This window comes from Macaca mulatta, chromosome 15, assembly GCF_049350105.2.
Source record: "Macaca mulatta isolate MMU2019108-1 chromosome 15, T2T-MMU8v2.0, whole genome shotgun sequence".
In the NCBI taxonomy this organism is placed as follows: Eukaryota; Metazoa; Chordata; class Mammalia; order Primates; family Cercopithecidae; genus Macaca; species Macaca mulatta.
Genome location: NC_133420.1, coordinates 3,210,621 through 3,353,807, shown reverse-complemented (window position 1 = coordinate 3,353,807; position 143,187 = coordinate 3,210,621). Strand labels below are relative to the sequence as shown.

Below are 143,187 nucleotides of genomic sequence, written 5' to 3'. Positions count from 1 at the left end.
GGGGTGGATGGGTGAGGACTGGGTTATCTGGGGAAGGTGTTCATGGCATTCCTGTTTGCAGTCTGTGTCTCTGTTGGAAGAGATGCTTTTAGCACATCCGTTAATCCAGACGTGATTAGCAAGGAGTGTCTCTCCCAGGTAAGAGTTGGTGCATCTCTGCTGAGCTACTTCTGACTTCATCCTTTTTTAAGTCTGTTACAAAGAGAACTTTGGTTTCTCAAGGTTTAAGAATTAATGTCAAAGAGCAATTTAGTGTTCTTTTTGAGTCACCAGCCTTGCTGTGGATGATCCATGAGTCCTTGGTGGTTAGGGCCACAGCACAATCGGTGGGCCGTCTGTTCCCCACCCTGGTGGATACTTTCTCACCCAAAGAAATGTATTCTGTTAACATGTCTCAATTAGAATATTTTAGTAGGAGACAGAGTTATGGCTCTTGTTTTAATTTGTAATAGATGATTACTGTAGCAGGGTCAAGGTTGAGACTTGCAGTGTAGCTCATGGAAAACATTGATTAGAAACACCCAAAATATATCACCAGCTTTGTTGCTGCAGCTCCAAGGGACTAGGAATGCATATATATTTTTTCTTTTGTTATTATTTATTATTTTTATTTTTGAGACAGAGTCTTGCTCTGTCACCCAGGCTGGATTGCAGTGGCATAATTTCAGTTCACTGTAACCTCTGCTTCCAGGGTTCAAGAGAATCTTGTGTCTCAGCCTCCCAAGTAGCTGGGATTACATGTGCCTGCCACCATGCCCAGCTAATTTTTGTATTTTTAGTAGAGACAGGGGTCTCACCGTGTTGGCCAGGCTGGTCTTGAACTCCTGACCTCAAGTGATCTGCCAACCTTGGCCTCCCAAAGTGCTTACATTACACACATGAGCCACTGTGCCTGGCCACCATGATCATTTTAAATGTGGCACTGAATATCTGCCTTTTTTTTTTTTTTTTTTTTTTTAAGAAGTGCAAATGTTACCTCTCACACCTCTATTCTGTTGCTGGCCTGGGCTGGCCAGCAGGGTTCCCAGGCTCGAGGCCATGTCTGAAGTGTTGTTGGACAGTGTGGATCTGTGACCCCTTGGTCTTTGGGGACGTGGGGCACCCCGAGACACCCACAGTCTTTCGAGGGCTTACGGCTCTGTGTGTGGCTGCTATGAGGCAGCTTTCGGTGGGGAGGAAGGAGAGCAGAGCCCATCTGTCCTGGTGCGGAAAATGCCCAAGAAACTAAAGAAATGGTACAAAAAAACATTATCTGCCCTGGTGCCATTTCTGTTAAAAAAAAGAAAAAATTCACTCTGAATGTGGCTCTGTGCTTGAGGAGGATAGAAAATACCTGGAAAGGCGCAGAAAGTGTTCTTATGGGGTCAGCGCTGGGAAGTGGGATGGGAGGCTTGGGAGTGTGTGCAAAGGAGGACGTGGCGTACTTTATTCTTGTTTATTTGGTAGAGCAAGTGATGAAAGTGAAGCTTGAGTGATCAGAGCAGCTCGGCCTGGCCATGGGTAGATCCCAGCATGTCCCGCCTCCCGCCTCCAGCTGCAGCTGTTTCTCAGTCACAGATGAGACAGGTGGCCTGAGGCTGTGGGCCGAGGAGGGGCAGCTCGGTGTCCTGAGCACCTGACTGTCCAGGCTGCTCTTGGGCCAGCCTGAGGGAAGGGGCGGAGGAGAGCTGGGAGGGTGCACAGTGCGTCCTCCTCCCCCGCCCTGGGACTGAGGTAAGCCCAGGCTGCTGTCAGGATGGAGGAAGATGCCCTCAGGACGGAGGAAGAGGCCGATGGAGTTTGGTCAGCAGCCAGTGTTGTCTTTCCCACAGGGCTTACGCAGTGCGCCAACTCGCAGGAAAACACTCTGCTTTAGTTTTTAAATTTTGCTCATTCTCTTTATCGAGCTGGTCATGATAAGATTTGGATATTGTTGGTAGGAATCAGTGTCAATTGCATACAGTTGACTCTTGTCCAACACAAGCTTGAGCTTTGCGGGTCAACTTATAGGTGGATTTTTTCAACCAAACTCAGGGAGAAAATACAGTGTTCTGCCACGTGAAACGCATGTTGGCGGGCTGATTCTTTGTACACGCAGAAAATACAGCGTTCCTGCCATGTGAAACGCGTGTCGGAGGGCCGACTCTTTGTACACGCAGGTTCGGCAGGTCCACCTGTGGGGCTTGAATGTGCCTGGATTTGGTGTCCATGGGGTCCTGGAACCGACTCCCTGAGTCCAGCGAGGCTGGCCCCGGGATCGACTCCTTGAGGACAGCGAGGCTGGCCCCGGGACCGGCTCCCTGAGGACAGCGAGGCTGTTTCTAGTAGCAGGTGGTTTATTTTGTGTTTTCCCCCTGGCTCCACACCCCGTTCTCAGAGACACGGCTGTCACAGGGGGACCAGCTGGGGCAGGGGAAGAATGGAGGGCACCTGGTAGAAGTGGCCGTGGACTCTCTTAGGAACGATAACCGTGACACCTACCGTAGACGAAGATGTTGTTGGTCTGCACTCTTCTCGTGTTGGTCTGGGGCATACAGTGGCCGTGGGCTGGTGTGGTCCACAGCCCCGGGCTCCGTGGTCCCTGACCCTGAAATCCCATCCGGTCCTGTGTCACCTTGGGCCAGCTGTCTCCTGAGGGGAAGGGAACAGGGAACAGCCCTCCCCGCATGGCCTCCCCAGCACCACCCACCCCCAGGACCTCCAGTGTTGACCCTGCTGGGGGCTCCTCTCTCCTGGGGGGACCTTGTCCCAACAAGAGGACTCCATGGGCTGCAGGAGGTGTCGAGCTATTTTCTCTCCTGGAACTGGGTTGCTGGCAGCTCCCAGATGCAGGAGGAAAGGCTCAGAAGTGCCTTCATAATAAGGAGTTGTTGACGTGAACTTTGGACAGCAAACACTGCTTACATTTCCTTTTCCATTTTGATGCGTTAATGGTGTGCGGCAACACCGTGACACACGGGGATGCAGGTGATGGGTGACCCCCCCGCAAGGGGGCCATGCACCTGTTTGATAAGAAGGCATGCTTCTCTTACTGCAAATAAAAACTTTTAATGGTTTTCTGCCAGAAAGACCCTGTCTTTATGTAGGATACATAGCGGATCATTTGGCAAGGGATTGGGGATTTGGGGTTAAACTAAAAACAAATTAATTTCATTTTGTAGCACTCTGAACGCATTTGAGTTAATTATTCATTGAGAATTTGAATAGCACACACTGTTCTGACTTCCATTTTCCCCCTAATGAACGGCATTTGCTGTAACATGACAAAACCCTTAGTCTTAGAATTACTGGGTAATGTGGAAAAAGTCAAAGTTGGTTCTCTGTTGTTTTGCTTTAAGGAAATTATATTACTTTGCAGCCACTTAGTTTTCTCCTTTCCAGTAAGAAAAATTGCTTTCTTATTACCTGAAAATTCGTGAAGGTCAAGGGGACACAGGCTGCAGTGCATTAAAAGCCACCATCAAATGTGGACGTGGACCGAGTTTTCCCCTGTTCTCTCCCACCATCAAATGTGGACGTGGACTCAGTTTCCCCCTGGTCTCGCCCATCATCAAATGTGGACGTTGACCCAGTTTCCCCGTGTTCTCGCCCATCATCAAACGTGGATGTGGACCCTGTTTCCCCCGTTCTCTCCCACCATCAAATGTGGACGTGGACCCAGCTTCCCCCTGTTCTTGCTAACCATCAAATGTGGACTTGGACACACTTTCCCTCTGTTCTTGCCCACCATCAAATGTGGGCACGGATTCAGTTTCCCTCTGTTCTTGCCCACCATCAAATATAGATGTGGACCTAGTTACCTTCTGTTCTCACCCACCATCAAATGTGGGTGTGGGCCCAATTTCCTTCTGTTCTTGCCCACCATCAAATGTGGACATGGACTCAGTTTCCCTCTGTTCGTGCCTACCTTGCCACCATGGCTCATTTCACAATCACTCAGGAAAGGAAGAAACATTATTTTTAATAGGCATAAAGGCAGTTGTTTTTAACCTAAGGAACAGGACATAATTCCAGCAACGGAAATGACCAGCCGAGTGGGTCTGTGTGAGGTTTGGAAGAAAAAAAGTATTTTAAGTTCCCCTCTCTGTGTGTGCCCACCTCCCCCAGTTGAGAGTCACAGATTTAATTACTTTAATTTTGAGCTTAAAATAATTTGACAACCTAACAAAAACTACTACAGTCCTATAAAATTCTACTGTGTGTTTGGTTTTTCAGTTGCTTTTCTGAATATGGTAAATGAATGCATTATGAGTTGTTATTTTAGTAATTGCTGTAAAAATTAATGTATGTTATAACCAAGTGTTATAAAGTTAATTTAGCACCAAAGGAAAGCTAAAGCTGCATTGATTTCCCAGTGTAGTTGTGCATAACAACGGCTCCATGAGGCAGGCGCTGTGACCCTGCAGTCTGGTGGGAGCAGGTGCCACCTGGCTGGTGCGTTCGCTGCCCGTCCCCTCTTGCTGCCAGGCAGCTTTGCAGTTTCCAGGCTATGCGGGAGTTGAGGCCGGTGGTCAGTAAGAGACGGTGGGGAGTTGGGTGGTGCAGGTTGACGTGGGGTGGAAGGAGGCGTGGAGAGCCTGGGGAAGCCTGGACAGCAGCTCCGGTACCTGCACAGGGGAGCAGGGTGCAGCGGCACGGGACAGTGAGTAGCTCCCGGAAACAGCCCTTGGGGTTTCTATAGACGAGTCTGTCTTCAGCTCTGCACCCCTTTCCTGCTGAGTCCGGGTGGAGAGTGGAGGCGTCGAGCGCTTGTTTCTCCAGGTGAGGGCCCATCGGACACAGCCAGTGTTTCCTGGAGTCCCCTCACCTGGGAACGTGCCCCTGCTCTTTTCAGAACAAAACAAATCTTAGTTAAACTTGACACATCACCTTTCCAGAAGGTGTTTAAGTCTGTATGCCTGTTAAGTCACCTAACTTTAAAGAGTAATGATACAATATGCTTCTTTTTAGGGGAGAAAACCTAGCTGATTTAAAAGATAAAATCAGAGGTTGGGGTCGCAGCATTTTGGAGGAGACTTGGTTTATGTCCTAGTGGGCAGCAGTGTTTCCTCAACTATGGTGTTTGCTCTATTATTACATTACAGAGGTGACACTTCAAACATAAGGAAATGGAAGTCAAAACAGCCCCCCCCCCCATTCAGAGATAAACGTTATCAACATATTCATGCACTTCCTTCTGCTGTTTTTGCTCTTCACTTTTTATTTTAAGGCCACGTTCGTAGGATGGATATATAATTGTTTATGGTGACTTTAAAAGCACCTTTCTTGCTAAAAGGAGTATTTTTTCAGTCTGGAAAATTTAGACAACATGTTTTGTTTAAAACTTAATTATAATACCACCGTGAAGTCATCAATGTTTTTATACATTTTCTTGGTCTCTTTATGGACTTAATAGATACAATTTAACAAATTGGAAATAACGTAATTTTATGCATAAAATGTTTCTTGGCATTAGAGATGGAGCAGAGAGGAGGCACAGGGCTTCCCGCTGGCTGAGGTCCTCCCAGGGTGTGACCAGCAGCCTCCCAAGTTTAGGGTCTGCACGGAGTAAGATTTCTAAATTGCCTTACACCACAACCCCTGCAGCCACGCATCCCTTTGATAAGGGGGTGTACTCTGATAGATTTTTCAAGACAAGAGTTTGCTGGATCTGAGGCTGTTTCAGCTGCTTCTGGAGACGGCAGCTCTGGGACGTTTGTGCCAGCTCTCCCTCAAGACCCCACGGATGCCACATCCTCATCTTTTGGAACCCAGTGTTGTAGAGGAGAAGTCTGAAGCCAGTTTGATTTTTGCTTCTTGGTAGGAAACTGATGTTTTCAGGCTTTTCCCCTTTATTTCCATAATGAAGATGATGTCCCACCTCATCCAGAGGTGTGTTTGTTACCTTGTCGGGAATGTCCAGCCCTTATGTGCCCCTTCAGGTCCTCGGTCCCTTTCTCAACTTCCTCGCAATCCTCCCCATCTCATCCATCTTCACTGTATGTAATTCTGTTATTTTTTTCATTTTTGTGCTCACTTTCCCATGCGACTTTTGTTCTTGTTTCACAGATGCCCGTGCCAAACTTTATGTCTGGGGCTCGAGGGTCGTGTTTTATTCTGTCTGCCTCTGCATGTACTTTTGAGAAGTGGGGTTGGAGGTTGCCCCCCAGGTGCTGTTTCAGCTGGACCTGCCCAGACTCTGTGAATTGGAGGCGTCGGGCAAAGCCCATGTGGCTCTATGGTGGGCCGTGTTGCTGAACTGTACATCTGAGGTTTGGGGGCCGTGTTTCATTCTGTCTGCCTCTGCATGTACTTTTGAGAAGTGAGGGTGGGGGTTGCCCCCTGGGTGTTTCAGCTGCACCTGCCCAGACTCCCTCAAGTGGGAACGTCGGGCAGAACCCGTGTGGCTCCACGGTGGGCTCTAGTGCTGACAGAGCAAGAAGCCGCACTCCCAGGACGTGCTTGCAGCTGTGGGCAGGACTGGGATTGTGACAGGATCATTTCCTTCTCTAAAATACATCTCAACTGTTATCCAGAGGGTTGGCTGCAGGCTTTCAACAGCTTCACTCTTCTTAGTGACCAGGAGACAATTCACTAAACAGAGTTGCCGTCAGGGTTTAATTAGGAATTTCTGCGAGTGGCTGGCGGTACAGCTCCCTCTGCAAGCCTCCTGCAGCCTCCCCGTCCCCACTCTTGGGCCCAGCCACCTGCATTGGTCTGTGGAGGCTGCACATTCTCTGTTCTCCTAAGGGGCTCCTGGACTTCGGGACAGCCTTGGTAAGTTGATGTGTAACTCCCAGTCTCTTCTCTCTTTAAGTAAGTACGTTCAGGAACCCTGATCTTCTAAATTGTTTCATCTTTGTAAAACAGCCACAGTTTCCTAAGCCACCTTGTGTCTGAATGTGAATCACTTGTTATTTTTCACTGCAGAATGAACAGAACTGGAATCATAAGATTTAGAAGGTGATGAAAAGACAGAGGTTAGCGTATTCCATTTTCTCACCTTTTCCTTACACTTTTTCCTTAAATGCACCCCTCGTATGTCTGTGAAGTTCTTCCCAATTCTGTAAAGTCACTCCATCCTCAAGTGGAACATTTGTGAACAGTAACAAGTATTGATGTGTACACCTCTGCAACCCCGCTGGAATTAATGCTTTTTATTTATGAATGGATGGTCATCAGATGGCCAGAGGGATTCCCTGTGAATTGCGGGGGTCCTCATGCCTGCTTGTGAGTGACATGCACATGGCGAGGGCTAGGGAATCTGAGTCTCTGTGATTCGAGTAGTGACATCGTTTACGCAAGGCAGGTGGATGACTCTTTGAGCTTGGCATGCTCCTGGGTGGCACAGCACAGCTGACATGGAGTGGGGCAAGGGCTTGTTCCACGAGTTTCTGTGTTGTTGTTGTTGTTGTTGTTGTTGTTGTTGTTATTTTTTTTGAGATGGAGTCTCTCTCTGTCACTCAGGCTGGAGTGCAGTGGCGCGATCCAGGCTCACTGAAAGCTCCACCTCCCGTGTTCACACCATTCTCCTGCCTCAGCCTCCCGAGTAGCTGGGACTACAGGTGCCCACACCACACCCTGCTAAATTTTTTGTATTTTTAGTAGAGACGAGGTTTCACAGTGTTAACCAGGATGGTCTCGATCTCCTGACATTGTGATCCACCCGCCTTGGCCTCCTGAAGTGCTGGGATTGCAGGCGTGAGCCACCGTGCCTGGCCTGTTTTTGTTTTTTTGAGATGGAGTCTTGCTCTGTCATCCAGATTGAAGTGCAGTGTCATGATCTAGGCTCACTGCAACCTCCACTCACTGCAACCTCTGCCTTTCAGTTCGAACAATTCTCTTGCCTCAGCCCCCCTAGTAGCTGGGATTACAGGCATGTGCCACCATGCCTGGCTGATTTTTGTATTTTTAGTAGAGACAGGATTTTGCCATGTTGGTCGGCTGGTCTTAAACTGTTGGCCCCATGTGATCCACCCGCCTTGGCCTCCCAAAGTGCTGAGATTACAGGCATGGGCCACTGCACCCGGCCCTGTGTTTGACTCTTAAATCTTCTTTTTCTTTTTAATATTTCTGTTTCTGGACGGCCACTCAGTGGATATGGAGGAAGAGTTCACAGATGTCCGTATTACATTTCTTACTTAAATTAGCCTCCCTTGAACACTGCTATAGGGTACAGATGCATGAAGGGCTGAAAGGGTGGTTGCGTCCCAGTAAGTGTGAGCGTGGAGCTGGTCTGTGAGACCCCGGTGCCAGTGAAGGCACCCGTGTGAGATGGCCTGGGATGGGGGTGTTCAGAGCCCTGACCGTGGCACACACCCTTCAGCTTTGATGTTTCAGGCCATTGCTCTGGTCATCAGTGAGCAGAAGGTCTAACAGCAGTGATATTTATCACTAGCTGTGTTGGCCAGTGTGTTAGGAGGGTGAACCTGTTTGACTTAAGCTGTTTGACGGGTTTGCATTTAAATAGAAAACTGGTGACCTGGTGCCTGGACGCTTGCTCTGTGACTTGCCCTACGTGGCTTCTCCCTCTGGTATGCGTTAGATGAGATGGGCGTGTTTAGGGTGGTGTGGCCCTAGACTAGAAATGCAAACCCTGCCTCACCCCAGATCTGCCCCACCCCAGTGTGACTTTTGGAGGTGGAGGCCCAGCATCCTTCACCTGCCCTCCAGGGTGATGCTGAGGATGCTGAGGTTTCAGAGCGCTGCTTTGTTGGCACTCCAGCAAGTCCTGCTTAAAGAGGCCAGGATCTGAAATGGCAGGTTACCAAATTGTATAGCAGAAAAATAGAAACGTTTCCTTAGAATGGGCGTAGGAAGAAAAATGATTTCCTTCACCATATCTGGAAAAGATTTCAAATTAGCAGGCACTATTTGGAATTATTAGTGGTCTCCTGTATTTCTTATCTTTTTTTTGTTTTTTGGTTTTTCTTTATTTTGATACAGGGTCTCACCCTGATGCCCAGGCTGGAGTGCAGTGGTGCAATCTTGGCTCCCTGCAACCTCTGCCTCCTGGACTCAGGTGATCGTCTCACCTCAGCCCCCTGAGTATCTGGGACTACAGGCACGATACCATACCTGGCTATTTTTTTTTTTTTTTGTAGAGACGAGTCTTGCTATGTTGCCCAGGGTGGTCTCAAATTCAAGCATTTGTCCTGCCTCAGTCTCCCAAAACGCTTCTGTACCCCTGACCCAACAAGGAAGGACAAGAGGCGTGAGCCACACTCCTGGCCTCCTGTCTTTCCTTGTTGGAGCAGGGATGTAGAAGCACTTGCCGCAGCTGACTTGAGTATATCTCGTTTTGCTTTGTTTTCGTCACGGGTAACCTGGCAGTGCTGTGCACCAGTGCTGCTGGCCAGCTGTTTTTTCGATGGACTGGCAGAAAATCAAACTGAGACCCGGGTTCCTTTCTCCCCGGGTACTGACCAGGTGGGAGAGGAAGGACGTTATCTGAGTATCAACTTCATGAGAGCTGGTGGGGAAACGTCAACTTTAAGGTGCCTGGGATCTAAGGCATGGAACCCAGAGTGCAGCGGAACATAGGGGATGTAGCCTTGGGAGCAGAGACGTGCGGGCCAGTGCCCTGGTTCCTGGCAGGTTCTGAGTGCAAGAAAAGGTTAGTGACCCAGCCGAAGTCACGGAGCAACCTGCCAAGACCTGCCTGGATGTGTGGCTGGCATCTGTGCTGGCCCCAAAACTGCCCATTTGGGGATTCCTTGCAGTTTCAGACCCATCTAGGGGTCCGGAGAGGGTCCCAACCATGACCTCAAAGAACGAGGTGTTGCCTTGAGATCCTCCAAGGTGAGGGTAGGAATTTTTTTTTTTTTTTCAATTAGCAATAATTTGTTGTGAATGATCTTGGACCTATTTTCCACTTCTTTGTATAGGAAGAGAGACAGAATAAAAAGTCTCAATGTGCCAGATGCCATGTAATGAAGTCGTGGGGTTAACATTGTTGATTATTATGTAACATCACGTTAAGTGGAACATATTCACACGTGTCCACAGCATGTGCGTGTGCCCAGTCCGATGAGCACGTTGGGTTGGGGTCGCTGCTGGTTCATGCAGCCCCTCTGGGTGGTGCTTTCTCTGTGACTTCCCAACACCTTTGCTGCTGCCTCTGTTGGAGTTCAGCCTTGACCAGCCTTGCTGCCACCAGGTTCTCGGGGCCTGTGCACCCTCTTCCCCGCGCGCACCCTCTACCCCACGTGCACCTTCTTCCTGGGGCACACCCTCGTCTCCGCGAGCACCCTCGTCCTCCGTCCTGTCCACCCGGGGTCTGCTGTGTGTTTCTACTCAGCCCATGCCTGCCTCTTGCTGTGAGCTCAGTTTATTGAGGTGCGGTGAGAAACCAACAGAGGGGAGCAGTGTCCCAGCTTGTCAGGGCAGGAGGGAGCCTTGGGCATCTCTTCCCCAACTCTGGCGACCCACCCTTCGCGATATAGTGCTGGGGAGAGAGGTGAGTTCTAAAGGTAAGACGGCCGTGATTTCCTGAGTCTTAATTACCTAACACTGGGTCATCTGCCATGTCGCCTCATCGAAGGGCACCTCTAGAGACAAAGCAAAGCCTCTGGTGGCCGTGGGCGGGGTGGCCATGCCTGTCTGTGGGTTCTGTAGAACCTACCCAAAGCCCCTCCAGCCGTGGGGATGTTCAGGCACTTGCCGCCTGTAGGAAGTGTGCGTTAGCCACGTGGTAGGTGCGGACGCCTGGAGGGATAGGCACAGGCCCACAGGCGTGGTGAGTGTGGGAGATTTAGCCACGTGGGGACGTGTGGCGGGATAGGCACAGGACCACAGGCGTGGCGGGTGTGAGAGAAAGTGCACAGAGTGCCCAGCAGATGGCGTGTGGTCAGCGGAAGCCGTGAACACAGGCCGGGCTCGGGAGACACATTTGGAAATACACTTTAAGCAACATCAATGGATAATGCTGCGATTTGGTTTCCTCCCGTGGTCCAAAACATGTTCTAGAGATGCCGCTGCTTTGTGTGTACCTGAGACAAGGGTCTAAATGTATTAGGGCCTTGATGTAATCTGTAAGACAGGTACAAAATGCCTATTTCAACGAGGCACTGAACAAGAAAGCGTGCTCTATTCAGTGCAATGAGAATGCTTCATTGTCATAAGCAAAGTAAAATGCCTCCAAGGCGAGCTTGCCATGTGTTTAATGACCTTGGACACGAGCCTCCTAAACCTGCCAGAAAGTGCTTCCAGCGTGGCTTCATGCAGTGGTTTCATGCAGTGGCTTCAGTGGAGAATGTGCATATGTGGCTGATACTGAGAGCTGCGCAGCACCCTCCTGACCTGACGCATGCCCATGTGTGGACCGTGAGCCGGGCAGCACCCTCCCGACCTGACGCATCCCCACGTGTGGGCCATGAGCCGGGCATCCTGACCTGACAGGTCCGCATGTGTGGACCATGAGCCGGGCAGCACCCTCTTGACCTGACGGGTCTCCTTGTGCCCATTGTGGGACCTCCGTCAGTCAAACAAGTGACACATGTCAAACTGAATGCAGGGAGGAGGGTCCAGGATTGCACGCAGGCTCCATGTCTCATCCTTCTGAGGCCTTCTGGGAAGCCAGGAGGGCAGTGGGGTCTTTTGCGTGTTTCCTCCTGGTGGCTATGAATTTGTACCAATGGCTTTTTGCAAAAGGGCCCGGAGGCGGAATCAGACCCTGTCTTAGAAAGGATGACGTCTTCACGGGCACCTCTTTCCGCCACTCTAGTGCTCCTGTGATTTTTCAATATGTACACCCTGCAGACTTCAGCCTGTTGGTGTCTTGGGGGAATAGATACCAGGATTGTTCCAATGTGTGCAAACCTGAAACAGGAATTTCTCTGCATTAAGTTGGTCACCAAAATGGGAGGTAAGGGGAGAGGGGAAGGAACTTCTTGGCCTCATCAGCCCTTTTCTTGAAACTCACAGTCAAACTTTGTCAAATTCTAGATGATGGTGCTTTAGTCGATGCATTTATGTATGTTATGTCTCGTTTTCTGAGTATGGTGCTTCGAGAATTTAAATATTAAGGTGAAATTGCCATGCACGGTTGAATTGGCACCATAATTTGACTCTCTGTAAAGCCTTTTGGTTTTCTGTTAGAGTGACTTACCATTTTTTGAGTTAACTGAAACAAACTCTGCTGTCAGCACGAAGGAACCACTGTCTAGTTAGGACATCCAATTAAATAGAATTCTCCTAAATAGAGCGTGCTCTTTTCATAAATTTTAAAAATTCATCTATTCATCAAACACATATTGAGTACTTATCACCCTGGTTGCTAGTCACTGTTCATATCTATTTTTAAGGAATTACTTCCACCTAGCTCTGAAATAACATTGTATTTAGAATTTAGCCCAGAGGTGATTAAGCATGAACTTTTCTCAGCAGTCTTGTTTTCATTTTTACTTGATAACATGTTCTCAGACTCGGTGCCCAGCTGACGTTACTGTGCATTGCCCCAGGCACACACCTGGCCGGCGCTGTGTCTCTGGGGCTTTAGAGCAGGAAGGAAGGGCTGCCAGGTGTCTGGCCCTTCCATGTTTCCCTGGGGGAAGGATTAGGCCTTGGGCAGGAGTCTTGGCTTGTCTTACTGGATTAGCTGGTGTCATTCAGTCAGCTCTGCCTTGGTGTTAAGCTCTGGACTGACTCTGACCTCTGAATGGCAGAGGAGAGGATGGCGTTTTAGAATCAGTCATGCAGACCGGGGCACCCAGCAGGTCTCGGATAAAAAGTGGTGGCAATTGATCACTTCCCTTTTTGGGAGAACTGTGTGGATTGACTCAGACCTCTTTCTTTTGATTTTATCTTGAGACTTTGCAGAAGCAAAAATGCCTTAAAAAAAAATTAAATGATGGGCTTTTGTAATGTTTGTGTCTCCCCAAGATTCACAAGTTGGAATCCTCACCCGCGAGGAGAGAGTGCTAGGAGGGGGAGCTTTGGGCGGTGAGGAGGTCTTGAGGGTCTCATAAATGGGATTTGTGCCCTCAAAAAAGGGACTACAGAGAGCTCCCTCGCTCCTTCCATGGTGTGCAGACCCAGTGAGAAGCGCCGTCTATGAACCAGGAAGCCCTCACCAGGCAAACCTGTCAGGCCTTGACTATGGACTTCCCAGCCTGAGACTGAGACTGAGAGCTGTGAGAAATGAACTTGTGTCATTTGCCAGCCCCTGCCCAGCCTGTGGTGTGTTGTTAGAGCAGCCTGGGTGAACGAAGGCAGGTCGTGAATTTTCTGTCATGCTTTCTGGCTTCAGATACTTGCTAGGGAGATGTCACCATCTTACCCAGGTGGAAGTGTCTGGAATCAGACGTTCCGTTATGATTTGACCTTGTTCTTGCCCCACGCCTGTGCCGTTCACACCTCCTGGTGTCTCGGCTGCCCGCGGCCCCTCCAGACGTTTCTGATTCGGGGTGTGGTGCTGGTCGCGGCCGTGTCGTCAGTGACCAGGAGTAGGAGCTCGCGCCCCTCGTGAAGCAGCAGCCTCACCCGGAAGCTGCCGAGAAGCATTTGACAGAAGGTGATCGCGCCTCGAGACTGAAACTTCCTGTTTACAGGGAATGGAGGTGCATAGTAGGGAATTTCATGATGGCCCTAGAAACAGATGCCTCTGGGGTAGGGGATATTCTGCAGGACAATGCAATGATCTTCTCGAAAAGTGAAGATCACAGATAAAAGGGGTGCGAGGCTGTCCCTGACTAAGACGGGGAAGGAGAGTCACTCAGCACAGTGTGTGGCCCGGATAGAAAAGACGTTTTCGGAACGATTGTGCTACCTGAACATAACCTGGACAACGATGCTCTGAAATCATTCTTGTCTGCCGATGATGGTACTGCGGCTGCAGAGGGGCCTTTATTCCTAGGGAACGTGTGCCTGAGGACTCGGTGAGGCAGCAGGAGCCTCTCACCTTCAAGTGGCTCCAGAGAAGAAACAAATCTGTCTCTCTGTCTGATCTACAGAGAGAGTGAGAAAGCAAATCTAATGAAATGTTAGCAGTTGTTGGAGCTCCACGTGGAGAAAACTTGACCACTCGTTGTACTGTTCTTCCACTTTTTAAATATGTTTGAACATTTTCATAATGAAAATGTGGGAAAGTAAAAATAAATCTGGAAATTAGAACGGAAGTGAGCCCAGCCGAGAGCTCTTGGGTTCAGCCGGGAAGAGCCAACGGTCCGTTGGTGTTCTCTCGACTCGTCGTGGGGATTTCCTCCTCCTGGGTTCACCACCTAGTTTTCCTTGTGATAGTTATTTTACACATAGCTATGAGCATAGGTGATACTGAAAACACACGTTTAGTGTGGTTTGTCATTAAGAATTTGGAGAACTGGCTAAATAAACCACTTGTACAGAGTTGAGATGAGCACCACCTGCCTCAGCGTCTGTGGTAACAGCTTCATTTGGGTGCAGAGCTTGGCAGAGGTTTGAGTGACTCTGTCTCGATGGTCCTCTGTCAGAGGACAAGGTTAGGCATCACCACCGAGGGCCCTGTTGAGCCTCTGGGCTGGAAGTAGCCTCCCCCTGGCTGGTGAGGCAGCCTCTGAGGGCCTTTCCTGACAAAGCCCTTCACTGAGCTGCAGTTTGGCCATCTCTGCCCTCACCTCCCCGACTGCAGGGCCTCGAGGTCTCACCACCTCCAGCCTGAGCACCCAGTGCCCAGGGGCAATTTCCCACCTTCACTGGGGGCTCAGGATTCTGGCTCCCGGGGCAGTGCCCGCAGCTGGGCCCCTCCTCCTGGGCTGGGGGTAAGGCTGGCCACGGCCTCCTGCTATGTCCCACTGGCCACTTCACCGCAGCTGCAGCCCTCACTGGGTGGCCCCTCCTGCTTCTGTTGGATGAGGAGATGCAGGCCTTCACCGAGGCTTCCTGGCCTCGCCCCTGCTGGCCCCAAGGCTGTGCCGCTTCCCTCTTCCCAGCCCCTGGTCTCTGTACAGTGTCTGTCCAGGATGTCTGTCCATCTGTCCTTGACATTCTGTCCAGAAGCAGCCACTGTCATCTTAGTTTGTGAGGGGCGAGCAGAGCCCAGGTGCGGTCGATGTGGAGATGCTCATGCACTTCAGTGTGCAGGGAAGTGAGTTCCTTCATATCTACAGCCTCTGCACAGCCAGCTGGGAGCTCACCCCATTCACAGGTGGATGTGCCTTGTTTTTTGGCCCAATCACCTGCATTAACTCAGAAGAATCACAGTTCCCTGCTTTTCTGTCTTTCGTGACCGTCCACCTCCCTCCTCTGCCTGGGGCTGAATGGTGGGGTCTGTCGTGGGTTCGTGGGACCCTCTGTTCTTGTGCGGCCACCAGGAACTGTTATCCGGGCTGATTCCACAGGAGGAGTTTGGGGTGAGCTCCTGAGCGAGAGTTGGGAAGACTGACGTCGGTGTAAACCTTGCTTGTTCATGGTTATTCCTCTCAGTCTTCTTAAATTGTGAAAAATTGGGGACCATTTTGAAATATGGATTTAGGTATGGATTGGTGAGGAGAGAACGTTGATCTAATTGGGTTTACGTTGTGTGTGATAATTTTACACTATCCTTGGGAAAAACTGAAGATGTTGACAGGGTCATGAGAATCGTTTCTTTCTTTCTTTCTTTCTTTTCTTTCTTTTTTTTTTTTTTTTTTGAGATGGAGTCTCACTCTTGTTGCCCAGGCTGGAGTGCAATGGTGCAATCTCGGCTCACTGCAAACTCTGCCTCCTGGGTTCAAACAATTCTCCTGCCTCAGTCCCCCAGTAGCTGAGATTATAGGCGCTCACCACCACGTCCAGCTAATTTTTTGTATTTTTGGCAGAGATGGGGTTTTGCTCTTAAAGGCATTGTTCATTAAGTATTAATTGGTGGCCTGCCGTTGAACTAATGTTAGTGTAGTGCTGACATCATCAGCCATGGCAGAAACTTACTTGGCATCCCTGGAAAAGAGGGCAGGGAAGCATAGTGCCCTGATACCACCTCATTCTCCAGTGCTACTTCCAACTCTGAGCTGATGGTCATTATGAGTGGATCTGCCCTGGACAATTAGTTTAGTGCAGCTGCCTTGGACAGTCAGGTTAAAAGTAACAAACCGCCACAAAACTCAGCTAATAAAATGTGAGGAGAGACATGGGGCACCAGGAAAGGGTGAGGCCTGTCTCCCTGTGTGCCATCTGTGTGGAGCCTCAGTACCTAGGGGACAGCGTTTACACAGAGCCCCAGGTTTTTATTAGCATTTCCCTGAATAAAATGTCACTTGTGAGCTGCGGACTGGGAGGCTTTTTCTGATTATTAGGTTTCGTAATGTGGGATCATCAGTAGGCAAGGTGGGCCTGAGGGCCATAGGATCTGGAGACTGTCCAGGGCTGCTTTCTGGGGATGACAGGCTTGTCCCTTCAGCAGTCAAGACACCAAAGAGAGTCTTTCTGAGAATAAAAGAGAGAAGCTTTTAAGGGAAAAAGCAGTTTCTCTCTCTGTTTGGGAGTTGAGTGCATTTTTCTACATTTACTCGGAGATGTTCCTTGGTTCCCACCATGTGCCATCGCCCCCCTATGGGGTAGGGTCACCCCACCGTGTACCTAACCCAGGAAAACTCCTCTGCAGTTATTTCAGAGGCTGTGTGCATTTCTCTTGCCTCAACGGGTAGAGTGAGTTTTTCTTCCTACTGTTTTTAGTCAGTTTTCTTAATCTAGCCTGTTACTGGGATAAGTTCCAGAGACGAGCAGTTTTAAAAACAATCTTTGTACGTTGCGTAGAGAGCAGTCCACCTGTAACCAGTGTGTTCCTGGAGGTACCGCAGTGGCCTTGGTTACGCGAGGGCCCCGTGGCTCAGGATGGGCCGAGGAAGGAGTGCGTGAGCAGTGGGCACTGGCCGGAGGCAGGGGAGGCGTGGCCACCTGTGGCTCGAACTCCCCCCATCCACTCTACCGCACCGCTGGGACGTGAACATTCTCGCCCTGGACGTTTTGTCTGAATGTTCGGTGCCCAGGCTCTTGGGTACACAGGCGGCCCCGGGTTTTATTTCAAAAGGGTGTCATGAACAGTGAAGTAACCCACGTGCCTAAGCTTTGATTGACATGAAGGAATGTAGAGGCTGCTGAAATCCTGGTCATTTTAGAACAAAGTATTTTATTAACAGTTTTCTAAAAGAAAGAAATCATTAAAAAATTGATCCCTGTTGAGGTAGAAGGATCTCGTCCTCATGCTCCTCAGTTCCTTCCAGAATCAGCTTCCAGTTCAGCTGCAGAACAGGTTCTGGTGGTGGCTGGAGCAGCCCAGGCACGTGCCGTCGGGTCTAAGTTCACACTGGTGCCCGTGTGGTCTCCAGTTACGGTGCGGGCCGTGGGGTCTGAGTTCACACCATTGCCCATGTGGTCTCCAGTTACGGTGCTGGCCATGGAGTCTGAGTTCACACTGGTGCCTGCGTGGTCTTCAGTTACAGTGCTGGCCATTTGTGCCTTTCTGGGAAGTTAGAAGGAGGATCATTTCATCACGTCTCTGTCCTCCCACACCTGATCTATGCTGGGCCACCGTGAATTCTTCCTTTTAACTGTTTCTCTCATCACGGGCAACACTGGTGTTCTGTGGTCAATGTTTGCCATTTCTGAAAACGGATTCTGTGTTTTTTTATATAATCACCTGGTCTCTTTTACGAATTTCGCTTTTCTTTAAGAAAATCATCGTGCTTTTATCTCTTCAATCTCAACTCTGTTCCCTGACACAGGCTCTTACCAGCTCGAAAATTAAAAGTAATCTTTGATTATACTTAATACTTTCTAAAGTTTTCAAAAGTTTATCAGCATGTGGGTTACTGAACATTGACTGTTTATTTAATGGAAAATTAGATTCTAAGTAGAGTATTAGAGTGAAAATGATCTTTTGATTTTATTAAAATATTCAGGTAAAAATATGAAAATGCCTTCGCCAAACTTCATGCCTGTGTAGCGTGAAAACATTAAGCTGCTCTCTGCTCCCGGGAATGCATGAGTAGAGTATGTGTTTGAAAGCGTCATTCCAGTCTTAAGTTTTAGGTATTCTTAAAGGGGTTGGCTGGAGAAGTGACATTTAGCATTGAGTGAACGTTTGACAAAGATTTGTCTCGATATAAAAATAGTTAAAAACAATCTTTAGTGTTTCCTGTCAGGGTTCACCCATTAAAGAATGGTCTTGTAAAAAACTCATCGAGAGTGTCGGCGCCCAGAGGTGCTACCTTGCCCACAGTTGTGTCATCTGCTGTCACCAGGCGACACGCCCAGCGTTTAGCTGCACGTCAGATGTGGCCACGGGGCCACAGGACATCCCTGCGGACGGATGTTCTTATGCAGATTAATGAGGATGGAGACCGCTGCAGAACTGTAAGCCCCCCAGGGGCTGACGGAAGCCTGGGAATACCCGAGACACCAGAGTCGCTGCTGCCCTGGGTGGAAGGAAACCTGCCCTGGAAGATGGGAAATGCAATAAGGAGAAAGTACCAGGGTACATGATGCTGTGAAAACGGAGATGTTTTAATTAAATTAACAATTAAAATCATTTTAATTATGTGAATTATTTGAATTCATGTTAGTTCTTTTTAGGAAATTAATACTTAAAGCAAGTTTGTTTTCTGAATTGTTTGATTTAATTGAGTCAGCACAAGAGTTAGCATTGATATCTGACCCTCTTCCAGGGTTGGGGCAGAGGAGATGGGGGCAGAGGAGACAGGCCTCCCACCCGCTTTCCCCTGGAGCTCAGCCAGAATTTCCCATTGAGGAGCCCTCAGCTCCCTGAGAGCCAGGAGCTCTTGCGGAGAAGCCGCTGTCGGCATGCCACCCGCTTTGATGGCCCTGCTCTGCCATCCCTGCGCTCCAAGGGCCGGACCCTGCCGCTGCCTGTGCCAGACGGGTCTCAGGGAGGTGCCAGCCAGGGGTTATGCATGGCGGGGCCTGGGCATCGCTGTCCAGATTCCGTGGCTGCCGGTTTCATTCTCTCGCTGTTTGTCCCCCTAGCAAGACTCATGAGGTTCCTTGAGGACAAGACCCCCTCCTGCCACCTGGTCTGTTTCCTGAACGTTCTCTGCACGAGTACAGCCCCGGGATGCAGCCCTCGGGAATCAGGGTGTCGGCCATAGTAGGGCGGGTCGCTCTGCTGGGCACCATGATGGATGTTAACCGCTGTGCTTCACTTCGGGGACGTGTTTAAGTACAAAAGTAATTTTAAAATTTCACCATTATTTCAAGACAGCTAAGAGCCTATTAGCACAGAATCCCTGGTCTGAATGAAATCAAACGGTTCTTATTAATTATTCATGATGCCACGAATATGTAGCCTTATTTTTTATAATTGCCAGTCTGTATAATTAACCTTTCATTTGGTTAAAGTACTTAACACTAAGTAGAGCTGTACTTTCAACTGTTTATAAAGCATATGGAAGAATGTTTAAATGTTTAATTAGAACCACTTTTTTTTAGTTTCATAGAGAATTTTTTTTCTTGTCAACGAGGGTCTTTAATTATTTAAACCAAAAGAGAAAAACAGACCAGAAAAGAAAAACATCTAGTAAAGCTCGGAACTGTGAAGGTGGCATCATTCCGTTAGTCTCGGATTTTGCTTCCTGGGTTTGTGACGTGGTCAGAGTCCTTGTCTTTGATTTCCTAACACAAGTTGTTAAAGTTGGAAGTGAGTGTGAAATTGAGTTAGTCTAGCTTTATTCTTTCACGGATGAGAAGTGAATTATCTTCAGCAAGGTGGGTGCAGGCGTGGTCCCCGGGGGTCACTGTGGTGAACAGGCCGCCCTTGTGGGGAGCCAAGTTCGTCATCACTGGGACAGAGCCCAGGACACTTCCCCAGCTGGCCAGCCTCTTCCTAGAACCTCACACATTGCAAAGGATGGAGTCCAGATCTATACCGTGAAGAAACGAGGGTGGTTACAGAAAGCACCACGATCTCAGCTGAGTGGCTCTGAGCACCCCAACGTTGGGGCACCTCAGCATCCTGTGTGGCTCAGGCTGTGCCCAGCAGGGAGGCCGGCCCGATCGAGCTGCGGTCTCCACCCTGAGAGTGAGGGCTCCTTCCCCCAGCGCGAGTTAAAGCATCATGTGTCCACCTGTGCAGTGGCTGGTCCCAGTGGCCCTGGAGGGCTGAAACCCTGGGTCCCGCCACTGGTCCGGGGCATCCGTTTCCCCTTCCTGCAGTTCCTGTGTCTGTGTGTCCAGGGGGCTCCGATCCCTGTCTTAGGACCATGGCTGAGGGGTCAAGTTCACCCACTTTGGAGCTGGCCCGGATCTTGGTTCTGTGGATCCTCGCTGTGTGGCTCTGGAGCAGTTCTGTCCTCAGGAGATGGATCCTCACAGCCGCCTCTTGGGGCCATGAGGAGAATTAATAGGACGACCCCCGGGTAGCTGCTCAAAGCCCTGTGCGGGGCCAGCCCTGTGTCTCCACCAGTTCCTTTGCTCTGTGCTCCCCCCCACTGTCACATCGCCAGCCTTTATTTCCTTTTCCTTAGACCCAGACAGCGAATGCTCCGCTGGTCTTGGCAGCCCCTTCTCTAGTCTATCCTCAAATCACTTCCTGACGGACAGCCATGACTAGCCATCGGCGTGACCAAAACCCCACAAAATAGAACCCAACTTTCCTATTAAGCTGTACAGAGCTGTCCCAGCCCCACTTCCCACAGGCTGGCCTCATTCACCATGGGATCCGTGGTTCTCACCTGGGGCTGGGGGTGCCCCTGGCATCTGGTGGGGAGTGTCAGGGATGTCCCTCCAGGCCCAGTACAGTCCCCCAGCCAGTGGCCGGCAGACAGCAGCACCCAACCTGATGTCCCTGTGGCTTCTGGTTCCCCGAGGCTGGCTGTGCTTTGCTGCCTCTACATGCTCTCAGACGTGTGCCCTCTCTCCACCTTCACTGGTTAGCAGTGTTCCATCCATTAGAGCTCAAAGCACTGCCTCCCGGCAATGCAGCCCCTTCTCCTGGCCTGCCGTCTGCCTGTGCCCCACGGTCTGTACCGTGTCCTCACGGACCGATCAGAGCGAGGCTCCCAGGGATGGAAAGGTTCCTGCTTGTGTCTGCTTGTGTCTCTGTCCCGCCTTCTCTGGACCCGGCACCGTGGCCTTTGCCGACAGAGGTCTTGGGTTGATTGTCAGCGAAGCAGACAATCTATATGGCTCTAAATGGCTGTGAACATGCTTGATTGGGTTATTTTAAAAATAGTTGTATATGTAAACATTTGAGTGTGACACAGGTGGATTTTTGGGCTAATGGTCTTGTTCTTCAGGGAGTAACCACAGGCCCATCTACAAGGACCATTTTCAGCTGATTTATGGAACGCTGTTCTACCTGGTTAATTTTCAACGTTATCTCAGCCTGAGAGGTAGGTCAGCATGTGACGAAGTTCACTGGTTTGAATCCTAATCTGCTCCTTAGGAGCTGCACCTTCCATGCCTTCGTTTCTTCCTTGGTTAGGTAGGGAAGGTATGAGCTACCTCAGAGTTGTGAGTGAGGCCTGCATCGAGTGACCGCATTAAAGTGACAAGGACTGCACCCGGAGTGTTGATATTTAAAGACCTTTAAGGCCGGGCGCGGTGGCTCAAGCCTGTAATCCCAGCACTTTGGGAGGCCGAGGCGGGCGGATCACAAGGTCAGGAGATCGAGACCACAGTGAAACCCCGTCTCTACTAAAAATACAAAAAAATTAGCCGGGCGCGGTGGCGGGCGCCTGTAGTCCCAGCTACTCAGGAGGCTGAGGCAGGAGAATGGCGGGAACCCGGGAGGCGGAGCTTGCAGTGAGCCGAGATCGCGCCACTGCACTCCAGCCTGGGCAACAGCGTGAGACTCCGTCTCAAAAAAAAAAAAATAAATAAATAAAGACCTTTAAACATCGCGATGCTGCATTTTCGTACCCAGGTAAAACAGCAAAGTTCTTTCAGATGCAGACACAGACCCTCGGTGAGGTGGGGGGCTGATGGCAGGAGGTGGACCACCGACCCTGTAACGAGGGCGTGGTCTGTTCGAGGCTGAACGAAGTGCACATCATTGCATGTACCACGGAAGTCCCTCTCGTGAAGTCCTGGAAGGGTCCATGTGGCTGAGCCGTGTGGTCTGTCCATGACGTCTGGCAGGAGCAGAGCTTTCGGGTGCAGCCTTGCTCTTGTGCGCACAGCCCTCAACGATCTCAAAAGTCTGAGGCTTAAAGCAGGCTTGGGGTTTCCTTACACCTCCTGGACATCTAATTTGCCTGGCAAACATGTTTTTCTTGGGTGTAAAGGTGAAGGAGTGGGTGATTCTGGTGAAAGTGTACTAATTACTGCACTTCTGGGTCAGTGGCGCTTGGTTGAAGACACTATCTGCCCTGGATGGACATCTCTGGGATGGTGAGAACCGGTGGCTGGATGTCGCGGGGTTGCCAAGAAGATGCCAATTTTTTCCTTTTTCCTGAGTAACAACACCCTACTTTGTTTAGGGAAGCAGCACACCCAGCTGAAAATCCAATTCTCTTGTACGGCGGAGCGGCTGGTGACACAGGTCCAGATGCTGGGATGCTGATGGGGGGTCCTGGAGTGGGAGGTGTCAGGAGGCTTTCCTGACCCACAGCAGCCCTGGGCCCTTGTCCGGCCTTCTTGCCCGGGGCATGACACCTGGAGGGAAAGCAGCTTCGGGGGCCCGAGGGCCAGAAGGCAGAGTCCTGGCGTGTGAGGCAGGCCTGGGCCAGGCTCCTCGGAGGATGTCACAGACCTGCTGCCCATGCAGGGACCACCCACCTCTGAGCCCCACGCAGATTTTCCTCCATAGCCGAGTGAAATCCTGGTACAGCCAGTGAGGCAGTCAGAGGCACCTTTTGTGGAAGGAGGACAAAGCTGGAGAGAAAGAGGTTTTCCTAAAGGCACAAGGCGCTGATTCTGCGTTAGGGATAATTCCTAGGAGTGTGGTTGCTGGTGGGTGGAAAACTAGCCAGAGAATAAGTGGGAGTGGCACTTGCTGGTATTTAACTGATTCGTTCACGAATGGTCCGAACAGTTCCAGTGAAAAGAACATTTCGGACACAGAAGTTTTCATCCTGCCTGACAATGAGCATGACCGTGGGCTGTTCCATCCTTCCTGGGCGACAGTGAGAGGGTCTCAGGCCCTTCCGGCCCTGTGCTGTGCCCCATCCCAGGGTGTGTGCCCCATCCCGAATAGGCTGGAATGCCTCTGGGTGCAGCTGAGCCTCTTGAAAAGGGAAGAGACATGTGATGTGCTCTGGCTGAACAGGAAAACGAGGGAGGACAGGGAGAGGGGCCTGGAGGTGAGTAGGATGGTGAGCAACACTGGGGACAGAGGAAGTAGGGTAACACCAGGGACAGGGGGACGGAGGGTAAGGGCGGGGACAGGGGCATGGAGGGTAACGCCGGGGACAGGGGATGGAGGGTAACACCACTTCTCCAGGTGCCTTTGGGGGATGCTGCCGCCTCTCGCACCCCAGAGTGAAGTCAACAGGATTCTGTCCCGAGGAGCCCCAGAGCCTGGCAGCTGGGATTGTCGCAGTATGAACCACTGTTCACTAGCTCTGCACCCTGGGACAGGCTCCCTGGTGTTTCCACCCTGGTTTCCCATCTGGACAGTGGGAACCTGAGTGTCCCCGTCCCAGCTGCGCCCAGAGCCCTGGACTCCAGCGTGTCGTCGGCACTCATTAGCGTTTCTTTTGTTGTGGTCCGTGGACGAAGTGGCTCTCTCTTTGTGTGTTCACAGCCCTCCTGCTCACTTTACCTTCTGGGAACACTTTTTACATAGCTTCGTATGTGGGGAGGACTCGAGTGATTAATGGAATGTTTCATCAGGTGCAGTTCTTCTGTTTCCCAGTTTTGACACAACATTTGGTGAAATTTCCAGGGACTCCTGTGGTCAGCCTCACGGTTTCACTCTGTCACTTTCTAATGCAGTAGTCTTTGGGAGTCTTTTCAATTAAGCGCCATCATTTAAAAATAAGTTTTATAATATGCAGTTTCAGGTTAATTCTTTACCTTTGTGTCTCAGGCAGTACTACCTACCTGTGAGTAGTCACAAAGGTTCACGCAGTTTTCTCTAGCTGTCCCTAGCTCGTAGCTCAGCAGGTCCCTTCAGATGAGTCAGCCAGCTGTGTACCTGCATGTTCAGGATACTTGTCAGGGGCCTTCCTCAGAGCAAGACCGACGCTCACCTCATCCTTGGGACTTTGGAGCCCGCCCTGGAGAGACTCCAGCCACGTCCAAAGGGGCCGTCCGGGTCCCACAGGCTGGTGGGAGTGACTTCTGAGCCACTCCAGACCACACTTTGTGTTCCTACACCCCACAAAGCCACTTAAAGTGCCATGTTCTGGTGCTGTGTGCCTCACCAGTGTGCCACACAAGCCTGCACGGGGATCTGAGCGGGCGCTGCCTTCCTCAGGCTATGCTGGAGTTTTGGGGCAACTGGAGCACTCGTGGCTGTCATTCTCGCCACTGTCTGGGCTTCCCTAGAGGGTCTCACCTGCAGCGTGAGGACCACATCGGCAGCCACTGAGGAGCCGCCAGGTGCAGCGTTGGTCCCACTCAGTCCTTCTCGACTTTGGTGAGAGAGTAGACAGCAAAACTTCAGCTGGGAGCCCCAGGCCTTCTCTGCTTGGGGCCCTGGGACTGACATAGCACAGATCCTGCCATCCACGTGCTGGGGGCCCCGCCGTGCGGCTCCCTCCTCTGGTCAGGGGCTGCACCCTTGGGCTGTGCAGCTCCTGGTTCTCACACTCAGGGGCCCAGGGAGGGTGGTGGATGAAGAGAGAAGGAGAAGGGTGGCAGTTTGAGCCCAATTGTGTTGGCTTCATCTTCCGCCTCTTGTCCCTAAGTACATTGGCAAAGTTTTCCAGGTGAAAACTCAGAAGGGATTTTTAATGACTGGAATCTGTGAATTCCATGGAAGCCAAGTCTGTCCACCTCTTTCACCCACCTCATTTCTCCCCGTTGGGGCTGATTTTGGCAGCGTTCATAGGGGCAGGGACGGAAGGGGTGGGGGCCAGCCGTTGGCCCTGTGTCCCTCCCTTCCTCCCCTCAGCGCCACAGCATTTCGGTGTCATCCCCTTCCGTGCACGCGTCCTCATGAAAACCAAGTGCGGCTGGAGGGAGATGCCTGCGCCCACTCCCGTGACCTTCCCGGCCGGCCTGGCTGCAGCGGCCCCTCGGCAGGCATCTTTCTGGTGCTGCCTCCGTGCCCCTCCCATCACCTGATGCTCGTGTTCCTGAATCTTCACGCGTGTGCTCTGTGCAGCCACCTCACGGGCTCCCTGGGAAGGAAGACAGTGTCTCACGCCGGTCAGAATGCTCTTCTCTGTCCACTGAATAGTCCAACACAGAATCATTCCTCTGTGATTATTTGTGCTTTGTTATGTAGAACTGGAATAAAGAAAAAGTGAATTTAGACATTACAGCCATCAGGTTGAAGCTTAGTAATTGCATTAGGGAATTAAATGGAAGCATTTGAGCTTCTCGAGTTCTAATTCCACATCTTCGTATCCCCATCACCCCCCATACCCAGTGTCTAACAGAGCTCTTGGTCTAGGAGTTTCTTGATAAATGCTTACTGAATTGAACTGGACTGAGCTTAACATTCCCACCCAGAGTTAGAAGCCAGTCCCTGAATAAATTGCATTTAGAATATGAGTTTGATGTTACTGTGGTAAGGGGTATCCTACACGTCATAATTCCTAGTCAATATCGGGTATTTAGTCAAATAGACTCAAGTATAAAGAAGCATAGGCCCATCTGGCAAAAGGGCAAGGCACGCTGCTTTAGGTCCAGGTCCCCAATATCAACTATGAAAATAAAACGTCAACTCCAATGACAGCCCTGTCCTCAGCTGGTCACTGTTTATGCTAACAATTACAAACAGCTTGAACTTGCTGTCCTGAGAGGCAACACACCCTCCATTCTCTCTGCAGTGTAGCTGCCTTGGTGGATGGAACATGCCCCTCCTCCCTCCCTCTCCCTATCCCTCCCTCCCCCCTCCTCTCTCCCTCCCTCTCCCCTCCTCTCTCCCTCCTTCCCCTCTCCTTCTTCCTATCTTCTCTCACCTTTCTCCCCCCACCTTCTCTCCTGGACAAGGGGCAGAAGAGAGGAGATCTCCGGAATCTTCTGCTTCATCCAAGCAGCTTGGGGGCAGCATCAACAGCTGCAATTTGGCTGCCCCAGCAGGTGCCTCAGGGCAGCCTTTCTAATGGGAATCCTGGAATCATGTCTTTCCTTAATGTGTCCTAAAGGCTGGAGGACATGAAGTGAAACAATGCTCCATGCTCAGTCCTGTGATTTTGTGTAATTATTGGACTTACTTTGAAATTAAAGTAAATGATACCCAAGGTAGAGCATGAAAAAAAAGAAAAAACAGGCTATGGTGTTTGAAAAACAAACAAAACCATTTGGTTTGTTGGTTTGTTCTTAGACCTTCACAGGCTCCTAGGTCACACGTTTCAGTTTCTTAGCAAGTGGCATTCTCTGCAGAAGCTGTGTCAGTCTCTGTTTGATGATGTCAGCCACAGCAGAAAGAAGCACTCCGTAGGCCCCGTGCTCAGCACCTTGGCGTGAGCTCCTGCCATCTTCTGTTCATGCTCATCACAGCTCTGTGCAGTGGGCATCCTCCTGATCCCTGTGGGAGGATGGAGGATGGAGGCGGAAGGGTGAGTGATGGCAGGATCACATGAGGGGTCTCTCCCGAGGTAGGGAGGGGAACTGGCCCAGGACCTTAGTGCCCATCGCATCCTTCTTCCTCCTCCTCTGCCTCTCTGTGACTGTTTGACTCAGGCTGCAGGGACAGACATGAGTATGTGCAGAGCCTGTGTGCACCCCTGGGAATGTGTGCTCATATTGGCAGGGAGGGATGTGAGTGTGTACAGAGCGTGTGTGCACACCTTGGCGGTATATGCCGGCGTTGGCAGGGACAGATGTCAGCGCGTATGGAATGTGTGTGCACACCTTGGGGATGTGTGCTGGCATTGGCAGGGACAGATGTGTACAGAGCGTGTGTGCACACCTCGGGGTGTATGCTGTCATTGGCATGGACAGACGTGAGCGTGTACAGAGCGTGTGTGCACACCTGGGGGTGTGTGCTGGTGTTGATAGGGACAGATGTGTACAGAGCGTGTGTGCACACCTGGGGGTGTGTGCTTATGATGTTTTGTAACCGGCAAATACGTGGCCTGTTGCATCGGGCGGCCCTGCGCCCATGCTGAGCCCGTCAGTGGCCCTCGGGTTGGGGTCTCCATCTGCCCAGACAGCACTCGAGTGGCTTGAGGTTTCAGATTCTTCCTCTACAGATACTTGGGCTTCCTCAGGACCAAACATCAGAACCAGCCAACTGCAAACTACAAGAACGTTCAAATGCATCTTCAGTAGGAAAAACAAAAGCAATTGGAAAAATTTTCCAACGTGACCCCGTGGTTAAGCCGTTAGATACTCCAGCCAACAGATTGAGTCACTTTAAAATTCACACCAATTAAAATGGTTGTGAGAGTTGCAAAGCTTTACCGCTAAACCTTGAAATAATTGAAGCATTCTGCTCCACTTGCTTACAAACTAGAGTTGGGGATACCTTTCAGTCCAAAGTAGCAACCTTCTAAATCCAGCTTAGATGCGAGGCTCCCACTGACACAGGAAGAGACAGTGGCCCTTGATTATTCTCCTGTGTTCAGATACTGTGTCATTTCTTTCTTTCTTTTTTTTTTTTTTTTGTATCCTGATCATCACTTCTGCTTTTCCAATTCAAACTAAAGGAAGGGAGTTTAGTTCTGTTTTGGAGAAGCTGTGGTTAGTAGTTTCTTTTCATGGTTTGCTTAATCTCTTAAGTCTGGTGCTTACATTACCCAAATAGACTTTTCTTTAGTACGACAGTGCCATAACCCAGGGCTTCTCCCTCCATATCTGCTCCCCAGGGGGCTCCCTAGGAATGGGCGCTGGAGATCCAGCCCCCCTCCATGTGCCATTTTCTTTGAGTCCAAGGTAGCTTTGGCTCAGAAAAGAAAAGAGGCCTCCGGGTTAGGTGCCTCTGACTGCTAGCTTGTGAAATGTTTAATGATAAGGCGACTTCCAAACTAATTTACACATTGATAGTTGTAGCTTGAAGTATCACCGCAGTCATAAGAACAAGAAACACTCCCATAAAGTAGATAAGCAGAAGAAAGCCATAGAAGTTTAATAAAGCGCAAATAAAATGGTGTTGTAAGAATGTACAGTGGGAAATGCTCTCAGTCCAGCCAGATCCAGCTGTGGCGTCAGTCCAGCTGTGGTGTCCTCCTGTAAAAACATTCAGCCACATGTGGCCCTGATCGCAATCACTACTCTGAATTGTGATCCAGAATGTTCTTGGGGGCCGATGCTGGGACTGTTCCAGCAGTTCAATCTGATTGGGCGTCACGGTGGTGATGTGCTTAGCGCGGCCAGCTGGGCTGAGTGGTGGCCACCCGTGCACTCGCCACGTGCAGCCGTTATTCTGGTGATGGGGTTGCATGCGCCCCGGCTTGTCCACCTGGGCTATTAAAGTACTGGGAACCCAACCGCGGGCGGTGCCTCCCGATATGGGAGCTGTCTTTTTTATCCAGGGCCCTGTGGCGCTGCAGAACCCTGCTGCCAGTCTGAGCTCACAAGGAGGTACCGGAGGGCTCTGCTGGGGCATGGAGGTCCCTGAGCAGGTGGTCACTTATTGCTTGTGGAGTGGTCCATGGCCTGTGAGTTTATTCTCGGGGTTTGTGTGGGCGAGGTTAAGCAGTTCACAGCTGGGCACTTACCCCTTACACAGGTGACACTAGTTAAAGTGGAATCTATATTAGCTCACACGGGAGTGTGTGAGGAGCTGGGAGGGTGGGGAGGCTTGGCCTTAGCACTAGATTCCCGGGCTCCTGACATTTCTGCGTCTTCCAGTTGAGGGGCCGTCAGAGCCGCTGTGGGTCCTGAAGACAGTGGGTGCCATATGGACCAGGGGATGCAGAAGCCTCTAGAGGCTGCGGGAGGCAAGGAGACGGTGGCTTCCCCAGAGCCAGCCCTGCCGCCACTTCGACGTTAGATGGTGGGACCTGTTTTGGACTCCAGCTTCCAGAAATGTGAGAAAATAAGTCAGAGTTTAGGGCGCTAAATTTGGGGTGATTTAGTGGAGAAATAGAAAACTAGCCCACAAATGTGCACGCATTGAAATGTGCTCTGTCCAGGTGTTCACAGTGGTGTGAGGGAGATGGCATCATGGTTCTGGGAACTGTGCAGTTTTACTGAAGGAAGGGGGCTCGCCACGCCTTTCCTCATATAACTGAAGGTATGTATGCCTGCCACACTGCCCAGGAGACAGGGACTAGAATTCTGACTTTATTTCTTATGGGAACCAAGCCACAGTCAGAACACGGTGAGGGCCGAGACGAGCTTCCTACAGCCTGAACTGGGAAGAGGAATCGCAAGTAGTTTGTCTTTTTCTACACAGACCTGTCCTTTTCAGGTTTTGTTAAGTTTTGGAAAAAGGGAGAAGCCAGGCACACCTCCGCGAGGGACAGTGTTTCTGGAGGTGGTGCGGCTTCAGCCTGAACGTGGCCGTGTGGTTGGGAGGCTCAGAAACTGCCCTCCAAGGGCACTCATCTATTCCTTATTGCAGTAATACCTCGTTTACAGAAATCCACAGAAATTACAGTGCGGGAGGCTTCTGGTCTGGATGGGTTTGTGTGGACCGAGGTCACGGGGTGTTGTCCCAAGTGCTAATCCTGATCTGGCAGAGGCTCTGTTCCCAAATAATTATTCCACAGTTTCAGAGCCTATATCTGAGTGATAGTCTTTTAACTTTGTTGCATAAAAGGAAACAAAGTATGTCTTGGGGGTCTAAAAATCCATGTGGTAATCATGGCTGTAAACTCATACCTGGGGCTTTGGGATGGAGTGAAAACCACCGTCACCTGGCGTGGACGCTGCGTGGTATTTTTAGCATGGTGGCCTGCTCGTGCCTTGAACTCTATCTGCAGTGTGAGCAACAGCTGTGCATTTGAGAAATGTGGACAGGTCAGCTTGCTCCTCCAGGGGCCTGCAGGCATCCGGGTGAGGGGCCTGGGATGAGGCCACATCAGTGGGAAGGAGCTTGGTTGTGTCAGCAGATATGTCTGCCTCTACAGGCCCGCAAGCCAGCCAGAACCCAGTTTTCCTTAGGTCATCTAATGCCAGAAAAAACCTGTTTCTTAGAGATTCTCATAATTTATATTAATGAACCATTTGACCGTACATAAAATGTTATAAATGCATGAGGCTTTACAACTTGGCAGATGTGTAACTCACATGTCGTTGTACCAAACTGTTGAAGATATTTGTTTCACTTGAAGGTTGTTAGCATTTTATGTGCAAAGCAAATGCCAGTAGCATTTTGAAGGAGTATTTTGGAATTTTAAACACAGTGGGATAGTGCTGGGTCTCTGGGATACTGGTGAGGTGGACGTGACCTCAAGCTCTTGTAGCTTGCAAGCAGGATTGCTAAATTGTCACAACTGCGGTGCTGGAAAGTCAAAGTGGATTTCTGTAAATGAGGTATTAGTGCAATAAGGAACAGGTGAGTGCCCGTGGAGGGCAGTTTCTGAGCCTCCCAGACACCCCAGGAGGAAGCGGGGGACGGGGGCAGTTACCCACCAGAACCTGGACGGTGAAGCTGGGTTTGCTGGTGGCCCTGCTTGGCAGGTCATTACATGCAATAAGAAACAGGTGAGTGCCCTTGAGAGCGGTTTCTCGGCCCCCTTCAGAACCGCAAGTGGAAGACGCTCCAAGGTGGGGGGTGGGGGTTCGGTTAATCCACAGGAGCCTGGATGGTGGAGCTGGGTTTGCTGGTGGTCCTGCGTGGCAGGTCATTACATGCAATAAGGAACAGGTGACTGCCCTTGAGGGCGGTTTCTCGGCCTGCTTCGGAACTGCAAGTGGAAGACGCCCCAAAGTGAGGGGGGGCTGGTGGTCGGTTATCCAGTGGGGCCGGATTTGCTGGTGGCCGCTGCGTGGCAGGTCACGGCGTGGAGCGATGGGAGGGGAGTGGAGTGGAGTGGGAATAGAGGATGCACCCTCCACAGCTACTGCTGGGAGTTGGCTCTGGTAGCAGAAGGGGCATAGATAGAGGGATTCCCATCAGGGGCAACACGACTGGGGTCCCACGTGTGGTGGATGCCGAGGTGTGGCTATATGTAATCTCAGTCTGCACAGCCGTCCTGGTGAGTGGGTTCAGTTACCTTCCCATCTCACATTTGAGAAATCTCGGGGGCTCACATCACAGCTAGGTGGGTTGGAACTAATGTCTCAGGCAGGACGTTGGCCCCAGAGCCCAGATCTTACCCGCCCCCGCTCTTTTCAGTCCACCAAGCTTGTAGAGAGGGTTGTGTGGTGGTGGGTGGCGGCTGAGAAACCAACACAGTAGAAGGCGGGGAGGAACTAAACCAGGCAGGAGACACAGGCAGTGCTTGGGAGGTCTGCACGGGGTGTGGGTGTGGGAGACACCTCTGGGCCAGTGAACCCCGTTCTGTGCTCCTGGCTTGCCCAACCTTGGCCCTCAGCCACATGCTGCGTGCTTTAGGTGAAATCTCAGTCGCTCGTGTGGTGCGGGCATCTTTTCTCCCTGGCTTTGCCTCTCTTTAAATCACGGAGTCTCAGTGGGGATGGCGGGGCGGATGGTGGTCCATGGAATTTGCCCTCCACCTCCTCATCCTTGTCCTGTCCTGTCTGGCCTGTTACCTGAATCTGTGTCTCTTCAGAGCCTGCAAATGAGTGGAGGCCACGACAGCCTCTCGCTGACCGACCTCTCAAACTTTTATTCATCAGAATAGTGTTAAATGCCGATTCCTAGGCACCCCCATTGGACTCTACGCCTGCCTAGCATGGGTACTTTGGGGGAAGGTACAGAGGATTGCTGGGCTGTTCCAGGGGGGAATTTGCATTGTTGAATGTCTATTGTGTTCCTTCCAGCACTCTACTTTCCACGCACACCTGGCATTAAACCTGGAAGACCTCTGGGTGCTGTGCTGGTGAGGAAGCCCCGGCTGGACGAGGGGCTGCTGGGGCTCGGACTTGATTCCCGGGCTGGGGGCTGGGGGCTGGGGGCTGCGGGCTTATTCTCTTCAGTGGGTCTGCTGATGAGATGCCCTGAGAAGTCCTGCTGTGCACTCAGGGGAAGGTGCAGAGACAGGCTCAGAAAAGACAGAACATGGATTTAAAAATTCCTACTGGAAAATCTTTTATGAGCAAAGTAATTTGCATCTAACTGAAGACAATCATTGCTTGAATAATTGGTTTGTTTACAAAGTTGGTCCTATGAACAGATTAAAGTTTTCATTCATGCCTTATCTATAATGTGAATAGGAGCTATTACCGCAACTTAAATTAGCTTTAAATTTCGTATCAGATTGCAGTCCAGATTACAAACGGCTGCTTGATAATCTAATTGATAAAACGGAGGAATTTAGTGCTTGGAACCCGGAGTGAAGGGATCGGAATTGCTTTGGTTTCTCAAAAGGGTGTTGACTGAGTGGTGACCTGGGGTGAAGAGAAGTGGCTAGAGTCATTACACTCGAGGAGATGATCTGCCCCCGCCTTTCTCAGCTGTCTTCTGGACAAAACAAAGGGTGATAAATGGAGAAAATTCAGCACTGAGTTCGTCTATGCCCTGAGCTTCTCATACAGTCATTAATGGGCTGTATCTGTGAAGCCTCCATACAGGCACAAAGGAATTAGGCTAGAGTAAGGCGGCCGGCGACCTCTGGCGTCTGGACCGCGTGTCACTTCCTAAAGCCCTTTTGGGTGAAATGACAGTGGCAATGTCGTTGTTCGGAGGAGTGTAATCTCACGTATGAGATGCAGATTTTAAATGATGCAGATTTTAAACACCAAAGTCAGGAAGCTTGGTGGGAGTGGCTGTCTTCCAAGTGGTTTTCTGTGCTGCCATGGATGAGGCGTGGATGTGTCATCTGTTGGTGAGATCCACTGGTGAAGGGGCTAAGCAAACCATGGAGGTCGGGGGTGTGAAGCTGCATCTCTTCTGGCATCCCAAGGAAATACATCTTGTAAAACTTGTGAATTTGACCCTGACCCTAACCCCAACCCTGAGTGTTGAAGTCTGGTGCAGTGTCTTGAGCCCTCTTCTGCATTGAGGGTGAGTGACTGTAAATGACCGATTCCTCAGTGGTGAAAGTTCAAATGTAGCTTCCCTGAGGAAGCCAGACCTCGGTCACCCGTATCTCCATTGTAAACACTGCGGCCCCTACGCGGGTGGCTGCAAGTTTCCAGGCCTTCCTTGGAGAAGCAGCCGTGAGGTGCTTGATGATTTGATAACATCAGCCACCTTCTGTCTTCTGTCTAATCACGGTACAAATGATTCTCCTACAAGGAAATGGATCTGGTTTCTTCCTGATCGTTGGAAGAAGCAGCCTGCCTAGGGACTCCACCGTCCTCTGCACTTTCACAACGAAGCCTGTGTCTGTCTCCAAGGAGTGTCACGTGTGTCGTGGGACTCGCTTCCTTAATTCTTCCTGCTTTTGAGGGCTCCGGTAGCTCTGCCTGTTTCACCCGGGATGAGCAGCAGGTGGTCTCTGGCTACTGTGGGACTAGGGCTTGGGGGTGCATCATCACATCCGGTGGCCTGTCCAGGTGGGCATCATTGTCTTTTGCCTGTTGCCTGAGGCAGCTGTGATGCCATGGGGGTCATGCTTGTCAGGGCCAACCCAGTTCTTCCCGTGTACACCTCTCCTGCTGGAGTGCCTTTCCTTATGATGACTTGTTGAATTAACGTGGAGAATGCAGAGAGGCTCTGGGCCTCTCTCTCTCCCATTCTTACTCCCTGGAGCTGTGAAGCCCGACAAGGGAGCCCATAGCCAGAGGCTCCTTTAAATTTAATTAGAATAAAGATTTGATTACATAGCTAAACACATTTGAAAAGAACTTCACAGATTAAATTCCAGATTCAACCCTTCAGGCCCAGTGGCCACGTTTTGGGGCTCAGCAGCTGTAGGTGGCTGTTGTCTTTCTGTGTTGGCTGAGCAGATTGGGGCGTTTCCAGTTCAGCAGGCAACTCTCTTGCATGGCTCTGCCTGTGGTGAGGGCACCTAGGCTGGAGAGCCTCGTGGGGATCCCTTAGGCCTCCGGCTGCAGCCAGGCTGCACGGTTCCTGTGCCCCGGGTCCTCTGCAGGCCCAGATGGATCCCACCACAGAGCCAGCACTGCTAGACTTGGGTACTGTGTGCAGACAGCAGAGGGTCACGTCCGGGCCTTGCAGGGGCTGGGGTGACTGGCCTCCTTGGCCAGGCTTCTGTTTCCGAGTCTTCAGGGGAAATGCATCCACCATCCACCATCCACACCGTGCACCAGAGGAAAACTGCAGGCTTCTCTGTGGATGGTGAATTGAGATCATGCAGAGTGACTAGCTTTGGGCTCCTGAGCAGCGTGGAACCTGATACCTTTAGGTGGAACCTGACATGCCTCCATGTGTACATGGCAAAGAGAATGCAGCATTGTCAGCTTGCATCCAGATGTGCTCCCGTTTTGAGGTGGAAGGTTCTGGGAGTATTGGCCATTGGTGATTGTGCTGCCGTGGAGGACTTTGAATGCAGGCACTGGTTTGGGATAACCCTGGTTTCCTGGTCCTGTATGTGGGCATCCCTGAATATCCCGGACTGGAGGAAGGCAGGGCAGATGGGAGGGTGACAAGAGGTGTCAGGTGTTTCCAGCTTTGGGGACTGATGCCATCAGATGGCCGAGATCAGGATGGTGGTGGCCAGGGACCAAAGCAGGGGTGCGTGGAAATGCCATGTTCCTCGGAGCATGGGGAGGACCTCTTGAACTCTATTCCTGGGCAACAGTTCTTCCATTCTCAGGAATCTGTGCCATTGTAATTGAGTAGCAAATTCTGTAATTGCTCTAATTACTTACTGTTAAGTCCCCATGCCAATTACCATAAATTAGCAACAGTGATAACAGTTTGCCTGGTCAAACCTTACCAAGAAAAACCAGTGGACCTAGTTTTAGTTGCCTCCAGTTCCCTCCAAATCAGATTCCTTAGCAGCTTGTGTCCCCACACTTGCTGCAGTTCCTCCTGGGCCTGGCAGGCACATTCCAGACATTCACATCTCAGCTCAGATGCAGGCATGCACATTATTTATAGAAAATGGCACTGCGCTGTGATCGGCTTGAGCTGACGTTCTCTAGGTGGGAGGTGGAGGTTCAAAAGTTCTAATGGGATGAAATTAGAAATATGAATTTTAAAAATTCACGTGTTATGAACTCTGTTCAGTGATTTTCTCTGAAATGAGAGACTATTTGCAGATGAGGCAGTCAGCCTGCAGCTCTCCTTAAATCTGTCCTAGACCTCGATGCCGTCCTTCGGCCTCTTCCTGGGTGTGGGGTGCTCTGCTTGAAGCAAAACCAAAGGAAAGAACGTGGTCTGCATCACTACTGCAGCCAGCTCAACGCGCACACCCACTAGGAGGGGCGTTTGCTCACTTAACATTTTAAATGCATTTAACATTCAACCAGCAAGTCAGCCAGTGCTTTCTGTAAGCAAGCTGCCTGGCTCATGGGAACCTGACACTTGACTTTTTGGAAGAGAGTACTTGCTTCTGTGGAGTCTCAATATTTGTCTCATTTCTTGAGACTCTGCTGAAAGTGATGAACGTGACTAATTAGGACTTTTTTTTTTTTTTTTTTTTTTTTGTAAATTGGGCCACAGAGCTCTCTAGGCAGAGTCAGGGGAGTAAACGGCTGTGAAAGATGCCGCCTGATGTGAGCCACGGCCAGGCACTTTGGAACCTGGGATCCCATCTCCAGCCTTTCAAAGGACACAGACGAATATAAAATGCAGATGGGAGAGTTCATAATTTGGGCATCTCTGTTCTTTTGAAATCAAAGTGCAAAGAAAAAGTTTTGCCCATACTTGTTTTTCTCCTGAGGTTTTAAGATTTTCTTAACTGCTTTTCTCTTCCCCCAATCCTTGAGGAAGTTCTATCTTCATATCTTCTTAAAAGATATGGTTAAATTCAACACTGAAATATAAAAACATGCTTTCATATTTTTCTTTAAACTGAGGTATCTGACATTGGTGAAGAACTAACTGGGAGTATTGGTTTATTTTTATTTTTTTGAGACAGTCTTGCTGTGTTGCCCAGGCTGGAATGCAGTGGCACGATCTTGGCTCACTGCAGCCTCACCTCTTGGTTCACGCCATTCTCCTGCCTTAGCCTCCTGAGTAGCTGGGATTATAAGTGCCTGCCACCATGGCTGGTTCATTTTTGTATTAGTAGAGACGGGGTTTCAACATGTTGGCCAGGCTGGTCTTGAACTCCTGACCTCAGGTGATTCGCTCACCTTGGCCTCCCAAAGTGCTGGGATTACAGGCACGAGCCACCACACTCGGCCTGGGATATTCTTGATTATAATTGTAACATATCCCTTTAATAAAAACAAAACAGAACAACAACAACAAAACAGCTGTCTGAAAAGTCTCGAAATTAAAGAGCTCACTTGGACAGGGATTTGGACACCAGTTGAATGGCCCAGCACACCATAGTTACATGGGCCACTCGGCCTGTTAGGTCCTTAGGGTATTTGAAGTCATATGGATATTTGCATTTCTGCCTCTGGATATCGTGTTAGTATTCGGCTAGTGTTTGAGGGCCAGGCTCAGATCCGGGAAAACAAGAGCCCCTGCCCTCACGGCACTTCTCTTCCATGTGTGTGTGTCAGGAAAATAGAAAGCATAAGATATTTTTTTCAATGAGCTGGGAAGATGGAAAAACAAGCTTAAGATGTTTACTTGTTCAGAAGAAGGGAAGTGCAAGGAACACTCAGCTTTGTTGCTGCTGAAGGAGGCCCCTGGTGGAGGCTGTTTCAGAGGTGGGGTTTCTCTGAGAAAGGTGGTAAGAGGCAAATAGGATGCCCCATCTGGTTTGCCAGAGGTGGGGAAAGTTAGTATCCCCAAAACAGCTTCAGCATTCTGGCAAAGCTTTGGAAAACCAGCTACGGTGTAGGACCTTGTTGGCCGCTGGGTAGAAGGAAAACATTGCTGGTCCTGAGGACTGTACTGTTGTTCCACTGCTATAAAGAACTATCTGAGGCTGGGTAATAAGGAAAAAAAATGTTTAATCGGCATACAGTTCTGTGGGTTGTACAGGCTTCTACATCTGGGGAAACTTACAATCAGAGTGGAAGGTGAAGGGGAGGCCGGCATGTCTTCACATGGCTGGAAGGGGAGAGAGAGTGAAGGGGAAGGTGCCATGCACTTCCAAACAACCAGATCTCAGGAGAACGATCATGAGGACAGCACTTGGGGGATTGTGCTAAACCATTAGAAACCACCCCCATAAGTCAATCACCTCCCACCAGGGCTCACCTCCAACATAGGGTTAGAGTTCAGCATGAGATTTGGGTGGGGACACACAGCCACACCATGTCAGGCTTCCCATTCTTCTCCTGCACGTGCTTCGCAAATGGTTCTGTCATTGGTTTTTGTTTCTGTTGATACATGATATACGTACATATTTTCAGAGTGCATGTGATACCTTGATTCACCCCTATATTGATGAAATCTGTGTACTTGGGATGTCTTTCACTTTAAATAGTTTCTTTTCCTTGTGCTGGTTATGTTAAGTTATTCTCTCCTAGCTGTTTTGAAATACACAGTAGATGACCCACTGCCATCCCCCTGCTGATTTATCAATAGTAGGTCTCGTGTTCCCATTAGGCTGTGTGTTTGTGCACATTACCAGCCTCTGCCCATCCTGCTTATGAGTGGGCTCTGCTGGGCCCTGTTGACCACCTACTTTTGGCCTCCATGAGATCTGCTCTCAGCTCCTGCTTATGAGTGAGAACATGCGCTGTTTCCTTGCTTGACTCGTTTGCTTAACGTAATGTCCTCCAACTCCATCCATGCTGCCGCGGATGACAGGGCTCTCCGCTGTGTGGTGGAGTATTGCTCCTGTGTGTGTTCGGGCCACGTTCCCTTCATCCCCTGTTGACGGGCACTCAGGTGATTCCAGACCTTGGCTACTGTGGATGGAAGCTGAGAGCAGTCACTGGCTTTATACTCGGGGGACGTGAGCCACTTTGATGTTCTCAAGCAGCCTATCCCCAAAGCCCTCCGTAGAATGCCGCATTCGTTTGTACTCATGGCTTCTTCCACTAGGATGAACAGCTGGGAAGGGGCTTTGAGTGAATGCTTGGGTTTCTGTCTTTAATTGGTACCCAGCTACACTGGCCAAGTAGGGGTCCCAGTGGCCCTGGACACTACCTCACATAAGGTCCAAAGATGCAGTTAGGTTCTTTTTTTAACTTAAAAAAAAATGCTTTTGACCTGGGTAAGCTATGGCATTATCAGTTAGAGTTTTTCATATTGGAAAGGTGTATATTTTATTTTCTAAGAAGGAAAGAAATCCTGTTAAATACTCTAACCACAGATTAAATCATGTCAAGGAAAGAGGTACTATTTTGGGGGAAAATTACCCCTTCATGTCAAAGATCAAGGAGATGACTTACATTGTTTAATTGAGTTAATTATGAAATCTTAAGTGGTTTTAAGAAGATGAGCTGTGGATCCTACAAGACATGAGACTGATACTGATTTAATGTTAGTCAGCCCTGACAGAATGTGGCTAATATTTAAAGCTTGCTCCAGTATTGCTTGATAGATTGTAAGTTAATGTAAAGATCTGTTTGATGCTTTTATTTTACAAAATATTATTGAGAAAAAGTTTGACAGCCAAGGAACGGCCTTCAACCAATTTCTTCCTAATTTCTATCACCAGAAAATTTTGTCCTGTTAATTCCAGAATTTACTTTTGGAAAGTTCCCGTAAGGAGAGCAGAGGTATTGGTGGTTGAATGGTGACTTGAATTTAGGTGAAGATCGTTAAATATTTCATAGTCATGTTTGTCTTGGTGGTTTTAGCAATTTTATATTAAACTTAGAACTGTGAGTCAAACCAAATCTGTTCTTTTGCTTTTGTGATACTCCTTTGTATGACTATACTGGTAAAGAATGATAAAATGTGTATTGGGTATTTTTTCTGTGTAGATATTAGGATTTTTAGGGGAACAAATTAATCATTCTTCTAATATACACTGTGCTGTGTGTTGGGTCCTTTGTATATTAGTTGAATCACTCTAATGAGGACCACTTGAAAGTCTGTTTCTATAGCAGATCTTTTATATGTTGACTTGTGTTATGCAAAATCCTTCATCCTCTAAGAAGACTAAGCAATGGGTTGGAGGAAAGATTTAATCACCCATTAGGTCTATTCCGAATGCCCAGAATTGAATGCAAGTACTAATTATGTTTTTGAAGTGGTGTGTGTGTGTATGGGTGTGTGTAGTGGACTCCTTTTTAGGTCATGGGAGGGAGGTAAAGCGAAGATGAGATTTGCTGATGAACATTTGTGCACATGCTAGTGGAGAAGTCATATGACTTGACTGCACCTGCGTACTCTGATTTTGCTTTCGTTAGTGTCCGTAGCCACAAGCCTCAACTGCCTCTGGGACCCACCCTGAGGGGCTGTGGTGAGGGTTATTATAGAGTCGTGCGTCTTAGTGAAGGGCACAAACGGCCTTGTGGGCCTACTTTGGCTTTGTTTGAACGTCTAGATTGTTAAACTAAGTTTAACATTTTGAGGATTATAAATTGTGATTCTTGTCTAAGAAGAGGTTTCTGTTGTCTCTGAAGACGGGAGCCCCAATACAGAGGGTCCCTGGCTCCCAATTGTTACATATCTGATTTTTTTTTTCAACCTTGTGATGGTGTGAACTAGTCACACTCAGTGCATTGTTTGGCCCAAGATGGGCTGCCTCTGGATGAACCCGTTGTAAGTTGAAACTATGATGTCAAATGCACTTTCTATTTAGGATATTTTCAGCTTACGCTGGGTTTATTGGAACAGTTTCATCCCATGGTAAGTCAGGGAGCATATGTGCTCATAAAAGTGGAGACGATCTCATAGATACCGTGAGATATAATGTCTCTGATGTTATAGAGATACGATGAAAACAATCAAGTGGGACTTGGAAGCCTTGGAGGGACTCACATGGGCGGCTCCTGGAATGCAATCTTGAGCGCCACTGGCTTCTGGATGTGACATCTGTACCTTCTGCTTAGCCCAGTGTGTTATCGGCTGCTCTCGAGGGCAGAGAGGTCCAGCGTTCCTGTGTTTAGGTATTTGAGCTGCCTTAAGAGGCTAGGTCAATTCTCACTGGTGTCTTCAGGGCTTTAGGCCTTCTGAACAAGCAGGAGGAAGCACGACTTTGTAGAGCTTTGGAAATCTCAACGGACTTCAGGGCCATCCCCTTTGGCAGGAGAGAGCCACACTGGAGGCGAGCAGGGTGCCGTGCGGGCCTCTGCTGGGCCCAGGCATGTACGGACGTTGTGAGGGCCACAGGACACAGATCGGTCTTGGTTCACAACTGGCGTCGATGGCCACGCAGCATTTCTGCCAGGTACATGAGTGTGGGGACTTGGGTTTTGGGGTGTGCGTCCTGGTTGCCTAGTTGCTTGGAAGACCCCCATTCAGACCCCAGCCTGAGTCACCGTGACAGGCCTCCTGCTTCACACGCCACACGGAAGCCGTGGCGTCGGTCACTGACGTCCACCGGGTGTCAGATGTGCGTATGTATCTTCCTTGGTCTCGGGATGTGTCTTGTTTTGAGGTTATAGTAAACGTTCTTTACAAGGGGTTTTGGATTTTTTATGTTTGCAAGGAGGCAGCAGGGAGTGCTTGAGCAATGAGATCCCCTTTCCAACCAATACAATTTCAGATCCCAGCAGGTAATTAAGGCAGCGGAGCTGTGGGATCACCTTTGCAACCAATGAGAATTCAGATCCCAGGAGGTAATGACGGCAGCGGGGCGGGTGGCAGAACCCTGAACTGTGGCTGTTTCTGGTGTCTTGCCCCGCGGACAGAGCGTGCTGGGGCCTCCGTGGTCCTCTGTGGGGTGAGTGGAGCGCATGAGCTGGGTGCTGCTGGGCCCTGGCTGGCTCCCCAGCCCGGGGTTTATGCAGGACTCGTTAGACAACTTGGAACCCAGAAAGCAGCACGAGGAGAACGGGATTGTGCCTTTCTGGATCCTTGGTGCTTCCCAGTCTCAGACACTGAGTAGGCTCTGAGGGGTCTCGCCGGGAAGACTTGCACAGTCGGCCCCCAGGATGGAGTGGGGCTGCAGCGGGTCTTGCAGGAGCTGGAAGTGGGGGTGAGTGTCTCGCAAGCGGGACCTTTCAAGTGGGCCCAGCAGGATGCATCTGTGGAAATGGTGCCACCTAACGCAGGGCTGCGGCCAGCAGGACCTGAAAGGCTACAGCGGGCTGTGTTTCTGCTCTCTCTCGAGTCTCTGCACGATTTTCCTTGGTTTTTGTCTGTTTGGAGGACGCTTCCCCCTTTCTTGCGCTTACCTAGCCCTCTGAGCTTCTTTGTTGAGTATGACAGCCCTGAGAAGGCATTTTTATCGCATAATTGTGTTATCCTGGTGGCTGGATAAATGACCTGCAAATGTGGGTGACTCAGTAGCTCTGAGGGTGTTCAATATCCAAGACAGAGGTGGGAAGGAAATGTTCAGGCAGGCATCAGAGGATCTGTTCTCTGCTTTACACTGGGGCCCTGGTTTGCTGACAGTCTTCACACTCGATCCAAAATGGGGGATAATGAAGTCTCACGGATTCGGCTTCAGCTGAGAGCTGCCTCCAGCACAGTCTTGTGTGAGTAACAGTTTCTATGTTTGGTGCGAAGGGCGGGCGTCAGTCAGTTGATCTTATTTGTGGTGGTGCTTATGGTGGGTTTTCCGTAAGGAATGTAGACTTTATTAGCTTTGGCAAGGGAATCCTGAGTGATAAATTGGAAGAATGTCTCAGGAAATTCTGGAACCTGCAGTGAATCTGGAATCTGTATGAAATTGAGATTTGGATTCTCACGATTTCCTAATGCTACCCCGAAACCCAGTAGTTGAGACAGTCGTAGAGCTTCAGTTGTGCTGCCCCGGTTCCCCATTTTAAAAGGAACACGTTGCTTTCCTCTAGAATGTTCTGAGCTCTGAGTGCTGCCGGCAGAGTGACCAGCTCTCTGCATCAGAGGGGAAGCCAGGGCTGCGTTCACGGCGTCGCGGCAGCCGGGAGCTGACCCTGGACTTCAGGCACGTGTGATGCTGACCATTTTCTGTAAACTCCAAGGGTGTAGTGGTCTCCTTGGCCGTTTACAGTCTTCTGAAGCTTTTGATGTGTCTGCACTTTGTAGATTTTTCAGAAGTAGACAGCCTTTTCCCACACCCTTGGGCTGAGTTTCGTCAGAGGCTGGTGTGTGGGAAGCACCACACCCACATTCTGACAGGGAAGACTCTGGTGCCCAACTGAGGTCAGAGTGGAAATTTGTTCTTCCTTCCCTCCAGTCTGGTCCAGCTGCTCCCTGCTTGGCCAGAAGAAAATCATGCTTATTCAAGTCGTAGGCAAACCCCCGAAGTCAAACATTTGTCTTTTTTCTTTTTTCTTTTTTTTTTTTTTTTTTTTTTTGAGACGGAGTCTCTCTCTGTCACCCAGGCTGGAGTGCAGTGGCCGGATCTCAGCTCACTGCAAGCTCCGCCTCCCGGGTTTACGCCATTCTCCGGCCTCAGCCTCCCGAGTAGCTGGGACTACAGGCGCCCGCCGCCTCGCCCGGCTAGTTTTTTGTATTTCTTAATAGAGACGGGGTTTCACCGTGTTAGCCAGGATGGTCTCGATCTCCTGACCTCGTGATCCGCCCGTCTCGGCCTCCCAAAGTGCTGGGATTACAGGCTTGAGCCACCGCGCCCGGCCTTGTCTTTTTTCTTTCATATGCCCATTTAGTTTATATGGAATGATAGCTAGAAAAATGCCTTTTAGGGGAAAATTAATTTCCTTAATTACAGAGAACTTTTTGGATAAAAATCAGGAGGCTATTTTGTAATAAGATCTAGTTAAATACTACAGTGGAAAGCTCCTTATATTTGATCTTACACTTGGGCCCTGTGTGCGTGTCCGCATGCTCGTGCTCATGACGCCAGGCGCAGATGTGAACTACGGGCACAGTACATACTTTCTGGTTGCTTCTTTGAACGTCTTATTGCTTGACCTCTCCGACTCAAATGTTGAGTTATGTTGATTCTGTTCAGAATGTTTATCCCTCCGTCTAGGGTCCAGTCGTCTTTCAGGGAGGAACCGTCTTCCTCATCTCTGTCTCCTACAGTATTGTATATTTAATAGTCAAATATTTATAGGTTACATGGGTGACTGATCTGTTCATTAGGAGGAAAACAATGCCAATTTTCACATCATTAGAATGGACTTGTTAAATGATTGTTAGTATAATGAAGTTTCCATGGCAAAAGAGGCTTTGCAGATGTGAGTGTAACGGACAGTGAGATGGGAGAGGACCCTGGGTTGTCCAGGTGGGTCCAGTGTCTTCACATGTGCCTTTTGAGAAGGCAGTACGAGGGTCTGCCTCAGAGGAGGAGACCTGAGGACGAGATAGAGGCCAGAGGGCTGTGGGGGTGAGGGCGAGTGTGGGGCAGGGGCAGGGTCCGGAGGGGTGCAGGGCTGAGGCCGGGGCAGTGGTAGGAGGGGTGTGGGGCTGTGAGTCAAGCTGCATGGTGGCTTCTATGAATTGGGAGACTCCAGGCAGGAATACAAGCTACTGACCCCTTGACTTCAGCCCTGGGACTCCTGACTTCCAGGGCTGAGAGGAGGTTTGCATTTGTGGTAATTTGTTGCAGCAGCAATAGGAAGCTAATGCATTGTATCTGTTCTTCACCTCCAAACCTTTGAAAAGTGACCCTGTTGTATCGGCCTTTTGTGTGCCCTAAATTCTAATGAGATGGTTTGTAGGAAATAATGGACACAAACGATGGCAGAACACAAAGTTGGACAGAAGCAGTGTCTTCTGTGGTTCTGTAGTTTGGGTCTGGGAAGTTAGATTTCGGTCAGAGTGTGTGGTCTTGTTCAGCGTATACCTGGAGTACTTGTTCAGAGCTCCTGGGGGAGTGGTCTTTAACACTGTTAGGATTAAAACTCCAAGCACATCAGGGCCAGAGTTCCTGAGTCAGTGTTAGGCGACCTTTGAATAAGAGTTGGCATGTAGAGTCTGCCCACTTTACTAGTATGAAGCAGCAAAATCTTTTTTTTTTTTATTTTTTGAGATGGAGTCTCGTTCTGTCACCCAGACTGGAGTGCAGTGGCGAGGCCTCGGCTCACTGCAACCTCCGCCGCCTGTGCTCAAGTGAGTCTCCTGCTTCAGCCTCCAAATTGCATGATTTATTTTCCTGTTTTATATACTTAGTATGTGAAAACTCTGCAAACTTTATTAATACAAATGACATGCCAGAACTTAGGAGAATCTGGTATTTTCCCATGCAAATTAGTAGTGATGTGGAATTCCTGGGCTGATTTGGTTTTATAAGACATGGGGCAGATTCTTTGCCTTATTTCTGTGGAACTAACAATTGTTAATCACCCAGCACTCTTACCTCCCCCAACAGCTCAGGTGAGGGGGGTGTTACCCCCACTGTCATGATGAGAGGCAGGAGACTGAGGCTTAGATGAGCAGGTGACACATTACTGTCCAGCCCCACCCACCCTGTAGTTTCCTGCCATGGCTCAGCTGTCTTCCTGCAAGAAAGGACAGACACCCTGGTGCTGGGTAGAATTCCTTGTGAACCCCTTTCCATCCTCCAGGGAGTTCTTGCTTTACAGTGGTGGCTCATGGGGAGTCCTCTGGCCCACTGAGAAAGTGACTCATGTTGTGACATTACTGTCTCTGTCCGGCTGCTGTCGATTGGGTGATTTGTAAAGAGACATTTATTGCTCACAGCTCTGGAAGCTGGAAAGTCCAAGGTCAAGGCAGTCCAAGGTCAAGGCACCTGCACATCTGGTGCCCCAGGGCCTGTGGCTCACAGACGGCAGCATCTCAACAGGTGTTGCGTGGCAGCGGTCGTCTCGTCAGAACTCACGTGGTGGAGGAGCAGGAGGGCTCCTCTAGGCCTCCCAACAAGGACACCAACCCCAGTCCTGAGAGCAGGACTTCCCAAAGGCCCCACCTCTTAATGTATCCCTTCGGAGATGGTTTCAGCATGAGGTTTTGGGGACATTCAGGCCAGAGCCATTGCTCTGCTGTGGTGTTAGGGCTGCATGGCATCATTACTGCAGCAGAGCCACAGCTTCTTATCTGCATTTGCTGCAGGAGGAAGACGCAGGTGCCTGTGCAACTTGGGGTTCGGTGCAAGAAGTGGAGACTCTGGGAATCTTAGCAGGAGGAACTTAAGGGCTTTGAGAACTGACACTTTAGGACTGTAGTTTTCTTCAGACTGTAAAAACCTTGGTGTGTGACAATACTGAACATTGCCTGAGCCCTGTGATCCTGTAAAACAGTGATTGTTAAGACATTCCCCCTCCCCACAACTGCGCCCCCACTTTTACTGCAAGAAGCCCCTTCCCATGTGGCTTAGGCTGACTGGCGGATGACCGTTTACCGAGGACAAGACCAGATACAGGCCTTCAAACCCCCCTTCTCTGCCTTATAAGTGATTAGCTAAACTGCCTGTTCCCACTGATCAATCACTTCCCACCTTGAAATGGTTCTTCGTGGTGCAGTTGCGACTAGGGGGGTGGACTTGTCTTTGACTGTCGCCTTCCACAGAGGACAGTTAGGGTGGGCAGGAAAGAATTCTCTGCTACAGGTCTGCATTCCTGGCTGTTTCCAGAAGTGGGAATTCTGGTGCCGTGGAGTCTGCGAATGGATTTCTAGTGTCCCAGCTTCAGGTGGAGTTGAAATTGAGTGAGGCAACCCACCACACCCATCTGGAGCCAGGAACTAGAGCCATTTTTAAAGTGGCAGTTTCTCCATAAGATTACCCAAAAAACGCGCTCAGCACGTTTCTTTCTTTCTCATATGCATTTGGCCATCTAAAATGGGAATGGTGGTTTTTTGGAGCATGGATGTAGTTTTAAATTTTGAGTATTGTAAACCTTAATGTAGCTTCTTAAAATGTTTGCCTGATTATCTGGAGATTTACTAAACCTTTGGAGTGGTAATAATGAGTTGATCTATATGACTTTGCTTTCTATGATGCAATGAAAGTACTCTAATTAAAACCTCTGCAGTTGGGTCAGCAGGCGATTGGCCAAAACAAATTCTGCTTTTTGGGTTTCTTTAACCAAACAAGGGAGTAGAGTGTAGGCTGAAGTGGCAAATTCATTTCAGAGCACGCCAGAGCCCTCAATGATTCAGCAGCCTTCTCAGGTGAACGTGTAACGTGCCGTGAGTCTTGGCAAGCCTGGCTACTGAAGTGTGCACGTGACACCACAGAGCCACACCTAGGAAGATGTGGTTTCTGTAACAAGCTTTGGAAAACCAAAGTTCAACTAAATTATCCAACTTTGTTACAGAAAAAGCTTAGACCAGATGGCCAAAGACCTGATTGTTTCATGGTTGAGACATGGTTATAAAATCGCCCTTACTTGGTGCCAATCAGTGTTGGTCCACAGTGATACTCCTCCAACCTCACTGAAGAGTTTGGAGACTGATATGAGACTGTGAAAATCTCCTTAAGGTGAAAAGGGCTCTGGGGCACCCGGGAATATCCGCACACCCGTGGCCATTCCCCTATAAGGTGGAGAGGACGGCTGGGTCACGCGGGAGCATCAGCACACCCGTGGCCATCCTCTTTAAGATGGAAAGGGCTGCTGGGGTGCCCCGCAATATCTGCACACCCGCGGCCATTGTGGCTGTCCCCCTTTCTGCTCAGTCACCTCTGTGTTCCCGCATTCAGGCTTTGGGACACTCATGAACAGCTCATCCCCTGGGCTGGTGAGGAAGGAGTGGGAGGTTGTTCTGAGGCTCTGTCACTGTCTGCCCTGTCATGAGCTGGGCAAGGCAGTGGCAGTGACCCTGGAGGAGTCTGGTCAGTGAGGGCTCCGGCAGGAAGTGCTGAGGCTTGAGGTGACTCTGCCAGTCGTAACCAAATGTCTTCCCTCTTATTTCCATGATTCCTTCTAGTTCTGCACCTTGCACTGCAGAGTCTCTGTGTATCTATAAATACACATGAGTTACGATACAGGTGTCTCTTTCCCCTCTGTCTGCGGCTGGGCCCAGGGAGTGAAGTGCAAGACCCCCTTACTGCTGGATGCCCACCAGCACGAGGCACTGCCTGCCCTGCTGACGAATGCCTACAGCGAGTCCTGGAAGCCGCCTCCTGAGCACCTGGCCTGTTGACGGTGTATACGGGAGACAACGGAGCTCCCCTTGCCCCACCCTGAGCAGAGACTGGGGAGGCGGCGGCAGCACTGCCCCCATGGTGCATCCTTGGTGCATGGAGGAAAGTCTGTTCATGCTTAAAACACAGCCCATCCTCTCAAAAGCAGGATGACAACCCCATTTACTTCTGGAATCTTAAAAACGGGCCCGTCTCTTTGAGAGAAGAACATGGCATGTATGTGTGTACCTCCTTTGTTTTTTTTTTTTTGAGACAGTTTCCCTCTGTCACCCAGGCTGGAGTGCGGTGGTGAGATCTCAGCTCACTGCAAGCTCTGGCTCCCGGGTTCATGCAATTCTCCACCCTCAGCCTCCCAAGTAGCTGGGACTACAGGCACCCGCCACCACGCCTGGCTAATTGTTTGTATTTTTAGTAGAGACGGGGTTTCACCGTGTTAGCCAGGATGGTCTCGGTTTCCTGACCTCGTGATCTGCCAACCTCGGCCTCCCAAAGTGCTGGGATTATAGGTGTGAGCCACCACGCCGGGCCGTATGTGTGTACCTCTTTACAAGTCTTGCCTGACCTTCGCATTTAAAAATTACTGAAAAACTTAAGGATGTAACTGACAAGAACTTTATAGGTTTCTCCAAGTAAAAATTTGGAAAAGTTAAGTGAACCCATGATGTGTTTTATTTCTATGAGTCCCACACTTGGATTTTTAAATGTGGGCAAAACATCTGTATGTTCTTCAGCCTGATTTCCGTGGAATCGTGAATGAAACGTGCTGAAGTTGCCGTGCGGATTTTGTTATGTGGCGGTGACAAGTGGGGCTGGTCATTAAACAACTGGAGGAACCCTGTCCTTTCTGTGCTCCTGTTGGACACTAGGCACGTGCTTGGGTGTTTTCTGTGTGTGTGGACAAGATGACGACAGAATTTCCAGATTCACACGGTGGTATCTTCTCCCTTTTCTGTTAAAACGTGTCTTCTGCTGCTTCTACATAGACCAAGTGTTTCTTTCTCTCGCCTGTCTACATAAACGCTGTTTAACAAAAACCGTATTGTAGACATGTGAAGCTGAATTCCACATGATCAAGCAGATAGAGATGACTGAGTATACTGTTTTGTGGAAGGAAGGTTTAAAATGATTTTTAGCTTTTTCCCTGAAATAGGGAATACTTTTAACTTTTTCCCTGAGATAGGGAATAATGAAATGGGAAAATAATTAAATTTTCCCATGTAATTGTTAGATTATATTTAATTATTAGATTATTCATGTATTGCAAGGGAAAAAGGAACTAGATCACCCCATGTACCCAAATGAAAATTTAAAGGGTATGGGCGAGTTCATTTGAACTCCTTTAATTTGTTTTTGTTTGTTTGTTTTTGACAGTCTCACTCTGTTTCTCAGGCTGGGTGCAGTAGTGCAATGACAGCTCACTGCAACCCCAACGTTCTAGGCTCAAGTGATTCTCCTGCGTCAGCCTCCCCAACTGCTGGGATTTACAGGCGTTAACCACCACACACAGCTTATCACCTCTTGGAGACTAGCTTTGAGTTTGGGCATTCACTGAACTATATTTTAGTTAATTCTCAAAGTTTGTCACTGTTTATCTTTAATTTGCTAAAAATCTACATGTATTGTAAAATGTGTTACATTTCCTTAGCATTCACGGATTCCCTGTTAGTGGGGCAGAGACACAGAAGGGCAGAAGGCGTTCGGACATCATCAGGGTTGCAGTTGAGTCCTTGCCCCGAACACACTGGAGCTCTGGGCTCTGTGGTCCCACGGGGGTCCTCTGTCCACTGAGGGGGACGGGTTACCTGGAAGGTCCCTCCAGCCTCTGCAATTTTGCCCTTTTCAGGTTAACATCTCATCATTGTCCTGGACAGCACTGCCTTTCGTTCACTGATCCACGAGTGAACAGCTGGTCAGTGGCCAGTGCTGCTTCCTTCAGCTGGGAGGTGGTGATGTGATAACACTTCCGTGGAATTTGGTTCTTGGTGTATTAAGGGTTCAGTTGTATGTTTATTTTTAATCTGCACCTCTGAATTGGTCTTTTGATTGCAAAGAGATTGCTTACTGGATTTGTTTCTGAATATTTGGTGGATAACAGGAGAACCTTGCTTATCTGTGTGTTCATTTAGTGTGTTTTTGCCAGGCATTTATATGGTTGTGTTAGCCCTCAGCCCACTTTCTGTGTGTGGTGGAGTCATTGAAATCATTTATGTGAAGTCTCTCCTCTTTTAAGGCCAGAGGACGTGGGGTGGTGTCTCCCTAAACTAGGGGGAAATGGCATTGTTCTGCCCTCCTCCCTGGGAATGCTGGTGTTTGCAGGTCTCTGAACTTGGCTCCCACACTGGGAGAGTAGCTGTGGCTTCTGGAGCCCGTTTTGTGCGGGACTGACTCCTTCACTTGCTTTATTCCCCACTGTCTTTGCTGCTTGATGACGCAGGGATGAGGGAGTTGGGCCCAGGGGCCTTGCCTGTGCCTGAAGGGCCCGATGCAGAAAACTCCTCATGGGAAGGATGTTCCTTGAGGGCAGCTTTTGGAGTGTTTTCCTACTTTTAACTGAGAAGCAGCTATTCACATGGTTCTATTCTGCTGGTGTGTTTCAAAATAACTGGTGTAGAGTTGTGAAGATGTCCGAGACACCCATGATCCACTCCGGGCCAGTGCAGGACATTGAGCTCAGAATCCTTCAGACCATTCAGATGCCAAAGATTCTTGCTTGGTTATTCTCAAACTTATGAGAATCTAAAACGCGAGCCACGGTATGGATTTTCTCTTGAGCCCCCATGACTTTGCCTTGTATTTTGGGCATGAATGACTTCATCAAGGGGAAAGAATTTGAGGAAGGAGCCTCTGAGGCTAGGAGGGGGTGGGAAGGGGCGGGGGGAAGAGGAGGGAAAAGGAGCTATAGAGGGAGGAGCCAGGCTGGGGCTGGGGCGTCTCCCCATGATGCTCCCACACGCCTGGCGCGAGGCCCCAGAGACTGACTGATTTTCCCACAGACAATGTGTATGATTGCATGTCTGTTTTGTGGGCTGGCCATTTGGATTGAGGGAATGTCTGTGTTGTGATTCCTTATTGATTCGAAGGTTGGAAAGGTTTGTGCTCAATACAGGGGTCTCTTGGTGCGATGGGAAAATGTGATCGCAGCCGCCTTCGGGGTGGGGAGAGCCCTCGAGGCCCTCAGTGGTGGCCGGCGTCAGCCTTCGCTTCCCTGGGTGAGCTGCCCTCAGGGTGGGAAGGGAGGTCCTCGGTGGTGGCCGCTGTTGGCCTTCGCCTCCCTGGGTGAGGGCTGCTCCATCCCCGGCTCTCCGACTCCTTGCCTGGCACCTTGCTCGTTGGAGGCCGTGATCCATCAACTTTGTCCACGCGTGTCCTGCAGACTAATGCTGACTGGAGGTTCAGGAGTGGTCAGAAGAGGCCAGAGGAGGCCCTCGTGATGCGAAGCTAAACGTTTAATGATGGCGCTGTTGAGTGCATGAGCCGCATCAGCCCAAGAGTCTGGGTAAGAGGGAACCCCGCGGGGTGGAGGGAAGACTGGACAGATGGGTGCTTTCCTCGGCCCCTGGGAGCACGGCCAGGTCCACGCTCAGACCTCCTGGTTTCTCCCATATTTCCATCAATAGCAAGGGAAGGACTCGGGGCAGAAGTAGTTCAAGGGCCTCTAAAGACTTATGTAATTGTTAATAGGCCTACTTTTATGCTTTCTTATGTATTAAGAGCAAATCATGATACAAACTCATTTCTGTTTGAAGAAATCTTTACTGCTCTCATTTTTGTGGCAAGCAACATTGATTCTTTGCTTAGTGAGCGTTAGTGCCCTCCTGCCCAGTGCTGCTGCCTGGCGTGTCCTCGCACACACCTCTGTCCATTGGTCTCCGTTCACCTTTCCGCCTAGAATTGTAGGAGGGGCGCTGGGATCTTAGGGCTAGAAAGAAATTCTGAAGACCACTTTTAGGGGCGGCTTTTAGTCAGGGCTTCCAGAGAGACAGCCAGCCGGGTGTGCGTGTGTCTCCAGGGCGAGGCTTGCTGCAGGGGCTACAGAGTCCAAGAAGCCCCAGGACCCACAGGCTGCAAGCTAGAGTCCTGGGAGGGTGTGGCTTGAAGACTTGAGAAGCGGAGGGTGCGGATCCCACCGTGGTCTGAGGAGCTGAGACCCAGAAGCACGGGCTGCAGAAGACAGATGTCACTGGCCCATCAGCCAGACAGGTGGAGTGAACCCAGTTTTCCCCACCTTGCTGTTTTACTCGGGCCCTGGGTGGATAGGGTGGTGCCCCCCACGCCGGCGAGGATGGGTCTCCACTCAGTCCAGAGGCAAACATGCATCTCACACAGAAATAATGCAGAACCAGCCATCTGGGCACCCCGGGCACGCTCAGGTTGATGCACAAAACCAACGCCGCGCGTGGCCCTGACATCTGTGTGTTCGCATCACTCCACACACATTGCTCAGTCATCGCCTCGGTGAGTTTGTAAGCTCGTTGTGTGGTTCTGGGGCTTTTCGTCCTTGGTGATGACAGGCTCCCCACTGCCCCAGCTCAAGTATGGAAGGTGATGGCACCAACGGCTCCTTGTTTCTCAGACACTTGAGTGGGTGCTCTGTGCAGCCAGTTTCACCTGCAGCAGCATCTGTTCCCTATGCCGATTCCATTCGGAGTATGTGCCTCCCTTCTGTTGAGGGTGCAGCCTTCTTTCAGGGAAGAACTGTGTCCTGTTCGCCTATATCGCCTGTGGTGTATCTCATGGCTGAATAAGTAGCTATAGGATACCTCGGTGGCTGAATGATAGGTTCATTGGAAGGAAAACTTTATATATTTTTTTCTTTTTGGGATGGAGTTTCACACTCAACGCCCAGGCTGACGTGCAATGGCACGATCTTGGCTCATTGCAAACTCTCCCTCCCGGGTTCAAGTGATTCTCCTCCCTCAGCCTCCCAAGTAACTGGGGCTACAGGCTTCCGCCACCATGCCTGGCTAATTTTCGTATTTTCGTTAGAGAAAGGGTTTCACCATGTTGGCCAGGCTGGTCTTAAACTCTTGACCTCAGGTGATGCGCCCACCTCGGCCACCCAAAGTGCTGGGATTACGGCCATGAGCCTCTGCACCCAGGAACTTAATACCGTTTTTTTTTTTTCCTTTAAATCGTAATGGGCTTGTTAAATGCTTACTTTTTTTTTTTTTTAATTTATTATTATTATACTTTAAGTTCTAGGGTACATGTGCATAACGTGCAGGTTTGTTACATATGTATACTTGTGCCTTGTTGGTGTGCTGCACCCATCAACTCGTCAGCACCCATCAACTCGCCATTTACATCGGGTATAACTCCCAATGCAATCCCTCCCCCCTCCCCCCTCCCCATGATAGGCCCCGGTGTGCGATGTTCCCCTTCCCGAGTCCAAGTGATCTCATTGTTCAGTTCCCACCTATGAGTGAGAACATGTGGTGTTTGGTTTTCTCTTCTTGTGATAGTTTGCTAAGAAGGATGGTTTCCAGCTGCATCCATGTCCCTACAAAGGACACAAACTCATCCTTTTTGATGGCTGCATAGTATTCCATGGTGTATATGTGCCACATTTTCTTAATCCAGTCTGTCACTGATGGACATTTGGGTTGATTCCAAGTCTTTGCTATTGTGAATAGTGCCGCAATAAACATACGTGTGCATGTGTCTTTATAGCAGCATAATTTATAATCCTTTGGGTATATACCCAGTAATGGGATGGCTGGGTCATATGGTACATCTAGTTCTAGATCCTTGAGGAATCGCCATACTGTTTTCCATAATGGTTGAACTGGTTTACAATCCCACCAACAGTATAAAAGTGTTCCTATTTCTCCACATCCTCTCCAGCACCTGTTGTTTCCTGACTTTTTAATGATCGCCATTCTAACTGGTGTGAGATGGTATCTCATTGTGGTTTTGATTTGCATTTCTCTGATGGCCAGTGATGATGAGCATTTTTTCATGTGTCTGTTGGCTGTATGAATGTCTTCTTTTGAGAAATGTCTGTTCATATCCTTTGCCCACTTTTTGATGGGGTTGTTTGTTTTTTTCTTGTAAATTTGTTTGAGTTCTTTGTAGGTTCTGGATATTAGCCCTTTGTCAGATGAGTAGATTGCAAAAATTTTCTCCCATTCTGTAGGTTGCCTGTTCACTCTGATGGTAGTTTCTTTTGCTGTGCAGAAGCTCTTGAGTTTAATGAGATCCCGTTTGTCAATTTTGGCTTTTGCTGCCGTTGCTTTTGGTGTTTTAGACATGAAATCTTTGCCCATGCCTATGTCCTGAATGGTACTACCTAGGTTTTCCTCTAGGATTTTTATGGTACTAGGTCTAACATTTAAGTCTCTAATCCATCTTGAATTAATTTTCGTATGAAAAAACTGCTTTAAAGTTCATATGGAACCAAAAAAGAGCCCGCATCTCCAAGACAATCCTAAGTCAAAAGAACAAAGCTGGAGGCATCACGCTACCTGACTTCAAACTATACTACAAGGCTACAGTAACCAAAACAGCATGGTACTGGTACCAAAACAGAGATATAGACCAATGGAACAGAACAGAGTCCTCAGAAATAATACCACACATCTACAGCTATCTGATCTTTGACAAACCTGAGAGAAACAAGAAATGGGGAAAGGATTCCCTATTTAATAAATGGTGCTGGGAAAATTGGCTAGCCATAAGTAGAAAGCTGAAACTGGATCCTTTCCTTACTCCTTATACGAAAATTAAATGCTTACGTTAATGTTTATTTTTAAAAATGTTATCTGTGACCTTTCAGCTTTTCATAGCACTTCTCGTGTGAATATTTTAAAAAGGCCCTTTAGTCGTGGGGGAGAAGGAGGTTATCCCTTTCAGCAGAGGGAGATGGAAGAACAGGCCCTGGTGGGTCTGAGCACAGGCAGTCACCCCAGCCTTGGTGCTTGCTTAGGTCTGTTCTCCGTTCACCGTAGCCGCATCCACTCTCATTGTCAGCTTAAAAATAAGCTTTTTCCTCTTTCTAATCGGAACAGTTAGTTTGTTAACCGTCACATTAAGGTATCGAGAATGATGGCTTTCAGGCCTCAGATATGACACAAGTAATAAATGCAGCTGACCCTGAACAACATGGGTTTTGAGCTTCGAAGGATCACTTATGTTAATTTTTTTTCCAACCAAACCCTTACTGAAAAAACCTGGCTTTGTGGAGGGCCGACGTTTCCTACATGTGCTTCCATAGGGTGGCCGTGGGGTCCTGTGGATACGTAGATTTGGGTAAACTCGGGGCGTGTTCTGGAATCCATGTCCCTGTGTATACAGAGGGACAACTGCAGCTTTTTAGAAGTTTGTGTCCTGCCTTGTCCTAAAAAGGTTCCAAGGTGGATGCAAAATTATTTCATTCCTTTGGTTTTCTTGGTGGGATATTGATGTTTATTCTTCAGTGTCTAATATCCTGAGTGAACAGAGTTACCGCTTCAGGAACAAAGCCAGTCTGGAAACACATATTGAGATATCCACCTTTTCTTCATGGTTTCACAAAAGGCCATGATCATATTTTATTCAGTTGAACTGTAGGAAACTGCCAATATTTGCTGTTTTTGGCCTACAAAATGGCAAGTTCGTACGATATTAAAAACAAAGGCTTCCTGGATGGGGAAAATAGGAATCGGTAAGAACCTGAAGTTCTCTGTCATGGCCTCTGAGTCACAGGTAAATAAACCTGCGTGAGGGGGAGTTGACTGTACAGTATTTTCCTTCTGTTTTGATACTGTCAGAAAACGGTCAGTTCCAATGTGTTGGGTCCCTTTGCCTCAGCTTTGCTGCAGAAGGGACTTGCCATTATACCTCTTGTTCCCAGTGCCCAGGAGGCTGATGCCACATAGAAGACCTGCAGGTCGGTGGATGTGAAACAGGCATCGGACACGCTGTGCACCTTGGGACGCATCTGAGAAGTGTGTGCTTGCAGCAGATCTGAGGTGAGGGCGTGTTCCATCTCCTCTCCCTTCTCTGGCTTTGCAGGCCTTTGAAGTTGGTCCTGGAAAGTGAAATTAGTTAATGCTGATTTAAGCTCCAGGTCAAAGCCTGGGGGCCGAAGAGACCCGCCCTTCACGAGGGGTGTGAAACATTGGGCCCTCCCATCAGGAGGCAGCAGGGACTCGAGAAAGCCCCACATGCCCTCCAGTTCCCTTATGTTGACATTTTTTGTACTCGGCCATGCCGGGTCATTTTGGGAGGTGAGTAGGGGATTCACATGGGGGTGTGCAGTATTCTTAGGTGTCAGGTGCGAGAGTTGAATTTGCAGAAGCTGTGCAGATAGGAAAGGGCCTGGCAGGGAGTGCTGTTTACACGGAGCCGATTTAACGCGAGGTCTGTGCTCTACCTGGGTCCGTGTCTGACTGCTGTCTCCCAGTCTGCAACAGGACGTTGACGTGACTTGGCGCCATCGTCCCACTCTGTGTAGATGTCTGAGGATCTGTGCGCAGCTGCTCTGTGAGAATGCGTTGTGATAATGAACTGAGAAACAGTGAACAAACCCTGAATTGGTTAGCACTGGTTCCACGGCCACTTCTGCTGTGGTTGGAGTCATTCATAATAAAGTGTGCTGGACTGCTATGCAGAGCTCTGAATTTCAGAGGCCCTTTAACTTGGCAGCTAACCAGTCGCTTCCTTCAGAAGACATTTGAGTCCCCTTTACCTACCAGGGTGACCCTGGGAGTTTGAAGATGAGTGAGACAAGCCCTCTGTGTCTTGTGGATTTTACTGTCCAGAGGGGAGACAGATGTGGATGGTGAAGGAGGCCCTATCAGAGGTCAGTGCACGTCAGTTTTGTTTCTTCAGCACTTGCTGTGTTCAGGCGGTGCCCCGGGCCATGTGCAGAGCATCTGGGGACCCTGCCCATGGCATCCCAGGCACAGCTAGCATCTGCGCCATCTTCATACTTGGCCTGAGTTTTGGGGAAGTACCGAGGATGGCTTCTGCCTTTGCTGGAGAGAGTTGGAAGTCAGGGCAGCCCTCCACAAGGAGATGATCGCCAGCTGATTCCTCAAGAAAGAGAGGTGGTCCCCACATGGGTAGAGCAGGGCAGCATGTACAGACCTGGGTGTGGGTCTGGGGCATGTGCATCTGAGTGGGTTCTGCTGGGAGACAGCAGGGGTGAGGTGTGAAGGCAGTTGGAATTTACAGGATAAATTATCACTAAGGCGATGCCTGGAAAACATAAAATGGGGACTCTCTGGGGGTAAACGTGGACTTAGGGTGACCCTGGGCGTGGGTGTTTTCAGGCTCTGAAGGCAGAGATTTAGGAAATTGGGGCAGAGCTGAGCCCCAGACGAGGATGAAGACCACCCTTGGGATGTTGAATGAGACAGGGGTGGAAACCCAGTGAATGTCATGGGGGGTCAGTCCAGCAGGCAGGCAGCAGAGGAGACCGGTGTCCTCAAAGGCCCCTTGGGCCTACCTCTCAAAGTGCTGGGATGACAGGCATGAGCCACTGCTCCCTGCTGATACTTTTAAAATTTCTAAGCTACTCTCTCTCATACCCACTCCCGTATTTTTTTTAAAAAACCAGGTTTATGGCTATATTTTTTCCAAGGGAACCAAACAGTTACCTGTTTGAAGTACAAATAACACCGTGTTTAAAAACCGAAAATGCCACTTTGCATAGAAGTTTCCAAATACCCAGTTGGTTTGAGCCTTGCATTGCAGTGTCACTACCTGCTCTTAAATTTCTACCCGATGTATAGATAGCGAGACAGGGACGGCTCGTACATCTTCAGGTTTCAGTTCTACTACCTTGGGCTATATTTTCATTTATTTTGGCACAACTGTGGGTGTGGCAAGCAATGCCAGGGTATTTATTTTGAAGCGTTTCCAATAACAGTTGGGAAGATTTTCACATTTTTAGAATTTTCATAGTAATAGTTATAATTGACAAAGAATTTAAAATTGTGTAGTCATTATTTTGCTTTTTTCTAGATGTGCCCCGAAACAGGGTTGCTAACTATCATTCTACATCACAGGATTAATAACAGTACCCTTTTGGAGCAGATGCCTGTAATCAAGGAATTCTGCCTAGTCAGTTCACTTTAAGCGTGTTTAAAAGGTTGTCTTTATCCTAGTTGGCACCTGTGGCTATAGTTTGTTTTCACTGCTGAAGAATATTCCACGATGGAAGCCGTAATTCATCTGTTTTTCATATCGGTGGACATTTGGATTATTTTGGGAGGGTGTGTATGTCTATTCAGCCTTCATTTTTTCAGGATTTTTTGTAGAAGATAATGTAACAGTGTAACATCCTCTGCTAGAGAGCCAACACGAACCCTGATTACAGCCACACAGACTCTCACACAGACTCTCAGGCCTTGTTACCAACACACAGAACCATTTTCTTAAGTTGAAACACAGTAGCAGAACCTGAAGCCATGTGAACGGTTCCTCCGATCTTACACTTGGAATTCACTTTTTATTACTATGTCTGCTAATTAGGAAGCATATCAATTATACAGAAATCTGAGAATGTAAAATTATACGTTTATAACAGAAAAAACCTTATTTAATAGCCCAGAACACATGGCTATGTTTTTCCCTCATGCCCCACCACTGTTTTCTTTGCTTGAAATGGGAAATGACACTTGAATGCGGTTTTCTAGCGACTGTTAGCCTGGCATAGTTCTTCAGAGACAGAGGATGTAAAGCACATGGAGAATTTCTGTTTGTGGAATGTGATTTCCCGGTCGCCTCATTCAGGCTGTCGCCGCCTTCCCCTCTGGCCGCCTGCATCGTGGGACGTCTGAGAAGGTCCCTGTTTCATCCTCTGGAAATTCTGAAAAGGAAGGAGAGGAGGGTGTGCAGGGTGTGGTGCATTTGTGTTGGTCTTCCAGCTTTTATTTGGAGTCTCCGCTACCTTGGTTCCTGCCTTTATGTCCCTAGCTCGTGGCTTCATCCTTGTGTCTAACTCACAGGCAGACAGATGGAAAGGGAAGTTGTATTCAGCCAACAGCTTGATCTTATTCTCAAGGCTTAAATCGACTGGGTATTTGGAGACTTCTGTGCAAATGGGCATTTTTGGTTTTTAAACACCGTGTCTTATTTGTACTTGAAATGGGGTAACTGGTTCTCTTGGAAAAAATATAGGCATAAAGCTGGTTCTTAAAAAAAAAAAAAAAAAAAAAAGGGAGTGGGTGTGAGAGAGCGGCTTAGAAATTACACCAGTAATGGTCGCGAGTGGTGGCTTATGCCTGTAATTCCAGCACTTTGAGAGAAGGAGGCAGGTGGATCCCCTGAGGTTAGGAGTTCGAGACCAGACTGGTGAACATGGTGAAACCCCGTCTGTACTGAAAAGATGAAAATTAGCCGGGCATGGTGGCAGGCACCTGTAATCCCAGCTACTTGGGAGGCTGAGGCAGGAGAATCACTTGTACCCGGGAGGCAGAGGTTGCAGGGAGCCAAGATCGCACCACTGCACTCCACCCTGGGCGACAGAGCAGAAACACCATCTCAAAATAGAAAAAAACCAAAAAACTAAACAAAACAAAAACCCGGTAATGAAAACCTGATTGCATCATCTGTGATGGAGATGGCGGATTATTTCATTTTTAGTGACAGGATGAATTGGATATGTTTGCAGTATTGATTTGACAAGGGAAATGGTGAGAACCAAATGTGCCGCCCAGCTTGGGCCTCGCCGTTGGCAGAAGACCGTGGCGGGCAACAGACTGGAGACTCGGAGACCGAGGGGAGAATTCTCATGCCTTGACGCTGGTGCAGTGTGTGCTTCTGGACTCCTGCTGGAGGGAGCTGCCCCTTTGCCTTGCAGGCTTTGGTGCAGTGGAGACCTTAGGACCTGCCCCTCCTGGCACACCTGTGGGTGTGGCGAGCAGTGCCAGGGCTGAAGCACAGGTGCTGAGCCCGGAACGTGGGACGGGAGAGGCTGCACACGCCGGCAGGAGTCTTCTCCAGCAGCCGGGGGTTTCCGCAAGGGGGCGGGGCGTTGGTTTTCCTCCTTGAATTTGGGTGGAGAGGGTGTCCTGGGGTGCTGTCTGCACTTGTGTTGCTCTGAGGTCAAGTTGTGGCCCCGAGTCCCTGTCCCTCTGCAAAGTGAGGGTTTGCCCATTTTCAGGTCAGATTTCCCTTGGGTCCGGGTCTCTAGGAGTGGGGCGCATTCCAAGGGGGCGTGAGCACGGTGGACGCCCGTGGGCCTCTTCCTCTCCCCTCAGCTCCTGGGTTGTGTGTGAAGAGCTGCCCAGCGGAATCACCCTCCTGCCTGGTGTTTCATTCACCAGAAATCGTTCTCACTGTGGACTCTTGAGTCAAATGTAATCCAGGAATGGAACGTGCTGTTGCTGGATGCCACACACAGCATCAGGAGCTTAGTTGGGGATTATATGATCTTACCCCACACCTTAAAAGTAAAGACTGTAGTTGTCAGGCGTCTGAGCCCAAGCCAAGCCATCGCGTCCCCTGTGACTTGCACGTATATACGCCCAGATGGCCTGAAGTAACTGAAGAATCACAAAAGTGCAAATGCCCTGCCTGGACTTAACTGATGACATTCTACCAGAAATAAGGGAAAATGGCCAGTCCTTGCCTTAAGCGATGATTTTTTTGTGTGTGTGTGAAATTCTTTTTCCAGGCTCATCCTGGCTCAAAAAGCTCCCCCACTGAGCACCTTGTGACCCCCACTCCTGCCCGCCAGAGAACAACCCCCATTTGACTGTAATATTCCTTTACCTAACCAAATCCTATAAAACGGCCCCACACTTAGCTCCCTTCGCTGACTCTTTGGACTCAGCCCGCCTGCACCCAGGTGAAATAAACAGCCATGTTGCGCTCACAAACCCTGTTTGGTGGTCTCTTCACATGGATGTGCATGACAATAGTTAAGGGGATATTGAAGTCTTTGGCAGCTCCAAGAGCCTTTTCAGTTTGTGTCGGGCCATTGTAGGCAGAAGGAAATACTTGCTTAGAGACTCTTACAGAAATGTTCGGTGCAGTGCCATTAACTCATGGAATAAATGTGTAACTTTCCATGGCAGACCTCTGGAAAGAGATGCTCTTTGAGTGCACCCTGGCCTGCTCGCTACAAGAATCGGCCGTGTCACCCCGCTTTCCGTGGGCCTGCAGGTGTGCGTGGTCCATTGCCCTGCACTGTGGCCATGGAAGGGAAGATGATCTGGAATGCTGGCGACAGTTATCGGTGCGTGTTGATGTGTGCTGCTTTCTACAGGGGAGAACATTTCTGTTTAATAAACATCTCATCTCGATGATGACTGCAAGATATTTGAGTCTCATTCAATAGTGTTTCTGGGTTCCTTCTGTTTTTATCTGCTTTCTAGCACTAGGCAAGTGAAGACATGGAAAGTAAAAACCCATCGAACTTGTAGAGACATGGTGTTGTGGAGGAGCAGACTGTAGCCTCTGGCTCTGTTTAAAGATTGTAGTAAACCTCTTACCTGGCACGGTCAGGGTGTAAATTATCTTGTTTAATCGGAATGTGTATGAGTCAAAGCTGGCGCCTGCATTGTGGATGAAATACCAGATTTTAAGGGAACATGTCAATGTGCTGTAAGATACCAACAAAGTTCCTCACTGAGGTTCTGCGCGGGTTCGGAGCAGCTGGGCCTTAGGTCACCAGGGTCGTCTCTGGGAGCAGATGCTCAGTGTGGGCATTAGTCACTTAGCCTTTCCAGAGCCGAGGAGCAGCTCTCTGTGGTGGTTTTTGGAACCTGTATTTTGAGTCAGTTTGTCCCACTTGACTCGAAGTTGCCGCGCGATTTCAGACCTTTGCCTCCACCGTGCGCTCGTTTTCTTGTCCCCTGATAACTGCCTCGGTTGCCCCGGCCTGACATTTGAGCCTCGTCGTTCATGGACACAGGTTCCGTGGTGGGGCAAATGCCGCGACTCCGGCTTGCACAGTTCTGTGACTCTCACCATGGCTTATCACATCACTCCCGGGATCTCCCGTTTAGAGGAAGAGTGTCCCTTTCCTGCAGGCCCTGTGTGGTGTGGAAACCACCCCTACCTACCTTTCTCCTGTTTGAACTGTACCGTGAAGCTATTTCTGTTCTAGTCAACCGTCAGAATTTAAGGAACAGTGATTTATGTAACTTATCACACGCTTCTGAGCAATTCTTTATGAATTTCATTCTGTTGTGAAATTATTGCAGTTTTCATGGCTATGCTGGTCTCATGTTGTGGCCCTTGAAATGAATTCCCTTCCCCATTGTGTGTTAAGGTTGTGCCTGGGAGCTGTTGAGGCCTCACCTCTGCTTAGGGCAGTGGCTTTGCTCTCCTGACAACAGGAAGAATCTTATTTAGAGCACTTCTAATGTAGTTTTTGCTTCCAGACAGAGTTACTTTTTTTCACAGAGACAGCCACTAAAGTCATAAATTATGCTGAGGATGCACACACACGGGTCAGCTGACAGAGTGGAGTCCAGAACAGATCCAAAGATGCAAAAGCAGTTCAGTGGAATTTGAGTCTTTTCAACAAATGGTGCTGGAATTATGGGACAGCCATATGCAAAAGAGTGAAAACAGGAAGAAATTCCTGTATGAAAATTAAGGTGGATCATAGCCCTGAATGTAAAATACCAAACTACAAAACCTGCAGAAGAAAGGGAAATTGTGGAGACCTAGGGTGAGAGCTCTTAGCCATACCATGATCCATAATCAAGGAAGAAAACAAGTAGGTAAGACTCATCAAAATTAAACTTCTAATATAAAAGACACCCCTAGGGAATTGAAGAGACACGTTTTCGATAGATGGGGAGAAGATGTCTACAAACCATGCAGCCGGCAAAGGACTCGTATCCAGAATGCACAGGACTCCCACGGCTCATGACAGAGAACAAACCACCTGACTTAAAAGCGGAAGAGACCTGAACAGATGCTTCGCTGAGAAGGACGGGAGGATGGCCCGAAAGCATCTGAAATGACCTTCAGCGTGACTGGTTGCACCCAGATGTGCACCGAAGCCGCAGTGAATTTGTTCACACCCCTGCTGGAGCGCCTGACTAAGGTCTTCCGACAGCCCCAAGTGCTGGTGAGGACCGGCAGTCGGGACTCCTGTGCGATGCTGGGGTTCAGCACAGTGCAGACAGCTTGGCGGTTTCTTACAAAACTGAACTCACACAAACGTGGGTCCCAGTGACCCCAATCCTGGGTATTTACCCTAGAGAAACAGAATCTGATGTTTAAGAAAAACTGTGCCCAGATGTTAATAGCGCTGTCTATAGTTGTCCAAAACAGGTTACAATGTGCCACAGCCATATGTGGAATAATAAATACCCAGCAGCCCCGAGGCCTGGCTGTTGATCACAGGACACCCTGGGTGCACCTCCAAGCACGATGCCCAGGAAATTGTGATTTTGCGAGTGTTTTGCCACAACGCTCGCAAAAGATAGACCCGAGTCATGGGAGGACACGGAGAGGGTGGTTGCTGAGAATGGGAGGGTATGCTTATGAGGCCCCGTGAGTGGGTTTGGGGCTGTTGGACTGTTCTGCTTGTGTGATGATGATTATGGGAATATTTGTGCCGAAATTCACAGAACTGAACACTGTCCACTTTACAGTAATTTTTAAAAAGTGGTAATATGCTCATTTTCGGTACTGTTTTTAATGGAAGATGGAGTTTGCAGATGATTTGTCAGGGCAAGCCTGTCTCAAGAGTTTGTAGACGATTCGTTAGGGGCCTATCTCAGGGCCCTTGGGTTGGGTTGGGTTGGGTTGGGTTGGGTTGGGTTGAGTTGGAAAAGCCTTCTCTGTTGTGGGCAGTAGTACGGGGCGTGGAAAGGATATTGCCAAGGAAACATGTAGAATCCTTTGAGGAAACGTGTATTTCTAACTTGCTATAAGATAGAATTGGAAATTGTAATGGTTTTGTTTTCTAGAGTCTTGGTAGAATAGGGAAGACAGTGTAATAAAAGCTAATTTTGAAATGAAGAATTTTAAAGATTTTCAACAGCAATTGCTCTGGGAAGTCACCCTGGAAATGTTTTTAAAGATGTTCAATAGCAATAGCTCTAGGAAGAGTCACCCTGGAGTTGCTTCTTGAGCATTGGTTTCCTGGCTGTATCTTCCAACTTTCATTTTTAAGTTTTGCTGTGAGTTGGGGATGTGTGGGAATAGCCATCCCAGCCCTGCAGGGGGGTGCATGTGCCCCGAGGCCTGAGGCACTGTTTCAACCTAGCTTGCAACATGGGGACTCTTGTCAGTGGCTGGAGTAAGAGTACCAGCCTGGCAGGCTGGGGGGAGCCCCAGGGTGGTCTGGGCACTGTCCTCCCTGCCTGCAGGATGGCAGCTGGAGGAGCTCGAAGGCTGCCTGCCTCGTGGCTGTCAGCGCAGCAGCCCCTCCTGGCCCTGGAGCAATCTTTGGGTCCATGAGTCTCTGCACCAGGACTTGCCTCCTGGGACCTCCGCCACTGTCCTGAGGGCCCTGGTGCCACTTTCCCGATGGGACCCAAGCCTCAGGCAGCTGCGACCCCAGATTCGGTTGCTTTCCCTGCCGTCTCATTGCAGCACGAGTGCTCACCTCACTCAATGTAGAGCCTCAGGTTCCTTCAAGATCCCCAGAGATGGAATCTCCCAATTTAACAAGACAGTTGGTGACAAGATTTGAGCGGCACTGATTTAACTCAGCTTCCAGAGTTTAAGTTCCCAAGACACAGTCCTGCTCCTTCCCTGGCCTCATCCTGTGTTGCTGGTGTGGATGCGGGGTTTCCGGAGGGTGGGGCTGTGGCAGGTCAGCAGCCAGGGGGATGGCTCATTATTGATCGCTCAATGCCTTGAGGATAACTAGGATTAATGACCTTTATAGGGCTGTAGGTTTAGAGTATATATATATGTGTGTGTATATATATATACATATTTAAACGAGGTGGACACGGTTATCACTGCATTTTTCTGACATGAAACTTGGAGAGCAGAGGGTTTAGGAAACTCCTCAAGCCACACTGTCAGCGGGACTCGGGCGGTCTGGCCTTAGACCCTGCACTGTTTGCCCCTCACCACGCTGTCAGCAGATCCGGGTGGTCTGGCCTTAGAACTCACGCTGGTCGCCCCTCCCTGCCACGTTGTGGGGTTTTTCCTGCTTCTGGGCAGCATTTGATAGCTTGTGAAACAAGACCAAGACTTACTATGAGTGGATTTGCCATTATCTGAGATCCAGAACGTTTCCTGGACCTGGCGTTGCCGATGTCACGTAAGGGAAGGTAAAAACATTTTCATTGTGGTCACTGGGGCTCCGGAAATGGTATTTTTCCCAGTGAAAGTTTACTCATAAAAATCTATTAACTCAATACTATGTGAACAGGAAGAAATGTGTTGGGCTCTAGTTAAATGTCTCAGAGCCACAGAAGTAAATGAGGGCACCTTCCGAGCACAGCCTCCCGGAAGAGGCCAAGGACGTTTGTCTGGAGGGTTTGCCATGAAGCAGGACTTGGGCAGGGCTGGTCTGCCTAGGGAGGCCTCTGCCATGATGTAGGTTAGTTGAAGTAGTTGACGGGTGGTGGCTTGAGGTCGGTGGTCCCCGAGGAAGCCCCTACCAAGGCCGGTTTCCGTGGGATGGAAAACTGCCGTTCAGTGGCTGTAATCTTGGCTTCACAGGTCTGACATACAATCCTGCCCTCGGATACTTGGATCCCAGCCAGGTCAGATGGCCCTGAAAGGACATTCGGACTGTGATGGCTGCACCCATTCTCAGCATCTGTAGGGTCTCCTATGTATGTCTGTGTTTCCATTTTCTTTTAGCACAATTTCTCCCAGTGAAGTCGTGAGAAATAGAAGGAAAGGTGGAATGAAGATGTGATTGAGGAAAGTGTGGTGTGGTCTTCGACCTTATTTTGCCTTGGTTGGTGCTCAAGAACTCCACCTGACCTCAGAGCTGAGCGTTTCTGCCAGGAAGTCCTGCCTTTTATCCTACCTCGAGGCCTGTTGAGACACTCCAAGAAGCTTCGTTAACAAATTGCCTTTTCCTTTTACAGCAGTTGGATATATTTGCAGCAAAACAAAGGAATAACCCCCCAATATGGTGATGAAATGCATTTAAGTATAGATAGCATTCAGTCTTGAAGGGCCTGAGATTTTAATCATCTTTGGGTCATGTAACAAGTGGTGTTGGTGATTAAAATCTCCTGACAGCTTTGTTCTGCCACGTTCCTCAGTTTTGAATGATGATCTTCCTGGTGTTGTACCTTGGGAGGGGCGTTTGTGTCAGTAGAGAGCAGAGTGGTGGTTCCCAGAGGCTGCGAAAGGACAGAGGTGAGGCCCCTGAAGGACACTGGTCTTCCTGGTTTAGGGGTTTGGGGCTCAGCCACCTTCCTGTGTCCGTGTAAATTATACCCAGGATCATTTTCACTCGCCCCACTTTAGTTGAGTATTGGAGCTTCAGGATATGTGTGTGCCCACGTCACCTGGGCCGTGATCCTGGAGTTGGGTGAGACTGATTCCCGGGTTTATAGAATTACTCTGGGATTATTGAAAACAGAAGCACTTAAGGCATTCATAATGCTATTTCCTGAACGTAATTTATGTTCAGTTCTTCAGAAACATTGATCTGAGGAAGCATCTATAATTTTTGTTTTCTGCCACTCAGTGCTAGAAAGAATTGTGCAACACTCAAGTGAGTGGCATTATTCCTCTCCCTCCACCATGCAAGCAAGATTAAAGGTACCTCTGGCTCCCCTCAATCTTCTCATCTGCAGGGTGCCTGGCATGGCAGTGTGCTGCCTTCCGTCTTCTTTTTGGGGAGAATTAGTTGTGTTTGTGTGTACTGCTCAGCTCAGCCTCGTGCAGTTGTGTGGGTGAGGAGCTTGGATGCTAGGTGACCCTCCCAGGCCTGCCTCCCACCTCCCTAGGCCTTGTTCTAAACTGACAGATAAACAGTGTGTTTTGGAAGAGGACAGCAGCAGGGCAGGAGAGAGTTTGTTCAGACTTTCTCCTTGCACTGACGTTTGAGCCTTCATCCAGCCTGGGCACTTTTACAGAGCTGCGTTTGTGTGTTGCAAACCATTCCCTCCCAGTAACCGTGCTTTCAGAGGTTTGGAAATGTGACTTAACTCATCTTCAATTTAAAGCATACTATCAAATTTTAGTGTTGAAACTGATGTATTTTATGGCCTTTATTTGATTTCTCTTGATTTTTTTTCCCATATGAGACAGGGCATCTTAAGGGACACAGCCTGGTGTTGGCCGCCTTTCCTAAGGATGGAAGTGAATTCTGAAAGCCCTTTATGTAGGCAGCGAAGGCCTCTTTTATTTTGGCCTAGTCAGGTATATAATTCTTTTTCTCTTTGGTTTTTTTGAGACAGGCAAAAAAAAAACCTTTTTGTTGCCCAGGCAGTGGTGTGAGCACAGCTTACTACAGCCTCAACCTCCCAGGCTCAAGTGATCTTCCTGCCTCAGTCTCCTGAGTAGCCAGGACCCACAGGCACATGTTCCACGTGTCCCCATGCCTGACTTAGTTTTGTATTTTTTGTAGAGATGGAGTTTTGCAATGTTGCCCAGGCTGGACTTGAACTCCTGGACTTAAGCAGTCCAGCTGTCTCAGCCACCCAAAGTACTGAGATCACAGGCATGAGCCACCGTGCCTGGCCAAGTGTGTTTCTAATTTCAAAATTAAGAGGACACCCATCCAGTTAATTACATCTCTATTGGAACATGCTGCTTATAGTGCATTAGGAAAAATCATCCAGAACTTGGAAAAGGAGCTGGACAGACACAGCCCTTCGAGGTTGTCCGATGAACCCCTGGGGTCTTTAACTATCTGGAGGGATGTACCATGTCAGACTCACTGTTGACCGGCTGAAGCCCAGGTTTCCTGAGGTTATGTGTCAGCTTGTAGTACTTTCTCTGGCAGAGATGCGAGTGACTTCTGCTCAGTGACAGGCTCATCTCAGGGACTTCATGGCCTGAGGGACGGCAGCCTGTTTGAGCTGATCGAGCAATCTCGCACTACCCTTATTTTCTGAAACGCCTATGAGTGACTTCTCACACGGTCTTTGAAGCGGCTTCATGCCCGCGCTCCTTGGTAATGATCGAATGCTTTTTTTGACCCCTCATCCCTTTCTTTGGGGTGTTCCAGTCTCAGTTCTCATGATGTGTTCTGCTTCTGCAGGAATTTCTGAAGCTGCTGACTGTAGAAAGCACTGAGGAGGCTGTGCTCCCACCCCTGTGAGCCTTCCAGGCATCATCCTCTCCCCTTGGTGAGGCAGCGTCCATGACACACCGAGGAGGCTGTGCTCCTGTCCCCCGTGAGCTTTCCAGGCATCCTCGTCTCCCCTCCAGGAGGACAGGAGGAACCTTTCAAACCCTTCTTAAACTTGTTTTCATGTCTTTGTTTTAACAGTTTTCTTTGCATCGTCTCCCTTATCCAGAAGTGAGGGTGAACGCTGAGTTATTCACGGGAGTCAAGAAACCACACGCAGCCCAAAGTGACGTTTGTTTCCCTGAAATGATTTGTGTGTGTTCACCTTAAAATGCAACTCAGTAAAACAGGTGTGTTTTGAGGAATGACTTTAAATTACCTAGGTAAAAATGTGACAGTTAAATTTCATCATCTGTGTGGGTGTCCACAACCCCCTTCTGTGATTGTGTGTGAGTTTGTGACTTGTGGTTATTTTTGAAGAAAGAAAATCTGTTGTTGAGGACTTCAGATGGTGTGCTGGGATTGTGTAGGGTGGACATCGGGGGCTTCAGTGTGTGGCTTCCTTGAAGAGGTTCAAATTAAGGCTGAGAGTCCCTACTCCAAAATGCTCCAAAACCTGAAACATTCTGAGCTTCCTCATGACACTCGAAGGAAATGCTCTTTAGAGCACTTTGGATTTCAGGCTGGGGATGGTCAACTGGAAAGTGAAATATTGCAAGACCCTTCTGGCCCCAGGAGCTTGGATAAAGACATGGAGGGGGCCTGTGCCAGGTATCCCTGGAGTGCAAGGCAGCCTGGGCTCTCTGAACTGGTTTTTTGTAGGAGCCACAGAAGGGAAAAGAGGGTCAAAGTGGCCACGCCTGGCTCCTGAGAAGGCTGGACCAGAAGGAGGTGGATGCGGAGGACAGCAGTTGAGTCCCCAGCGTCCGGGACTCCTGTCCCTGGTGGAGTTGAGAGCCTCCTCTAGTTGTGGCCTCTCCGCTGTCAGCAGCCACTGAGGCCTGAAGGGAGAGGGGGCTGAGGAGAGGAGGAAGGATAGGCCTGCTTCTGGAGAGGGCCAGCATCGGCCTGTGCTAGCCTCGTTTGTTACTCCTGCGTCCAGTGTGCACGGTGGTGTAGCGGTTCCCGGGATGCACAGCGCTCTTGTCTGCAGTAACGTCTTTGTCTCCGACCCTTGGAGGCAAGTTACCTTTTTCTCCAGTGAAAAGAGGTAGAAAATCTTACAGAAATGCATTTGCTCTAATGTCTGTTTTCCGATAAGACATGGTCGCTTAGGCTAAATCTTTGTGAGGTCAAGACAAGACGATCACTTGAGGCCAAGGGGTTGAAGACCAGCCTGGACATCATAGCAAGACCCCATCTGTATAACAGAAGTTAGCTGAGTGTGGTGGTGCGTGCCTGTGGTCCCTGGTACTCTGGAGGCTGAGGTGGGAAGATCACTTAAGGCTACAGTGAGCTGCTATTGCTCCACTGTACTCCAATCTTGGCGACAGAGCCAAGACCCTGTCTCAGAAAGAAAAGTTAAAAAAAATCCAGAAATGTCATTTTCTTTTAAAATCATCCCAAAAGAAAAATCGTTTTTTTCTAAGAATGTAAAGGGTAACTGATACGATTCTTTCCTTGCATTGTTTCTCCTTTTCGAATATTTACAGTAGTCCGTCCACATCGTCTCTCATCTCATTACAAAGCAGCAGGTGTCTTTGAGGTTAGTGGTGTCTCTCTGTGTCGCACCTTGGAGAACAGCCAGCATGAAACCTCTTACCACGATTGTGCACATCGTTTGTAGTCCCAATTAAAATCCTCTCCAGAGACGCCTGTGCTGCTTATTATAGCAGAACTTTGGTTGTGCTGAAATGTGCATTCAGCTAATGGTTTTAAGTTCATATCTGAGATGATGCTGTATAATTCCTGAAGCATATGGGATCAGTAATGATTGAAGATAATTCTGGCTGATGTCATTTGGAGGATATTTTTCACTTCAAGTTAAAACTTCCTTCGCGATAGTCATTTTGGGATTCATTTAACTATGTGCTTTATTTCATAGCTCAAATTTTCATTAGTCATTTCATACCATAGGATTTTGAAAGCAGATTTGGCAAAACCTTTCTAACAAAATGTTTGCTTATGATGTCCCAAGGAACAGCACTCAGAATTGCTGGTAACTGTGGTACATTTTAAGGCTGACGATAGAAGTCACTTGAATGGTAAGGGCTGCTTTGTGAGGCAGATGGGGTTTGAATCCCGACCCTCCTGATATGCAAGCCCTGACCGTGGCCTTCTCTCCTCTCCCCTGGGAGATGGGAAGGTGCCAGCATCTACCTCACAGGCCGTCCTGAGAACCTGGGACTAAGGGCTTGTGTTCCTCTTGCAGGTGGCACAGACGTGGGGGCTTGACGATACACACACTGCAGGCTGCCAGTGTCAGGGTAATCCAGTTTTAGTCATAAAGGTGGGATTTGCTTTGCTCCCCTGCAGACCAGGTGCGGTGCTGCTGTTGTAGCAGGTGTGTGGATCCTCTTGGGTGGTCCTCAGGTGGACAAGGAGTCACCGATTCGGATTCCCAGTGTTAGATGTGAGGGGACCATGGACCTCATGTGTTCAGAGGGGAGGAGTAAAAAGCTTCCCTTGTATTTCCAGAACTGTCTATCCCAGGAATGCCAAACCACTGGCTTTCAACTGACGCTGTCGTAGGTGACACTGTCTGGAAATGAGGACTCATGGTCCGCATCCTTGAGCCAGTACCCGTCTCCCTCCAGGGCCGTGGCCCAGCCCTCCTCATTTCGCTGGGTTGCCAGCCTGGGGATCTGTAAGCCCAGTGATGTCTCCGGTCTCGGCCCCCGCTCCCCCTGGGGACAGGAGGTGGCTTCAGGAGGCTGGTGATGAATGCCTGAATGAAGCCGACTTGTGACTGCAGTTCTGTCTAAGGGCCTCCCCGGGTGTTAGATGTCAGTAAATGACACCTGTGTGTGGATCTCATGTGATGAGAGAAACAGTGGGGGAAACCAAAGCTTGTGGAGTCTACAGGTTCTGAACTTGGAGGTGTGTGCACCTGTGTACTTGGTGAGGGGTGTGACGTCCGGAATGAGTGTGCACGTGTGTCACGTTTGTGCATGTGTGGTTGAGTGTATTTAGCAGGTGTGGGTGGAGTGAGCATGTTCATGTGTGTCGTATGTATTTGAGGGTGTGTGTGGAGTGTGTACACGCATCATATTTGGTGAGTGTATTTGAGGGTGTGTATGGAGTACATACATGCGTTTGCATGTATACTATTGGGTGAAGCGGTGGCATGTATGGAGTAAGCATGCACACGTGTATGCTGTGTGTGGGGTTTCTAAGTGGTCCTCCCCTGAGCCTGCTCCTGGGCCCTGCTGTCCTGGCAGCTTTACAGTTTGGTGCGTGTTTGATTCCGGAAGATTCTGGAACCAAATTCTGAAGCTGTGATCACAAACTTGCAGCCCTGGAGGACGCTGGCCCGTGGAGCCGGCACGAGGGTCTCTGTGCTGGCCTCTCCCTGGGCTCTGTCCACAGAAGAGCATGTCCGATGATTGAGCTGTGCGGGTCTGTGGCTCCCCAGCCTCGAGTCAGCCCTCGGTTCTGTCCCACCTCTGTTTTTCTTGCTGAGGGGCTCCGGGAAGTGGTGCCTGGGATGGCGTTTTCACCCTGGGGTTGCTTCGCCAGCTGCCCACGTGCTGGCTGCCTGAGACCTGCTGCCGTCCTGGGTGGACGGGGCTGTCGCGGGGACATCCCCGAGCACCCGCGGGAAGGCAGGTTTAGGAAGTGCCAGAGGTGAGTGGCTTCCTCTCACACTTGATTTTCTGGAAAGTTCTGGGTCTCCTGTTTTTCCCTAAGGGAAGTTAGAAACTGAGTTTCTCTTGAGGGGAACGTCTTTGCAGAGTCTGCTGTTTGAATGTTCCCCAGGTGTGGAATACTCGGGGCCATATGTGTTTGGGAACATCCGTGTCCTGAGCGAATTCAGTAAGGAATGGAGAGAGGCCTCCTATCAGCTTGGCCTCTGTTTCCAGCTTGTTGAGGGTTGACGGCTGCTGGTATCCCAGGGAGAGTTAAACACTGGGCGGTGTGGGATGGGAATGTTTGCTCTGACAAGGACAGTGGGAAAGCATCTAAACAAACGTCGCTGTTCTCCGGGCTCCTCGGGGTCGAGCTTGTTTTGTGGTGTTGAGGGAAAGCTACCCTTGTTCCTGTTCCTCACCATTTGAAAGGTGTCCAGGACACGTTCCTCTGGAGAGGTGATGTGCGTGAGTGGGGGTCAGGTCGCAGGCTCCGAGGTTATTTGGGACCTGTCAACTGATTTCCTGAACACACAAGTGCTTGGTAAAGATGTTCCTGATTAGCTAAAACATTTCAACAGGACGTGATAGCTGGTGGTTGTTTAAAGACTATCACAATTTTCCTGTTACTTTTTAAATGCCTGTTGAATAAGGGAGGATTCACGTATTTTTATTTTCCTGTCTGCATACTTGATATTTTGTTTTTTGTTTTTCATGTGGGTGTGCAGTTAACAGGATTTAGAAACAGTCTCAGTCCTGGGGAGACTTCAGGGCCGCCTCAGTCAGTGCTGAAGGGAGGCAGGGATTTGGGGGCTGCTACCTCCACAGGAAGGGACACCAAGGGCCAGAGGTAAGCAATCTCAGTGAGGTCACAAAGACGGGCACACCCAGCACCCTGGCCCATGTGCCTCTCCTTCACCTTTGTCTCTGCTCAAAGCTGCTCTCCTGGGTCATCACTGGTGATCTCTAGGTGCGTGCTTGCTTCTTGCAGAAGTGGTGTCTGGCTGTGGTCAGTGTGGGCCCTCAGGACTTCCCTGTTTTTGGCTCACATCAATATTGGGCAGTGGTGTATGTTTGCTTTGGAGTGGTAGATCCGGTGGATTTTGGCTTTGCCAACTCATTTAATACCTGTTCTCCTAGGTGCTGGGACCCTCTCCTAAGCCGCCTGTTCTCCTAGGTGCTGGAGCCCTATCATAAGCCGCATGTTCTCCTAGGTGTTGTGACCCTATCATTAGCTGTGTGTTCTGCTAGGCGCTGGGACCCTATCGTAAACTGCTTGTGAGAGATCTCGGAGGTGCTCCTTATGAGGATCCGCTGCCTGACCTGAGGTGGAACAGTTGCAATTCAAAACCACCCCCCAGAAAAATTGTCTTCCATGAAACCCATCCCTGGTGCCAAAAAGGCTGGGGGACAGCTGGCCTAACGCGGGCTAAGATGTCAGTAGATTTTTGGACTTGGGCCTCAGTTGAAGAGGATTAGATTTTGAAAGGTGGGGTTTGAAGGCTTCTAAAGGGCAGGTTTTCATCTCCAGTGGGGCCTGGCCAGAACTGGGTAGAACTGACCCAGAAGCTGACAACTAGTCAGGCTGGCTCACTGCCTGTGTCCTGTGTGTGCAGCCTTGCTGTTTATTCAATTGTCTGGTGGTGGTGTAGATTCCATCCACAGCCTCAGAGTAGTGGAACCCATTACTTCAAGGCTGACCTTATTTAACTTTATCAAAAAGACATGAAAATCATTTAGTATAAATCTTCCAGATACCTGTATCCTTTCTTTTCCCAGAGGCTTTTAAGTATTGCAACTTAAAAATCTTCAAAAATAACTTGAAAGGAAAACCTCTAAATATATTTTTGATGAGCACCCTTGAGAGCTTTAATATGTGAAGTAAATTCCCTTGACTTTTGTATTCCTAGAAACTCGTTCATGTTTGCAGATGACTTTGTATTTTGTCAACAGTGGCCACTGGTTGGTGACCATCAACACCTGCCTTGTATCATTTAGAAAGTTGGATGTGGATGTATTCACTTTTCAGACACACAAACACATGGGCTGTTTGTTTTTGGTTTTGATTTTTTTGGTTTTTTTTCTCCCCCCAGCTGAATTCAAGAAAGGGAAACAAGCAGACAGAGTAAGTACCAGAAAGCGTCTAAGTGGCTGGGTGGGGGATCCTACTATGGTGTTGGATTGTGTTCTGCCAGACATCGCTCCTCGAAAAGCTGACCCTGAAACGGCTGGCATTGCCCTCACCCTGGGACATTCGTCTGTCTCACCAGAAAATGAAGAATCTGCCAGAGTACTGTGAGTCAAATTCAGTCAGAACTCGATTAACTAAGAGGCTTTGTCTCAAAGGCCAAAACATGAGGACACATTTTTAATTTTTAAGGAGTGCTTCATTGTGAGTCAGTTCTGATGTGTTCTGCATTAGGAAACCTCTGAACTTCCACGGTCAGGCCCAGAACTCTGAGGGAAAGTGGTTGTGCCCTTCCCACTGTTTTTGTCACTAGCTGTATTGATTTCCTTAAAACCCTTTTTATATGAGTTCTATTATAGTTTGAAAAAAATTCACTGAGGTAGAACTGGAAGCGTTTGCGCCATGTTAATACTCATGACCCGTTCTGGGTCTCGGTGTATGCGTACTGTATAAATGTACATGTGTGTATGTGGTGTACACATACTACGTGTATTTCCACTGCATGTATTTACAGTGTATAGGTATGTACACTACATTTGTGTCCTACACACGTGCATGCTGTAGGCATGCATGTACATGTGTATATGTGTGTATCTACGGGGATGATTATATGCACACTAGTTGGACACCTATCTGTTCTACATGTGTACATACATGCATGTATTTAATGCCACATACATACCTGTGTACGTGCACCATGTGGGTATGTGCACATTATTTCTGCAGATGTATATATACATATGTGTACACAAGCATGCATGTACACTATGCACACTGAATAAACTTCTGGATATGTACACAATAATACGTATACATGCTGCATATGTACGTACACTATTGCATATGTGTATACGTTTTATACGTTAGTGTACTGATGTACATTGTATACATGTGCATATGTGTACACTGCACATGTGTATGCATGCTGTAGTGCACTTACGTACATTGGATAAGAATGTATGTTATATGCATGTGTATACATATAGCAAATAGCATACCTGTGTACATACGGATGTGCATGTGTATGCCATATGCATGTACATACAGGTTATAGTATACCTGTGTACACTGTATGCATATAGACGTGTGTGCATGCTCTGCATGTACATACATGTTAGCATACCTATGTACATTTGCTATATGGATGTGTGTATGCTCTATGCTTGTACACACGTAGTGAACTTGTTTGTACACTATATATATTTGGATGTGTGTACACTCTATGCATGTACCCTACATGGATCTGGATGTGTGTGCACTCTGTACGCACGTAGTGCACTTATGTACACTCCACGTATTCGGATGTGTGTACGCTCTATGCAGGTACACGTGTTACAGTGTGCCATATACGTACATTATGTGGATGTAAATGTGTGTGTGCGCTCTATGGCACCAGGAATAGGGCTCCCGCAGGGATCCAAGAACGCACCATCTCGCTGGCACCGGAGCGTGTAGGATGAAAACAGTTGTTTGTTACAACCTAGTTGAAATTTGGCAGGTTACTCTACCCTTTGCAACGATTTAGGAACAGTCACTTCATTGATGTGTGTGTTCCTGAAATCATAAACAGCTCTGTGAGGTGTGTCTCATCCCCAGACGAGAGAGGGAACCGAAACAACAATGACTCGGTCACTTAAGTGAGGTAGAACTAACAGAGCAGCTGTCTAGCTTTCTGTATTATAACTTTGTCAGCAGCTCAATGAGAAATCGGCACTCATCAGGAAATGTGTCCACTTTCTACTGTTCTTTATTCGTGGCGTATTAACTGCCTTGTGTTATTCCTCACGATGTAGCAAAATCCCTCCTAGAGCTGTGAATATAAACAGTTCATGGCAAATGTAGTATCTTCTTTGTAACATTGAAAACGATATGTAAGTTCATCTTCAGATATTGTTTGGAAGGATGAGAAGGAAGATGTTTAGGACAAAAGAATAGAGAGCTTTCAAGTAAACAGGGAAAATAAGGACTTTGTGCAAAATATTTCCAAATTTGGAATTTGAGAATACTAAATCTCACATCTAAGATCATAGGTAGTTTTTTTTTTGGGGGGGGGGTTAAAATTAGTACTTGGTTTTCCATGCCTTTGGGAATTTCAGTCCTGATGGAGGATTGCAAGAATAATCTGATTTTTCAGAACAGAAGGGCAGTCTGTCTCAAAGGTAAATTCCAGGTTGTACCATAGAGAAATAGAAATTGCTGTCAACTTTCTGTAAGGTTCTTCAGTTCTTTCCTCTTCTGTGGTTAAAAAAACCATCTCTGGGTTTAGTCTCAGCCAAGTTCCTCTTATGAGGTTGCCTTACATTTCGCACAGCTGTTGAGAGTCTTCATCATTCGTAGTTAACTTGTTAAAAGCAAAACCTTGTACTAGTTAGATCTGGGCACCTTGAAGGCAGGGGTTTGTTTTATATTTTTAATAAGCAGCAGGGTGATGGCAGGGCTAGGGCCCTTCATTCCATCATGCATTCCTCTGAGCTTTCAGAGCTCTCACTGCATGCTGAGTGGTGTTGGCTGTTTAGGGTTTAAATAGGAAGACAAGGCTCTGCAACTTGGGACGCTCTTACTACCTTCATAGAGAGCTTGGTGACAGTTTAGCATGACAGTTTGTGCCCCTGCTGTGTATACTTTGTTACGGCCTCACAGAAAGGGTATTGATTTAAACGTGACTAATTTCTTCATGTTTATTTTTGCCTTTATTCCTAGTTACAGTCCTGATAATTTTTCTTCCTTTAAAATCTTGCTAATGGCTAGTGAATTAGTGATAAACTATATTTACGTGTTCTCTAAATCTAGCGATTTAATTGGAGGTCATTCTTCTTGCACCATGTGTCAGTGCTATGTCAGGATGGCTCAGTTTTACATTGTCAAAGGATTAACTAGAGCAGGATGCAGCCTTACTGGAAATTGCTCGTTTGTGAAATACAGGCACTTTATTTTTTGTTATACTCGAGGTGTGTTCAAATGTAAACATTTTGAGCCGTGTTAGAAGGATATACAAGATTGTAATGAAGAAAGCAGCAACTTGATCAAGTACTAGCTAATGAATTTTATGTTTTAAGTATATGGACTGTGGACCTTGGCAATCAGTTCTCATCTTGACCTTTTATTGTTTTATTAGAATCTTGCTCTGTCACCCAGGCTGGAAGGGTGGAGCCCAGGAGTACAATCTCCATTCACTGCAACCTCTACGTCACAGGTTCAAGCGATTCTTATGCCTCAGCCTCCCTAGTAGCTGGGGTTACAGGGTGTGTGCCACCATGTCTGGATAAATTATTTTTAGTAGAGATGGGGTTTTGCCATGTTGGCCAAGCTGGTCTGCAACTCCTGACCTCAAGTGATCCACCCACCTCAGCTTCCCAAAGTGCTGGGATTACAGGTCTGAGCCACCATCGCTGGCCTGACCTTCTGTTCTAATATTGGTTATTCAGTCTCGATGATAGCACCTGGTTGTATTAACTTGGGGTAGAAAGCACAATTGCAATGAATCTGGTTGTGTATATACGTGCTGACTTAGCGTTCATGGCAGCACTGTGAGGTGGGCGTTGTTCCTGAAGGAAGGCCGATGGGCAAGTCGGGGCTTAGATACGGGACTTGTGGGCAATCACTGCTGTCCCATGGCTGAGATCAGGCCTGTCTGTCGCCTGTACCCTGAACTCTGAACACACAAACGAGCAACTGTCAAGAGTCGGTGCTCGAGTGTGATGTGGCCTGTGGTGTTTGCCTCGCAGCGCTGCTTTGGCTCGGGGCAACAGGGCAACAGCTCCCTCCCTCGTTCGGCTGCCTGGGAGTCCCAGGAGAACCCACTGATACCGTTTATAAATGCCGGACATCGAGCGTTCTCCTTGGTACCAGCACATCTGGAATTGGACAGCTCGGTTAGATTCTCGGCCAGCAAACCTGTACAAGAGTGTGTGAACTCTGCGTTTGCTTCGCCCGGACAAAGGTGAATTCGTGGTCACTACTGGATGGCAACAGGTGTGGCCTCAGGAGCAGCACGGAGACAGGCACCCGGGTGCAGGAAGAGCATCTGCAAGAGGGGGTGGGGAAGGTGACAGACGCACGTGCGAGTTTAGCTGTTACCGTGGATGGGGGGTGGTTGGGTAAGACCAGATTTTCTCATTGTTGCCCCTTTCTGAAAAATACCCTGAATTGACTTCTCTGTGGCTCCTCGCGCCTCCTTGTCAGGTTGGAGGAGACTGCTCTCCTGGCTCAGGCCCTGCTTGCGGCATCACGGAAGCTGCTGTTGCTTGCCCTGCCCTCCCTGTGACGTCCTCTGTGCTGTTGTCCGGGAACAGTTCTGCCGAGCAAGCTTGGACTCTGCTCCCTTCTGCTCTTGGATTTCGTGTCTGGAAAGCTTGTGTTCTTTCCTGATTTTTGATGATGCTGAGCTATGTTTTTGCAAGGATCACGCGTGCCTATAGCAGGGAGAAGCCCCTTTGCAATTTTAACATCTTGACGCTCTCAAGCAGAGCTTGCTATCGAAGTTGACAGCCTCCTGTGTTTTTGTTTTGGCAGAAACTGAATTTCAGTCCTAGGACAGCTTCAGCACACTTGATCCTAGCTCTTCTCTCTCACTGCTCCCCTCGTGTGTGGCAGAAATCATATGCCCTGAAATTTACCAGTCCCTTCATTTGAAAATCAGTTAGTGTATGTGATCCTCATGAGAATTTTACTTTTTATAAAAGCAATCGCAAAGACTGGGTTTTGCGAAACCAGTGTTTTATGTGTATATTAATTGCACTCACAATAAGCTTTGTCTTCTAAATATTTCATGTTTCAGATTAGCCCTGGAATCATGCCCTGGAGTAGTTTTGCTATTCCGCTTTTATTTTTGGCTAAGGTAAAGTTGAGAACATTGTGATATTAGATGTAGTGAGTCCTTTTAGTTTCTTCTATGTCTGTTTTCCTTTAAGTCAGAACCAGCAGACTGATAGCAGTTTGTGAGCACCTGGCATCTCCCAGGCCTTTCCTGGGTCTTCCCTCCGCTGTCTTGTGGACAGGGCAGTCATTGGTGGAAGATGAACTTGAGAATCTGTGTGTGGAATTAAGTAAATGTCATAGCTCTCTTCTGTGACAAACTGAATGACATTAAGCCCAGTAAATTGTAACAGCAGACTTTGCACATACAAAGCATTGAACACCAGGAAGGTAACCAGGCTGCGATGCTTCTGGTCCTGCACAAGACCTCCGGTATCACAGCGCATTTAACATACTGGCAGCATTGAGTGTTTGAAAATGTTGTGTATGTACCATGTCCGTGATTTTCGAGGGCCTGGATAAACACCTCTGGTTATCGCAATCTTTATCAATGGGAGCTTAAGGTTAGTACTGGGGCAGACTGTGTTTTAAAGAATTAAGGTGTCTCGAGTATGTTTCAGTTTTCCCATGAAGAAGAAACATGTCAGCTGTTCTTTCCTGGACTGTGGCTATCACAGTGCCCCACCACGGTCGGTCACATGTTTACTTCCCCTCCATTTAACCGGGCTGGGCTTGGGCCAGAGTACTTCGGTTGTCAAATGTCATATGAGGCTGAGGAACTGTCTTCTGCTTCATCATTAGCTTATGGAAACACTGTTTTCCAAAGCATACTCTCCTTTATCATTTGTGTTTATATAAAATAATGGAATGGTTATTTTAACTGTGCAGTTTCCTATGTTTGGTTATTTAATTGCAGAAAGATAATGGTTTTATTTTGCTAAAATCTGTGCTAGGAATTGTGCAAAATCTTTGTGAAATGCCCAGTTTACTAGCTTAAGTTATAGATCTTTGTATAGAAAAGAAAAAGCCTATTGCTACAAGGAGCATTGTCTTTATCGATGCAAAAACTTTAAACTTATTGGCCGTGTAGTAGGTAAAAATGCATCAGAATGTGACGAAAATTGAGAAAAGCATTGAAGTTTTAAAATCTGCTCTGCAGTTTTCTTCAACTCCCTTGCAAGATACTTAATTTGAATAAAAGACAGAATAAAGTGTTCCCACTGAGGAAAGTGGCAGGAGGACTGTTTAGACTGTGTTCTGAATCTGAGCAGTCCTGCCACACTCGTCTGTGATGTGGTGGTGTCCATGGTGTCACTTTTACAGAACTTTAAGAATGCCTCTGTGAATAAAATACATTTTATTCTTAGTATTTCTGTTTTGAGTTTTGAGGTGTGTAAAACATGTTAATGGTTTCTTTCCCTTACAGAATTTGCTTGTTCTTTTCTTTTTTTTTTTTTAAATGCCTACAAGACTCTGAAGCACATTAATCGCTTAAAAAGGAAAGAAAAAAAAAAGGGCCAGGCGTGATGGCTCACGCCTGTAATCCCAGCGCTTTGGGAGGCCGAGGCGGGCGGATTGCTTGAGCCTCGGAACTCGAGACCCAGGGAACCAGCCTGGGCAACCTGGTGAAATCCCATCTCTACGGAAAACACACAAATTAGCTGGGCATGATGGCTGCACACCTGTAGTCCCGGCTACTCCAGAGGCTGAAGAGAATCGCTTGAGCCTGGGAGGCGGACCTTGCAGTGAGTGGAGATCACGCCCCTGCTGTCAAGCCTTGACAGAGTTGGGACCCTGTCTGAAAAACAGCAACGTTCATAACGTATGGGTGAACTGCCCGGCTGCTCTGTCTAGAGTAGAATAAATCTAATTATGTTTTTGCCTTTTATTAGCATTGAAATTTTCTTAATTATCCCTTTGTTTTCATTACATTGTAGCAATATATTGCCGCTTAGAGTCTGGAACAAGTAGGCTTCTCTGGATCAGGTTCTTACTGGATGGCTAAAACTTAGAATGATTTTTCCCTTCCTTGGATGTGACTTATAGAACTTTGCCTTTTGAGGTGATGTGCTGCATTTGATAGCGGACACAGGAATGCCCGAAGAATTCACTTACAGGGCTAAAGTATACGTGTTTTGTAGTGTTTCCCTCCTAGAATGAAAACGGTACCTCTCATTTGTGGGTCGATGATGCTATTTGCTGAAAACTTTTAAGATTTTATTTATTTTATTTTTTTCAGACGGAGTCTTGCTCTGTCGCCGAGGCTGGAGTGCAGTGGTGTGATCTTACTCTCTGCAAACTCCGCCTCCTGGCTTCACGCCATTCTCCTGCCTCAGCCTCCCGAGTACGTGGGACTACAGGTGCCCGCCAGCACGCCTGGCTAATTTTTTGTATTTTTGGTAGAGACGGGGGTTTCATCGTGTTAGCCAGGATGGTCTCGATCGCCTGACCTTGTGATCTGCCTGCCTCCTTCTCCCAAAGTTCTGGGATTACAAGCATAAGCCGCCGCCCCCGGCCAAATACATGTTTGTTTACTGCCTCAGTCCTCCGTTGGGTAGCCCTGTTCTTCGTCGGATATTCAGGGAGCGGGGGCATCTTGAGTCTTGAAAGGTGTGCTCTGCGAGATGGGAATCTTCCGGCTGCTTATTTAGGGAATCCTGCCGGCTGTCATTTACTGGAGAGCGCAGTTTCCTGGCTGCCCTGGTCTTTGAGGGGAGGGAGACTGAGGGGTCATTTTCCCACCTGGACCAATGTGTTTATTAAACCTGGTTTGTGTATCATTTGGATCTTTTTATGAAGGAAAAGCTACATCTGTGACTTTCAGATGAGTGGAAGTCATGTTAAAAAAATATATATATATATAAATATATATATATATATATATATATATATATATATATATATATATATATATATATATTGGCTACTATGGAGAAGTTTTGTCCTTGTGACCTGTGAATACAGTCACAGGAGGGCAGAATGTTCACGGTGTGGGTGCTTACAGTGTACATGCAGAGTCACATTCTTCACTAGTATAACGTTAAAAGTGAGAAATAAGAGAAAAATATTTTGCTCATTACAACGTCGGTAAGAAGCTGGCAGCACTCTTGTTTTTGGAGGGGTGTGAAGGGAATATTGAGAAAGTGTCATCAACATTAGACTCGCCCACTCTGCAAATCCTGTGCCAGCTGGAGTGAGGACCCCGTGATGGAAAGATGCACCCCTCTTCCCGGAAGGAGTTGAATCTTTGTGGCGCTCAGGACGCATGGTTCATCTCTATATAAAGGCAGAGTGTGAAACGCCGTGGAGGCTGAGAGAAGCGATGTGGTTAGCAAGTATGAGTGAGACGTTTGGGGCTTGTTAGCACCAGGCGTGTGTGCAGCAAGCTTTGCTATCTGCACATGTGTGATCCTTAGAACACTGGCGTCTGGAGCCATGGGGGCTGTCGAGGGCCCCAGCTCCTGGCGGGCTGAGGAGTTCCCTGTTACCACCAGGATAACCGTGATTTTGAAGGCTGTCACTCAATCCCAAGTCCTGGAAGGGGGCTCCTTTCAGAGAGGAAAACACCCCTAGAGCCTCAGGCAGAATTCAGTGATTTTTCTTATAATGTTGCTTAGATTTCGCAACACATGAAACCAAGAACATATTTCAGAATGCTTATGGTTCTTTTGTAACCATGGAAACAAAGTAAGTTGCAGTCGATGGACAGTTTGCGGAAGCTGAACTGCCTACGTCGTGAGCACGGCGCTCTCCCTACCGCCCTGGGCCTTGCTCCGGTTTGCCGGGGAGGCTTTGCAGGGCCTCTTGGCTGGGATACCTCTCTCATGTCCCATGTTGCTACCCCTGGTCACAGCCATACTGTTGGGCACCTGCGCCGTGAGGTCACTGAGTGGACACGGAGCCACGGGGCAGCAGTTGGTCAGGAGGTGGCATCCACATGGTCCGAAACAGGTTTCTGTTCATTAAGAATGATCATTGCAATAAAAACAGAGTGAAAGAAAACTCTACTGACCTGAGAATGCATCCGCTGAGTTGCATAGGGAAGTGCAGTGAGGAAGGTGAGGGCTGAAAGGAAATGAGGGAGGGAGAGGAAAGGAGAGAAGGGAAGCGAAAGGGGGGGGAGGGCGGATGGGAGTGAAGAGGGAGATGGAGGAGGAAGAAGAGAGAGGGCGGTGGGCAGGAGCCTGGGAAATGTGTCCCAGAGCCGGTTCCTGACCGTCGTGGGTGCGTCAGAGCTGATCTTCCAGGAGAGGTGGCCTGGGAGGGTTGACCCTTAGGAAGTGAGGGCCAGGGGGAGCTGATTTTTTGGCCCTCAGCGGGGCTGTTGTTGACCTGAGATACAGTCGATAGTTTTCCTGAAGAGATCGTCTGCACAGCCACCGTTTGCTGCCAGGTTGGAGACAGAAGTGCTCCTCCCCATGGATTCTTTCTAGTTTGTGGATTTTTCCCAGTTTACCTGAGCAGCCTGTCAGTGGAAATGTCGGGGATTACTAACATGTCTCCATTCTACAGAGCAGTCGACCAGCTTCCAATCCTGTAGTTGTTGGGGGCACCATTCCGGTCCTGTCAGTGCCGGCCCAGCGTGGAAGCCGCAGCCCGAGGCGCTGGGAAACCTGCGGGGCTCTCACTGCCAGGAAAGATGTCCTTAGGGCAGAGCCTGGCGAGGAGGGGGTGCTGCTGTTGCAGCAGTACATGGAATTTCAAATGACAAATGAAACAAGCTTTTAATTATGACCAGAGCCCTATGCTCTGCGTTTCTTCAAATGGAAATGTTGTGCTGAAATGAAATTGCTGTTAATCGGTTGCCTCATCCAAGACGCAAGACGGAGGGCTGGGAGCAAAGTAGAAAGTGGATTTATCTACAAAGCTTCCTCCTCTCAGACTATCATCAGTTGGATGGTGCTACACAGGAATATGTGAGAATTCGTGTGAGAAAGGTGATGGGTGCAGAACTGTGTGACCGGCAGGTGTGGGGGGAGGTTTGAGAGAAGCTTTTGGCTGAAGTGATGTCAGATGCAGGTGCTGAAGTGTGATGTCTGTCTGGATGGAAGAGCACACACGCCTCTGGGCTGCGGGAAACAGATAAAGGAGGAGGTGGACAGACGTGAGTCGTGTCTTAGGAATGGTAGCAATTCAGGCAGACCCAGGATCAGGCTCCCACGGGGGAGGAGTGGATATCAGGACCCAGGGAGCGTGGGACGGGGGTCATGCCCAGGCCTCTGCGGGTCTTGCTCTTGTGTCAGCAGGGCCCTGTGCTTGCCCTCCTTAAAACTTTCCTGATCCATAAAACGGGCACGACAAAATCCACCTTGTGACACTGAAGTTTAAATGAGATGAGGTACATGGTGTCTTCCTTCCCTTCCTGACACATCCTAGACTCACAGCTATGGTAGCAGCGACAGACTGGATGGAATGCTGGAGCCGCTTTGCGCCTGGTGAAGCCACATGGATTTGTGCAGTGCTGGCGACTGTCTCTGAAAGCCTTTGGTCATGGCAGTGGCAGCCTGGAGTGGCTCTTGGCATACTTGAGTCTGTGGAGTGCAAGGTTGACTGGAGCTCCGAGGCCATTGATACTATCCAGGGGTGAGCTGATGAGGCCCTAAAACATGGGGGGAAGGCCGAGAGGACTTGGCTGCCAGCAGCATTGTAGATTTCTGGCTTCGAGAACTGGCTGACTTATGGACATAGGAAGGTAAACCCAGATGGCTCCAAAATTGCAAGTCCAGAAGAAAGGTGGGAGGGTACAATTGCTGACTAGGTCATGGTTGCCCTGTCCCTTTGTTTCTGGCCATCGTTTCTCCTCCCTCCCCCTGCCTTTGTGGGCTGGAGGGCCTGAGCCTGCACAGCGGTCTATTTCATGATGACAATGGCCGATTATTACCCTGCAGTAAGAAGTCTCTCCATTTTATTTGGCAGCAGTAGTTAAATAAATTTAAGGAGTGATGGTGTAGTAGTATTTGTTTTGTTTGTGCTTTTTTTTTTTTTAAGTGTCATTTAACTGAATGTTATTTCCAATTTCACTGATTGAGAGGCCAAAACATGCTTTGATTTGTTATTTTGTGTTTGAGCTAGTTTATTGCCTCACAGGAATGCCAAGTATTCTGTTGTCACACATCAGTAAGTATCTCAAATTGTGTTACTATAATACTTAGCTGAATTACCTCCCTTATTTTGGCTTTTAAAAATCTAAAATCTGTGTGAAACACAGGATGGTGCATCTCCACTGAGGATTGTTGAGAAGTGTGACTTTTGCTGGCATGCTTGAGAATCAGTGACATTATTTTATAGAAACACTTTGTAACTGACAGCAAAGCTAGAAGCTCCTGTAAAGGGCAGAGTAGGCAACGTGTTATGCTTTGAGGGCCACAGAAGTCTCTGCATATATTTCTTTTGTGAAAACTTCAACGTGTAAAAATCCCTGGCCAAGGCTCGGTCGGGGATCATGGTTTGCAGACCCTTAACAGCAGCTTAGCTGAAAGCTGGTCTCCCATGCGGTGAGCAGGAGCCTACCTCATTGCTTCAGCCAGGAAGATGCTGCCCTGATGCTGGAATTTACTTCAAACAAACTTGAAAGCTCTGGCACCGCTGCTCATTTCCATACTGTTGCAGGCTATCTAAAATACGGAGGATGCCGTGGCGTTTTGATTTTGTTACTCCTCTTGAACGGCTCTGAGATGGCTCATCGCGAGTTAGACATTTGCAGAAATGATCAAGCAGAGCTGCAGTCATCTTGCAGATAAAGTGAAGTTTTTTCTGAAAACTCGTTACAGGCTTAAATTTCTGATCCCATTCCATCCACTGATCTTGTATGATTGGTTTCTTTTTGTACCCATTTGGGTCTATGAAGCGTCTCCCCACCGTGGTAGAAATTTAGCTCTGATTTTGTGCATGAGTCGGTATCCTCACTCCTCATCTGCGAGGAGAAAGTGCTGCAGGTCCTGTGTGGTTTCCATCCCCTCCCTGCACGCGGATGGATTGGGAGGTATTTGTGGTGTGTGAACTTGCTACCCCCAGAGCCTTCTGCTTCATTCCCTTTACCGCTTTCCTCCCTCCTCCCTCCTGACTCACTCCCCTGGACCACACTTCTCCCTCCTGGTTCACTCCTTGGGCCGAACTCCACCCTCCTCCCTCCTGGTTCACTGCCCTGGGCCCCCACGCCTCCCTCCTTGTTCACTCCCCTGAGCCCCCACGCCTCCCTCATAGTTCACTCCCCAGGGCCCCCACTCCTCCCTACTCTCCTGGGCCACATTCCTCCCTCCTGGTTCACTCCCCTGGGTCCCCAATCCTCCCTCTTGGGGGCTTGGTAGTTTCTGATATGCTTGTGCCAGCACGATAAGGCTGAGTGGCAGCTCCAGGGCTGCGGCTGCTCACGCAGCTGTGGCATGAGTGCAGAGAACTGCGGGGATGCAGCTGCCCTTGCTGTGATGCTTCGAGTGTTATAGTCGATATGGGAAACTGGGTGGGATGTGGATGTCCCAGGAAGGGACAGGAGCCTCCCCTCAGCCTCTGTCAAACAGTTCTCAGCCAGGCGTGGTGGCTCACGCCTGTAATCCCGGCACTTTGGGAGGCCGGGGCGGGCAGATCCCCTGAGGTCAGGAGTTGGAGACCAGCTTGGCCAATGTGGTAATTTTTGACGCATTAAGGATTAAGGAAAATGACTCACACTAGTTTGCCTTGCTTTTTAATTGATAATTGGCGTACCCCAGTAGTCTGAACTTGTTAAGCAACCATTCTTACCGAAAGACTAATCTTTAAAAGTCTCTTCCTCTGGACACGTCTTTGGCTGCTGTAATCAAATGCAATGTAATCAGCACTGGTTAATGGCTTTCCTTGCTTGGCTAACAATTGCTCCTCAAAAACTTTGATTTCTTGTTATTTCCATTTATAATTATGTTTTAAGCCTTCTAAATTTTCTAGCTTTCCTGCGAGTTGGGAATAACTGTGATGGGTGCTTAGTTTGGGATGTTGACGTACACTCTATGCCCAGCTACTATGCCATTGTGTGAACACTGATTTCTCACTTTCTCATGAACACTGATTTCACCTAGTTTGGTAAATTCTATTAATTTTAAGGAAGGGGGTGGAATGCAACTGCTGTTAGGAGGCTTTTCTAAGGATCGAGGAAATGTTGCCATGATTATTACCATTACAGAAGGAACATAAAAATGCGTGCTGCCTTCAGTCATGATGAATATGTAAGTCCGCATCTGTGACTGCAGAAAACGGCAGCCCCAAATCCTAAAATCGTGTGGATGCACCAAGCCCATCTGCAGGGCACTGTGGAGCAGCCTGCATTAGCCGAAGTTAGCCCACAAGCCCTGAGGGATGGTGTCTGAGTTATGATAAGGCTCTGACTTGGGATTAAACAGGCCTCCAAATAGTGTGATATTCTAAACAAAAACATGATACTGCCCAGGGAGCCCAGTGGGCACCTGTAGGCAGTGTAGGTGAGAAAAGGTTCCAAAGAAGATTCCTGCAGCTCAGCTAGGAGGATTCTGTAAGGCAGTAGACACATCAATGTTCACATAGGAGTGTTGAGCTATATTCATTCCTTTTAAGCAGCCAGGCTTGTGTGTGTTTTTAGGGGCACTCACATGGCGCCCTTTCCACCCTCACTGCTGGTTGTGCCTGTTTGATGTTGCGGACTTCTGTGTTAAGTGTGTCCACTCTCCAAATGTATCTCTGTCTCTAGAATATTTTAGAGTAAACCATTTATTGTTTAAACGCTTCTTTTAGTGAGGAAGAAATCTTTAAAATGGGCCATACAGACCCTGCTATAAATGTTGAACAATGGCACGTGTAATGTTTAACACGTAGTGTTTAAAGTAGAAGACAGTTTAATTTAGAAATCCTGTTGGAATGCCAACTTAAATTACGACCATCTGTACACATATGGAAAAGAATGAGAGTGAAGATACAGAATTGGAATTTTGTCTATTTTGTAGAGATTCTGTAACGTATCAGGTACAAGTCTCACTTCATGATTTAAATGCATGAAGCTGAAATTAGAAAACTTGACAAAAACATGCCTTTGAATAGTGAGCCTTTATCCTCCTTGAAATAGTGACTCATTTACTAAAACGTCCACCTGCAACTTTGTCAAATACATTTGTTGCATTAGTCCTCAAGTGAGCTCAGTTTTCCAGACAGGCAGATTATTACTGTTTAAAGTTTGTCCTGATGATGTTGGTGAACAGGGAAAATCCTTTGACGTGGATCCTCTGTGTGTGTTACACATCAGACGCGGCCTGCCCAACCCTCTGCCTGTAACTGGGAACCTTGACTGTCAGGATCATTGTAGAGAACCTTGAGGAAAGCAAAACAAGCCTCTGGAGTAGCAAAAGATGTAGCTGATTTCATGCAATAAAACTTACACATTTTTCTTTAAAATGCTTCCTTCGGAACGTCAGCTTGCTGACTATCTTAGAATCGCTGTAGTCCGCTGACAGCAGTCGTGGGAACAGGTACATGGCCTGGCTGATGCAGGAGGGTCTCAGAGTGGAGCCACACTCCTGACACTGAAGGAGGGGCTGGAGCCATCACGCTCGTGACTCGTGCAGGTGGCCTTGGCTGACCTCCAGAAGAGAAAACGTCAGTATCCAAGGAGGAAAAAGTCTATTAATTTCATGAGTGTTTGCCTTCGCAATGGCTAATACCCTGAGTTTGTGGCACCTGCTGTCTCTGGAATGAGGAGTCTTCCCTTCCTGGCAGACAAGCTCTAGATGGGAACAGGAGCTGTGATTGCTGGATTGAAGAGATTTCCTTCTTGGGGAGGTGGCCTTCGAGCCTGACATGAAGGAAGCTGTGACTGGCGGGAAAGGGCCTTGGAGACAGTGTATTTACCAGGAGGGTCGGTGACTGAGAACCATCCTGTTCCGAGTGTTGCCATTCTGGTTCTAGAGTAAACTTGGGGAGAGACAACAGCCAAAAGCCCCGAGGAATATTCTGTGATGTTGATCACGTCTGGTAGATTTGTTGCTGAGACTCTGAAATGAGAAGCCCGAGAGGTGCAGGTCTATCAGGCCGTGCGACGTGAGACAGCTGCTGCTTCAGGGGTTGGAGTCCCCGTGCCAGAGGCTCAGTCCTGCAGAGACTTCTGCACAGTGGGCAACTGATGCCTCCGGTTGATTGTGAGTCCCCCAGATGAATACCCATGAAAGGTACCGTGTCAGCAAAGAGTCAAACTCTGTGAAGCATTTGGAGATTTATTCTGAGCCAAATGAGTTACCATGGCCCTTGATACTGCCCTCAGGAGATCCTAAGAACGTATTCCCGAGGTGGTCAGAGCCCAGCCTGGTTTTATAGCTTTTAGGGAGGCATAAGACAATCAATCAAATAAATGTAAGATGTACATGGGTTTGGTCTGGAAAGGTGGGACAACTGGAAGCAGGGGTGTCCAGGTCATAGGTAGATTTGAAAATTTCCTGATTGACAGTTGGTTAAGAGAGTTGTCAGATAAGGGGTTGTGGAGACCAAGGCTTTGTCATGTGGAGGAAATCCTCCAGGTAGCTTCGGAGAGAATAGATTGTAAATGTTTCCCATCAGACTAAGCGTCTAAGTTCTGTCTAATTCCAGAAGGGAGGTGGGGTGATGAGGCAAGTCCGACCCCCCAGCGATCATGGCCTGGACTAGTTTTTCAGATTACCTTTGGAATGCCCTTGTCAAAAGCAGGGGCTGTTCAGATGGCCAAAGGGGCTTCGAATTCTAATGTTTTTAAAACCAGAAAGTGATTGTGTTTTTTTCTGTGGATGACAGCCAGTGTAGTAATTAATATTTTATTAGCAGATTAATTTGGAAGTCAATGTGTTTTCAAGTATGTTAATTATTAAGTCATCAACAAACAGAGAAGGGCTTACTTTGAAACCAGCCTGAGACTCAAGAGGCTCATCAAAGAAAACGTTGGACTTGGGAGAACTGATTCACGTGTTTACTGTGCCAAGTTTCAGGCATTATGAGAAGTCTGTGCTGATACATTGTGACTTGAGAACTTAAATCTTGATGGACTCTTAAGAGTGAGGCTTTTTTTTTCTTTTCTTTGTAAATGGTCAGTGTTTCTGTCTCCTGTGTTTTGTCTTCCAGCCGCTGAGCACTTTAGCTTTGTGTTCACGTGGCCTTGTTCTCCGAACCACCTGCTTTGTGGCTCCTCTGTCCTGCCCACCTTGATCGCGTCTTCCCTGCCCCGTGGGTTTTATCCCGAGGACTGTTCTCCGCTGTGGGGAGGGGAGGATCAGTGGACACTGGCTTTACCGCCTCATTTTCTGTGTAGCTCCCAGTTTCTCAAAATCTTAATTGTCTTGGATTCCCTGTGAAACTGGGAGTCAGGCCTTGGGCGCAGTGCTGGGTGGCCTTGGGCGCAGTACTGGGGCAGGAGGGAGAGATGAGAACAGGAAGGATGGGTTTGTCAGGGGAAGGAACCCCTTGCCAAATTCCTGTGTCTGTTTTAGGTTAAAGATGAATGGCCGGATGGTGGATGTCTCACCTGCTGTGGCTGGACCTCGCTGTGCTGAACCCTGAGCAGGGGCCCCAGCAGCTGCCTCCTGCCAGGCCGGGGCCACAGGGCTGGGCTTCTGCCTCTGGGAGGGCTCGTGCCAAGGTGCAAGGGTCTGCACCGCTCGTGTGTGACCTGAGGGGCATGTGGGAAGCTTTTCTGTGCTCCTCACCTGGGAGAAGTTGAGCTCATCTGGGCTAGAGCCTCTGGGGAGGTAGGAAGGCAGAGGCCTGGAATTCCTGCTTTCCCCAGACAGCAAGAAAGCTCAGCGTTGCACCTGCTCTGAGATGCCCTCAGCAGCCATATATAGTTGATTTTAACATGACGGAAGGTGCCAATTAACCCGGCTCTGTGGAGAGCTTTGAGGAGTCCAGGCCCTGGGCCCCGGGCTTTTTAATATGTTCCTTCCTGAACAAAAAACAACAAAAGATCCCTGTGGCTGATGCCGACTGCGTGGGGTAGGACATGCCGAGCTTGGGTGGGGCTTGCCCCTGAGTTTCCTTGGTGCTCCTCCCAGCCCCCACGGACACCAGCCTCTCCAGGCCGAGGCTTGTCCTGTTTAGACCCTCGTTGGTGGGGTCTGTGGTCCTGGATCGAGGGCCCAAGCACTTCTTTCATATTATTATAAATGATTCACCAGAGATGCACGGCTGTGCCCAAACATCTCACGAGCATGAGATACAGCCAGTGTCGCCGCCGCAAGCTCATAATTCTAGTGGAAAGAGGAAATTTTACTTTTAATGTGCTCGTGTGACTCAGATGCAAATATTCAATTCCCATTAAACTTTCAAGACCTTGAGATCCTCTGAGATTCCTTGGAAAGCCGTTCCTTGGCCCCACGACTAACTCTCCTGTGGAAGGAGGCTGGGGTGGTCCGCGGGGTCTGGGATCCTGCTGCGTTCTCCAGGATTCCTTAGGTTTCATCATTAGTCCCAGCTCTTCAGCAGGTGGAGCTGATTGACTCTGACATTTCCATTATATTGTTCTTGTGTTGCCTCAGTTAACTTAGAATAACCAGTATTTACCAGATATAATTGATGGCGAGATGGGAATTATTGGTGATTCCCTGACATAGGCAGCCTGTATAGATAAGCGTGTTACACGGTGTCTAATTTCTGAGATGTTGGTCCACACCTTCTCAGGAACACACTTTCAGGGGTAGATTCCTGTGCAGGAGAAGCTGCTTTTCCCCGAGACGCGGTGGCGGCTCCTGCACTGGCATGGCAGGGTGGCTGTGTGACTGGGCAGGGCTGGACATGCTCCTGCGCTGGGCGCCCACCTCCGCCCTACATCTGTGTCGAGGGTGCCTGCCTTTGTTCCCCCAGGTCGAACTCATAGAATTGTATACCTTCCTGACACATTCCTGCATAGAGATGATTAGATCTGGGGGCTGAATCTCAATCTGACATGCATGTAGGTAAATTATTGACGTGAATGACTTGGGTCCTCCACCTTCAGGGTCAGGAGGCACGAGGTGGGTTTGGAGACAGCTGCCTGGCCTCAGGAAGTTTCTCTCAGAGCCTGTTTCTTTCTCTAGCAAAGTAAATGATGCCTACCTCACCGGGCTTAACACACGCTCAGTACTCAGATGCTGTCTGATCTTTGTTATAGTTAGTATTTGGGGAACAGCGTGGCTGGTAAGAAAATGTGTTATCTTTACAATTTATACAATGTCATACAAGGCAAGCGTGAAACCGGGACACTACCTTAATCTGAAGATGCTGGTGCTTAGTCTTCTCCTCAAGCATTTTGTTGTCATTCTGGCGTGTGTCAGCCAAGTCATATGACGGTACCGCGTGCGTGATGCCAGCTCAGTTACCTTGGAATGGGGAACCTGAGGCTGCCAGGGAGCATCCCTCCTGCCTCCAGTCCTCGGGGGTTTCTCTCTCTCTCTCCTTTCCTCTGTCCCTCCCTATCCCCCAATCCTCCTCACCACTCCTGCTCCCCTCCCTACCCTCCTCACTTACTCTACAACAGAGGTCCAGACTTTGACAAATCCCAGCTGGGCCTATTTATCGCTTGGCTGGGAAAGCAGAGGGAAAGGGGCCCAGTTACTACAAAAATAGAGAATTGAAATAGAATGTGAGCTACTTTTGCGTCTTGTTTTTTATTTTAATCTGAATATAAAAGGCAAGTGTCAAACAAAATCGGTGCTAACTGCGCCACTCAGCTCCGAGTCTGCTTTGTCGGGGCTCCGTGGGTTCCCACGCCGTGGACTTCTCCATGAGCGTCTGGACACGCCGTGGCTGTGAAAGGAGCATTCAGTTATGGTCCTTTGAATGTTCCAGAGTCATGTTTAATAAAAATCTTCACGTTTACCCACAGCCAAGCCTTGATTTAATAACAGGTACTGCAGGTCTCTGGGTGGGGCTGAGCCTCTGTTTTAGAAGCAGCTGCACCATCTGAGGGGCAGGTCCTTATGGGCTGGCAGGCGGCCTGGTCCTTGGAGCACAGGGTGGACCTGACTCAGTCCTGGCAGTGGGGGGCCTTGCAGTTCTAGGATGTAGTGATGCAACCTGTGGCATAAATAAAAAGCCTCATGTGCCCCCATGAGAAGCTGGGGCTTCCCCCTCAGTACTGTGGTGTGCTGTGTTTGTGATCGTGCAGATGTAAAAGGGTGAGGGAGATGTCTAAAAACCAGGCTCCCAAAGACAGCCCTTCATGTCTGGTGCTTTCATGTGTATATGCACACGTGTTTGACGCGTGTACACCTTCACACGTTCACCTCTTTCATGCGTGTACACCTGTTCCTGTGTTCATACACCTGTTTCGCGCATGCGCCTGTTTCTCCTGTGTATGTGCCTGCGCGTTCACCCTGTATTGCGTCATACGTTGTATTTTACATATTGGGTATTTTCAGTTTGTATCGTGAGCTTGTAACGACGTCGTGAAGAAAAGAGGGGGCCCTGGCAGCCTTTGGCTCTGAGAAACGTGATGTCACGGGAACAGATGAGACAGCCCGGGTGAGGCCGGCAGAGGCCATCGTGGCCTTGGGAGTCCGTGCACATCCACTGTCTGTCGCTGTGTGACAAGTGACCCCAAAACCTAGGGGCTTAAGGCAACATACACGTACGACTGTGCAGCTTTTTCAGGTTGGAAATTCAGGGCAGCCCTGCTGAGCGGCTCTGGCCCAGTCCCCCGGGTCACTGTGAAGATGCTGTCCAGGGCTGCAGCCATCTGTAGGCTCAGCTGGGCTGGAAGTTCTGCTCCAGGATGCCGTGCTGACGTGTCTGCGGGCAGAGGCCTGGTCGTCCACACCTGGCCACTCCCCGGGGCTGCCAAGTGCATTCCTGCCCAGGGCCGCTCCTTTCCCCAGAGACGTAGCAGTGCTGGTCTTATGCCCAGCGTCAAGGTGGCCGGGTCAGGAGCAAAGACTTGTTTCCCCTACTCGGCGGCTACTCCTGCAGGGCTGGGAGACAGTGGAGGTCGCGCAGGAAGGTGTTCGCTGAAGACCGTGCTCTGTGACTTGACGGGTGTTCCTCCCAGGAGAGTGAAATGGAGACTGGACGCCGGAAGCAGCATCCTGCGTGACCCCATGTGTAGTGGGGTCACAGCAGAGCTAAGTCCTTCCTTTACAGATACTTTTCAGAGTCTACCCGCCTTTAGATTCTCCGATTAACGTGTCTGAGGAGGGTCCCAGGAGTCTGCCACCTGCCAGGCCAAGGAGGTTCCCTGCATGTGGCTCTCCCCTGACACCTTGAGAAACGTGACTCGAGAGAATCACCGAAGTTTCCTAAATGAGTCACCTGCTTTCTCTTCTCTTTGCTTTCATGCCCCCCCAGGGTAGGTCAGTCCTGTCCGCCACAGCGATACCGGCATGCTGGAGTTCCAAGGAGATTGGGGGTGTGTGTGGTCCCCCAGGGAGATTCGGTGACTGAGGATGCTGTCATAGCAGCCAACATGTCCTTATTGTTTTCACTTTTAATGAAGTTCAGTTACTAGGTTTTCTGAGGCACAATGATGTCCTTGTGAAAAATTGGTGATCAGGGAAGCAAGCAAGTGTGGGAAAATGATCCTGCCCTTAAATCTAAAAAACGATGAAACAGCAAAGAGCCCTGAAGAGCCCATGAACCTCCTCATGGGGCGGTGAGGAGACACCTCAGTAATGGCTTAAAAAAAAAGTGATAATACTGAAGAAAAGGTAAACTAAATTTTGGGTCTCCTATGGGTAAAGAGATTGTGGTTTACATTTTGGATGTATGCGTTTATATACTTATTTATTTTTCTTTGTTGGATTTAGAATTAGTTGAAATAATTGTGTTTTTTTAATTAAAAAAATTGGGGTATACGAAGTCTAATCCCTTTGTGATATTTCTGTACTGTGAGACTCCACATACAAAAGTGAAGCCCAGACTGTCTGTCTCTAATGAACCAGAGAGAGGTGGTCATCTCCTGCAGGCCGGTCTGGTCTCCAGGCATCTGGCCATCCTCCCAGTCTTGGGCACACCTGCATCACTGGTGCTTCCTGCCAGACTGTGACTCTGCCCAGGTTTCAGGAGCACCCGGAACTGTTTTCCTAGGGGCTCCTGCTTTGTCCTGGCTCCTGGAAACACAGGCTTTTGACGAAGGACTCTCCCCACTGCCAGGTAAATTGGTGATTGCCCCATAGTCTGTATTTATCACATGGGGCACAGAGAGTCTGGGCGTGCTGTCCTGGCCCTGGAGCCAGCTCTAGGACTGCCCGGCGGCATTGCCTCCACCCCTCATCTGGGAACAGGGCGGTGGGGAGGAGAAGGGAAGCAGGGTCTTGACCCTTCTGCGTCTCGAGAACACGGGAACACATCGTCTCATTGCCTCACACCATTCACAGCCCAAGCTTGTGTGAAGTATTATTTTATAACCTCCCCTGACAATGATGTATTTTATATAAGCAGCACATAAAGTGGTAATTTAATACCCTATCGAGCAGGATTAAACAATAAGGAGCAGATATCACTGTAGAAAAGTTACTTTATCCGGGAAACATTTATCTACTGCAGGTGGATGTGAATCATGGCTTCCTCCTCGGTGGCTCCTGATGAGCCTGTGAAATTCTGTCCTGTTCACCACTGTTAGTTATAAGCTACACCTTTCCTTCTATGACGTTAGTTACAAGCTCTACCTTTCCTTCTATGATGTTTATTTCTTGCCTGTTCAGCACTGTTAGTTACAAGCTATACCTTTTCTTCTGTGATGTATATTTCTTGAAGGCATGGACTAAATCCTAATTCCACAGTATTCGATGCACATACTCAAGAGATACTTGTTTGAATGAATGGATTAATAGAAAATAGAAGTGGTGACTTCACTTTATTTCATTATGTCAAACTTTGTCTACACGGAAAATTATATGGTCCTTTGGAAAAACAGGGCCTCTGTGCAGGGTTGTTAGAGATTGTGAGAATGCCGCAAATGGCTCTGTGGCTCTAGGCTCACAAAGGGCTTGAGGGACTTGGTGGCGCACCTGTGTTGAAAACTGAGTTCTGCAAATCCATTCGAGTGACCTGCCAGCACACACAATCCTACTTCCCAGTTGATTTCTGCACAGAGGCTTCTCCTGAATGCCCCAGGTGAACGTGGGTTCAGCCAGCACTGCTGGGCTTCCACAGCAAGCCAGGGTGCTGCAGGGACGAGAGAGAAGAGGGGCAGGACCAGGATCTTCCTGGGCCCCAGTGCCCGTGTGGGGACGCTGCCTGGCCTGGCTTTTCTGGGGGAGGTCAGGGAAATGATGGCATGGAGGGACTGTTGGTATGAGTCGCTTGCTCAAACATAGATCCCAGGTCTGTGTGGGAGGCAAATAGAAATTTATGTGGGTATCATCAGTAACATAGCAAACATGGGCTTCTTCACTAGGGTGGCTGACCCTCTTGCTCATCTGCTGAGCAAAGGCCCGGCCCGGCCCGGCCTGGCCTGGCCTGGCCTTCTACGCCTCCACAGTGAGCTTTTCTCAAGCTCTGTCCACTCCATGGAGATAGCCGGAGCCAGGGCAGATATGGGGTGTTTTCCACTTTTTATTTATTTTTTCTTTTTTGAGATGGAGTCTTGCTCTGTCGCCCAGGCTGGAGTGCAGTGGTGTGATCTCGGCTCAGTGCAAGCTCCACCTCCCAGGTTCACGCCATTCTCCTGCCTCAGTCTCTCGAGTAGCTGGGGCCACAGGTGTCCGCCAACACACCAGGCTAATTTTTTGCGTTTTTAGTAGAGTCAGGGCTTCACCGTGTTAGCCAGGATGGTCTCAATCTCCTGACCTCGTGATCCACCAGCCTCGGCCTCCCAAAGTGCTGTGATTACAGGCGTGAGCCACTGCACCCGGCCAGGTATTTGTCAGTTTTTGAAAGCTACATTTAAAGAATGAAATAGACCGAACAGAATTACTTCCTTTTGAATATTTAATACTCAGTCTACCAGAACACTTAAATATAGCTAATGTATTCAAATAATAAGAAAGAACTTTCCCTCTGTTCCAAAGAAAAAGTATAAACAACCTTTTACTTGTCAGGCATTTCACTATGTTTCTAAAAAGCCAGCAAGCACTTTTCCTGAAATAGACCCATTTCTTCCTCTGCATAGACCCTATGAACATTTTAGCTACATTTCTGCTGTATCTTAATGTGATAGATTGTAGAAAATTCCTTGCTACTGGAACTTCACGATGCTTTCCTTTGAAACATCAAATAGAAAGTATGGATAGTAAATCTCAGACTAGTTGCAATTATCAGTCTTGGTAGAGCTGCCACCCACAGCCTCTGTCAATTACAACAGAGTGTGTCTCCCCAGCAACCCGGATTAGATTGCGGACCAAGCCAGGCTCACCCAGGATTCAGTGCAACGTCTTTCAAAGCTGTAGTCACTGCCCCTGGAGGAGACTTGAGAAGTCCTCCCTTTGATGCCTGTGCAGGGCTGTTCTCAGATCACAGCAGCTGCAGCTGCAGCTGCAGCTGCAGCTGCAGCAGCATCTCAGAGGATGCCAGCAGGGGTGTCCTGGGTATTGACATCACGGTAGGGGCCTGCAGTGTCTGAATGAAATGGGCCGTGAAAGTGAGCACCCTAGAGGAGTCCACAGCCACGTTTCAAAGGTGCAGTGGCCCGAGGTGAACCCCAGAGCACTGAGGAGCCTGGAGTTGACCTGTCACGACTTCATTGAGAGAGCTGACGGAATTCCGTACCTGTGCGGGCAAAATATGGCTGTTTGCGCTTGGCCCCTTCTCAGTCCAGGGCTAGGGAGGTTGTCTGCACAGCTAGTGGGAGCTTAACTTTGTGCACACTCGGGGTTGGGTCCCACTCCTTTCTGTGATCCCAGGGAAGATAGACATGCCGAGCTCTCCTGGAAGAGGGCCCTGACGAGTGGAAGCTGAGCTTCAAGATGGTCGGCCTTGTGGTGTGCGTGGCGGGTTCGGAGTCGGTGTGTGCTGAGTGGGGGCCCGGCTGCTGCTGTCGCTATTGGGCTCAGCAGACGCTGCGGGGGACGTGGCTCCTGTTGTACGTGGTGGTTTTCTCCTCACAGGAGTGGGTTTCCCTGCTGTGAAGGTGTCGGGGCTGTGACAGGCAGCCTGGCAGGAGGAAGACGCTCGTGGGGTTGTGCCCCGAAGCCCCCTTCCTCTTGAGGAGCATGAAGGGGGTTTGGGACCCTGCTTCTGGCTGCGCTCCCTTGCTAGGTTCTTGGCCTCGGGGGCCAGGAGAAGCTGAGTACAGGCCTGAAACCTGGACCCCTTCCACAGCCTCCGTGGCGTTTGTGGTGTTATGCGGGGCGAGGCCCTTGGAACTCCAAGCCCTACGCTGGCATGCCCGCCCACTGGGGCGTCTTGGGCACCTGCTGTGTGCTTGGCTCCGTGGTGGGGTGGGCGGTAGCAAGGGCTGTGGGGTAGAGTGGACACGGTACGCGGATGATGAGAAGCGTCAGGGAGGCAGTGAGAGCACAGCTGAGACCTGCAAGGAGGGGACTGGCTGTGGGTGTTGGGGCTCAGGGAGCTGCCTCTACCCAGAGCCACAGTGGCCAGTGAGGGCAGAGCAGGGGACCGAGGCCCAGGGAAGCCGTGTGTATGGTTCGCATCAGGTGTGCGGGTCTGCCGGGCTGTGCGGCCCTTCTCAGTCCTGGCTGGGCCTGGGGTCCCAGAGGGAACGGAGGGTCTTTGCATCTCCCTCCTCTTGCTTCCCTGCTGCTTCCTGGTCAAGGGATGCTTCTTTATTGCAACTCTGGCAGTTATTCTGCATATTAAGAGGAGTTTCACAAAATCGTAGGGGGGGAGGCGGACTAGGGATTCATTTTTTTTTCTCCCCCTGATTTTACACGGAGCCTTCTACTACCCCTTAGTGTGGAGGCAGAGTGCAGATGCTCTACAGTTATCTATCCAGGAAGAGAAGAGCTGATGGGAAGTCACAGATCTGATCATTGCAATAGCACTGACATTTTTAAGTGGGAGAATGCTGATGTCTATAATAATCAGAGTAAAACTTCAGTAGCTTCAACATAAAGATTCTGAGATGATCTTAGAGCCATTTCATCCCTAGATCCTTCTGCAGTGTGGAGTGTGACATCTCTACCAGCCTCTGGTCAGTGGCCGCCTGTGGGTAACTGAATGCTTGAAGTGTAAATGAGAACTTCTAATTTTATTTAATTTTAGTCAAATTTAAATAGCTATATGGCCCGGGCACCGTGGCTCATGCGTGTATTCCCAGCAGTTTGGGAGGTCGAGGCGGGTGGATCATGTGAGGTCAGGTGTTCAAGACCAGCCTGGCCAACAAGGTGAAATCCCATCTGTACTTAAAAATACAAATAAAATAGTCTGGCGCGGTGACAGGCGCCTATAATTCCAGCTACTCGGGAGGCCGAGGCAGAAGAATCACTTGAACTCGAGAGGCAGAGGTTGCAGCAAGCCGAGATCGAGCCACTGCACTCCAGCCTGGGTGACAGAGGGAGACTCTGTCTTAAGAAAAAAAAAAGATTTTAAAAAACCCTACATGCCCCTAGTTGCCTCTGTAGGAGACGGCATGGTTCCAGAAGGTAGACTTTGTGTTGAGGACTCTGCAGCGTCAGGCTGGAGACAGTCTCCCTTCCTAGCAGCGTGGGCCGCTGGGCTGCTCTTCTACCAGAAGGGATGGTGGCGTCTCTGGGAGGTATCTGTAGACTCAGATCTGTGTGGATTAGTGACTTGTGTTACTCACAGATACTTAATTTTATGGGTAAATGAATACCTGGACTGGCTGCAACTTCAGGGCGAGATTCGGGAGTAGGGAGTGAAAAGTGACGACGGAACCCTGGGCTTGTCCTGCTGCCCCCAGGACCCGGTCGGGGTGCCTTCTCGTCTGAAGTCCCAGCACGTGGTCAGGGTACCCCTTGCCTCTGAAGCCCCCAGGAAGTGATCGGGGCACCAATCCCCTCTGAAGCCCCAGCACCTGGTCGGGGCACCCCTCCCTTCTGAATCCCCCAGCCACCTGGTCGGGGAGCCCCTCCCTTCTGAATCCCCCAGTACCTGGTCGGGGCGCCCCTCCCTTCTTAAGCCCCCAGACCCTCCTGGCCTGCGGTGCTGCTTCTCCAAATGCTGTCCTTGGCTGTTTTCCAGGAGTCACCTGCACCAGAGCAGGCTGCGTGTGTCATTTCTTGTCGGATCTGGGGTGTCAGTGAAGCTCATTTATCTTGTCTTCCTCCTCATGTGCCGTATCTCACCTGTTGACTGTCTGAGTTTGTGTGAGTGCGTGTTGTGCGTTCTCAGGCTGTACTCGGTGCTTAGGTGACAAGAACGTCTTAGAGCAACGGACTGTCTGCTCCAAAGGACGCTGGGCATGAATCGAGACACAGTTTACTTGTGGGGTTTAAATTTCCTGGGTGTTGGAGGCAATTAAGGGGAAACAAGGTCTAAAAAAGCCCCTGCAGATGAGGAAGGCAATAATGAAAAAAATTACTCTATACACACTTAGCAGTTGATTTAATTTGTAGGTGAATTTTGCATTTCGGGAACTACTAAAGGTACTGTTTGTAGGGATTCCTTGATGAGCTTCTTGTTTTCTGTCTAGAAAGTAAAGTGGATCGGTTTTGCCTTTAATGCTGACTGACTAGAATCTACTTCCTTTTCCCCCCATTCACGTTAGGGTGGGGATTGGACTGGAAGAGCTGTAGGATCTCTTTATTTCTGATCTTAAATGAATTTTTTCTTCAATGCCCTGTTCTTTGGTTTGGGAAATGTGCTCAATTTGTACCGTGCTTTAAATGTACACAAGGGTCGAAATTGCTACTTTTCTTTAAAGTTAGATATAACATCTTAAGTAAAATGTCATCTATAAATCAGGCACAGTCTGGGGCCTGGAGACCCCTCTTGTCGCTTCCTTCCAGCTGTGTCTTCTTCCCTGGCCACATTGCCCTGGCCACATCTCCTCCCCACACCACGCTGTGTCATCCGCCCACCACCTCACCTCTGGTCACAACACCTCCCTCCCGGCCACATCACCTGTGGCCTCACTGCCTGCCTCCCTCCTTCCTGGTGGCCTCCGTGGCTCCCACTGTCTGCCCTCCCGAGGGTCTGTTCAAGGCTCCTTCCCCGTTTTCCACTCCTGAGTGGGTCTCGGGGCCTAGATGTTTCACAGGATGCAAGTTTCTTCCCTTCCAGCCGTGGGTCTCTGAGCGACAACTCCAGAGAGGGCACTAAGCTCTCCTTACCTACCTGGGGGGCCCTGAGCCCTGACCACCGACCACCAGGGCTTTTCTGCAGTGTGTGGGGCAGACTCATGCATGAATTGGACTAAAAAGATGCTTCCAGGAATCCTTGTTTTAAGTGCACTGGAGCAGAGATGGGGAGAGGGGACCACCTGGTTTGCTCAGAATTTGGTCCTGATCACAGCCAATGAGGCAACATAAGCACCTCCTAAATGAAGCGTTCCACAGACTGATTTTACACATGACAGAAAGGCTTCACACAATGAGTGAGTTTGAGCTGCATTTGAAGGAAGAACAGGTCCCTGTAGGTGGAAATGAAAGGTAAGCGTGACCCAAGCCATCAGCAGCAGCGGGGGTGGGGTGGTGCAGACTCCCCATGGATGGTGGGCATGGCTGAAATGCAGGAGAGGGCAGGGGTGCGAAGGAACAGCAGGGCGGCAGTAAAATTCCCCTGCAGAGAGGGGACGTGACTGAGATATTATCACATGTATACAACTGAGAGATGATTTGAGGAGGATTTCTAGGAGCCTGTGGGAAGAGCACGTGGTCATCATCAGTTCTCGGGATCTCTTTTTATGAAGTGAAAATAGTCTTGCCTCTGCCTATCTTGTGAGCTGTTGTGACGATCAAATCGGATAATCTTCAGCGAGCCTTGTAAATGCTAAAGGTTATGACAGACTGTTCCAGCCCCCTTGTCTCTACCCTCCTTTCCTCCTGGGTAACGTGAACCCTGCTGGGTACCTCACTATCTGCCTGGTTTCCTCCTCCATAACGTGAGCCTTGAGTACTTGCTGGGTACCTCGCTGTGCACCTTCCTTAGTAACGTGAGCCCTGAGTATTTGCTGGGTACCTCGCTACCTGCCGTACAGCTGGCTGTAGAATTGTCAAACGCACTTGGCTGGCACATAAGCAGAAGTGCTCGCTGGGCCTTGGGAGGGCTTTGTGACATGTGGGTGCCTTCTGTTCCCTGTTAGGCTGGAGCTGCAGGAGCCCCCCTAGACCAGATAGAGGACCAAGGCTGTGGCCTCGGGGTGGGGGCTGGGGGAGCTCCCTGGGTTTATTGTGTGGGTGAGAGCAAACTTCAGTCCCGCTGTGGCATTGGGATTCAGGGTTCCTTCTGGAATGTTCTGAGTGAGAAACAGGAAGTGCGCACAGGTGCGTCTTCTGCGGATTTTATGGTTATCTCTTGGGAGAGCACTGGTGCCTCTGAACTATGAACCTGCAGAACCACTTGTTCCACTAACGGCCGCCTTTATATAAAGAATGACTTACAAAAGATGCCACTTCAGATGGAGGTATTTGCAGGTGTGGCCTGAAAAATGAACAAAATGACTTTCATCTCAAGGAAAGTACCTTACATTTTTCCCAATGATAGACATTTGAGCTTTCCAGCGAATATTAAAACATAAAAATCTTGTGTCCACCACTTTCTCATGTGATCAATGGTGATACTGATGTGGGTTTTTTTTTTTTTTTTTTTTTTTTTTTTTTTTTTTGGACATATAATGAAATGTGGAAGCCGCTCATAACCCTGAACCAGTATTTTCTAACCAATGTGTGATTACAAAATCGTGTGCTGGTAAAAGCCATTCAAGTGCAAGACGGACCAGTCGACTTAGAAGGAATTGGGGCAGAAAGGCCCGTCGACCAGAGCACAGACTCTGTGTTGCAGACAGCCTGTACGGAAGTGCCACTTGTTACATTTGGCAGCAGAGAATACCTAAAATGATCTGAAAACACAATGAAAATACTGCTTCCTAATTGTATATCAGTATGGGGTCGGACTTTCTTCATAAACTTCAGCCATGGCTCTGCAGCCCACTGAACGCAGATGCAGGCATGAGAATCCTGCTGTCTGAGGTGCAGAGATGTTAGGTGTTTTCACAGTAGCACAAACTGTTGCCACGCTGCTGCTTATTTTGGAAAATGGTTTCTTCTTTAAGACTGTGTTAAGATGTAATGACTTTATCCTTGTAAAAGAAACTAAATTATGTTCTTTTTTTTTTTTTTTTTTTTTTTGAGACGGAGTCTTGCTCTGCCACGCAGGCCGGAGTGCGGTGGTGTGACCTCAGCTCACTTCAACCTCTGCCTCCTGAGTTCAAGCGATTCTCCTGCCTCAGCCTCCCTAGTAGCCGGTACTACAGGTGTTCAGCACCATGCCAGGCTAATTTTTGTATTTTAGTAGAGACGGTGTTTCACCATGTTGGCCAGGCTGGTCTCGAACTCCTGACCTCAAGTGATCCACCTGTCTCTGCCTCCCAAAGTGCTGGGATTACAGGCATGAGCAGCCACCACTCCCGGCCTGATGAGAAAACTTTTTTGTGCTCTTTAATAAAGTGCAAAGGGTTCCTGAGACCAAAAAGTTTGAAAACCACTGGCTTAAACCGACAAAATTGTCCATGATTCTTCAGTGTATCTTCTAATCTGTTGATGGAGAGAGGACAGCAAGGGTTGCTTTACTTTTTTCCTTTCACAACTCAATGGTGCTGGGACAACTGGGGTATCCACATAGAAAAGGATGGACTGGACCCTTCCTCACCCTACATGCAAAGCTCAACATGGTTCCAATGTAAGGAGCTGACTGAGACCCATTCTGTCAGTCTGCTGGGTACCATAACGGACACCACAGACCGTGCGACTTAGACAATAGCATCTTATTTCCTTTTTTCTGGAGACTGGAAGCCTGGGATCAAGGTGAGGGCAGGGTTGGATTCTCTGGGGCCTCACCCCATGCTGTGTAGACAGCTTCTTCTCTGTGTCCTCACAGGTTTCTCTTACGTGTATGCAGCACTGAGGACTGTGTCTAAATTCTCTTAAAAGAACACCAGTCATACTGGATCAGGGCCTACTTTTAAGATCTTATGGGACCTAAATTGCCAAGTTAAAGGCCCTGTATGTAAATACAGTGACATTTTGGGTTTCTGGGGTTGTGACTTTAACATGGAATCTTGGGGGAGGGGGACAGTTCAGCTCATAACACCTTTAGGGGAGAATCCTGGAGAAACTGTTAGGTTGGATTAGGCAATGTTTCCTTGGCTGAGACGTCTAGAGCTATAACAAGCAACTGAAGGGAAAAAGACGGTATCAAAATTAAAAATGTTCAATTCAGAGGATACTATTAAAGTAAAAAGACAACCCACAGAACAGGATACATTATCACGATAAGGACCTGATATCAAGAATATATTCAAAAACTCTTAATAAAAATCCAATTTAAAAATGGACAAAGGATTTGAATAGACATTCTCCAAAGAAAGACATATAAATGCCTTAAAAAGCACATGAGATGTTTAGCAGAATTCGTCATCTTAGAAATGGAAATCAAAACCACCGTGAAATAACACTTCACAACCACCGTGATGGGTGGTTAAAACCCCAGTATTGGACAGTGACATGTTGGTGAATTGGGGAAAACTGAAATCTTGATATATTGCTAGTGGGAGGGGAAGTAAAATGGTGCAGTTGATTTGGAAAAGTCTGACAGTTCCTCAGAAAAGCATGAAATCACCGTACGACCCAGCAATTTCACTCCTAGCCATATGCTCAAGAAAACTGAAAACATTTTTCCAAAAAGTATGTCATGCCTGAATCTTCACAGCAGCATTATTCATAGTAGTAGAAACAGTCCAGGTGTCTGTCAACCGGTCACTCACTGAGATTCAACTCACCTTAGACGTGAAAGATGTCAGCACCGAAGGTCACACCAAAGGTCATGCACTGTACGATTCTCCTCACAACAGGTGTCCAGAATGGGCAAATCCAGAGAAAAGGAAGTTGGCTGGTGATTGCCAGGGGCTGGTAGAAGGAAGGAGCCAGGTGCTGACTCTTAATGGGTTCAAGGTTTCTTTGGCCTGTGGTGAAAAAGTCCCGGAATTACATACTAGTGGTTGATGTGCAGCTTTTAGAATATGCTAAAAAGACTGAATTGTATTCTTTAATATTGGGGCTTTTGTGCTTTGTAAATTGCTTTTCAATTTAAAAAGGAATTCAAGAAGTTATTTGGTGTTGATATGATAGTATCCAAAACAAGTTACTATGTAACTCACGTCCCCAGAGTTAAACTTCATTTTCTGAGGATCTTGAAGTGTTTGAGGCTAGGAGACACAACGATCCTATACTGTATGTTACACCCCATCTTACTGATTTCTATCTCACATAACCATATTCAGGAAAAACCGACATGTAAATGTGAGCTGAATGCTATGCAGAGGCACATTCCTCTTACCCGGATGATCTTTAGTGGTACAGTAAGAGATGAGATCATAGCAACGTTAGTTTAGTTAGTTTTAATTTCCATGGCAACAGGAATTTGGCACATGGGATGAGTTAGATCTCCCTGCACAGCTCCTAACGGGGTTGCCCACTTCTGTGTGGTGTCTCTGTATATTCTCGCTGTGGAAATAAGTGATAGCACCTGCACAAACACTTGTCCGGAAGCGCACACGAAGCTGGTGAAGGCAGAGGACAGGCGAGAGGGAAGCATGGCTCAGCCCTGGCAAAGAAGACCGTTATTCCAAACGCAAAATATTCAGGAACACAATCCTTGGGAAGACTGGTGATGTCTTTAGACCTCACCACTATCGGGTTGTATCTGTGCAGCCAGTTACCAGAGCCGCAGAACGGCGTGTGTTGGTATTGGTGTCATCACTCAACGATTCTGACTTTTCCTGGTGCTGAGGATGACTGCATGTGGCAGAAGCAAAGTGCTAATCTAGCACAGGTCATCATATCCAAGTTCTTTTCTATGAAGGCGGGCAGGGTTAGGAACCACCCCACCCCACCCCACTCCCCAATCCTATAAGAACTGGGATCTGATGATCTGTGCTGTCGAGAGAGGCAGGGTTAGAACACCTCGTTCCTCAATCCCATTGTTGAAAATAATAGTTGGATTGGGAGGGTTTTTACTCCTAAGGTTGAAGCCGTGCATTTCTGGAGCCTGGGCTGTCAGTCATGGTGGCTGGGGAATGCTGGGGCTGCGGTTGTCTGGCTGCCGATAGCCCTGCTGGTGGGTCCTCCCTCTTTGACACCGTTCATTTCTGAAGCTTGCTTTCCCCGGTGTTGGAAGTAGCAGCACTGGAGGAATGGCCGCCTTCCTACAGTGAAGCTCTGGCAGGAGAGGAGAAGATACGGAGCGTCTGTTCAAGGACGTGACGTTCTGGGCACTGCACCATGCGTTCTGCTTCTCAGCTGTGCCTCCTGGTTGATGTTACCATCACCTGGCATTTCCCAGGAGGTAACTCGCGAATGCCACACTGATGGAACAGTGCGGCTCGAGTCCAGGGCCGCTAGAGCACATCAACAAGGTCAGGCTGGACGCATGTGCTTGCTGACAGGAAAATGACAGGAAATGACATGTCAGTTCAGGAAAATGACAGGAAATGTCATGTCAGTTCAGGAAAATGACAGGAAATGTCATGTCAGTTCAGGAAAATGACAGGAAATGTCATGTCAGTTCAGGAAAATGACAAGAAATGTGTTTGCTGACAGAAAAATGACAGGAAGACGACAGGAAAGAGGCCCATGAGGAGAGGAACCAGTAGATTCAAGGCAGTTAACCGAAGGAGCGAGCCATCACGGGCTGGGAGGACACCCCAGCCACAGTGGATGTCAGCGGTGGTGGATGGACTCGGGGTCCGTGAATATTGCATGATCGAACGTGTTTGGTACATTCTCAGCTCCTGCCCAGGTGCCTCCCAAGAATCAGGTGTTGTGGCTCCCCACACCCTTCCCATCTGTGTGTAGCATGACCACCACCTTCCTACCGTGTGTTTGTCCTATCACGGCTGCTGTGCCTAACGGACGCTTTGCTTTCCAGCTACTTTCCTATAACCAAAGCCCTTGAACGACTTTGCGTTTCAGAGACGACAGGGTATTAGTTTTTCATGATTGCTCTGAGGATTTCCGAAAGCAAATGTAACTTACAGGATGGAAGATATTGGAGACAGTAATTATAGATGACTTTTCTCAGTTTTTTGATTGTGGTAAACTTACACAGCACTCTATTTTTAAGTGTATGGTTTTGTGGCATTAAGTGTGTTCACACTGTGGTGCCACGATCACCGGCATCCATCTCCAGAACTTCCTGGTCTCCCCACGCTTGAAACTCGGTCTACCCAACACCAGCTATCCTCCCGCCCCAGCTCTGGGAAGCACTACAGGTTGCTTACAAAATAGGCTTTTTCAGTAAGAGAAGGGGCAAGGAAAAGAGCTCTAAAGACTGTCTTGAGATTTGAGGAAGTGTTTTAGGTTTTGTTGTCTGGTTCCCGGTCTAAAGGAACTATTGAAGACGTGGGAAGGCGAAGGTCTGTGATCTCAGGAAGTGCTGGGCTGGGCAGCTTTCCCACTGTGACGGGGGCACTTGCCCTCAAACGTGCCTGAGATAATCGCGTGAGGATGGTGCTGCATTGTGACAGCTCTGAACTTGGTCTCCTTGAACGTTGCCAGGTACATAAGCTTTGGCGGTTACCGTCTAGTGTCTGCGGGAGACCTAGAATTTGAACATTTGTTGACTTTAGGCCACACTCATTTTATAACACTCTACCTGTTCTCATCAATAGGAAATATGCTGTGTCCTTTTTTTTTTTTTTTTTGAGAGGGAGTCTCGCTCTGTCGCCCAGGCTGGGGTGCAGTGGCCGGATCTCAGCTCACTGCAAGCTCCGCCTCCTGGGTTTACGCCATTCTCCTGCCTCAGCCTCCCGAGTAGCTGGGACTACAGGCGCCCGCCACCTCGCCCGGTTAGTTTTTTTTTTTTTTTTTTTTTGTATTTTTTTAGTAGAGATGGGGTTTCACCGTGTTAGCCAGGATGGTCTCGATCTCCTGACCTCGTGATCCGCCCGTCTTGGCCTCCCAAAGTGCTGGGATTACAGGCTTGAGCCACCGCGCCCGGCCTTTTTTTTTTTTTTTTTTGCCTTAATATTCTGTGTTGCCGTAACAGTAGTTGCAGCGGACGCTACTTCTGGTTCATGGTCATCACCAAACACAAGCTTCAGGAAACCGTGTGAAAAATAAAGGGGAAAGTGCTTTTCTGCAAAGGGCTTTTTTGAACATCTTGTTTTTTTCTGGAATATCTGTTTTGCTGTAAAACGTTTTCATATTTAGGGGTTTGTAACGTGTTTTATACTGGTTAGCTTTGAACCCCATGTTTTTGCATGTCATGGGGCTGCTTTATCCTGTTATTCTATGATATAGCAGGTTGGCAAAACTATTGCTTATTTCACTTTAAAAACCAAAGCAGCTTACAGATTGAGTGTGATTCTTGTAAGAATTTAATTGTAAAATTGATTTGTGTTCAACAAGCTTACTGGAATGGCTAGATCCGTGGACAAAAAGATAAGAACATGTCAAGTCTCTGGGCCAGGAAGGACTTCCAAATAATACAAGTGATACACGTTAATTTCTTAACAAAAGATTAGATTTAGTACATAACTGTTTAAAACCTCCGTATTTTCTATTATAGCCATTCCACAGTGCCCATGGGGGTGGGCTGCAGGACTGCCTATGGAATCCAAGGTCTGTGGGCACTCAGGTCCCTGCAATAAAATGGCATCGTGTTTGCATATGACATATGCACATCCTCCTGCAGACAGTCATGTCAGGGTTGCTCGTAACAGCTATACCATGGACATACCATGCGAGTAGTTGTTTAATGAATAATAAAGTCTGAATGCTTAGTACAAACACATTTAAAAATATGTTGATCTATGGTTGGTTGAATCCACAGGCCTGGAACCCCGGGAGAGAGTACAAACTCTAGAAGCAAAACGAACAAAGCACTTGAGGTCAGCAGTGACGGGTGTGGGACCACACTGAATCTTATGTGTTTTGCTGTCTGTGTCACTGTGTCCCGTGTAAACGGGAATCATTTGTAGCTTAAGGTAAAATAGGTAACAGGAAACACTACAGAGTGGGCACGAAGGCGCGCCCCTCATTACCCCGTGTTACAGCCAAGCGTCTGCCTCCTAGGGAAGGATTTGTTCTGTGGGGAGACTATGTGTTGGTGATTTCCGGATGTGTGAAGGGAAACTCCCTCCGAGAAGCGTGGCTTTGGCCGGAGCACATCAGACGAGAGTTAGCGCGGCATGGAGTTTCCACAGTGGCCCTCAGGCCTGCTGCTTCTCTCCTCTCCCCACCCCTGGCCCTGACTCTTACCAAGGGAGGCAAGTTCAGCTCCAGCTGAGCCCCGCACAGGGCTGTGGGTCTCTAGGGCAGGTGCCCACCTTCGCCTGAACAGGCTGTGTCAGAGGAGGGTCTGGCTGTACTTGAGCTGTGAGAAATGCTCTCAGAGATCCAGCATCCTGAAAACCCAGGTGCTGAAGGTTCCTCCTCTTCCACCATCCTGCGGGGAAGGGGGTCTTATCCTGCTTCCCCTCAACCCGAGCTGACTTCTTGTCTGTTCTGTACACCTAGTTTTTCAGAACAGTTATTGTTAATCATCTAGCAGACAAACAACCATAAGGTGACAGCCTGGGAGGGTAGACGGCGCTGGAAGGTAGTTTCCTGAATAACAGCGTTCAGTTTCCTGTTTTGCCATCATTTGACCCAAGGCCCCAAGATAATTGAAATATTGTCAGCCAAACACCGATTTTTTAATCTGAGTTTTTTTTTTCTTTTTAAGTTACGGGTGCAAACTTATAACCAGGGACCTGACAAAAGAGAAGGATTTATTTGCAAAGTGAATGTCGGGGATGGTTGGCATTTGCCAACTCTGACTAGCAGGGACCCAGGCTGCTTCCGTTCTGCTGCCCGACTCCTGATCCTCCAGCTCCTGCCCCTGTTCCCACCAGCAGGAAGAGGAGCGGGAAGGTGCCTTTTCCCCTTTAAGGGGGTGAGGTGAGAGTTGCACCTGCCACTTAGCTAGTCCCTGGGGTGATTCTCCAGCATGGGTGGGAGTTGGGTTTGGAGGCCTGAGCCCCGTGAAGCTGGGGTTGCTGTTCCCTGAGCAGCAGGAAACTGGACTCTGGGAAGTGGGGTCAGAGGGTAGCATCCTCAGGAGGGGCCTCTCGTCCCATTTGACATCTTCACTGCAAAAGGGGGTGTGGGCTTCATGGTCCATTGACAAATAGAACGTTACTTTTTTTTTTGAAGCACATAGAACCCTAATTCCTTGGCTTTTACTAAAGTGGCATTTTGTAATTCCACATGATTTCATTGATATACTCGCAGGAGAGAATGCTTCCTGTAAACCAGAAGGATCTCTGCGACACTCCTCGGTCCATAGAGTTCATTTTCCCAAGGTTATAGACACAGCCTTAGGAGGGGTTGAGGACACACTGCGGCAGCCTCAGGAGGTCCTGGACATGTGTCCAAGGTGTTTGGGGCACAACTTGGTCTTACACATTTTAGGGAGACGTGAGACATCAATACATGTGAGACGTACATTGGTTCAGTCTAGGAAGGATGGACGGCTCGAAGCGGGGAGGGATTTCCAGGTCACAGGTAGATCAGACAAATGCATTTCTGGTGCATCTTTCCAGAGGAGGCAGTTAGATCCGCATTTATCTCCGTGTGCAGATGGGGACTTTGAGTTCTGTACTCTGTCCATGAGGAATTTCCTTGTGGATCGGTTGTGAGGGAGGTACGTGGCTTTTTCCCCCCACCCCCAGTAGCTGTCTCTGTTAGGAAGAGCATGGGAGGCAGGTTTGGTCTAAGCTCTTCCTCACCTTGACGTCCCTTTAGCGTAGTGATTTTGGGATCCTGAGATGTAGTTTCAACTTCATGTTTCTGAATACACTGGCACTCTAAACAGTGTTGTAGGAGGCATCTAACTTACTTAGAAGAATCTATTTGGAAACACTTGAGCACCTTCGTCCTTGAGAGAACCAAGCCTTTGTTTAGTTTGCTTTGCCCTGAGGCTGTTACGCTGTCCCGGGCTGTGCGGCCTTAGAAAGCTGTGCCCCTGTGAGCTACTGCCTGTGGAATCTGGTGACTTTGAAATTAATCCAGCAGCTACATATTTTGGAAAGCAGATTCCCTCTTAAAGTGTTGGTGATTATGATTCTAGCACTAGAATTTCAGTGTGTATTTTCCACCCTTCTTACTTTGTCTCCTCATACACTGAGATGCTGCTGTATTTGCTCTTAGGCTTCACTGAGGGAGGGTCAGTTCTGACCCTTTCTTAGATATTGACCTTGAACGGACAGAATTGAGATTCAGGAAAACTCTCGAGCTGTGAGAGTGTGCTGATATCTATGTAAGTGGGGTTCATGTGTCAAACTCAGGTTTAAGAAAAACCAATTCTAGGCTGGGCATAGTGGCTCACACCTGTCATCCCAACACCTTGGGAGGCTGAGTTGGGCAGTTCACTTTTGAGCCCAGGAATTCAAGACCAGCCTGGGCAACATAGCAAGACCCTGACTCTACAAAAAATTAAATAGGACAGGTGATGTACACCTGTGGTCCCAGCTATTCGGGAAGCTAAGGCTGGAGGATGACCCAAGCCTGGCAGGTTGAGGCTGCAGTGAACCATGATAGCACCACTGTACTTATGGTGCACTGTGCCTGAGTGGCAGAAGAACAACCACCCCCCTACACACAAAATATCAATTCATGCAGTGGCCAGTTCTGCTGGGACCACCTGTTAAGACTACTCTGGGCCTCATGGTTTGAGAAGCGTCTGTCCGGGGTCGAGAGGGAGTAGCTTGAGGGCCTAGAAGCCAGTTCTTGTGGTTGAGCGTGATTGCGGGTGTGGAGTTGGGGGCAGGGCTCTCCACGGCATGAGTGGGTAAATGGATGGGCTTCCAGGACGAGCCCCTGTGACTTTGCCTGGTTTACATCCGTCCAATACAAATCCACAGGCTCTTACTCTAGAAGCTTCTGCAGGGGCTGATGGACTGGCCTGGGGACAGAGGGTGCCCTCAGAGCCTCATGGTGCCGTCTGGTTTAGGAAGAGCACTTAGTCACCTAGATCTAGGATTTATGGCACTACAAGGGGACTCCTCACACTCGGAGCAGCATCCATCTGCATTCTAGACTTGGTTCTAGGCAAAGTATTTTGGAGCCTGTTGGTACCCTGTGTTCTGTTTATGTGTAAAACAAGTTAGAGTTATAACTAGTTAAAACCTATTTTTAAAATTTTGTCACAGAATATGGCAGTTGTGGTGGAGCCTGGCCAGAGACCCCCACACTCAGACGCTGTTGCTTGCTGGAGTTGCAGGCGTTGCCTGCATCGGCTGCCCCTCCCGGCGTGTCTGTGTTCTTGACACGGACGCCCATCGAGGCTCGGCCGGTGGGAGTCGTGCAGCCATTTGTCTCCGTGTTCCTCTGAGGTTCCGCAGACTTCACGGTCCCGTGGCAGAGCGTACGGTATCTGCTTGCATCCTGATTTCCCCAAACCCCAGGACAGACCAAGAGTTCCTTACACACAATTGCAGAGGGCCCCGTGGCGTGGATTTGCAGAGACACAGCGTTTCCCCAGCTTGGCCTTCGTCTCCAGAGTTGGCTTTAGGGTGATAGAAGCTTCCTTCAGACTGGGGGGCCTTGAAGCTTTGGTGCTAGGAATTCGGTGACCAGCACGGATGATACCCCGTTTCTCTGCATTTGTAGCAATAGTTGTTAACACGACCACGAGATGTACAGAGGAAGGAAAAAGGAGGTTTTATTTTCAGAGTAACACTCTGTGCTTTGGGAAATGTGGTCTTGGGGGAGCTGTAAGCACACGCCCCTCAGGAGGGGAGGAGGCCGCGGCATTACACGTTCCGGGGTTGTTCATCGGGCTCAAGGAATGTCTGAACGTTTACAGGGAAAGTGGGGTTTGTTCATCCGGTTTGTGCAATGTCTGAACACTTACAGGGAAAGTCTAGCACACATGCAGTGAGTTAACCTGTAACATCCGTGTTCGCCTTGGGGCAAGTGTAACATTTGAAATGAGGTGGACTGGGCGTGTCATGTACAAAGGTGAGCTGTTGGGCGCAGACGTTTATGCGCAGCCTCAGTCACAGCCAGGACTGGCTCAGGGTCTGCAGCCTGTGGCAGGAAAGGACACTCATGAGGCCATTCTGTCCAGTCGGGGCTGCCGGCAGGGTCCCAGTGTGGGGCTGTCTGGTCGGCCGGCATCTGGAGTCCACCCAGGTCCAGTGGGCAGCGTTCCTCTAAACCAGGCTTCTGATTGTGGAGGAGACTTCATGCTGGTTAACACACTGTACAGGAGTAATGTTGTGGGGCTTTGGGGTCCACCTTCCCTATGATGCCGGTTACATTTCTCTCCGGACCTCACAGCCACAGAGACTGCACCTCGTCTGACGGCAGGGGGTGCCATGTTGACATAGTAATTTATTGTATTAACCTTTATTACTATTTTAATAACCTTTTTTTTTCTTTTTAAAGAGATAGGGTATTGCTGTGTTACTCAAGCCAGTCTTGAGCTCCTGGCCTCAAGCAATCCTCCCACCTCGGCCTCCCAAAGTGCTGGGCTTATAGACGTGAGCCAGTGCGCCCAGCCTACAGCCATGTTTTTAAAACTCAGCAGTTTAAAAATCCTATTCCTTTTACCCCCTCAAGCAGGCTGGTTGGCCTTGTGCAAACTGGGGTGTCACGATCTTAGCCCCCCTTTTATTTTTCCCTTTGGCCTCAAATTCTGATAAGAACAGCAGTTACAAAATGGGCTTTAGGTGATTCTTCCGTTACTAAAGCCAGAATTCTCAGCAGTTAGAGATGTTTGTCCCCAGGATTCCAGAAAGCTGTTTTGAGTCAAGCCCGTAGCAAATAAGTAAGGAACTAAACTCTTGGTCCTCTGCTTAGTACCAGGGGAATGGGTTAGTTGCTGATACCCTTTGATCTGTGCTCACGTGCTGCATCTCATCACGGGAAGCAGAGTCGCCCTGTGGAATAAAGCCCGGCTCAAGGTGGCGCGTCGAGACGCTTGGGGCTGTCAGTCCCTTATACAGCGGCAGACTTGGAGACTCAGTATCACGTGCAGGAGCCCAGGCAACCGGAGTGCATCCACCTTAGAGACCACATGGACGGTCGGCAAGATGGATGTCCGGGCATATGGCCTTGACAGGCCCACTGCGAGGTGAATTAGGAATTCGTTAGCAAAGAAATCAAACTCGCCTTTGGGTCCCAACTACTTGGAAGGTTGAGGCGGGAGGATTGCTTGAGCCAGAAGGTCAAGGCCGCGATGAGCCATGGTTGTAATACTGCACTCTGGACTGGGTGACACAGCGAGACTCCAAGTCAAAAAACAAAAACAAAAAAAACAAACCTTACTCTTCATAGCAAGAGGGAGAATTTATCAAAGTAACTGAAACAAAATCTTAGATGATGTAATTTCAGTGGCTAAGTGAGCTGTCCAGCCCACGTGGCTGGCTCACAACGCAACAGAGCCAGGTGCTGCTGCAACTGCCCCCCAACCCCGATCGCTTGTGGACATTTTCTGTTTTCCCATATCTCCCTTTTGGATACGTAGCTCGCTACTTTATAGCTAAGCATCAGTAAAACAGGTTGTCTATTTTGAAAAGTAACTATTTTGTCTTTTAAGGACAGAAAATGAAGCAGGTGACAATAGCATGGCAACCTGGTGAATAGATTTAGAGGAATATTTAATACTTGGCACCACTCTGATCCCTTCTTCTCTCATGCTTAGTTACAGCTACCGCCTCCTAGGACAGAACACTTTGAGCTCTGTGAGTAGGAATTAAACATGTTCTAAATCAGAAGTTTTAGTTAAGCAGTATTTTATGTGAATGCCCAGATCCTAAGTGTTCACTGTACTGGTGTGTGGTGTTGAAGAAGGAACGAGGGCTTGGGGCCACGTCTATGGTGCAGCGTCCGGGTTCCCATATGTGAGATGAGGGCCATGAGACACGGCCTGGAAGGTTCAGACTGTGGGATTGAATGGATCTACCCAGTCCTGGAAAGCCTCAAGTCTAACTTGACTTGGGCTGGTTTTAGGGAGATGCTGGCAGCGCTGTCCACACAGGTCACTGGGAGGGGCTCTGGCACCGTCCCCGTCAGGTGTCTCACGATCAGCCCAGCTTGCTCATCTCAGAAGCTGCTGGTCGTGTTCTCGTTCCTGTTGTTCGTTGCGTGTTATTTAGGTTGTGTTCATGTGGGGACCTAGGAAGTTCCACAGTGAGAGGAGAGCCGCTGAGCCGCCTTCCTGCCTGGACGCCAGCCCCACGGAGGACCGTAACTGCTTGAGGTTGGCTTCTGCCCCCGGCCTCACCTGTGGAGGCATTGATGCAGTGGTACTTTCTAAGCTCCTGGGGCACACAGTGCTGTTGTGTGGATCCACAGGCCACTGTGGCGTCCAAGCACGTGCTCCCGGAGGAGAGGACTCTGCGGGCACTGATAGTGGGAGCTGGCTGAGAGTCCAGCGAGTTGAGACTCCCTGTGACGTGCACAGCTGCCATCTGCACAGCCCCTCCTGACGCCAAGATGGTTGTGCGATAAATGCACAAAGCACATCTCCAGCAAAAAGCCGCCGAGTGTCCACATCCAGGATATATCCACCACGGTGGCTTTTTGGTGTTAATACGATGAATGTGAGCAGCAGGTGGTCTGCATTGAGTGTGACTGTGCCACTGCAGTTTTGTTCTCATGTCTTGATGAGCATGAACGGTTCCTGACGAGGGTAGGTAAGGATGCTGTGACCTGAGACTCTGCAGTATTGTAGCTTGAGGAACCAAGGAGTTTTTCTGTCTTGCAAACCTGTCAGGGAGGATGTTCCAGGCTGGTGACTGCTCCATGAGGTATTCAGAGATCCAGGTTTCTTCCCGACCCCTGCTTTGCGTTCCCAGGGACACGGCTGTCCTTGCTGTGGTTGGGAATGGGTGATTGCCATGCTGGCGGGGGAGGCTTAAGGTGAGAGTGGCCCTGATTTACCTAATCTACATAATGACAGGGAGCCTGGGAGTAAAGTGTAGCCATGGCCTGGAGGATGGATGATGGATGTTGGTGAACGACTGGCTGCACTCACCGCAGCTGGCCCAGGAATGGGGAAGGATGGCTGAGTATGCCGTTCAACGGTACCTGGTTCTTTCAGATTTGACTTCCTTATGGATTTTCTGCTGTAAAGAGGAGAGAGCCTGTGGTTCTAGGCCAAGCATCTCACTCATCTCATAGCATCTTGTATCCCTCAGCCAACATTTATGTCAAGTTTTAGAAGTCCTATCAAAACTGGCAAGCATTTCTCAATTTGGTTTAACCATTGGATTTTATATCTGTGTCTGCATCTCTATTTTACATCTATGTGGTTATTTGGCACTCTGTAGTACCTTTGTAATAGGTTCTATTTGGTGGAAGTTACTTTCAACAAACCCTTGCTGCTACTTGAATTTTCAAGATTGCAAGTAGAAAGGAGAGAATAAAAACCACATCTTCTCTAATTTTAAAATGTGTTGTTTCTCAAATCACACCAGAAGTACAGATATTACAAATTACAAAAGCAGCCAGAATCAAGGTTAAGAGATTTCTGGGCGATTCTGGCTAATCAGCAGTATTTGCTGAGGTGTGTGCAGCAGAGCAACATGCCAAAAGGCCCGGGACGGGGGAGAGTTGGGAGGCCAGGCTGTGACTTCGGAGGTGTGTTGCCTCAGGGAGAGGAGCTAGATGTAGAGAGGATAAATGGCCACAGGTGTGACCACCGCCATCCTTGCCGCCGTACGGAGGCCTTTCTACAGGGGCCTTTGTGAGCTGAGTTAAAAATCGAAATTGAGAGAGTGCAATGCATTCTTAGTTTTTAAAATAAAATGCTAATAGAGAACGTTTTGTTTGTAAGAATGTAAAATGTTACATCTTTGTTTAGAATTTAAGAATAATAATTTGCTTCTGAGATTTTTGTGAGTGAGATTTGAAATCTTAAGTATGGTTTTTTCTTCCATGTTTTATACATATGCACGTATACACATATATGTAAGGTATATAAAAGGAAAATGAGCGTTTCTGTATTCACATTTATATACACTTCCATAATGTGTATACTTCCAGTCACACTTAGGTCTAAGAGACCATGACTTGACTTGATAACCATGAGAGGGTAATCGCGCCTCCCGCGTTCCAGGCCTCACACAGCCCGTGCCAGGTTTTGGAAGCAGGAGTTTGTCTGCAGCCACTTCGGGAAGCATGTGGTTGCCAGGATTGCCTAGAGCTCCAGGCTGTCTCCAGTCCCAGCCTCCCTGGGGTAGAAGCTGCCCTACCAGGGGCCTGGACATGGACGTTAGGGCCTGGAGCCAGGGACCGCTCCTGAAGCGGGGGGCTCCCCTCACGGCTGGGCATGAGAACCGAGGATAGGAGGCGGAACCAGCCTCGGGCCAGTGCACGGCCTCCCTGAAGTGCTTGCGGGAAGCCCCAGCTGCACTTTGCTGACCCCATAGACAGCACCTCACTCTGTGAGATCCCCCTGGCCCACCCCTCAGGTTCCTAAAATGATGAAGGTTTCCTGAGCTGTGAATTTTTAGGTCTAGGCTAAAAAGTCCTGGGACAGGCTCACAGGGTTGTTTATGTAGAAATGATGAGTGTGCTGGTGACTCAGAACAGGCACTGCACCCTCACTCCAGGGTCCTTCGTGCCAGGTGGAAACGAGCGTGTGGGTCACCCAGAGTCCCTGCATCCTCACTCCAGTCACTGCTCTTTGGTTTCTTAATTAAAAGCCTAAAAGCCTTGATAATGAAAATGCATTCTCCCCAGAGAGTCGAGTTTCCGGTTATGGAGGCTCACCTGTAAATGCCGTGCCAGGTCAAATATGCTGAGATCTGGGCCAGGTCCTGCTTCCTGCTCGCGGCCAAAGCAGGTACTTCATTTGGGAGGTGACCCAGGGGGATATCTGATGAGGCCTGCCGGTCCCCGAGGGATGAATCCGCTGGCCTTCACACTCTGCTCCGGCCTCCATCAGCTCCTTTCTACCTGCAAACTGCCGGCTTTGACGTTGCCATCATTGGAGATATGTTAGGGACTTAGTATGGGTTGACACCCATAGGACCAGCAGATCGTGGAAAGGTGGGAACCAGGGCTGGGAGGGTGGTGACCACGGCCAAACTGAGAACCGTGGTGGGCTGGGAGGTCCATCTTCTGTCTAAAGTGTTTTTCAAAATATAAAACATAGTGTCTCAGGAGCATGAGAGGGCAGGCCACAGACGGGGAGAACGCATCTGTAAAAGACTCATCTGAGAAAGGCTGTTATCCAAACCGTGCAAGGAACTCTCAAAACTCAACAAGAAAATGAACAACCTGATTAAAAATGGACCAAAGACCTGGACAGATACCCCAACAAAGAAGATACACAGATGGCAAATCTACACGTGGAAACATGACCCGCGTCTTATGTCATAGGGTGAGGCGTCACTGTGCACCCATCGGCCTGGCCAAAACCCGAACTCCGACACTGCCGCGTGCTGGTGGGTGTGTGGGCATCAGGACCCTCACTCATCACTGGGGGAGGTGGGGCAGCTGCTGTGGGAGGCAGCATGGCGGTTTTCCTTGGAACTAAGCTCTCCGACCACAGGAGCAATCACAGTCCTGGACGTTTACTCGGAGGAGCTGAAAGTTTACTTCCATGCGGAAATGTGCACACAGACATTGACAGCAGCTTTATAATTGCCAAAACTAGAAAGCAACCGAGATGCCCTTCAGTAGGTGAATGGATAAACTGTGGTATGTCAGATACTGGGATATTATTCAGCACTAAAAAGAACTGGACCCCTAAGCCATGAAAAGACACAGAAGGATCATAAACGCATGTTGCTAAGTGAGACTCCAATCTGGAAAGGCTGCCTGCTGTCTGAGTCCAACCACAGCACAGTCTGGAAAAGGCAAAGCTGTGGAAACTAAAACAATCAGCGGCTGTCAGGGGGTTGGGGAGGGGAGAGATGAATGAGAGGAGCATAGGGGGTGTGAAGGGTGGGGCAGCAACTCCAGGTGGGGCTTTCATGGGGGATGCATGCCGTTCCACGTCTGTGAAACCCACAGAGTGAGCAGCAGCAGGCCGAGTCCTCGTGTGAGCTGTGGACTGTGGGTGGTGGTGCCGTGTTGATGCGGGTCTGGTGAGGGCAGGAGAATGATGGAGGCTGTGCCTGTGCTGGGAAAGGATATGTGAGGACTCTCTGTACTTTCCTCTTGATTTTGCTATGAACCGAAAACTGCTTTTAAAAACGTCTATTGAAAAGGCAAACAAAAAAGTGCTGGCCAGACAACATCAGTGTGAGGGTGTGGCCTGTGTTCTACGTTCAGAATTTCCCTTTTAGAATACACGTATCTAAATTTTTCAAAGTTAAACCTTTGCATTAAGTAACTCACTACCAAGTTACAGTATCAGCTAGAGCACTGCCAGGATGGCCAGGATCCTGTATCCTGACCAGCTTCTCGCCTTACAGGTGCAGTTGACGTCCATGGCCACATCCCAGTAAGCGGCAGGGCTGGAATCAGGAGTCAGGCTTTGCGGGACAGAGAGGAAGTGAGATCTTGTAAGCACGTGGCTGAGGGCGGGCAGGGAGGAGCCCGTGGTACAGGGAGCCGGCAGGGATGACTTTTTGACCAGTTTTCCTTATCGCTGAGGCCTTCTTAGACTTGGGGAGTTGGGAGTCCCCACTCTCGGGTGCCTCAGAAACCAAAGGCTGCTTGTAATGCTCAAGTTCCAGATGCCTCAGGGGAGGTACCTGGGTTGTTGGGTACAGTTCCGTTATTTGCTGCTTGGTGGGATTTGCCCGCAACATTTCTGATTGTTTTTAAGAGCTGATGTTGGAGCTGCTTAAAATCACATATGGATGTCGATTTATCTATAAAAGTTAAGAATGGAATTTGAGTGCAAAGAGTTGTGAAAATGCTCAAGGTTATGTACTAATGTATACATTACATTTGTGGAAATATTTGAAAGTGCAAGATTTACATTAAACACTTCTCTTGATTTTTGTAATATCTACCTGTCATTTTCCCATTTGATTAATAGATGTCAGAGGGCTTAAATTTTGAGTGCCTGAATTCACTGAAATTAAAACTTCTTACATCAAATGTAATTGAACTGAATGTAGCAACAGTGCATGCTTTTATAAGTACTGATTAAAAAATATATAAAAACACATATCCATGAACCTGCAGATGGGGGCAACATATTAAACCATGGAAGTAGAATTAGTATTGTTTTCTGAGAAGACAAATTTTTAAAAAGCTAAGGGGTCTTATAACTTTCTAGTTTCCAACTTATTTACCCTAAAGTGGAAGATTGACAGCAGCAGAAGAGGAGATCCTGGGCCAGTGCAGGCTCTGGGAGCAGCGGGGTGAGTGCTGGAAGGAGCTGGCTGGAGGCAGAGCCAGGGAGGGGCTCAGACAGGCCAGGACGGCCTCAGGGCACGCGGCTTAGTGAGTGAGAAAAGGTTCACATTTCTTGGAGAGCCCTTGACTCTGCCCACGGAAAACCCAAACTCCTTCCAACGGGGATGTGCATCTCATGTAAAAGTTGTTACTCCCAGAAAGAAAGCCAGTGGATGTAGAAATTTTACGTATGCAGAAATTACTTCAAATTTGTTTCTAACCTTATCCTTTTCTTCCCCCATCTTAATGTGTGGTGACTTTCTGCAGGTGACGCACACATCTTAGGAGAGCGCTGTATTTCAGTTGCTGTTGGCTCTGTTGTGACTTTGTGGTGTCCGATGTTCTTGTTCTGAGGTTCTGCCCAGAACGTGGCTCCTCCCTGCTGAGCGTTGCTTGTTGAAGGCCCGTGTGGAAACTTTCCCTGTAAGCTCGTTGCCCGCAGCAGTCTTGGTTAAGAAACCTTTGGACCTCCTGAGACTTCACACAACCTTCTAAACTTTCTAGTGTGTCCTTTTCATTTTACTGTTCCCCATTAACCCAGATGTTTTCCAGAATGTAAGTAATCTGCTGAATGCAGGGTGGGGGGTGCCCTCCGTTGGCTCTGGGGAGAAGCATCGCTGTTTCTCCGGGTGGAGCTTCCCGCCCACCATGGTGTGCTCCAAGACGCAGCAGGGTTCTTTGGCAGAAATAATCGTCGAAGGCCTGTGTCTCCGTGGCATGGTGGCTGTGGGTATGGGACCTCGCGGCCATACCGGCCCCTCCCCATCAATGGCACCACGGAGAGGAGCAGGGGGAGGCCTGGGATCTGTCTCCAGAGTCACAGCTGTGCTTCCGAGACTGCGTCGTCCATATGTAACTAGACATGCAGAGAAAGTGTTGGAGATCAGCAGGAGACGGTGTCTGTCCCTAATGAGCTCAGGCGTGCCCTTGAGAGGGTCAGGTTTCTGTGCGGCTGATCTGGACTCAGCCTGGCTGTGGCAGTGCAGGTGACTGCTGGGCTTTGGCAAGGCTGCACCCACTATCTGTCTGAAATGGGCCCCCTTCCTTGGCTCGCGGTGCCAACTGGGCCCCCAGGCCTGAATTCCCGCCAGGACGGAGGCCCTGTGTATGTGTCGGGGAAGGGGGAGGTGGGGGTCCTACTTTATTGCCGTATCCAATGGCACGCGGGGTCAGCACTCAGGAAACATGTGCTGTGTGGGTCAGCGATTGAGTTCAGAAACCTGGAAAATTCAGCAGTGTAGGCTTTGGGCATGACCCGTCCAGCCTTGGGGCTCTTTCTTTCTCTGAATTTCCTTCCATGGCATCCTCCTCATCCCAGGGGCCCCTGTTCCCATATGGCTGTTGGCAACTTCACAGGTTCCTCTGCCTCCCCTCCCGGGCCCTGGTGTGGCTGGGGCAGCGAGTAGCTGTGTAGACCCCACAGCCAGTAGATCATTGGTGCCAACGCCTTGGGCCTGGGTTACTTGAGTCAAGGACTGCAGTACATGGCTGAGCCCACCCCGAATGCCTGGATCGGAAGGCCTTGGGTTGCAGAGGGGTGGGCGTTGGATATTGAAGGATAACCTGCAAAGCAGAAGGGGAAATGGCAGTGCTGATGGGCAGCTAGAGGAGTCTGTGCAGAGCCTGGGACCCAGTGCAGACACAGAGCTGACATGGGCAATGCAGTGACACGGCCACCGTGGAATTGGGCAAAGTTACAGGCTTCAGACCGATATGGAGGGGCTGGTCTAAAAGGATCCTCATTTTCCTTTAATCCTAACAATTGCTGGCTTACAGGGTGGGGGAGTGAGATCTGTGGTGGCCGCGAGGAGAGACAGGGATTTTAATTAAACCCCTCTTTCTGGGAGAGGGGAGTAGCCGTTTCTGTAGGGCGGTGAGCATCGTCATCTCAGGCAGCTCAGGCTGCTGTAACGAAACACCATTGACTGAGCGGCTTATGAACAACAGGAATTTGTTTCTCACAGTTCTAGCGGCTGGAAGGCAGGATCAGGGTGCCGCACGGGTGAATTCTGGTGTGGGCTCTTTCCTGGTTGGCACACACCTTCTCTCTGGCCCTGACACAATGGGAGGGTGAGGGATTTGCTGGGCCCCTTTCTGAGGCACAAATCCCATTCAAGGGTCTCCAGCCTCGGGAACTCATTACCTCCCAAAGACCACCTGACAGCATCACATTGAGGCTGAGGATTTCAACCTGTGTTTTGAGGGGCAGGCAGGCAGTTTGTAACCTTCACCCTCTTTGTGTATTTCTGACTCAACATTGAGTCTGCCTTTGGCTCTCCAGTGGACAGAGCCTGTGTGGACACTGAGCAAGGTCAGAGCTGCAAGCATGTACACATCGGGGGCAAGGGAGCTGCCAGGGGTGTGAGAAGGGGTTTCAGCGTCAATCGGAGCTGCTTTCCTGGCAAATGTACTCATAAGCTATCCTGGCAACATTTGCTTTTCACGAAGAGTCGATGAGGCAGTGGGGGCAGCAGGCGGTGTTGCCAGAAGCTTGGAGCTGATGAGCAGCAGAGAAGGGGCAGAGGCCACGACCTTGGGGTAGTCAGCAGTGCCAGGTGTCTGCCCTCCAGGCCTCACGTCTGTGACTGTGTAGAGACCGAGCCGACCGGGGCTTGCCGGCCAGTGTGGCTCTCATACAGGTGATTATCGCGTTGTGCTTTCTATGTAATGTTCCCTCAACCCCATGCCCACCCCACCAATTTCTGTGCCTAGCAGAAATGATGCTGCGTTTCCTTGATGAAGCCTTGAGTTTCCTGTGGAGATGTAGGAATAGCATGATTTGGCTCACGTCAAAATACTTTGCAGTGAAGCTGCACGGAAGAGGATTCTAGGCTTCCATTTGACGTTTTCAACAATGCCTGAGTGTTACAGGACCGTCTTGCTTGTTAATAAAGCACCAGATGAAAAAGGCTACTGGTTAATAAAGGAGACTTTTTACATTAGCACAGAGAGGGTGGCTTGAGATAAATTCAGCGTAACGTAGGTGTGTTTGTAAGCCGTCAAAAGGACCATCTCTCTGCTGGCGACACATGTTTTCCGGTATTGGTTTTGTTCTGTAAAAGGATGACTGGCATTCGGCAGAGTCATTCCAGAATTCACCTGGAAGGCGTCCACATGGTGCCTTGTTTTCTCCTGACATTCTGGGCACCACGAGGGATTATTCCTGTCTTCAGCACTAGCAGGAGACTTTTCCTGAACACCTGCTCCTCTTTGGCGTTGTGGGTGTGAAGGGGTCAGAGTGACCCTGTCTTCATGGAGTTTTCAGACACCATGGGGAGAGTGTGGCTCGAGTGTCGGGCTCGGGTGGGAGGGGGACTTTCCCCAGAAAACAGCTGCCGATTCCAGGACGGCCCTCGACCCCTCCTCGCTCTGTTCCTCTGCGTCATGTCTGAATTAAGGCTGTTCTATCGTAGCGGGGGTGTCATGTTAACTGGAAGTGTGCTTTTTTACTGGGCAGTAAGTAAATTAATGGTACATTTTCCAAGGACAGCGAGGTTTGATTTGATGAATCCAGTGGGGGAAAGGAGAAGGGGCTTGGCTGTGTGGGGATGTGTGTGATGGGAGCAGAATGGAGTAGCCATGCAGGCTTTTGGGATGGAGGGGCCACGCCCACATTTCCATGGGATCCTTCGCTGTTTGTGCCACTAGACCTGAACCTCTGTCTCTACTTCTAACACCCGTATAGTGAGGAAGCCCCTGATGGGCCTGAGTTGTTACTTCCCATGGCCATCGCTGGGAAATGCCCCAGACGCCTCTCCAGGCTGGTGACGGCCCTGGGGCTGGACACTGGCTTTGTCCTGAGTTGTTTCTTCTTGTGGCCATCGCTGGGAAGTGCCCCGGACACCTCTCCTGGCTGGTGACGGCCCCAGGCCTGGACACTGGGTTCGTCCTGAGCTCTGCGAGGGGCTTGGGCTCCACGTGCAGCAGGCATCTGTGCATCCCTTTGGATGTGAGATGTTGGCGCTCGGCTTGGAGGCCAGCGCAATCTGGGTGTGGTCAGGATCCAGTTCATCCTTTGGAGAGAGAGCACCTGCCCGGGGACCCCTCTGAGGTACATAGTCATGCAGTGCCCTCACAGGATGCCCGGTCCCCCGAGAACTTCCCGCCATTCCCCTGGACCCTCAGGTATGGGAGTCAAGTGTGGTGTGTGTGTCACAGGCGGGGGTACTGAGGACACCACGTGCCTGCTCGTGCGAAGACCTGAAGTGCTGCGTGAGCTCGTTCCCAAGGGGCCGTTGGCATCTGGAGGCCTGTGGGTGTCTTTCCACTGGCAGGAAATAATGGGTGGCCCATGTTACCTTTTGTGTCTTTTTTTTTTTTTTTCTTTGCCGAAAAGCCCTAATGCCAACGTCGCTGTCCTGCTATTGGAACCGCCCACCTCAGGCTCAGTGGCCCTCCTGTTTCTGGGCTGCTGCAGTGTTGTGTTGGGGTAACTGTATTAACTTCGTTTGAATTTTCTTCCTGTTCTTTTGGAATAAGTGTTGATAGTTTGTGCTGCTTGTTCACCCCAGAGGCGAGGATGTCCTTTAGGCCTGGAGGAGCACAGCCCCTGGAGGGAGGTGCCGGGCCTCTACCTCTCATGTCATCAGCAGCCCTCTCCACACGTCTCCTCTTCGCTCCTCGTGCCCACGGCTGGGGTCACGGGCCGCTCGCTCTGCTGTTTGAGATCCTCGGAAAATATGTTTGCCCTGAAGAGAGGTTGGGGGTGTGTGGCTGATTTTAAATAGGAGGAAATGATTGTAACAGAATGAGCAATGCCTAGCACTTAGTCTCAGGCTTGAGAAATTGTGTTTTAGAAGCAAGGTATCCCCAACTCCGGTTTCCTTCAAATTAAATCTTTTAAAGAGTCCACAAATATAAATAGTTAAAGCCTAAAACTATGCAACAGAGGGCCTAGAGCCCAAGCCACTGCCACCTCTGACTCCAAGACACCTCAAAAACTTGGCCCTCCTCCTCAGAGAACTCCCCTTCTGCTCCTCCTTCCACACTGCTCCCTCCACAGTGCTCCCTCCACACTCCTCCCTCCACACCTCTTCCGCCCCCTCCCCTTCTTCCTTCCCCTTCCCTTCTTCCTTCCTTCCTCTCCCCTTCTTCCTTCCTTCCTCCCCTTCTTCCTTCCTTCCTCCCTTTCCTCCTCCCTCCTCTTCCTCCTCTTCCCCCTCTTCCCCCTCCCTGTCCTTGGGCAACCTCCATGGAACTCTGGTTCAAAGTCACTGGTCTGTGGGGCCGCCCATTTGATAGACGAGCACGCTGGGGACCAGACACAAGTGACTGACTCAGACCAGCTCGCATGTCGTCTCCTGCCTCCCATAACACCGGGTTGTCCCTAATGGAAGAGAATCAATGATGCTGCTTCACTGATCTCCAGGGAAAACAGGTTGATAACAGGTTATAAACATGGGAATGTTTTGGAAAAAGCGTCGTCCACTTGTCAGCTCCATCTCTCCTGCCCGGAAGATGTAGGGGAAACCTGCCTTCAGCCCACCCTCATCCCATAACAGGACAGAGGACAAAGGGGCAGAGACCCAGGTCCTGTCAGTGCCCTCAGGAAAGCCCCCATTTCCTCCTCATGGTGGAAGTGGGAACCATCCCACTGGACTAGATTTTCCCGGGAAGCCTCTTCACCCCGAAAGCAAGGAATCTGGTTTGAGCACACACCATTCTCGGTGCCATGACTTTCTGCTGCTGAACCCTGCATACGTGGCCCATTGATCTTGCTAGTCCAGTGTTACTGGGTCCTGGGAGTTTCTGTGGGCTGATGGCAGGTGTTTACCATTGTGTTCAGAGGGGAGAACAGAACTTTATTTGTCGAAATCAGATGATAACCATTGCCATGTGATTCCTTGGGTTGGTTTGGGTGGGGGGTGCTCAATGCTTTTCCTGAGGGCTAAGTTCTAGTTTGAGACCGTCTCTCTTTGTCGCCCAAGCTGGAGTGCAGTGGTGCGATCTTGGCTCACTGCAACCTCTGCCTCCTGGTTTCAAGCAGTTCTCCCTGCCTCAGCCTCCCAAGTAGCTGGGATTATAGGTGTGTGCCACCACGCTTGGCTAATTACAAAAATATTTAATATAGGCTGGGTTTTGCCATATTGGTCAGGCTGGTCTCGAACTCCTTGCCTCAAATGATCGGCCCACCTTGCCCTCCTAAAATACTGGGATTACAGGCTTGAGCCACTGTGCCCGGCCTGATCCTGACATCTTTTAAAGCTGCCTTCATGTACCAAAAGCCAGTCTATGTTTGAAAATCAGTCTTGAAGAGCCTAGGAGGAGAGGGATAAGCTTCAACTAGGTGAATAACTATGCATATGTTAAAAATATGGGCCAAAATCTACCCCAAATGTTAACTCTTCTGCTTTGCGTATTATATCCATTTATAGTTATTTCAGCACTAAGATTTTTAAAGACTCTTTTGATAATTATGGAGAAATTACTATTAAAACTCAGCTGCATTTGTAACACTTCAAAGAACTAATTGGATGACATCATTTTTCCCAGAGGCATTTTGGATTGTTACATAATTAATGTTTATCTCTTTGCCAGAAATCTTTTTTTTTTTTTCTTTTCCAGAACAGATACCTGAAAAGAAAATTTCCTTTGCATTAAGTGTTATTTCACTGTGTGACAATCAATTTTTGAACGTGAGAACAAGATCATCATGTATTTTTGGGATACTTCTTGCTTAATAGTGATAATGCTAAGTGTTAAAATTATGCAACAATTTGTTTCTTTGAAAATTACTATTTGCCTGCTCACCAGGTGGGAGCTGATGAGAATGTGGATGTAAAAATTAAATTGTATTTAGCTTGTATAAAAGAAGTTTAAAAAAAAAAAGCTTTTTTTTTGTTTGTTTGTTTGTTTTGTGCTACTACTGAAGTTGCTTCGTTGTGGAAATGAGGTTATTGCAGGCACCTAGAATTTTATCTCCTTCACTTGTACAATGGGAAGAAATTCTCCAACAAGCACAGGAATCTGACTTTCTGATATTGAGACTCCTAGGCATCAAGCCCCGTGGAAAGGTTGGTGATTACGTGAGCGTTGGCGTTGATGTGGGTACCCTCCAAGCCGGACGCAGGGAGCAGGGAAGGGCAGAACAGGCCCCTCAGGAGCCATGAGAAAATCAAGTGTTGGCAGCAGTGGTGAGGGTTGATGTCAGGGGCCAGGAGGAGGTGGTGAAGGGAGCATGTGCCTCAAGGCAGCCCTGGAACCCGTGGTCCCTGCAGTGAGGTCTGATCTGCAGGGGACGTGGACGGCCACGTGGCAAGGCCCACGGACAGCCTGGACTTGGCTGCCTCAGAACTCTGGTGGACGTTGCAAACGGCCCCACAGGGTTGCAGTGCACATTCCTCGGACAGAGAGAAGACGCTTGTAACTGTTCTCGGCACGAAGCCAGCGCCCTGTGAACAGTGGCCACTGCTGTTGTGACTGAGTGCCGTCCAACTGGAGGCATTTGCTCTGCTCAGTTCACTTAATTGGGCCAGGAATGGGGTTGCCCTGCCTTCAACAAGCTTGACGCATTGAATGAGGACTCAGTAAAGTACTCTGTAAATATGCTCTCCTGGCTAGAGTGAGCAAAGCCCAGGGAGAGAGTGGTTCCTCAGTATTAGACAGGTGTTTGGCGGGGCCAGCTGTGTGGCTGCCAGAGCGAATGTGACCAGGAAGCCTCTGTCCCCCCGGAGGTGGCCAGCGTAACTGTTACACGTGCCGTAGGTAGAAAGTGGGCACTGCTGGGAAACTTGCTCATGTTGCTGTTTCCTGATTGGAAATTCAAGGTTTCTGAGCATCCTACATCGATTTTGTACATTGCTGAGACTGTACACCTTTCAACACTTGTTTTTTCCTGCTTTTCGGATCTATACAACCTGGCATTTGGCCGTGGCTTCCAGAACAGGCTGGATGCAGAGTGAAGTCCTCTCCTCACTGTCAATCTTTGCAGATGTCTTTCTTGAGAGTCTCAATTAGGTTTTTACTTAACTAGACTTTTTAAATTGCCATGCACATAACTCTACCAGTTACAATCGTGAGCTAACGTGGGATTTTGGTTTTACTTTGATGAATGTTTAACATTTGCATGCTGGATGTAGGGGTGGAGGTCATTTATCTGCTTTTCATTTCCTTCTTGGTTATACTTAGTGACTTTCAGGTACGGTGTGGAAAGCCTGGTACAGGGTGAATTGCAGGCTGCAGTGTGGCGCGGTGGACGAGAGGCGTGGGCTGCAGTGTGCACAGTGGATGAGAGTGAAGCTATTTCCATCCTGGAGGGAAACACACAGGAAACAATTTAAAAAACTGATCATCTAGCTTGAATGAGGTCCAACAAATTCAGTTTGCAAAGTTTAACTTCCAAGTTAACTTAGTAACTTTTCCCCTAAGTCATTAATTTAGTAGCTTATGTTTATTGCCTAAAGCATAATAGTCATAAATTCTAAAATGAATGACTAAACATGTAATAATTTAGGCATACAGCACCTGAAGGGAAAACTGCCAGTATGCTAAAATATTGGATACAGATGCTCAAAAAATATAATGTAGCATTCTTACAATGCATGTGCTTTTAGCATGTAACTTGGTGAGTAGTTTTGAGCTATATTTGTAGGAATGTGTATCTTGAATACTTTAGGACACCACTGGAGATGTGTGCTTGAGAGGTATAAATACTGAATGTTCTTCTCCCTTCCTTTAAATGAAAAACATTAGCTCCCTTGATTTTTATTTTTATGTTTTGAAGTGGACTCTCACTCTTGTTGCCCAGGCTGGAGTGCAGTGACGCAGTCTCGGCCCACTGCAACTTCCGCCTCCAGGGTTGAAGTGCTTCTCCTGCCTCAGCCTCCCCAGTAGTTGGGATTACAGGTACCCACCACCATGCCCCGCTAATTTTTGTATTTTTATTAGAGATGGGGTTTTGCCATAGTGTCCAGGCTGGTCTCAAACTCCTGACCTCAGGTGATCTGCCCACCTCGACCTCCCAAATTGCTGGGATTACAGGCGTGAGCCACTGCGCCTGGCCAGCTCCCTTCTATAATGATTTATACAGTTGGTTTTTGCTTTTTGTTTTTTCGAGACGGTGTCTCACTCTGTCGCCCAAGCTGGAGTGCAGTGATGCAAATCTGGGCTGACTGCAGCCTTCACCTCCTGGGCTCAGGTGATCTTCCCACCTCAGCTTCCTGAGTTGCTGTGACTAGACACACGTCACCATGCCCAGCTTTATTATTATTATTATTGGTATTTTTAGTAGAGACAGGGTTTTGCCATGTTTTCCAGGCTGGTCTCGAGCTCCTGGGCTCAAGCAATCTCCTGGCCTCAACCTCCGAAACTGCTGGGATTACAGGCGTGAGCACCACCTTTGGCCCATTTTTTTTTTTTCTTCCAGGATTAGGAGTCGACTTTCAGAAAATCCTTCAACCTTGCAAGCTTAATTTTCCATAAAAGTATTCCTCTAGGATAAAAACAAGACACAAAGAAGTACGTGTGGACTGCAGTTAAAAATTTTCAAGAAAACTTAGCTTAGGAAAGTTGACATTTACAAAGAGCAGGAGGCCCGTTCAGTGCCTTCTAGGCACTGGGAATGGCGGTCTGTGGGCGACCCTAACATGTGCGGCGTCCTGAGACGTGATCGTGGTGTTCACGCTTTTACCGAGGGCTTCCCGGGAGTACCAGAGGCTGTTCTTCTGCAGTCGGCCAGCCAGGCAGCAGCTGCTGGAGAAGGAACAAATAGCAAAAGACAGATGCACACGGTGTTATTGTGGCAGAGAGGTTAAAACCAGGGTCACTTTGTTCTTACAGTTTTAAAAAACTAATAATGAAGTCCTTAAATATGTTTAGGATTTCAAAGTAGTTGTGGGTGTGTCTGTGTCTCTAGCTCCCGTTCGGGTGCTTCCTGCGAAGAGAGCTCAGAGACGCCACCTTTCCTTGATGAGGTGACAGTGTCTGGAGAGGTGTGAACCCCGTGGTGGGGGGATGACTGACCTGGGGTGAGGCTGGGTCAGTGTGGGGATCCAACCCCACTCCACATTCCTGTAGGGAATCCACAGTTCTAAGTCTTTATGTGATAGGGGTAAAAATAACCTGGAAGAGGTGTTATTTTTTAAGAAGTAAGTGCCATGCTCTTTTTTCCTCATACTTTTCCGTGTTTAAGCAGCATTGAAGGATAAGGCACTAGTAGCATGTTGTTTTGGAAACAATGTTGTTGGTTATTTTACGTTGAATATGGTACTAAGGTTGCCTGGTAACAGAAGTTTTCCTTAAACAACATGGAACTCTGTTGAATCTGTTGCCCCATTGGCTGAGCCGTCTGAAATCAGTGCAGTAGCAGCTGAAGAGGCCTCTTCCCCTTGGAGGAAGCCACTGGGTTGGCAGGAGGCACCGCGCTTGACTGAGGGAGTGAGGCGCCTTTGCAGGGACCCCACGTGGCCCCTGCAGCTCTCTCCTGCCCCCTGCTGGTTGGCCAAGCAGCCTTGCGACAGTGTGCTCAGTGTGAATGTTCACTGGGGCAGGCCGAGGCTTTTGTTCCAGAAACACTGACTTCAGAAACGGCCGGCTGTGTGTGTTGAGCATGGCAAGAAAGACTTACGTGTGTCTTAAACCTCTTGAACAAAGCAAGTTGATGTTTCAAATGCATCTCAAAGGCTAATGACTTTGCTATGGTCAATATTCAGGAGAAAAGAGGGTTTGATGAAACAGAAAGACACGAGTGGCAAGTGACATGCTTGTGCCCCGTATGACTAAGCGATGTCCTGGCCGTTCCACACCACGGCCTCTGAGCAGCCAGCCTGCAGATACTGGGTCAATTTAGATATCCCTGATCTCTGCAGAGGTTTGATCAGGTAGCCCAAGAGCAGATAAACACAAACGCTGACTGGAAACCCTGGCACACGGAGACACTGGAAACAGCAAGCTGCTATTAACATCATAGTAAGAAACAGTCGCCTGCTCTCAGGGGTGTCAGTTTCTTTTGCTTCTAGACGTTCATCTGCGTTACAATACAGTTTTGCTCACTTTATCCCCATTACTCCACTGTCTTCGCCGTTAAAGTCTCAGCCAGCACTTAGCTCTGACACTGCAGGAGTTTCACTGTGCGGCTGACCAGGCCTACCTGGCTTGGCTGTAAAGCAGGTGAGATTTTCCGGAAGGCAGTGACGAGAACCCGAGGCAGGAAAGAGCATTGCTGGTCTACATACGGCAGTGCCCCTGCAGCAGAGCATGTACGTGCACGTTCAGGCTAAACAGGTGTAGGAGAGAAGAAAACCACCTACAATTAGTCACTTAAAATGCCACACACCCAACCCTTGAGACCCTAGCACATAGAGTAGTAGTGGTCTTGGAGATGGCAGGTGTGCTGAAGTCTGATTTTCTCACTTAGCTTTTCCAGCAGCGTTTTCCTCATCTCTAAGCTGGGGCTAACAACTGCCACGCGTAGATTTGTGCATGGAACCGTGCGTGTAAAGTGGGGTAGCCCCCAGGACCTAGGAAGGACTCGTGGTCAGTGTCGGTGGTCATGCGTGCTGTACGGGTCCCCCAGGAAGATGATTGCTACATATAACTCCCTCCGTTCAATGTCACTGAATGTAAAAGGTGGGACATTGGCTTCTGATGTGTCTGGTTTGCTGCAGGCCACGCTGCACCCCGTGGTTCCTGAGCCCTGAGCTGAAGTACATCCTGCTGCATCGCCTGTGTCGCTTTTGCTGTGTCACTTAGAGCTCCTGCCCTGGGAAACTTCCTCGCGCCTGACGAGCACCACAGTTTGCAGCAAGACCTGTCCAAAGCGTGGACTGCGAGAGCCCCGCTGTGGTCCTGTCCTCTCCATGTTGGGAGCGACTTTGTGGGGTTTGTCGGCCCTTCTCTCAGGTGTCCTGTGTCTCATGGATCAGCCGACGAGCCCCGTCTGGAGGAGCACTCTGCAAAACGTTGCCGGCCACCCAGATCTCCTAGCGCAGAGTGAGGCCACATCTGCAGACTTGACCGCACAGAGTCCCGAGGCATTCGGCAAGAAGGGGAGTGGGATGTGTGTGAGATCCCACTGCGGAAGCCGGCTCTGCTCCGTACTCTGCGTGCGGGGTGCCTGATGTTCAGACCTGCTGTGTCTATCGGGGGCCATGGCGGGGTGGTGGGAGTGGGGGCAGGGAGCAGCGCGGATGGATCCAGGAAAGGACTTAGTTGAATCCCAGCTGCCCACATACCTGTTGCTGGTCTTGGACAAGGTCCCTAGTTTCTCTGGGCTTTCGGTTTGATTGTAAGACTAGGACGCCGCCCCAGTCTGAAGATGTCGGTGTGTGCGGGAATGCCTGGCGCAGTCACCATGGGTTTTCCTTCAGCCTCCTCCGTGCCCCTCCCTGGGTCAATCAGTATCCATGCGTGCCACAAGTAAATTACAGTCCCTCCGAAAAACCAGTTGACCCGAGTTTTATGGTCGAGCATGGTGAGTGTCCTTGCCAGGAAATGCCACTAGATGTCTTGGGCCTGCTCCTCTACCTCCACAGCAATCCCCGGAACAGGCTGGTTCAGGACGTGGGAGGTGGGAGTCGGTGTTGTACCTAGGACAGGCTGAAGTCAAAGGCTCATTTGCTCTGTGAGGGGTGATCAGGATGACACATCAAGTGGAGCCCCATGGCTGACCCTGGAGGTGGACGGTCGGGTCGGATTGGCTGCCCTCCAGCACGTGTTTCGAGTGATGCCTTCCCTGGGTTACGCAGCCCTGATCTGTAGCGCACAACTTCCCAGCTCCAGCCAGTCTGGTCTTGCCGTCTCCTTCCAAGAAGGTAGGTGCGGCGCAGTTGCCTTTAAGCGGCTCCTTCTGGACACCGCAGGGCAGCAGCAAGCAAGCATGGGCGACTTTTTTCTTACGTTGACCACAATACGCGGGGCCAGCTTTGCACGATCCCATTCAGCATCACACGTGTGCATCGGCCACTCACCTGTCCATCTGCCACAGACAGGCTTGGACAGGACCATTGAGTGGCCTTTACGGCAAAGAGCCTAAAGGGCTCACAGGAAACCTGGACCCAGCGCAATGGTAACAGCGCAGCAATACCTGTCATTGACCAAGGGGTATTCTGGGCCCGACATGGTGTTAAGTGATCCAGTTCGGTTAGCACTCTTAGAATTAACCCCCTTTGGCCTATCAGGAAATCGAAGACGGAGGGCATTAACGCCAGGGAGCAGGGAGTAAGGGGACACACAGAGGGGCTGAGGGGCTGGGCATTCTGAGCCCACGGATCTGCCCACAGGCCCCGGCTGCACGGGCACCAGGGCTGCTGCTCTGGAGGGGATGAGGAGCTCTGGGGAAAAGATGGAGCCTGACGTGGGTAAGATTTGGATATTTTCAGAAGAGATTTTCAGCCTGGAATGAGGGTGTAAGTGACTGAATCGGAGTGATGAGCCAGATAGCCCGGCTGCGGGAGCTCCCCTGTGGGGTGAGGGAGGAAGGCCTTGGGGGCGTGTGGCTGAGCAGAGGCGCTGGGTCGCCAGGAGCCGCCGCGGGTTTGGAAAGGGGGAGAAACGCAGCGCCCTGCACTGCAAGGGCACCGAGACGTGGTTGTGGTTCTTCCTGACCGTGACAGGCACAAATGGTGCTGATGGTGGAATGCACGGAGTTTGCCTTCAGAGAACTCCTGCTGTCTTTTAAAACCTGGGCCTCTCATTTAAACTTGGTGGCCTCAGGTGAATGGTCAGAAACAGTTTCTGATGAGGTTGCAGAGACTGTGCATGGCCTCTGATTGTGCACATCCTGTGATTGTGTATAGTCTCTGATTGTGGCCTCTGGCCTCTTTGTGGCCTCTGATTGTGTGGGTCTCTGTGTGTGGTCTCTGTGCAGCCTCTGATTGTGTGTGGTCTCTGATTGTGCTCAGTCTCGGATTGTGCGCGGCCTCTGATTGTGCGCGGCCTCTGATTGTGCGCGGCCTCTGATTGTGGGTTGTGTGAGTTTCCCGGGATTAAGTAGATGAGCCTCGTGCTGGGGCAGGTGTGCCTTGTGTTGGGCATGTGGATAAAGAAGTTTAACCCATCTCCTCTTTGAGAATGGCAGGGCAGTAACAAAGGCGGTTGATTTATACATGGCCATCCTCGTGAGGTGAGGACCTGAAAGGTTTACTGCTTTCCCGGAAAGCTGCTCTGGGCGTCACCATCACTGATCATGGACAGCAGCTCAGAAGCCCCCTTAAGGTGCAGGGAGGGACCGGCGCTGGTCCTGTCTGTGCCCAGGCTGCTGGTCACCCTGACGGCCAGGCGATGGCTGCCTGTGCACGAAGCTGGGGTTAGAGTGCATTTGGGCAGTGTCGGCTTTGATTTAGGTCAAGACTGATCAGTCTTCCTAAAATACTAGCCATGAAAGCTTTCATAGATTGTAGTTCTTTGGGAGATTTATATGTGGTTTTTAAAGCACAGGGCCCATGGCCAGTGTTGAATTACATTTTGTTCAGTGTAACTGACAGGACACTGGACCTGAGTCTCAGGCCTGCCACAGGGTTCAGGGAGCTTCAGAGAGGGAGATGTTTGTGCTCAAGTTTTCGCAGATGGGATGGGACATGGGCATGGGGCTGGAATGCTCTAACCTTCAATCTTCAGTCATCGGTATCACCTGTGCACACGCATATCGTTTTCAAAGATGGACAAGCTTTTGGGAAATATCTGAAGACTTTTCCAGTTTTGAAAGAAGCCGGGATGACACTGGAAACGGCAGGTGTCTTGGCTGCTGATCAGGTCCATCACCACGCACATGGTCCCTAACCTGGCCCACCTCTGATCATGCACAGCGGGTGACGAGGTCCATAACCTCACACTTCTGTGCACAGCAGGTGACCAGGTCCCTAACCTCAAAAGCTTCTGATTGGGTGCAGCTGGTGACCAGGTCTGCAACTTCGCATGGCTCTGATTGTGCAGAGCTGGTGACCAGGTCACTAACCACCCACACCTCTATTCATACCCAGCGGGTGACCGGGTCCATCACCTCACACCTCTGATTGTGCATAGTGGGTGACCAGGTCTGGAACCTTGCACACCTCTGATCGTGCACAACGGGTGACTAGGTCCATGACCTCACGCCTCTCTGCACAGTGGGTGACCAGGTCCATAACCTCACACCTCTGATCGTGCACAGCTGGTGGGCACAGGACCCACTTCAGTGAGGGGCTGACTTCCCAGGTGTGAAGGGGGAATGCTGTGTGGCTCGCTAAGCCCCTCCATGCTTTGGGGGCTCCAGGCTGTGGCCGGCAAGTAGGAAGTTGTCCCAGGAGGCTGCTGTGTGTTGGGGATGGGAGGCAGCTGCAGGGTGGAAGTACGATGTTGTCGTAGGGGGCCACTGTGGGGGGGTGGGACGGGAGGCAACTGCAAGTTGGAAGTAGGATGTTGTCCCAGGAGGCTGCTGTGTGTGGGGGAGGGAGGAGGCAACTGCAGGGTGGTGTGGTGGTCCCCGTGCCACTGATTTCAGGTTAAAATAGAATGTGGACCTCTTTTTACCATAGTTTTTAATGACTCCGCTAGTTTGTGTTGCTGTCTCTTGCTATGAAGTCCACAGTCTGATGTCTCTGTGGTCCCCATGTTTCCCTTCTGCTTGTGTTACCCGATCCTGTGGGTCAGCTGTGAGGAAACCACTCTCCACTCCTCATCTGGAGTGGTCTCGAGCTGGGTGTGCTGGTCTCCTTGTGGGCTAAAGTGTTCTTCTGTTACTGTTTTCTCTGTTTCTTGACCAAATTTAGCAGACTTGCGTATGATGCAAACACTTTAAAAAATGTCTTTTGCCTTTATAAAGAAAACACCTGCATTGCTTTAAAATGAACCTTTCCTGTGTCTCCATCCTTCCTCACAGATTGCTCTGTGTTAGAAACTCGGTGGTGTGTGTGCTTCATGGCCTCATTCCATCAAGCACTGTAACCTCTGATTGCAAAAGTGACTATACTCAAGGCAAAAAACTTTGCAAATGTTGAAAAGAAAGAACAAAAACAATATATTGTTCTCTTGTCATCCTGAAATGGCTACTCTTAAGATTTTGATGTAGTTCAAACTACATCAAAGTCTCACCTACTCCTGTGCCAATATTCATCCTTCAGCTCTGCCTCCGTTCTTCCTTTCTTTTTTCATGCTATGGGGTCTGCTTTGGAGATGTTATCTACTTTCATTCTTCCAAAGTCAAGCTTCTAGCTTTGGTTGGAACTGCAGACCCATTTACCCATTCAGCAAATACTTTCTAAGCACATGGATAGTCACTGAGAATACCGTGGTTCACCAACATGACTGCGGCCCCTGCTCACACGAACTTGCGGCCTGATGGGGAGAATGGGCACTAATATGACAATCAGTCTAATGGGTTTCTGATGAAGAATTGAGGAAAGCGCACCAAAGAAAGGGAAGCGGGGTTCTCTAAATTTATGCTGTAAAAGAATCTGGCGTATCTTGGGATGAGAGGTAGAAAACCGATGCATTCTGGAAGGTATGATCCCCTTGCAGTCTGGAGAGAAGTAGAGGTTGCTTGTTGAGGGGGGTGGAGTGTAGGGACACCACGGTCTAAACAGAGATGGGGGTGCGTGCAGAATGCCTCTTGCAGCAGGAAACAGGCACGTGCAAGGAAGTAAACACGGGAGAAAGTGGCACAAGACAAGAATGAAGGCAGGCAGGCAGGGGCTGGGAGATGATGGTAGATGCTTTATTCTCTTAATAACAGCAACAGGATGCTGTTGAAAGCACTTGAGGGAGGTGGGGAAGTGGGTATGACATGTTTTGTGTTTGTAAAATTATCACATTGTCTTACCAAACTATACTCCCTATTTTTTATTTTTACATTTTACTTTAAGTTCTTAGATACATATGCAGGTGTGTTACATAGGTATACATGTGCCATGGGGGTTTGCTGCACCTGTCAACCCATCATCTAGGTTTTAAGCCCTGCATGCATGAAGTATTTGTCCTAATGCCCTCCCTCCTCTTGCCCCCACCCCCCAACAGGCCCCCGTGTGTGTCGTTCCCCTCCCCGTGTCCATGTGATCTCATTGTTCAACTGCCACTTATGAGTGAGAGCATGTGGTGTTTGGTTTTCTGTTCCTTTTAGTTTGCTGAGAATGATGGCTTCCAGCTTCATCCATGTCCCTGTAAAGGACAGGAACCCATTCTTTTTTATGGTTGCATAGTATTCCGTGGTATATACGTGCCACATTTTGTGTATCCAGTGTATCATTGATGGGCACGAGATATCCTCTTAACATGTGCTCCAGCAATTGCACTCTTAGGTATTTATCCAAAGGAGTTGAAAACTTGTGTTCACAGAAAAACCTGCACATGGACATTTATAGAAGCTTTAATCATAATTGCTCATTTTATTCCAGCTTTATTCATAATTGCTCAAACTTGGAGGCAACGAAGAAACCAAAATGTTCTTCACTAGGTGAGTGGATAAATAACCTGTGATATATCCAAACAATGGAATATTCTTTAGCACTGAAGGGAAGTGAGCTGTCAAGCCATGAAAAGACACGTAGGAACTTTAAACATGCACGGCTACACAAAAGAGGCCCCTCGGAAAAGACTAAATACTGTAAGCTTCCAACTAAAGGACATCCCGAAAAAGGCCAGACTATGGAGTGAAAATGTCCGTGCTTCCCAGGTGTTGGGAAGAGGGAGAGATGAGGAGGTGAAACACGGAGATTTTTAGGATTTTAGTGCAACTGCTCTGTACGATGCTATCATGGTGGATACATGTCATGACATATTTGTTCAAACCCATAGAACAAGCACCAAGACGGAGCCCTCATGTAAACTGTGGACTCTGGGTGACAATATGTCAACGTAGGTTCTTCAATTATTACAAATGCTCCTTCTGGGCAGGAGTGTTGTTAGTTGGGGAGGCTGTGCACGTGGGGGAAGGGAAGGCATATAGAAGGTCTCTCTGCACCTTTCCCTCAATTTTTCTGTGAACGTGAAACTGCCTAAAAGATAAAGTGTATTTTTAAAAAAAAATAAAGGAAAAAAAGGAAACAAAAAGTCCTCACAAAAATCAAATGAGAAAATGATCACACTGGGTGCTTCAGGTCAAAATGGAAGAACAAGGGCTGTATTTACCATCCCACCTGATGACTTTTTTCTCACTGCTTTTCAGCATTTTTTTGGAGTCTAGTCAGTGCAATAAGGCAAGTTAAAACACATAAAATGCACCCTTATTAGAAAATAAGATTTAAAACTATCTGTATCTGCAGGTGACGTGATCACCCGTGTGGAAAATCTCCTGAAATCACAAAAAGCCACTAAAACTACTAATAATAAATTACTTACTAATAAGTGAGTTTGGGTTTAGCTTGTATCTTGCAAACTTTCCATAAGCAGTATTTATCTCTTTATACACTGGCAAAGAAATAATTGGAAATGGAAATTTACAAAGTAATATTAAGACTAAATCTGACAAAAGATGTGTAAGATCTATGCACTGTAAAGCAGGCAGTGATGCTGAGATAAATTAAAGAACTAAATAAATGAAGTGATATACTGTGTTCATGGATCAGCAGGCTCAATATTGTTAAGATGTCAGTTCTGCCCTTGTGGAGCAGAGGTTTAATGCAATTCCAATCAAAATCCCAGCATGATTTTATTTTATTTTTTTTCAGTAGAAATGAACTAGCAGATTCCAAAATGTGTCTGGAAATTTAAAGAACCCAAAAGAGCTAAGACAACTTGGAAAAAAAATGGTGGAGGACTTACCTGAACTATCAAAACTGGGTTAATGAAACCTCCTAGAGGGTCTAGTAATAATCTCACAAACATGTTACCTATACATAGTGGATTTTTGAAGAAAGGTTCAAAGACATTAAATTAGAGAAAGGACGATAATGATGATAGAAGGATTAAATACTACAGGCCAAAAAGGGAAAAAAGAGCTCCTGTTAAATATCTTCACATTGTTGGTGTCACTCATGCAATTCAATTCACATTTTGTATATCTAAAAGTTGAACAGACTTCTTCATTCTCTTTCCCCAATTCACTCCACAGAGATGCTGATGTCTTTCCGTGGAACTTGGAAGTTTGCTATTCTTTTTAAAATGACTCTCTTAGATACTGTTTCTGCAAGAAGTTGTGGGACTGTAACTTACAAATACTGTTCTAAACCTTGGAATCACACGTTTCCCTTTTTCTCTACTTATCGTTTCTAGTCAGTTTCCCATTTCCTCTTCTTCATATTTACACTGCATTCCTTCTAGTTCAGGCTCTTGTTACCCCACTTGATCTCTTGATGTGGTCACCTGAATGTCCTTCATGTTCCAGCCTCCTGGAATCCTTCCTTCATGACCCTGAAGAACTGCCCTCCAGACCCGCAGGTGTGACCCGGAATCAAGGATCTCAAAGCCGAGTGGGATCTGAGAGGCTATCTAGACCAATCCTCCATTACAGACGTAAACCTTTTGATGACTTCACTTCAGAGCCCAAAATATTTGCACTGCAGGCAGAATCACCTAAATCACTTAATGTGATGTTCAGTCTTCCCGTGGTATCTTCCTCTCTGCATCTCCCTACTTTCGGTCAGCCATTTCTCACTCATGACACCGAACCCTTCATTCACATCACATTATTGTTCTTCTCCACACACACTTGTTTGTTTTCTGCCTGGGTTTTTTGTTACATTCTTCCCTCTACTGGCAATATCATTTTCCAAGATCTGACTACAGAATTTTAACGTACTCCTCAGAATGACTCACATATCACATATTCGACCAAATGGCTGCAGATTCTGTCACTTCCTCTCTTGTCCTATGGCAACCTGGAGAATCTTCTTCTCTTAGCCAATAGGATTTATCATGGTCCTTCTTTATCTTAACAATAGTTTAGCAGGACTGAGAACTGGGAAGTAGATTTTTCTCCCAGGGGTGAGAACTGTCTTAGTTTAGCAGATCTCCCTGGGTCTCCATTCTGGTTGTAGAAAAGCAGCCCATAGGGCATGGTGGGGAGGAGAAGAAGGGGAACTAAGCTGTGTTGCATGAAGATGGACAGTTGTGACCCTTACTCCAGGGTTGGGAGTTGAGGCCCCTAGGAAGGAGAAGCTGTAAGGATGAAGACGAGGCATAAAAAGTGATGCAGGCCGGGTGCGGTGACTCACGCCTGTAATCCTAGCACTTTGGGAAGCCAACGTGGATGGATCACGAAGTCAAGAGTTCAAGACCAGTCTGACCAATATTGTGAAACCCTGTCTCTACCAAAAATACAAAAATTAGCTGGGTGTGGTGGCACATACCTGTAGTCCAGCTACTCGGAAGGCTGAGGCAGGAGAATCACTTGAACCCAGGAGATGGAGGTTGCAGTGAGACAAGATCATGACACTGCACTCCAGCCTGAGTGACAGAGACTTCATCTCAGGAAAAAAAAAAAAAAAAAAGTGATGCATAGTAACAAGACTGCCCGAGGAGAAGAGGCAATCAGCAACCTTCTCCAGGGTGGGATGGCTGAAGACCCTTTAAGAACAAAGGTGTCTACTTTCCTTCTTTAGGATGCTCTATCGTGATTTAATGAACCCTCCCAATCTACTGTATTCAGTATTTGGCATGAGTCAATTTAGGGGAATTCTAGAAAACATAGCTGGCTGTTATCAGGTTAATGTAGATTGGGAGGTAGGGAAAAACCCCAGGAGACACGTAGGAAGGACAATACGTGAAAACAGAAGAAACTTGGAGTCAGTTCACCCTTCAAACAAAATCCAGTTTCCAGAAGACATTGTGAGGGCTGCTGGGTCTTCCTCGCCTGCAGATGGGGGATTCCAGATAATTATTATACTTGAATCTCACAGGATGGGGTGATCACCACCTGCTCTCAAATGGGATGAGTTACAATATCTTCTATCGGGAGGCGGTAAATAAGAGGTTAGGTACACGTCTGTAGTCATCACAATTTTGTCAAGATTGCTATTTTTACTTCCATGTCATAGATGGGGAGCCTGATGCTTGTGGAAATGATTTGCTCAGGGTCTCACCATTAAAAGTGGCAGAGGAAAGATTCCAACATGTTTTAAAAGCTGCAAACTGAGCTGACTCCCATCCATGCTGTCATACCGACTTTGAGATTTCAATCCTCCTGAAGGCAGGAAACTTATTCCATTTGCTTTTATACCCTCCATAACACTAGTGAGCAAGTTTTGCTCAAAGTAACATGGAATATTTTGCTGACTCAAGGGGAAAAAGTAAGAGACTTAAATGACACCATCACAAGTCAACCTTCAAGGAACAGAGACATATTTAGCATTAGCTGTCTCAGTCCAATCAACATAGACATGCACGTTTATCCTTTACATGGCAGTAAGACAGCAAACACAATTGAAAAAATGAGCCAAGTGTAAAAAATGTGTCACGAAGGGATGGATTTAGACAGGAGAGCAGTGAAGTAGGTTATAAAATGGTCAGCATAATCCATTTCAATGAATTATTAGCTGAAACATGCAAAGCATTTAGGATTTCTGGGAGAAGGGTACAAACACACCAAATGTTTGCCCGACATTTTCTTCACTGCTGCTGTCTTTCCACAGGGCTGGAGATGATGTTAACCAACGGCCTTGGGAGGAGAGATTGCAGCTGAGCCCACACCCTCTCAAACTCCTTCAGACTGTTTCTGTTTTTGTAGACTTTACCATTAACAACAAATCCTAAGATTTACTCAATCAGTACAGCAGTCGCTGACCAGAGTTCAAATTTCTGATTCGAAGGAATCTGCACTCTGCCTGCCAGGATCGACTATTAATGGCTTCGTCCATAGAGGAGCTGTGCCTTTGCTCACTATGGAACAGTATTGAGGCTTCGAAAGGGGTATTTTGCTGGTCACCTCCTTGGTCATCCTTCTGCTCACCAAGAGCAGATACTGTTCTCAGCCCCTTACATTTATAAGGTCGTTTAATTCTCACATAGCCCTTTCAGATAGATGCGACTATTACCCCCCTTTTACAGAGGAGGAAACCGAGAGGCAGAGGACATAGGTGAATTGTCCCAGATCACAGAGCTGGCTATGGAGCTGGGACTTGCACCCGGCCAGCCTGGCTCCAGAGTTCACTGCCCTCCTCCTGTACAGCACGTGTGACCTGCAGTAATCACCGCCCAAACAGGCAGGCACTGCGGATAGCCAAGCACACCTCTTCCGCCTTCAGCACGGAGGACGGTTCGTTTTCATTCTGGTGTTCAGCTCAGGACTGTTTTTATCACAAGGACGCACCACCCAGAAAGCTCAGTCATGTGCCGTTACCTTCTACGGTCATGGTTTTCTACTTTTTGGCCCCATTTTCCTGAGGACTTGGCCTGCTGGGACGTGAATGATGCGTTACTACTGTAGAGACAGAGGTTCAGGTCTAGTGGCACAAACAGCGACGGACCCCATGGAAATGCGGGCGTGGCCCCTCCATCCCAACAGCCTGCATGGCTGCTCCATTCTGCTCCCATCACACACATCCCCACACAGCCAAGCCCCTTCTCCTTTCCCCCACTGGATTCATCAAATCAAACCTCGCTGTCCTTGGCAAATGTACCATTAATTTCCTTTCTGCCCAGTAAAAAAGCACACTTCCAGTTAACATGACACCCCCGCTACGATAGAACAGCCTTAATTCACACATGACGCAGAGGAACAGAGGGAGGAGGGGTCGAGGACCATCCTGGAATCGGCAGCTGTTTTCTGGGGGAAAGCCTCCGTCCCCCCTGAGCCCGACACTTGTGCCACACTATCCCCATGGTGTCTGAAAGCTCCATGAAGACAGGCTCACTCTGACCCCTTCACACCCACAACGCCAAAGAGGAGCAGGTGTTCAGGAAAAGTCTCCTGCTAGTGCTGAAGACAGGAATGATTCCTCGTGGTGCCCAGAATGTCAGGAGAAAAGGCACCATGTGGACACCTTCCAGGTCTGCTCAGTCTCTGCACAATCACAGACTTGAGACCTGGAGGGCAGACACCTGGCACTGCTGACCACCCCAAGGTCATGGCCTCTGCCCCTTCTCTGCTGCCCATCGGTTCCAAGCTTCTGGCAACACCGCCTGCTGCCCCCACTGCCTCATCGACTCTTCGTGAAAAGCAAATGTTGCCAGGATAGCTTATGAGTACATTTGCCAGGAAAGCAGCTCCGATTGACGCTGAAACCCCCTTCTCACACCCCTGGCAGCTCCCTTGCCCCCGATGTGCACATGCTTGCAGCTCTGACCTTGCTCAGTGTCCACACAGGCTCTGTTCACTGGAGAGCCAAAGGCAGACTCAATGTTGAGTCAGAAATACACAAAGAGGGTGAAGATTACGAACTGCCTGCCCCCCAAAACACAGGTTGAAATCCTCACCCTCAATGTGATGCTGTCAGGAGGTCTTTGGGAGGTGATGAGTTCCCGAGGCTGGAGACCCTTGAATGGGATTTGTGCCTCAGAAAGGGGCCCAGCAAATCCCTCACCCTCCCATTGTGTCAGGGCCAGAGAGCAGGTGTGTGCCAACCAGGAAGGAGCCCACACCAGAATCCACCCGTGCGGCACCCTGATCCTGCCTTGCAGCCGCTAGAACTGTGAGAAACAAATTCCTGTTGTTCATAAGCCGCTCAGTCAATGGTGTTTCGTTACAGCAGCCTGAGCTGCCTGAGATGACGATGCTCACCGCCCTACAGAAACGGCTACTCCCCTCTCCCAGAAAGAGGGGTTTAATTAAAATCCCTGTCTCTCCTCGCGGCCACCACAGATCTCACTCCCCCACCCCAAAAGCCAGCAGTTGCTAGGATTAAAGGAAACAGAGGATTGTTTTAGACCAGCCCCTCCATATCGATCTGAAGCCTATAACTTTGCCCACTTCCACGGTGGCCGTGTCACTGCAGTGCCCATGTCAGCTCTGTGTCTGCACTGGGTCCCAGGCTGTGCACGGACTCTTCTAGCTGCCCATCCAGCACAGCCATTTCCCCTTCTGCTTTGGAGGCTGTCCTTCGATATCGAACTCCCACCT

General features: G+C 49.0%; 1 long non-coding RNA gene across 1 annotated transcript; it reads left to right on the top strand.

Moving 5' to 3' along the window:
* The first annotated feature begins 28,693 nt into the window (after positions 1-28,693).
* On the top strand, positions 28,694-137,006 carry LOC144334913 (uncharacterized). The gene is made up of 5 exons (XR_013405171.1): positions 28,694-28,955; positions 29,061-29,161; positions 54,919-55,036; positions 60,095-60,255; positions 136,589-137,006. It is a non-coding gene; the product is annotated as an uncharacterized LOC144334913 (long non-coding RNA).
* Positions 137,007-143,187: the final 6,181 nt, after the last annotated feature.